The 132,322-nt window shown below is 40.4% G+C and overlaps 3 protein-coding genes across 6 annotated transcripts; 1 reads left to right on the forward strand and 2 right to left on the reverse strand.

The window, feature by feature from the left end:
- Positions 1 to 18,806: 18,806 nt before the first annotated feature.
- On the reverse strand, positions 18,807 to 86,102 carry chd3 (chromodomain helicase DNA binding protein 3). Of its 4 annotated transcripts, none has more exons than XM_038270400.1 (40): positions 85,689 to 86,102; positions 82,428 to 82,555; positions 82,148 to 82,336; positions 81,929 to 82,053; positions 78,208 to 78,446; positions 77,933 to 78,066; positions 77,700 to 77,829; positions 74,650 to 74,825; positions 72,774 to 73,043; positions 72,445 to 72,648; positions 72,135 to 72,358; positions 71,918 to 72,049; positions 71,745 to 71,841; positions 71,356 to 71,547; positions 71,085 to 71,282; positions 70,858 to 70,995; positions 70,616 to 70,737; positions 70,342 to 70,515; positions 66,855 to 66,996; positions 66,390 to 66,521; positions 66,187 to 66,304; positions 59,845 to 59,969; positions 59,532 to 59,763; positions 59,265 to 59,449; positions 56,887 to 57,064; positions 56,637 to 56,702; positions 56,241 to 56,326; positions 53,580 to 53,713; positions 53,310 to 53,454; positions 52,280 to 52,442; positions 52,011 to 52,165; positions 50,568 to 50,739; positions 50,393 to 50,497; positions 50,187 to 50,315; positions 42,922 to 43,030; positions 42,267 to 42,399; positions 31,686 to 31,881; positions 28,392 to 28,555; positions 27,769 to 27,895; positions 18,807 to 19,387 (listed from the first exon to the last, which is right to left on the reverse strand). In XM_038270400.1, the coding sequence occupies exons 1-40, from the start codon at positions 85,855 to 85,857 to the stop codon at positions 19,107 to 19,109; spliced, it is 6,318 nt and encodes a 2,105-aa protein (XP_038126328.1). In that variant the 5' UTR covers positions 85,858 to 86,102; the 3' UTR covers positions 18,807 to 19,106. The 4 variants fall into 4 exon arrangements, with proteins under 4 accessions (XP_038126328.1, XP_038126327.1, XP_038126325.1 ...); XM_038270399.1 differs by having other exon boundaries at positions 81,929 to 82,056; positions 85,689 to 86,101; XM_038270397.1 differs by having other exon boundaries at positions 56,637 to 56,723; positions 85,689 to 85,857.
- Positions 86,103 to 99,740: 13,638 nt separating this feature from the next.
- On the forward strand, positions 99,741 to 104,013 carry naa38 (N-alpha-acetyltransferase 38, NatC auxiliary subunit). Its single transcript, XM_038270333.1, has 3 exons — positions 99,741 to 99,835; positions 100,634 to 100,808; positions 103,319 to 104,013. The coding sequence occupies exons 1-3, from the start codon at positions 99,806 to 99,808 to the stop codon at positions 103,441 to 103,443; spliced, it is 330 nt and encodes a 109-aa protein (XP_038126261.1). The 5' UTR covers positions 99,741 to 99,805; the 3' UTR covers positions 103,444 to 104,013.
- A 195-nt stretch (positions 104,014 to 104,208) lies between these two features.
- On the reverse strand, positions 104,209 to 114,166 carry dnajc3b (DnaJ (Hsp40) homolog, subfamily C, member 3b). Its single transcript, XM_038270332.1, has 12 exons — positions 113,711 to 114,166; positions 110,917 to 111,027; positions 110,647 to 110,771; positions 110,498 to 110,572; positions 107,792 to 107,935; positions 107,471 to 107,652; positions 107,232 to 107,351; positions 106,649 to 106,754; positions 106,432 to 106,552; positions 105,797 to 105,929; positions 105,560 to 105,708; positions 104,209 to 105,397 (listed from the first exon to the last, which is right to left on the reverse strand). Exons 1-12 carry the CDS (start codon positions 113,796 to 113,798, stop codon positions 105,258 to 105,260), a joined length of 1,494 nt encoding a protein of 497 aa, XP_038126260.1. The 5' UTR covers positions 113,799 to 114,166; the 3' UTR covers positions 104,209 to 105,257.
- Positions 114,167 to 132,322: the final 18,156 nt, after the last annotated feature.

Raw genomic sequence — 132,322 nt, forward strand, 5'->3', positions numbered from 1 at the left:
TTTGTTCACGTTTCCAAATATATGCGACTTGTATGTGATCTCCTGTGTGAACTGCAGTCACACAATGCAAGTCTCCCGCATGCGCATTAGAGGACGCAATAACTTCACAGGCCAGCGTGCCGTGTGTTTTGGGAAGTAAACATGGATGGTAGTGCCGGAGAGCCTCTAGCGATCTTTCCCAACCATAAAAACAATCTTTCCAAGATGTTTAAACATAAATACTGCTCTCCGCATCATCGTCCGCCACGGTTGTTGTTTTTCTTCCTGCTTCTTCGTAGCAAGACTAGAATAGTGAACTTTGTCGGGTATTAATGGCGTTCAGGTCGGATGAATGCGACCTGGCTGTTCAGACACAGGTCGCATTTGAAAGGATCAGATTCGTATCGGATTCAGGACCACATAGCCAAGTGCCTGGGTCGCATTAGAAAAAATCAGATCGGTGTTGTTCAGACAGCCATGAAAAGATCAGCTACAGGTCGCATATGGGCCAAAAAATCGGATTTGGGTCACTTCAGGCTGCAATAGCATCGTGCGATTACATACTTCAGTTGGGCTCCTTTCATTCTGCACAGTTAGCCTAGAGGCTAGCCTTGGTCCGTGTAGCCTCTCTACAGCCTGTCTACCTGCCGCCTCCAAAGTACTGCTGTCCTCTTCCTAGCCAACTGTAGCCTCTCCCCTGCACTCAGGGCTTTATTATCGGATGTTCAGTTGTGCTCACTGGATCCTCTGGAGTTAGCCTCTATCGCTTGCCTATGTCAGCTGTAGCATCTCCCCTCCCTGATGCTGTTTCTGCTAGTGACTTGGAGCTAATTTTTTATCATATGCGTCCTTAAGTTTAGGTAGAAGTTAGAAGGTGTGTACCTCTGTTGTTGCTAAGTAAATTATTACCCCTACTAAGATGGCAGCGATTGTGGGTAGGTCCGCATTCGGATGTGTGACGTCCCCGCAATGCTATCTATGAAATCCCACAATCCTTTGCGTGTCATGACATATAAGCCCAGCCCACCTAATGTAAATAACAATAAACATTATTCACGTGTGTTGCATGCCATGTGCAAATGAACACACCTTTTGTAACAGATAGATTCAGCCATTCACTACATTTGTATACTGCCATTTTGTATAAGTGCCATCTGTTTCATAAAGACATCTGGAAGGCTAAAGGCTGTCTCCGGATTCGGATCAGCAGTACAGCGTTCCTTTTCCTACACACGTTAGTGTTCTTAGTGCTGGCCCCAAGAAATTTGAAGAAAACGAGCCAAGAAAACCAGAAAGGAGCTTTCATTTGCTGTATTCTGATTGAGCCCCGGTCTTTTATGGCTTATTAGCATGCGTACACAATGGGAATGGGTCACATGGCATACATAGTGTAAACACTCTTATGAAGCTACTGTTGCACATCGTAGGAAAAGGATGACACTGAAGTTCATCTCTTCTTCACAGCTTTTGACTGAAAGCAAGTCAAATTGTTTTTTTGGTGCTTTTAGAGAAACTGAATGATGCTAGCTAAGGCTTATCAATGCTTCAGCTCTTCATTCAAATCTGATTCATCACTAGAACCCTTAATGACCAAACGGTAGAGTTTACCTATTTGTTTTTTAATTCAAGCTTAATTAAACACGTATTTCTGTCCCATTTGGCTTATTTGATTTTACCTCTATATACACTTGACTTATACTTTTATGTAATTAAATATTTATCTTGTTTTGCAACATTCAAAGCGTTACACATGCAGATTAATGTATTTTTCTGGATGGTAGTGGTGAAAATACATTTAGGCAAATATAATTTTACAATAAGACCCTTATCCTTAAGGTGGATTGTCTGAAGTCTATAGATAAACTGCTTCGAACAGTGTTCATCTTGGTTTTCTTTATCATGCATGTGTTGGACCTTTAGGTGTTAGCAGACTATCTCTGTTTCAAAGTAAATTTCATCAGTTTAAAATGTTTAAACCCTTAAACATGTCAGAACCCTTTTTAAGATCATCCCACACCGAGCAGAAATCTGATTTAATCCGTTTCAAAATGAAAGGTTGGCACAAGCTTGTGATTGAAACAAGTAAAAGAGTATTTTTTAAATAATTTTTTAACTTGTGATATTGGTTTAATTAAAAATATGAGTTTTTTTCAAATGTGTGGGAACCATCAGCTAGTGGGGGCTTACAAGGCACCATTCATGTAACAATTGCCAGTGGCTTGGAACAGAAAATGACAGATTTTTGTCCTTTATCCCATTGTTGCATTAACTTTTTGTAAATTAACTTATGAAAAAGAACTTTTGGATTTAAATTCTGTTTTTGTGGTTTTTATAAAAAAAATGACAGCTTTGGAATTCTTCCATTATTGAACCAAGATTATCTAAACATCTTTCTGACCTAACCAAAATGCGTCTGTCCCTTTAAAAAAAATCTCTTCGTAAATGAAACTTCCTCCTGTGTCTCCTATGCTGCGGCTTTGTGTATTATTCCCTGTTATATTTCAGGGTGTATTTCTAGCAGTGGGATTCAGCACTCCCACTCTTGTTTATAAGAAGTTTTTGTGGCCGGACCGCATTGGTTTCTCCTCAGCACTTTACGACAGCGATTGTTGTGTTCCTAATTGGACTCAAACATTGATGTTTTCAAATGTAAATCTTTTTAAATTTGGATATTAAATCCCATGTACTTCCTCTTCACTTTTATCTTCACCCCCTTTTATGTCTGTGCAACACCCCACAAACTCTCACCATTCATGTAGAAATCATATTTCCCTGTCAGTATTCATCATAAAACACACATACACATTCAACACACCCACAGAAATGGTGATCTAAATTTTCACTTCCTGCATCTGAATCTGAACCACATAATTGAGGAAAAACATGCCTTGTCCCTTCCCCATCACCACACGCACACAGTTTAGTACACATCTCTGCCCAGAATCCATTTTTTAAAACATTTTTTCCCCTTTTTTTATCATAACCCTGAAAGCCTTGTGAAAAGATTAGTAAAATAAATGATGGCTGCATGCCCTGCCTGAGCTCATTCCTTGTGAATGTTGAATAAATATTTCTCCTTTTTTATTTCTGTATCATTTATTTTCTTGAGCGGTAATAGGAAAATAAAAGCTACTGGAGTGATTTTGATTATTTCAGAGGGATTCCACCTAAAGACCTTAGTTTAACAAGATAAAAATACTTTTCTTTTAATTGTCAAGGACAAAATTACAAATTGAGAAACTTAAGGCCATGATAAAGTAACACATAATTTTAGTGTTTCTATTCTATTGAATTAAAAAAAGAAATGTGGTGTTGTTGCGCAACTCTTAATCCTTTATAGAAGCACATTTTGCTTGAGTGCCACCTTTAGCATTATTTGTTCAGTGTATCAACACATATCTTTTTACTCTGTAAAATCTACCCATAGCGTCCTGGAGAAGTCCAAACCGATTATATTATGAGGAAATATCTTATCACATCTCTGTCTAATTGATCCTTCAGATTTTCTATTCAATTCAGTGTATTTATATAGCGCCAATTCACAACACATGTTATCTGAAGGTACTTTATAGTTCACCAGATCCCTCACACTAAGCATGCTTGTAGTGACAGTGGAGAGGAAAAACTCCCTTATAACAGGAAGAAACATCCAGCAGAACCAGGCTCAGTGTGAGCGGCCATCTGCCGAGGCCGACTGGGGTTCAAGGAGACAGAAGCAGATATACAAAAAGCAGCTGCAAAAGGTGGCCCTGTCCAGGAAACACACAGCCAGGGAGACGAGCTCCCATGTCAGAGGATGAAGAGAGCACATCAAGCCAGTCACAGTCAGAGAAACAGGACTACACTGGATGATTTGTCAAATTTAGACCTCTGGTTACGCCAATACAAAATTCAAAATTTTTAGTTATTCTTATGTATATTTATAGATCTCAAGTTACTGGATAATGTTTTTTTAGTTTAAAGTTGTATCAAAACCACTAATTTTACTGTAGAATCTTAATATGAACCCTTAGTGCCATTGCAAATCTTAAAAAAATATCACTGCTAAATGGAAATGTTTAGTAAGAAGTCCACTACAACGTTTTTTTTTTATTATTTACATAGGAAATCTTTTTTGGTCTGTAGGCTTTTAACAATAATGTTAAATAAGTATTTACAAACAGGACAATTTTAAAGAAATTTACAACAGAAAACTATAAAAAACAAATTAAAATAGGCTTAAAATGAGCAGTTTCTGTTCCGTTAGCGTTTTCCTAATGGGGCACCTGTGAAAAACACTGTCAGCTACTTTAAGACAGTCTTTAGCTCCAATAAATATTGGTGAACTCATAACATAAATTATTGTAGCATTTAACTGACCCGATATTTTATTAAATATGATTTATTTAAGACCAGATTTATATTCAGATAGCTTAAATTCATCATTGGAAATGCTACCCTCTCACTAGCCGTTAGATTAGCATTCTGATAAAAATAACTATTGTTTAGGATACTGCTTGCCGCTTACAATTTTACATAAGCTTACTTAGTCTAAAACACATTTTTAATTAGAAAAAATAATAAATAAATATAAATCTACAGATCAAATTTTGTTGACAGCTAAGTGTAGCAAGCTAACACTAGCCATCCAACGCAAGCTAGCATGTAAAGAATCGATACATTTAAAACAAACACACAGTTTTCATAATTTCATTCAGTTTTATTACAAACAAAAAAAGAGAAAAAAATAAGGAGATGTGTCATCTCTGACATGTTTTTACTGCCACTTGTCATTTAATTGGCACCACCACATACACAGTGACAAAAAATACCTGGAAAACAACTGAAAACTCAGAAAATTAGGATAAAATAATAGTGGGCAAAGAACTGATTTGTTGTCCTTTACTTAAAGTTTTACTTTAGAAATTGTTCAACATTCTTTTTAAATAACAGAAATTTGTTACAAATCCTTGGGGAAAGTATATGGTATGCATTGATCCAAAGATAGGCCATCTTTTCAGTTTTGAAAACAGCCGATACTGACAAGAATTTACAGACTGACATCAGTTTCTAAATGTATTTTATGTCTTTACATGTGTTCAGCTTTGTTTATTAAGGCGTTTTAAATGGCTGAACATATAAAAGTCCCATCTCAGACTCTGAATAACTAATATGTTTCTTTAAATGGGGTTAAAATGGACTAAGATCTTGGTAGAATATATTTGGGATTACAATCTTTTTTCACTGACTTATATAATTAAGCCTCAAAATTAAAAATTAAGCAAGTAAAGTTTGCTTTCTTGCATTATATTTGCACTTTTGCGTTCTCTTGCAACAACGGGACAAAAACATGGTAGAACTGTGTATTGTGTGGCAAACATACTGTTGGTTTTCTATATTTATAGTTACAAAGAAACGTCTCTTTTGGTAGAAGCTCTTTCTCGAATAGCAACAGCGAGAACAACATCAACGACAACAATGCTCATAACTGGAAGAGTAAAAATACAAGAGAACACGAATGAACTGCTTAAATATGCAAAGTATATCACAGGATTTTGTAGAAAGAAACAGAAAAAATAAAACAAAATTAAAACCAAATTAAAACTAGATTAAAAGCGCCGGTAAGGAAAGTAAAGAGCAGTGAGAGAAGAGGTTGGTCGACAGGCTTTAATAACACTGATTTGCTTATGAAAGGTTATAAACATTCATAGGGGGGGCTCTTGAAAAATAGCGCCGTTACAAGCCTTTTCCTAAAACAAACCCCCTTCAAATACCTCGAAGCTCTGTACATAGACTCAAACCAGGTAAGCAGATTAGGATGCTGGAAAATACTTTATGGTCAAACAAGTCCTGAATATATTTATAATATCATACCTTTGCACATGAGTTTTATCTAAAGATGTACCGTTAAAAAAAGGAGCAAAATAAAGGTTTAAAAAAAAAAAAAAAAAAAAGAGCTTGAGCTGTGCTTGGAGCTGTTTAAGCTCAGACACCAGAGGATCAGCCTTTCTCTGAGCTTTAGAAATAGTATTAAAATGAGTAGGCACAGCTTGATAACATTTCTTTTTTTTTTTTCTCTCGTTTTCCACAAGACAGCATTGTTGTGATAAGAGCATGCTTCAGGGGATGGAGCGACGTGGTAGAAATGAGTATAGTTTTTACATGCAGCTTTCTGAGGGAGGTTTGAGAAGAGGAGGAAGGGAGATACTGAATACTGACAGATCTAGTAGGTTTCTGGGATTGGGCTGGGTTTCGCATTTTTTTTTATGTATGTTTGCGTGTGTATAGGTGAGGTTTGAAGCATCTCTTGAGGAGGAGGCCCACTTTAGAAAGCCGGCCGTTCATGAGGAGTATAATGGTTTGAGGCAGACGTAAAATGGGTAGAAGAAGTCAGAGGCAGGTTGGAGTGTTTGTGACAGTGAGAGTATGTCTACGTGTGCAAATGCAGTTATGTTGGAAGTGTTTGTTTCAAATTAAGCAACTACAATCACAATCGCTTACGTTGGTTTTTTTCAGCCAGTCAGTTATTTATAACACTGAGAGGGTAGTTCAGCACTGTGCTGTTTTTTCCTGCAAAAAAAATGTCCCTCTGTGAGGGAGAAACCGAAAGGTGTCATTTTAGCAGGAAATGGGTTTCAGGTGTGCGTACTAGTATGGGGTGTGTGTGTGTAGTCTAGTCGTCGATGCAGATGACCTCGCCGCTGCGCTGCTCCCGTCGGTTCACCAGCAGTTCTGCTTCCCGTTCCTTCTTCACAGACATGGGAGGCCCGTTCAGGACTGCAAGGGGGGGGAAACAGAAACAGGGACTCAGTTCAGCCGGTTCACCCTGTCTTTGCTCTCTACTTCCACAGACAGAGCAGGAGAATTATTCTGACAGAGAACAGCATTAAAGAAAAAACAACAACAAATCAGCTGAAGACAAGTACTGTTTCTTGCATTACGAAAGACCGTAAGGCAAATATATATTTTCAATTTTAGCCTTTTAAAGCCATTAGCAAATGACTTGGCATGCAGGATTCATCACTTATGCAGCCGCTGCATGGACCGCTTTTGCAGACGTTGATATTGTCTTTAATCAAGCAGTAGATAACAGTATGCAGTTTAAAAAAAAAATTTAAACCGACATTGCAAAAAGCTGTGAAAGCAGAGCAAATTGACGGGTATAATTCAAGCAGGGTAGAAAAGATCGGACCAGGTCCAAAAACTGTTACCAAGCCCCATGAGTCCTGATTCATTCTGCAAATCTGTAGGGTCAAATGTCAGCGAAAAGAACATTAAAGCTAAAGTCAAGGCGTCATCCGCCTCAAGCAGCTACCAGTGTTACAGTAGGGAATGGTGTAGCGGATCTTTCTTGCTTTTTTACAATTTTCACTGAGAATATTCTTACTAATGAGATCTATCCCTTTGTAACCAAGGCTATTGGTGAGAATACCTGAAAAGTTGATAGAGAAATTACCATCTCATTTAGCGGATTTGGCGTCTGAAACCATTAGCTTATGCTAATTACATTTTTGGTAACTCCAGATCCGCTATCAAAAGTTACTGTTTCTCCTGGGAGTGCAGCAGGAGCTGCCAGAAGTCGGTTTTAAACTGCAGTTTCTAAGTGTGATCAGTTTTTCAAGCAAGGTAAAAATAAAGCTTTTGATTGGCCTTAAGATAAAAAGAACATAGTAATCAACAACTGCTGTGGTTGAGACACAACCTTAACCTGGAGCCTAGAGGCCATCAAACAATGGTGGCCAGAGGGATTGTAGACCTGTTTGTCAAAGGAAATGCTACCATGCATCTATTTTGAGGCCTGATTAAGATGCTTAACCTGACACTGACAATATTTATGAAAAGGAATGAGAAGGCGAATCCGGACCTTAAATCATGGACTACTTCTGTCCAACAGCGTGACACCAAAGCTCATTGGAACTACTGAGATACCAATATCTGAGTGCAGCTTCATGATTTTAAAGAACATAGTTCTGGTCAGGACATAAAAAAGGATGAGCAAATATTAATGTCTGTAAATGTATTTGATAACTTGATATGGTACACAACAGTAAGATCCTTTTTCATGCCTTTTATGGCTGCATAGCGAAGAAAATAATTTGATTCAGGTGTTCTGGAGTCTGGACACATCTAAAACTGACAGCATAGTGGAGTGTGTGTGCAAGAGACATTGGAGTAAAATTTATGTTTTTATAAGGTAACGTTTTTACATTTGCTACAATGGCACGATTGGAAAATATTTGTAGGTATTTATGTTGCTGGACTGCCTGCTTTGTTAGGAGCCAGTCTGTTTAGCCATCATTCTTAGATTTAATGGAGTTGTATACTTCTGACCTGTTCTTCATAATGTGTTGAATAGTTTTATGTTTTTAGGTGAGTTAAAAAAGAGACTGGGATCTGGGCTGACTTGTTTTTATTAAGGCAGGCAGGTTTTTTTTGGAGTTTGTGTTTGGGCTGGGAACAGCCAGATCAACTCTGACTGAAAGGCATTCTAGTGTTTGGTGTTTGCTTAATGTTTTTATCTGTTTAGCAGTAGCTCTGACAATACCTTGGTTGGCCAAATTGGAATTATTTAAAAATCATTTTAAACTTCTTTTTTTTTTTTTTTTGTTATGAGTTTACTGTATTCCAATGGTCTCAACAGTCACCAGATCTCAGCCCAATAGATGAATGTGGTGAAACAGGAGATTCACATCATCACAGCAGGAAAACCTGGAATACCTGCGTGATGCCAATGTGCTGGTCATAAAATTAGAATATCATGAAAAAGTAGATTGATTTCAGTAATTCCATTTAAAAAGTGAAACTTGTATATTATATTCATACATTACATACAAACTCATATATTTCAGATGTTTATTTTGTTTAATTTTGATGATTACAAATGACAACAAATGAAAATCTCAAATTCATCATATCAGAAAATTAGAATATTGTGAAAAGGTTCAAAATTGATGGCCCCTGGTGCCACACTCTAATCAGCTAATAACCTCAAACCACCTGCAAAAGCCTTTAAATGGTCTTTCAGTCTAGTTCTATAGGCTACACAATCATGGGGAAGACTGCTGACTTGACAGTTGTCCAAAAGACGACCATCGACACCTTGCACAAGGAGGGCAAGACACAAAAGGTCATCGCTAAAGAGGCTGGCTGTTCACAGAGCTCAGTGTCCAAGCACATTAATAGAGAGGCGAAGGGAAGGAAAAGATGTGGTCGAAAAAAGTGTACAAGCAAGAGAGATAACCTCACCCTGGAGAGGATTGTGAAACAAAACCCATTCAAAAATGTGGGGGAGATTCACAAAGAGTGGACTGCAGCTGGAGTGAGTGCTTCAAGAACCACCACACACAGACGTATGAAAGACATGGGTTTCTGCTGTCGCATTCCTTGTGTCAAGCCACTCTTGAACCACAGACAGCGTCAGAAGCGTCTTGCCTGGGCTAAAGAGAAACAGGACTGGACTGCTGGTGAGTGGTCCAAAGTCATGTTCTCTGATGAAAGTAAATTTTGCATTTCCTTTGGAAATCAAGGTCCCAGAGTCTGGAGGAAAAGAAGAGAGGCACTTCATCCACGTTGCTTGAAGTCCAGTGTAAAGTTTCCACAGTCAGTGATGGTTTGGGGTGCCATGTCATCTGCTGGTGTTGGTCCATTGTGTTTTCTGAGGTCCAGGGTCAACGCAGCCACATACCAGGAAGTTTTAGAGCACTTCATGCTTCCTGCAGCTGACCAACTTTTTGGAGATGCAGATTTCATTTTCCAACAGGACTTGGCACCTGCACACAGTGCCAAAGCTACCAGTACCTGGTTGAAGGACCATGGTATCCCTGTTCTTAATTGGCCAGCAAACTCTCCTGACCTTAACCCCATAGAAAATCTATGGGGTATTGTGAAGAAGAAGATGCAATACACCAGACCCAACAATTCAGAAGAGCTAAAAGCCACTATTAGAGCAACCTGGGCTATCATAACACCTGAGCAGTGCCACAGACTGATCGACTCCATGCCACGCCGCATTGCTGCAGTAATACAGGCCAAAGGAGGCCCAACTAAATACTGAGTGCTGTACATGCTCATACTTTTCATGTTCATACTTTTCAGTTGGCCAACATTTCTATAAATCCTTTGTTTTTATTGGTCTTCAGTAATATTCTAATTTTCTGATATGATGAATTTGAGATTTTCATTTGTTGTCATTTGTAATCATCAAAATTAAACAAAATAAACATCTGAAATATATGAGTTTGTATGTAATGTATGAATATAATATACAAGTTTCACTTTTTAAATGGAATTACTGAAATCAATCTACTTTTTCATGATATTCTAATTTTATGACCAGCACCTGTATGTCAATATGGACCAACAATCTCTAGAAAAATACTAAGTTTGATCTACAAAACAATGAAGGCACTTGTTCAGGTAGAGGGATGTCCAATCCTTTAATATAAATATAAAAAAAAACGAGGCTCAGATTAGGGTCTACAGTATAACATACAATCTATTTAACCATATAGAATAAAATCTCTTTAACCTCAAAAATACATACCCTGAGATTAGAAATTTTGCTTATATGAGTTTACCTAACATGTACATCTCAGTGTCATCAGCAAGGAATAAAATAGAATAGAAAATCCCTCTTTATTGTCCAACAATGGGGAGTTTCTGGTCTTTACAGCAAAAAAAATAAAAAAATTATAGAAAAAAAGTCAAGAATGTGAATGTTAGAAAAATGTATAAGAATAAAATAATAGTGAAGAGTCAAGATAGACAATAAAATACTGTAGTGTAAAGTGTTTTAACAATATAAAACAGAATAAATAAGCAACATACAGCTATGGACATTTTTACAGTAATGATATTTGAAAATAGCAGCAACATCAGAGCTGTGCAAAATGACAGCAGAATGTTATTATCTGACTAAGATCTAAGTGTGCAAAATCATCATGAATGTAGCAACTTATTGAGGTTGTTGGGAACAGTGGGTTATAAAGTCTTCTAGCTGCTGGGAGGAAGGGTCTGTGATAACGCTCCCTGATGCGTTTAGGGTGCAGCAGTCTGTCACTGAAGGAGCTCTCCAGTTATCCAGTCAACAGAGATGTTAATTTAGTTAGGATTCTTTTGTGGCCTTTTCTCAGCTATAGATAAGCCACTGCTCCAACAGAAAGCTCCATAGAGGATGGCTGATGCCACAACAGGGTCATAGAAGGACTTTAGGAGCGCCCCCTGCACTCCAAAAGACCTCGGTCTCCTCAGCAGCAAGGGTCTGCTCTGACCTTTCTTATACCGAGCCTCAGTGTTGTGAGTCCAGCCCAGTTTGCAATTCAGATGAACACCTAGGTACTTATAAGAGTCCATTATCTCAATGTCCATTCCCTTGGTGTTCACCGGTGTTAGTGGGGTGGATCTGCTTCTGCGAAAATCTACCACTACCTCTTTGTTTTCCCTGCATTAATAAGAAGGTGGCATTATTCCACAAAGTCCTGGTTCCACTGTCTGTACTCTAGTTGTCCCCACCTGTGATGAGGCCAACTACGGCAGAATCGTCAAGGAACTCCTGGAGGTGGCAGCATGGGGAGTTGATGGAGAAGTCTGCAGTGTAAAGAGTAAAGAGGAACAGTGCCAGCACTGTTAGCTGTGGGACCCCCGTACTGCAAACCGACATATCTGAGACTCAGCCCTGTGCCCTCACATACTGAGGACTGCATGTAAGGTAGTCCAGAATCCACTTGGACATGTGCTGGTTCACTCCTGACAGCTCCAGCTCGTCCCTTAGGAGTCCTGGCTGGATGGTGTTGAAAGCGCTTAGGAAATCAAAGAACATGATCCTCACAGTGCTTCCAGGTTTCCCTAGGTGTGTCAGAGCTTGGTGCAGGAGGAAGATGATGGCATCATCTGCCCCAATCCCAGGACGGTAGGCAAAATGCAGTGGATGCTGTGAAGTCTTTACAGGAGGCTGTGGATGATGTAAGGCCAATTGTTCTTAGAGACGTATAGAGTGGTTTTAAATAGGCTGGTAAAGAGTAGCTTACGTAAGTGAGCAGAGCCTAAGGATTTATTCCTGAGGTACACAACTCAGCTAAGCCACTGAGGACATCCATCCATTATCTGACACACTTGTCCCAATTGTGGTCGCAAGGGGTGCTGGTGCTGTCTAAGGGCGAGAGGCGGGGTACACCCTGGACAGGTCACCAGTCCATCGCAGGGCAACACAGAGACACACAGGACAAACAACATTTCACGCACACACTCACACCTAAGGAGAATCAAGAGAAGCCAGTATTAACCTAACATTCATGTTTTGGGACTGTGGGAGGAAGCTGGAGTACCCGGAGAGAACCCACACATGCTCAGGGAGAACATGCAAACTCCATGCAGAAAGACCCCAGGCCGGGAATCGAACACAGAACCTTTTTGCCACTGAGCAGCCCCCCACTGAGGACATGTAGTAGCATAATTACAGCTCTGTGTCTGATGGCCTGACGCAGAACCAATATCAGCATTTCAGTCAAGCAAGATTAATTGTTAAGAGATTTGTCAATTCACAAACCCCTGAAAATAAACCTCAGCAGAAGCCAACAGATGCGTTCAACTAGAAACAGAAGTGTTTCGGACGAATGAAATGCAGTGATGTATATAATGTCAATGCATCAACCAGAGGCAGAAGGCCGAAGCAAAACAAACGTGGCTGATTTCAGCTGGAGTACCCTCTATTAAATAGAGGGTATTCCTTTCAATAGAGGGTATTCCATCTGAAAACGGCAGAAATGTTTTGTTTTTTTAGAAACGGGAAAAAGACTTTGCCTTTTTGGATGGGAAATATGTTTGCACGTTTCTCCCAACCTGATTTGGTAAGAATTTGATTTATCAGTTAACTCCATGACACAAATCAAGAATGTGATACGTCTCAGCTGCTACTGCTGCTGTGATTGGATAAAAAATCGACAAGGGAGGCAAGTACCCAATCAGCTGAAAGAATTGTACTGAATGTCCCTCCCTTTTGCAAACACATCAAGATGTGGCTTTCCAGATTGATCCCTAGTAGAATTCAAATTCAACAACAAAGATCAATCTAGTTGATGCCATGTTAGGAAAACCTTTCTTTTTAAAAAAACAAAAACAAATAATTAGTAAAAAACTGCTGCTCAGTTAGTGAAGATCTATAAAAGAAAAATATGTTCCAATTATTTATTTAGTATTTGATAGAAAGGTATGCTTATATGATAACAGCTTTAAAGAATAATTCAATATGGCAAAAAAGTACCTAGAACTTATTTTATCTTATTTGGGGAGTTTAAAGTTTTAGTTTTACGTTGATATTCTTTTTTGTTTTGGAAACATAATATCTTGGCTGTTGGAGAGATGGAAAAGGGAATGAATTAAAACCTGTATACTCATTTTCTATTTTAAAAAAATACAATAAAATCAGCAAATCAGCCATAATCACTGAGAAAATACAGCAATCTCTTCTAAGATGTTTATCTAGGCAAACAGGATTATTTGTAGTTGAGCAAGATGCAAACATTACATTTTGTTGAACGAGGCTTGTGGTAAATGTGGCCTGGAGGCTCTTTTTAAACTATTTCCATCTCTGCTTTGTTTACTGATGCTAACTCTACCAAGACATTATGTTTGAAAATATGAAGGTAAATGCACTTAAATTATAATCACAATGTTTTTGAAACATTAAGCAGAATCCCAACAGTAAATTGTTATAGTTTTTTATTAAGAAACCTTGCATATTACAGTACATCAATGTTTCATATAATATACACAGTATAATGTGTGCATTAATGGGAAAACCTAAAAATGTATCCGCTAACTGGAAGAAAGTGAGGCCAGCAATGAGTAAACACGTATTTTTTATGCACAGGCACATAAGGACACAGACACACATGGATGAAAACTAACATCTTTCTGCACGACAGCACAGCTGGCCAGCATGGGGTATGTGTTTCCCACATTGGTGGGTTTTCACAGAGCAAAACGGCGAGTTTAGAGCATGTTTCAAAACAAAAGCCAGGAATAGAACAACACGGGACAGCTCTCACTTGCACCATAGGGAAAGATAAACTGTCGGAAAACACCAACTCACAGATCAAAGAAGTGATTTGTGGGCATTGGGCTGAAGATGAGAAAAAAGGTGAAACTGTGCATATGCGGGTGTCTGTATTTGAGTGGGGACCAGTTATGGGAAAAAGTATGGCATTTTGCCAGCAGAGGCCAAGAGAGGAGCCAGCGAGAAATAACTAAGAGTGTGTGTGCGTGTGTGTGTGTATGGTAGGAGCAGCCAAAATCTGATAAGAGACAGAAGAAAACCAAGGTAAAGACTGGGTAAAAGAGCAAAGGCTGCAAAACAGAGGAAAATGCTGTAGGAGCAGCAATGTGAAACAAAGAGACAAAAACAAAGTGGAACAAGGGTTTTTAACTGAGACCAGCAGATCAGCCCAGAAATGAAACATTCTCCCAAAGTGCTGGAGACTGTCTGTCTACAGAAGGGTTGTTTTAAGAAACAACATTAAGAAAGATATCAAAGTAGAAGCCTTTGATGCCATTTTTTTATAAAAAGCTCTCATATATCTTTAACTGGTGAAAGTAAGATGTTCTAGTAAGTACTATAGAAAAAAAAAAATGTTCCAAGAGGTAGCGAGTAACTTTAAAACAAAGGGGCCAACGACTCATCTCTGTGGGACACCACTACTCATTTTAGCCTCTAGGCCTTTTTTTAAAGAGTTATACTAATTATTCTGCTCATGATTTAAGAGTAGGCAAACTAAAGTTTGCTTTTATTTACTCTAAGTAGGCCGCAAAGACAACTTCTTCCCAAGAAACATCATAAAAGAAGACAAAAAAAATCTTATTCATAAATGACTCATAATTACTCAAAGTCAACAGAGACATACAGAAAAGAAAAAAAAAAGAAAGAAAAAAAAAGAGATCCCTTTTTCTGATTCAAGCATCATATTGAATTTTGGTCAACATTTGTATTTTCTGCCTGTATTTTAGCTTCACAGTAGCAGCAAAGTAAGTTATCCATGTTTCTTTTGTTTGCATTTAAGGCAAGACAAACCAGACATCAAGGAAGATACAACATGTCTCCCGGCTTTTTACAAAAGCTTGGCAGAAGTCTTGGTGCGTCTCTCCCTTGTAGATCTGATCAAGATAATATTAGCTTCCAAGCAGGAAACAAAATATATTGGCTTCTATAAAACCATGTATGCATGCATTTCCGGTAAATTCTTTAATCAGGAACAAACCGATATCTAGAACGAGTCAACCTATCAGGAATTTTAAAGTGTTATCTTGCTGGTTTTAGAATGAATATCCAAATAAAAAAAAACACAACATGTAATGAATTTATTATAGGAATTATATATATTATATATATATAAATATATTGTTTGAGTGCAACAGGTTGATAAACCAGTGTGCGTCAAAGTACATGCACGTTATTTGAATTGTTCCAGGATAGTTACATTGAAAAACACTAATAATAAAAGGGGAAATAATTGTTTATTTTGTACTAAGACCACAAACCATAGATTTGTTTTGTTTATAGCAAATATGCACCCAAGATTAGGAGTCTAATCAAGAAATTTCTAACTCAATAAGGTTTTGCTTTAAATTGGTCTCTGCAGCCCTGATCCAGATAATAATATGACGAAAGGTGAGCCTGGTAATCATACAGTGCTTATATTTGATCATTTAAATATACAAAAACCCTCTACTAACCATTGCAAAGGTAATCACACACTTTTATTATTTGCCCAGTTGCTTTATTTTAAAATGATTTGTATTTGTTCCTGAGAAAAGGTGTATAGTAGTAATAAATGTAGTTCATAGACTCACTCTCTGATGCTACAATAAAGGGATTTATTAGTGCTCAGAACCAGTGAGTGATTATCAGCTCAGGAAACCCAGATATAACAGACGAAAAAATGTGATCTTGTCTAAACACACTGAAGCTAAAAGTGCAACTTCTAAAAAAAATGAAATAGATCCAATTAGTTACTGTTTTACCTATCATATTTTTTTTCCAGTATTACGCCCATTACAGGGTAAAAAAAAGGGGGCACTGGCCCCCGTTGACCCCTCTTTCAGAACCCCCCATGGATAACTAACCTTTTTAAGTAGTTCTATATTCAGATGTTCCTTTTTGGAGGTAATCCAGAGTATGATTTGCTTTGAAATGGATATACATATACTGTAGTTTCTACTTAAGGCTTTATGCAAACATGTGGCAAATATTTCAGCTAAAAGTCATTGTTGTGGGAGAAATTTTAAAACAACGATAAACTGCAGGATAGTGAATTAACACCAAAGTAGTTCATTTTAGCCAGTTTTTTTTTTTTATTATTTTCTTCTTTGGTTAAAAGGCAAACCTGTATTTTAAAATAAAAAAAAAGCTTAAAAATTTTTTTTTGGGGGTGCAATTCAAGTGAATTTTATTGTCTCCAGACTCCTTGATATTAACCAAACATTTGCTTTTTTAGAAAACACAAGGAGATTTACAAAGAATTTACAACATTTACACTGATCTGGAAACATGACGACTATTGATCCATTTTGATATTAAAAGGCTAATGTAGCTACCATGTTCGCTAACTATCATAATCATTTTGGACTCGGGAGTCGACATTTTCAACCTCTGAGTAGGAAATTTTGAGTTAACCTCGAGTCAGAAGGTATAGGCAACAGGATCGAACCAGACTACTGCACTTAAGATGGATAAGCAGGAGTTCAAACGTTCCTATTACGACTGCTTGTTTAGTATTTCACATTAAATAAATCACAAACTGTTTTTTCAATGCAAATTTTTTATCGATTTAACAGTGGCTGCAGAGGAAATACAAGAATAATGGAATATAAGAGTCGGAAATTGACTCGGATCAGTTTTAAGTCCCCTGACCTTCTGTTATTTAAGGCAAACTAGCAATTGTTAAATAAGACATTCTGCAGAAGAAAGCTCCAGTGAGCAGGGATGAAATATATATTACTTTTCATTTTTTTAAATCAGAAATATTCAATTCATGTTTACCCTTGCCAAAATTTTCAAAGGATAAATATGCTGATAAGAGAAATAAACAATATAATTGTGTCAATGCATTTGCAGCCACATTAGTTAGTGTTTCATTCTGTTCCTTTTTTTGGCACAAAATTAAAAGCAAATTTAAAGTTTTCTATCACCATTTTTCTAGGAATCGTTGACATTGTAAAGCTGATGTGGCTAACTAGTAGAAGGGAAATAATTAGGTCCCCTATAGTGAGGTTTTAACTTACATCTTGGCTTGGTTCAGATTGAAATTACTGATATTTTTTAAGGAGAAAATTAAAAATACAACAGGTTACTGAACTGAATCCAAAAAAGCTTATGTTAGCATGCTTATTTCATCAAACTTTAAATTCCTCTTCACACATTCTGTATATTCCAGTCGCATTTTCCCATTTACCTTTGCTTTAATGTGTTTTTTTCTTATTATTTATTTAAATTTAAATATAAATCTGGTCTAGAGAGTTGAGTTTCTTTGGCTAAATGTGTTAAAAGACCAAAAGCTTTACGATGAAAAAGTAAACAAACAAAAAAAACAATTAAAACGAAAGGAATCCTTGGCACAATCATTTAGAAATACAAAATCTAGATTTTATAAAAATCTCTATATCACCATGCACAATTGCACACATCTGCAAGGATTCAACACTTGTGAATGTGAACACATACTGTATACTCATTGCAGGCCACACATTCACCTTTAAAATTAAAGGGAAACACAAGGCAAATTTAGCATCATAACATCCACACACCCCAATCAAGTTTTTACTGTTTTAACTGAAACGTTTCATTTTGCCCCATCCCAGGCGTAGGGATTTCATTGTTTTAATCTCACAATAAGACTTTAGGCACAGCTTTGCTGCACTCACACTTTCGGGTTTTGGGAAAAAAGCGATAATGCAGACGGGAGTGTTTTATTTTCTCTGGGATCAAGGGACGTTTTCCTCCAAGTGGAATCCATCACGCTGTCACATTAAAGTAGATCGAGGAACAAAAATGTCTCTTCCAGCTTCAAAGCGAGCCTTCCCTTTTTCTTTCAGTGACAGATTGCAGGCTTCATCTATGAGGAAGAGCGGCTCGTAAATACAGCTTTCTGTTGTCATGAGGTCTAAAAACAGGAAATGTAGGTACTTCAACAGAGCGAGAGAACTGTTAGAATACAATCTGGCATTTTTTAAAAAAGGTGCAAGAGCAAGTTACATTGTTCCAGTTGCGTTACAGCATATATCTCATTGGCAGCTCATCAGGTTGGGTGAGCTGCTACTGATTAATTTATAAAAGGCAAGAAAAAAGTTTTGGATTTAGGCTTGGTTGAGTTTAAACAGGACAATCCATGGGATGAAGCGCTTTAAACGTATTTTCCTAATTTTCCTCCCTGCGAGATGATCGTGGCCCAGTTTTTCTTTTTCTATTTTGAGCTTGGATTTGATCTTGCTCCGTTTCAAGATGATAAAGTTGAGTTCTTTGCAGGTTTTCAGGTTGCTTGAGAGCTCCAGTGTTTGTATATTTATGCATGTATGTGTGTGTAGGACGCGAGGGATGCGGAGGAATGAGGGAGTACGGGGTCAGATCGAGGGAACCGGCTTGTTCAGTCCGTCTGCAGATGAAAGATTGATCTGTAGGGAAATCTTTTGGCTCAAAGGAAGAAAAAAAACATAGAAAAAAGAAGTCTAAAGAAATCTGCATGAGAATATCTAAAAAAATCCTTTTTGCTGCATTTTTCTTTGAAAAAAAAAAATGATTGCATTAACATTCTCTCCTTTTTAGTCCTCCTCTTCTCATTCCGGTGATTTTTTTTTTAAGCTTTTTTTTTTTTTCTCAGCAGCACCCTTTATCTCTCCCTGTTTATTTTTGGTCCACTCTTCAAAGCAGTTGATTGCTTGCCTTCTTTTGTGGGTCAAAGTGCTGTCCTTTTTTCATGTTTTGCTTTTTTAATCCTTCAGCATCTATATTTTCTTAAGATTTCGGTCTTTATACATCTCACATTCCAGCAGTGCCTAAGTGCTTTGTTGTAAGGTCTTCTTTGGAGCTTCGTCTTACTTGTTCATGTTTTTTAAATCCAGTTTTTAGCTACATTCCAGAACCGTCCCCCCTTCTCCATCCGTCAGGGCTTTTTTGGTCGCCCGTTGCGGGGCAGGTTCTCCACCGTGTTGCTAAGCCGATACTTGACAATGATGCTGTGCACGGTGGATTTGGGCATCCTCAGCTCCAGCCCGATGGCTCCCTCTGACTTGCCGTCTTTCCAGAGGTCCACCACTCGCTGCCGCTGCATCACATCGTGCTCCTTGGTCTTCTGGAAAACCCCGGCGGCAGTCGAACCCCATGCGGCTCCACCAGCGGCTCCCCCGGTGGCCCCAGCAGCAGCAGTGGCAGCGGCGGCGGCTTCTGTGGGGGCAGACAAGCGGCAGACTTGTAGTGGAGGCTCGGAGAGAGAGGGGGGGGAGCAGGATAATGTGACACTTTACACATCCCCAAAGGGACTTCTCTTTAACTCCCTCCCTCCCTTGCAGGGAGGTCAAGAGGTCAGAGATGGTGCTACAGGAGCTGCTGGGAGGGTGGGGGATATCAGCAGTGCAGGTGCTCCCATGTGCTCCGCTCTACCACTTTAATTTATACGCTTCAAAAAGACAAAGCTTTGGCTAGAATGTGAGTCCATTAGCGGAGCTGAACGGCCTCCTGATGACAAAAACAGGTTTTTTCCCAAAAATTCAGCTCCAGATGTTGCTGATATGCAGTGCATTGCAAAAACCATTAATATGCATCGATTTATTTTTTTATTCTTTGCATTTTCTTTACGATTTCAAACTTCAATGTAAACAAAAAAGAGAACGATTGATGGTTTTGATTTGAATCAATCAAAAGCAACCGATTACCTTCAGAAGGTTAAATAGTAAAAAGTAAATATAAACGTGTCTGATTGGTTTAATCTAATCCAACGACTGATAAATCTCTGAAGGGTTCAGCAGCTTTTTATCATTAAAACCCAAATAAAAAAGCAGACAGATCAGGGAGAAATGTTTTAAATTAGATGTATGTTTTTAAACATCTCTTAGAGGATTTAATTAATCATCTTCAACAGGTGAAGAGTATAGCCCAGCTGCAAAACTGCCAAGAAATCCAACTTAATTGGCCTGTTTAGAGAAGCAGCCAAGAAGCACCCTAACTCTCAGGTGGGAGAATCTGGTTTGAAATAACAAAAACAAGAAAAAGAAACAAAGTCATTTTAAAAGAAAGTCACAAGAAGTCCTATTTTCAATTTGTCATAAAATACGAGCAGAACGTATACCACTGATAAAAGTATGGGGATACATTTCCTCAGAGGGGACAGGAAAGCTGGAAATGGTGGGAAGATGGATGGAGAAACATACTGGTTCAAACTTTAGGAAAACCCATTAGAGAATTTGATTTTAAAGGGAAACTAAATAGATTATAGATTCCACATCCTCCCTATCCGCCCTGCCCCTTTCTGCTCCGTTCCAGACCGTAGTAGACTGCAAAGCAAAGCCTACAGCCTCTGCGGTTCCTCTAGACTTGCTCCTGTCATGATCTTTGCACTTATGATTGGCTTAATTGCTCATTCCATTCACCTGTCTAACTCTGCCTGGTTTGTAATCACTGCTCATCTGATCCACCTGCTCCTGCCTCTATTTAAGGTGCTTGCATCCAGTCATCAGGGCCAGATTATTTTGGTTCACTCAAGCCAGCGTTGAGTGTTTTTAGTGTTCCTTAGTGTTTCTGATTACCTGATCCTGACCTGTTCTGCCTCTCAACCATTGAGCCTGTCTGTTCCCGTCTGAACGGTTTGCCTAACCTGGCTTTAGACTCCTGCTGGTTATCCGTCCTCCGGTGTCACAGCATCTGGGACACTCTGGGTGGCGCTCGCTGCATCTTGAGCCCACCGACTGAACTCTTAAACTAGGTTAGTAACTCAGGTGTTCATGTCATCCTTCGTTGGATTTATGTGGTCACTTACCTGTGTTTCCTTTTACAGATAGACGCCCTAGCCACTGCAGCTGCTGAAGTGCAGACCCATGCTTAAATAAATGCATTAAGTTATCCCACTGTCTGTCTTGCCTGATTACTGGATCCTTCTGTTCTGTTCGCCGTAACAGCGCCGCTCTGACTTCCTTGGAGCTTGATGAGAGTATTATTATTTCTTGATCATAGGAGCAACACATGAGGTAATGAACGCTCAATTTAATATGATTGTCATGATCTAGGCGCTGATGACTGGTCTGATTACGCTGCAAAAAATCTGAATCTAGATAAGTAATTTTTTCTTAAAATAGGTGCATTTGTTCTTGAATTGAGGTGGTAAAAGAGACATTTTGCCAATGGAACAAGACAATATACATTTAAAATAAGAAAACACAATTGCATTGTCTTATTTCAAGTGCATATTATCTAATTATCTTATTTTAAGAGTAAAATTACTCATTCCATTGGCAAACTATCTCATTTACCTGCTCAAATTAATGGTGAATACACTTAATTTAAGAAATTTTTACTGATTTCTGGATTGTTTTTGGAGTGTACTCATTTCATTCACCTGCCTATCTCCACCCGGTTCTCATTGCTGATCATCTAATCCACCTGTTCCAACCTCCATTCAACCAGCCTTCAAACCAGTAATCAGTTCCAAATTTTCGAGCCTTTGGTGAGAGTCTTGTAGCCTATCAAAGTGTTTCTGATTACCTCATTCTGACCCATTCTGCCTTTGGACCTCATAGCCTGCCTGTTCCCGTTCTCATCTGTTTGCTTGACCTGTTTTCGGACTCCTGATGGATTCTGCCTGTTTACCGAAGCTGGAACTGCTTCCTGACACTGTCCTGGATTTCTCTTCAGTATCTCTTCCGATCTCTGATCTCCTGGCCCAGATTCCTGAGCACCTCTTTGACACCGTCTTTGGCTTCGCCCAAAGGATTCTCCTGCCTCCCTTAAAGGAATAGTACACCCAAAACATGATTAGCCTTCATTTTCTACTCACCCCCATGCTGAAAAACACTCTGGAGTACTTTTTTGATATCTCAAATGCATCTGGAGATCTGGGAGGCTTCTTGCTGTCTGCTGACATTCAAATAATGGAGGTCTATGGTGCCCGAGGCAGAAAGGTCCATAAAAGTCCACAAAAAACGTGTCAGTATTTCTCCATACTGCTCGTCCAATGTATTCCAAGTGTCCTGAGTGGGTAGCGTCCATAATTTACTCGAAACGAAGTCATTTAGAATGTTTTTAGAGCATAAACAGTAGTGTATAGGATTTCCTAAAAGCGCGTTCACGAGTCTATGGAAACCACGGCAGACCAAACCAGATGAAAGTGCGCATTCAGCGTCTGCTCTGCTGATAATGCAAGCGTAGAAGAAGAAATGTGCTGTTTACCTGTGCAAAGAAAGAACGAAAGAAAAATGGACTTCAGTGTTGAGGAAGAGCATGAGTTCTTTGCCGAGCTGAATGCGCACTTTCGTCTGGTTTGGTCTGCCGCGGTTTCCGTAGACTCGTGAACGCGCTTTTAGGAAATACTATACACTACTGTTTATGCTCTAAAAACATTCTAAATGACTTCGTTTCGAGTAGATTCTGGATGCTACCCACTCAGGACACTTGGAATACATTGGACGAGCAGTATGGAGGAATATTGACACGTGTTTTGTGGACTTTTATGGACCTTTCTGCCTCGGGCACCATAGACCTCCATTATTTGAATGTCAGCAGACAGCAAGAAGCCTCCCAGATCTCCAGATGCATTTGAGATATCAAAAAAGTACTCCAGAGTGTTGTTCAGCATTGGGGTGAGTAGAAAATGAAGGCTAATCATGTTTTGGGTGTACTATTCCTTTAATCTGCTTGGATCTGATCTCCAGCCTGTTCTCTGGCCTCTGGGAATTCACTGTCGTGTTGGCAGCCGACCAGTTGAAACCATCCTCATCCTCCGGGCTCGGACTTAACTCCAGGTCAGTGACTCACACGTACATTATCATCCTCCTCCAGATATACATAGTCATTAACCTGTGTTTTCTCCCTGCAGAGGTTTCTGCCTTAGACAGCCTCATCGTTCACTGCAAAGCCATTTACTTAATAAACCTTTTTTAGAAATCTGTCTGTCTGCTCCTAAAACTGGGTCCTCTGTTCTAAGCCTTGAAAAACCATCAGTGTCCATCACACATGCAGTTTCTGCCCAGACATTTTCTTTTTATTGTGGGTCTTCCTAATAGGGATAACTAGGATCAAACAAAATTGGTTTGTTCTCTACTTCCAAGTTCAGCATCTCTTCATCCATGCCTGTTACTAAGTTTCTTTTGAAGAAGTGAGATGCGCTCTTGGAAGTTCTTGTGACTGGATTTGACAAAACTTTTAAGCCTTTCAGCAAAAACAAAATATTTGATTGAAATTACAAATCTGGTTCCTGGTATGCTGCATTACAAATAGTGTGCATCCAATCAAACTGCCTTCTTTTTGGGGAATATATAAAATGTATGCTCAAATGAGTAGTTACTGATTGTCTTTACCCTATTCTACTTTGACAAACTCAATCTTGACCATCTTTTTTCTGTTTTGTGCAATTGCAATTGCAAAGTTTTCCACCTGCTCTGTGAACAAAGTCGTACTTTTCCGCTCATCCTCAACTTCAGCTACTCTTTGTGCCTGCCCCTCACATTTCTTGGTCTTTGCTTGTGGCTGCTGGTGTTGCTTAGTCCATGGATCTTTGTCCCATCTTTGTATCCATACTTTTTTTTGGTGGTCATTTTAGTTAAAGGCTCAGAGGAACACTCCTTCACCACAGGGAAAGAGGGCATTAACATTTAGATCCACCTTCTCCACCAAGGACCAGGAGTCAGTGAATGAAGGTTAGTAAAGAGAAAAATCACATGCTGGTCTTGCACACATTACTCCAAATATCCAAACCGGTGTTAACATGGACGCCTATAGGAATGGCAATCAGATGAACTGATTGGATCAGAATCTTCAGTCTGACATGTTTCCATAATGGGTTTTTGATCTGATCAGGCTTTCAATGCGATCCTATACATAGCTAGCGTTGGGTTAAAAGAATGATCCCAAAAAATTATTTTAAAATATTTTCGAAACTATAACTTTCCTTCAACTGTGAAAACTTTTGCAGACTCGCATTTAGAAATTTGCAGCTAAAGCAGTGTATGTGTACTTTAGCTGTGGGTATTTTCTGTGTACCCGAGTGCGGGACGTTCTTTCAATGAACTGCCATTAATGTAGTAGGAAATTACAAGGTGGCAAAAATTGGAGGATTGTTATTTTAACGCCGGTCCGCCTCCTCCTGCTTCTGCTAGCTGGATCATAAAAGGTCAGGAAGCAGCACGACCCCAATCAGGACTGTAAATGCGGTCTCATAATCTGCCAGAGGTTTTGGGGGCTGCACGAGGCTTGGCCCGTCTTACAGCCCCCGGTGAGTCAAAAGAGAAAAAAAAAAAACCACGGGAGAAGCACAACTATTTCTGCGCGACCAAACGGCAGGGGCCCTGCCCTGCGCACGTTCACAAGTCACAACACAACGTTTACACAACCAGGCCTGCTGCGGTTTGCTTCCCTCTGAAAATACCTTGGTACAAAGTCAGAATGTTTTCTTGGCACACTCGGACTCAGACGGGCCGAGCATAATGACATTTTCAGCGATAGGCCCCTGGCTCGTTGAAATGCAATGCCTTTGACAGATGTCTCAGTCTGCAATTACAAAAAAAAAATCAAGATACACCGAACGGGAGGCAAGGAGGGACAGAGAGGAGGTGGAGAGAGAGAGAGGGGGAGCTGGCTGTTGTGGTTTCTTTTGGAGCGAAGCTACTGGGGGAGTATCAGGTTCTACCAGTTATCTCCGCCACATCTCTGCTATCTAAACATCTCCGAACACGAACGCACATGCAGGGCAGAGAGTGCGTCTGGAGAACACATGCAGATGCCGAACTAATTACGGGAAAATAAATTCACACAGTAACAGTGAGCTATGATGGAGAGCAGGCAAGCGTGGTGAGATAGGAGGCTGAAAGAAAAATAAAAACAAACAAAAAACCTTTTTTTTTGTCTTGTTTTAGTTGTTCTGCAAATTAAATTTAAAAACCTTGAACTTGGTAACAATCAAACTTTACAGAGGAAACAAAGCCTGCCTGTCCAGACTGGGCTTCATTATTGCACAATCTGTCATTAGATCCTATAACTGCTGAGCTGAGTGGCGAGGGTTTTTGCCTTAATATAGCAAAGCAACACATTTTTTTTTTTTTCGGTAATGTCTATTTCAGGTGTCTTATCTGTCAGCCACATCAGAAACTCTGCAATAGATCCACACGTTTTTTCTTTTCTTTTTTTCCCCCCCAGATATGACCCCCCCCCCCCCCCCCACACACACACACTCCCTCGCTTTTTCTAACAACTAAAGCTCATCAAAGTGATTAAGTGCTGCAGATAAAATAAAAAAAACGGCCTCATAGCACAAAGTAGTTCTTTATGTTGCTAATGTGAAACCTAAATAATTCGGCTAAACCAAATATAGGAAACACAAGCTAGAGGATTGATAGGATTCTCAGGAGCTCTGAACACCTTTTATTTTTTTATTCTCTACGTGTTTTTTTTTTTTCCACAGGATATCCACACAAACACAAATCTTTTCTGACTAGAGCAGGTTCTGGCTCCTTTATAATCCCTTGTTTTATTGAGCATAAACAGCTCATTCTACCCAGTAATCCAGCCTCCATCTCCATCCACTGATCCACAGATTGATTCGCCGTGATAACAGAGGACTGCAAAAATATACACACTTCTTTAGCTTTCCCACATTTAGACATGCTATCTTGGCCAAATGCAACAGATCTTTAGGTATTTTATCCTAATCCTCGATATATATCGGTTCCAGCTAATTAGTCGATATCGGAGCCGATATCAGATCCAGGTAGATCGATGCATCTCTAGATTCGAAGTGGAAGGATAATGATACATGACCAGAGGTGGATAATAACTAGTTGTTATTCAGGTACTTTTACTTGAATCACTTCTTGAAAAAAAATATATTTTATAAGTAGTTTTTATGCATTGTACTTTGTAAATTTACTTGAGTAAAAACATGATAAAGGTTTACTACTCTTACTTGAGTAAAATGTCTGCCTGCTCCATTCTTTGTGAGTAACTTCACTTAATGAAAGTTAGCTTGTTTTAAACAAATATGCACCATTAAGAGAAACAGGCTCTTCTTTTTTATACTCAGAGTCTGATGTGTCATTTGGAGGAAACACGGTAAACAGATTACTGTAATTTAACCTATTGTAGAAACTTTAACTATTGATTTTGTAAGTAGTATAACTCAGAAAAAAAATATTTTAAAAAGTGTTCATTCCACCTAAAACTCTTTCATGGTGTAAATACGGAATTATATAAGATTACTGTAATCGTGTAACACTAGAATTTTCATATCAGTTACAATTTTTTTCAACTTTCATTTTGTAAAATATTAAATCAGTTGTTATGGTGATGGGTAGTAAGCAGATCAGTTACTCAGTACTTTAGCAGCCTTTTTACCAAATGCATTTCTACTCTAACTTGAGTAATTTCTTTAAATACTACTTTTTACTTTCTACTCACCTCTGTGTCTGACTTTCTATATAAAAAAACAAGACTCTGAATCAAGACTTTGCAGAAATTCCAGTTGCTGCAGGTCTCCTGGGGTCCTTTCTAGCTCTAAACAACAGATGGAGTGCATCTGCAAACAGACTTTTAATCTAAGGTCTGGATTTGACTTGGTCGTGTTAACACAGATACTCTTTGATGTAAACTGCAGTTTGGGTTAAGCGCTCCGTGTTTTCTGCTTTGCTAGAAGCTGAGAACCTCAGCTTTGGTTTTTAATATGTAGCTTCTAACGGTCTACAAACAAAGTAACATGCCTTCCTGTTCATGCCAGGAAAAAAAGCATCCAACAGCTGATTCTGACACCACCGCGCTTCCCTGTGCGGTATCAGTTTTCTGCAACCCATGGCATTTTAAACGAACTCTAAAAGGTTAGACTTCATCTTATCTCCTTCCACATCTTCCTTCAGTCCCCTGCATGGCTTAAGGACAGATCTTTTCAGTTTAAACTTCTTCTCATGGTTCAAATATAGAGAACTTCTGAAAAGGGACGACCGGACTAAATATTAGAGCAAAGAGGGCAGAACTCCAATCTTGTATCCTTTAACTTCACCAATGTACCACTTTTTCTACAATTATAAAATCCTGATAAAACAAAAACTGAATTTGCAGTAAAAATGTGACAAAAAGCATAAAAGTTCAAAAGGTTTGAATATTTTCTCTAATAAACTGCAGGCAGAGCCTTTTTTTTTTTTTTCAATGCTGCCGCATTAAACATTATGAAGTTTTTGTTCTATTTGTCTTGCAGGATTTGATGATTTTCATCGATTCTTATCATGCAATCCAATAGGAACCTGAAGTGCCCACGTCTGCTATTCCGAGGGGCTTATGACAAACCTCAGCTCCAAACCTGCGCTGATTTATGTTTATCTCCTTCGCCCGAGGCAGCAGCAGTTAGTTTGGCTAAATCCCGCCCCCAGCAAAGAAACATAAATCCCTCTTAAATCAACCACCAAACTGTCACAGAGATCAAGCCTTGTGGGATTTATCTTCACTAAATTATCTCTGACGGCTGTAATTATCAGAGCCCCCCCCAACAGAAAAAAAAAAAGGAATCAAGCATAATCTGATGTTCCCTCGACCACAAATGTGCGCTTTTGAAAAACCAGCAACCCTGAAACACTGACCTGATATGAAGGATCCCGGCGGCATCTGGCTGTAGTTGGCTCCTCCCATGTGCAGAGCGCTGGGCGGCGCCGGGGTGAAGGGGGCGCCGTAGTTCTGAGGGGTGGCGTAGGGTCCTGGAGGTATGGGCTGCAAGAAGAAAGAGAAGTTCATCATGAAGCGCTTTTCACTGGATGTCATGTAAGGTGAAAAGGAAATGCTGAATAAGTGCCTGTGGAGTCAAGAGGAGGTGAAGGAATAAAAAAGTCGGTGTGTTTTCATTGGACCCTCTCCATCCTTCCAATAGCGGCTGCAGCAGGTTTCAGCTTGTGACTGAGGCTACGTGTTACACTGTGTGTTTGTGTGTATTTATTACATGTTGGGGACCATTTTCCATAAATCTACATCATGGGGACCGATGTCTGGTCCCCATGGGTACAAATGCTGTTTTAGGATTACGTGTTAGGTTTAGGACCAAGGTGTGAATTGAGTTCAGGTTAGGATTAGGATTATGTATGAACCTGTAATGGTTAGGGTTAGTGTAAGGGTCAAGGTTAGGCTGTAGAAATGGGTTAGAAATGAATGGAAGTCAACTGAAAGTCCCCACGAGGATAGAGAAATGTGCTTGTGTGTGCGGGCTGCGGACCGGAGGCGTGTGCGTCTCGGTGCCCTTGCTTGCGAGCCGGCTGAGGATGCTCCTCTCGGACATCTGCAGGCGGGCGGCGATGGGCGGGACTCTGGACAGCGTGGCAGGCAGCCGGGTCACGTCGGCCTTCATGTCGCTCAGCAGCTCCTCCAGCTGGTTCAACACTGCAACGACAACAACAAGCAAACATTCCTCCATTATAAAACCCTCTTTCATTTGATGCTGCACGTTTTTTTCTTTTCTTTTTTTAATACGACAAATTCTTGAATCCTGTATTTCTAAGAGATGGCATATAATTATCTAGATCTATTTAATCACTTCCTTAGATTCATTTAATCATTAATCATAATAGATAAAAACAAGCTAAAAAAAAACTAACTAGAATACAAACACTGACAGGCCAGGAAGTGTTTGGAGCAATCACTTAACGCTGTGAAAGCTTATCTCCCCGACATAACTGAAGCCTTGAGACGAAGCCGTGTGGTCCCTGCAGCAGGAAGGATTGCACAACAGATGGTTGATCTGTATATCTATCATTGTTTGCCTGCCATTATGTGCCTGCCAAGTTTTTTTTTTTTTCTTCTTCAACTTTCCTCCGAATCCAGTTGCCTAAATTTACTTGGCCCGGCTTCTCAGAGCCTATTATAGAGGGGAATTAAAGACAGCTCCCAACCCAAACTCCTGACAAGGTCTCTGACAGTATCCACAGGTCCGGGGAGGTTTACACACACCCTCACCAAAGAGCAGGAATGTCGGATTTGTTCTCCTTCCAGGGTGAAACGCTGACACAACATAAAAGTTTAATGATCTTAAGTGCAAAAGGTTTCTGTTTTTCTTATGAAGCCAATTTATCCAATAAGATGAATAGTGCTAAGATAGATGCAGAGCATATTTTAAAGAAATCTAGAAGGTTCTGGCAGGATTCCAGACGTTATTTTCATTAGTAAACAGCTTCATAGCAGCATGAATGTTTGCAGGAAATCTTGTCAGCAAAATGTGTAAAAGTTTATTTCAGTTTTAGATGTGTTTACACCCAAAGCATCTTAATGGCAAATTTGCACAAAAACGATAAAGAAATGTTTTAATAGCAGCTTTGGATTGTGTTAAAACTGAGACATTCAATCCACTTTTATTTTTTTTCCCCCTCTTTAAATCCATCCATCCATCTATTTTCTGTCACGCTTTATCCCAGCCAGGGTTGCAAGGGATGCTGGTGCCCATCTCCAGCTGTCTACGGGCGAGATGCGGGGTACACCCTGAGCAGGGTCATCAGTCCATCGCAGGGCAAATCAGAGACAAACAACATTCACTCACACCTAAGGAGAATTTAGAGAAGCCAATTAACCTGACAGTCATGTTTTTGAACTGTGGGAGGAAGCCGGAGTACCCGGAGAGAACCCATGCATGCTCAGGGAGAACTGCAAACTCCCTGCAGAAAGACTTTGGGCCAGGTATCGAACCCAGAACCTTCTTACTGCAAGACAACAGGCCTACCCACTGTCTCACTGAGCAGCTCCCTCTTTAAATCACTTCCCAGAAAACAACGAACAAGACGACAGAGCTTTGGTGATGTTTATAGTTTTACAGTAGTGCCAGATACTTCCTTAAAAAACTCCTCATTGGTCAAAAAAGCTTCATAAAGGAGCAAAAACTCTCGATCTTACTTGGCAAGTTTACATAATTTTCAACAAAGGTGTTAAAATGTTTTCAGTTGAAGAACTGCAAATAAAAGAGTTACAGGAGTTTCACTGAAAAAAATGGAAAGTATTTGTTCTAGATTGAAGAGGTAAGTGAGACACTTACAGAACAATTTATACTTAGAATAAGAAAAAAAATTGCATTGTCTAATTTTAAGTGCATATTATCTAATTATCTTATTTAAATAGTATGAAAATACTCATTCCATTGGCAAATCATCTAACTTTCCTTCTCAAATTAAGGCTGAATACACTTAATCTAAGAAATTTTGACATTTCTAGATTGTATTTGCAGTGTAATTTACCGCTACGGACTCAACTTCAGAGTGTTACGACAAAATTTGTGACTCGACAAAAACTGTGACCCTTAACACTGTTAAGGCGAAGTGTTGGATTAATGAATTTTAAAAGTACTCAGAATTAGGTTAAAATACCAGTTTGGCTACTTTGAAGTTTATACCTGCTCCTTTTGAAATGAAACCCATCAAAGTTGCTCTAAAAATGAGAAAAAGCAAAGCAAAACTCCCCTCATAATTGGCGGCTTTTCCATTTTTAACTAAACTCTTGTAGCTATACGCATAAATCGTCATAACAGTTGTTAAGGGTCACAGATTTTGTCATAACAAGGGTATTAGGGGTGGGCATTGCCAAAGAAGTGACGATTCGAATCACGATTCACATGCCACGATGCGATTCAATTACGATGCATCACAATACTTGAAATATTGCGATGCATCGCCATATTTTCACTAAACACTGTTAGAAAAAAATACAGCCATACAGCTTTTGGAGGTATTGCCATGAAAACAAATACTGGAAACAAATATTATCAGTGCCGTTTCCTTTAGACCAATGAAATGAAAACATTCAATGGTATGACATTTCCCCTTTTGCAAATTACGTGAGTCATATCAATTTTGTTTTTTACCTTCTTTGTTTTTAAAGCCAAAATTCATCCAAACATCTGACTTGTGATGGAATTTTCTCAGTCTCCTCAATGTTTTGTTTATGAATGACTGGTCGCAGTATCCGGCGGCCAGAAATGCTTTTGACACAAGGCAGCAGGCGTCAACACATCCGCAGCGACATCTACTGTACTGGAAGTAGTATTACATTTGTTTTTGGCTGATGTGCGCCAACCATTCATGTATTTTATTTATTCCTTTTTTTTTTTTATTAAGAATCGAAACTTGGCGTCAAGAATCGATTCAGTAGATCAAAAAAATTAGAATCGCGATGCATCATCATGACGATTATTTTGCACACCTCTAAAGGGCATAGGTCCCATTTTCTCAAAAGGTGGATCAATTGCACCTGTTTTAATTTGTGTTTAACATCATCACATCTCAACACCCAGCTCTGCCAGAGTTTCCGCTGTCTAGATGTTGGTTTTTAGGGGTAACCTGAAGTATTTAAAGGATATTTTTATTGACATCAACTGGACTTAATTTTTTTTTCTTTACTGTATGGTTTAAAGCTTCAGAAAATTAGTTTTTTTTAAGAGCAATGGAAGTTGTTTGTAGCCCAACCAATCTATGCTCCTTTAATCTGTGGATTCAACGTTCTGACCAGAGCCGTCTCCAGTTTTATTACTGACCTTTGTGCAGAACAGCGTTGGCTGGCTTGTTTCCTGCCAGCGACTCCTTGCTAAGGTGTTGGTGCGACTCCGCCAGGCACTCCACCTCTGCAAAGCGAGCGTTCAGCGCCATGGCTGGGTGACTCGGGTCCTGGGTCATGTTTAAATAAGCAGCCCGCCGCAACTGCTCCTCGATCACCAGAGCCTGCTCCAGCAGCTGCAGGGGACAACAGGAGGGCAACTGTTCACATGTTCAAAGACACAGTCCTGCAGTTCATTAAAGCAACGCTGTGTAACGTTCAGCCACCAGGGGGCGCCTGACCTGTAGATAAGGTAGATGCAACGTACTTAAAAAAGTAACTAGTTATTGTTACTAGTTACTTCTGCAAGAAAATAACTGAGTAACTCAGTTACTACTACTAAAGTAACTATGCAGTTAATATTTATGATCTAATACGTCGAAGAATTTGGAAAACTTTCTGGCTTTTGGAACCTAAAGTACAACTAGAGGTTAAATTATAGAAAATAGGTGTTTAAAGATCCACAGATCTGAAAAAAATAAAAACTTATCCGTACTATTTCAGCGTGTTGTTAGACAAGTGAAGAGTTTTTAGAACTTTATAGCTTTTTACATATTGGCTTTTAATTGGCTATAAAATAGGTATGAAGCTAAGAAAATAATGCTTTTAAAGCAACTTAAGTATATTAAAATATAGTTTGCAATAGAATTAAACAGGATTTACACTATTTAAGAAAAAAAAACTAGCAGGACTGTTATATTAAGGATTTGTGCGTGAGAAACGGAAACTATGCAAGTAAAATCAGTACAGCCCTGAGAAAGTAATGAACATGTGTTGATTAAAGGCAGCAGATGGCAGTCAGCTGAGATGATGTCCTGAGCTTCTTTAAATAGCTTCTAATCCACGTTTATAAAGTCTTTGTTCCCGCACATAATTAGCAAATCACAGCAATATTTAGCCTTCAGTGAGCGCTATACGCTAGGAGCGCTGTCATTGAATGAGGGCCTCTGCGTCGTCATCTCTCCTCAATGCATGCTGAAGTTGCAGGTCGCTGTCATGTGTGCTTTCCACCAGGAAACTTTCGTCCCTATTTATAAGTAAAAAACAACAAATCTGTTTAAAGGGATACTGTGTGTGGACTTTGTGACCTAAAGAGCTGACGCATATGAGTTATTTTAAATGATTCCTCTGGCTAATATACAGCATTTCACACAATCAATGCTACGAGCGGGGCTCCCCTCTTGAAATATCGACTATATAGGTTGGGCGAAGATAAACGATCATTAGCCCGGTCATGTGACCTGGAAGAACGTATCACTTTACTAGCTACTGTATGTTCAGCTCTTTGTTTTCAGCTGTAACTGTTATAAAGCGCTTTACAAATAAAGATGATGATGATGATGATGAAGACACAGGAGACTGGGCGGCTGACTGTTGACTTTAGTGACAGTGCTTGTTTCCATCAGGGGCACTAGACGACCCCCTAGTGGCAAAAAGTTACACGGCGTGCTTTTAATTGACTTTTATATAATAATAAGTTACATAGCTAGTTACTGCTATTAACTAGTTCCTTTATAATTGCCTTTTAGTTTAGTTAGTTCTAATGTTTAAATCTCAGACCACAGGAACGCAGCTCTCTGGGTCACATGACTCCTCACACGGATCCAACGCTATAAAGTAATAAAGGTAAGGTTTTGAAAAGTGCAGCCAGTGCAGAGCATGACTATGCATTAGAATGAGTAGACTTGTAAATCCATCCATCCATTTTCCATCATGCTTATCCCAAACGGGGTCACGAGGGGATGTGGCGCACCTCCAGCTGTGTACGGACGAGAGGCGGGGTACACCCTGTACAGGTCGCCCATCCATCGCAGGGCAATACAGAGACAAACAACCATTCACTCACACACTCCCACCTTTTTTGTGAAAATTTTTATAGAAGCCAATGAACCTAAGAGTCGTGTTTTTGGACTGTGGGAGGAAGCCGGAGTACCCGGAGAGAATCCATGCATGCTCCGGGAGAACATGTAAACTCCATGCAGAAAGGCATGGTCGGGAATCGAAGCCAGAACCTTCTTGCAGCAAGGCAATAGTGCTACCCATTGCGCCAGCTTGAAATTGAAGCTATTATAAATTGAAATAAAGTTATGCAGTGTCTCTTCAAAATGAATATAGATATCCAGTTTTGAATATTTTTATATTAATTCTTAAAGTCCCTAATGACTTTAATGATGAATAAAAATCCCCCTCCCCACACACAAACTTTTTAGATCCCAAAATTGTTAAAATAAATGTGACATTTCCTGTGTGGTTCTGATGTCTGGGTGGAAAATATGTCACTTCTTCCATTCTAAGGAGAAGAAACCTCTCTTCCGCATTTTTTGTCCACCTAACTAAAATGTCAAGTCATGCTGATTTCCATGTTTCTCAGAAATGGTGTAGAAAAACTCTTTTTTTTTCTCTGGAACTTTGTTTTGCTTAACCTGCAAACTTCCAACTAATTTTTCAAAAATAAATCTTGAAAAAAAACAATGATTCTGCAAAGTGTGCTTTATCTAGACCTGGTAAAAATAAAGTTTATTAGCGTATGTCTTGTAAGAAAAAGCTTTAATCTGTTGAATAAGGCAACATGGCATAAGTGTTGACCAAAGTATTGGTTTAATTTGAATTTTCTATTTTCTAATATTTCTATTTTCTTTCGCAAGAGCAGATTTTATACTTATTTTCTGAAAAATATGACACAAACAAATCTAGATTAAAAGGAAAATAAAGGTTTTGGGACTTGAAATTATAAGGAACAACCATCTTTCCTAAAAAAGGGATCTGGGATTTATGCATTTAATAACAATAAAAAAAGGGTTAAATTAAATAAAAACCTAACCCAGGATCTGAGAGTTCAATTATCCTCCAGTAGATCATTTACCGTACTTAACCATGTAAAGACATTGTCAGAAAACTATTTTTTGTAAGCTGTCCATCTTGATGAGGACACCGACTCCATCTTAGAAGCAACAGCCAAGGGGGAAGTCGATCGGCGTCTCCAGACCATGACCACCATCATCATCAGCATGGGAGCTGAGAGATTTGGCCTGGAGGAGAAGAAAGCAGGGAGATTGCCCTACACCATGAGCAATCGAGCACACAAGATCCACCAGCTCAGGAAGGAACTGAGGGTCCTGAGGCGGCAGTTTAAGCAGGCAAGAGAGGAGGAGAGGGGACCGCTCTCAGAGCTGCGCAACATACTTCGAAAGAAGCTCCTGACTTTGAGGAGGGCTGAGTGGCATAGGAGAAGAAGGAAGGAAAGAGCCAGGAAGCGCACTGCCTTTCTAGCAAACCCGTTTGGGTTTACAAAGCAGCTGCTGGGGCAGAAACGCAGTGGTCAACTTACCTGTTCCAAAGCAGAGGTCAACCATCACCTGGCTGCAACCTATGGAGATGCATCCAGGGAGCAAGACCTGGGAGACTGCCAGTCCCTGATTGACCCACCAGCACCAACAGTGGACTTCGATGGGAGGGAGCCCAGCTGGAAGGAAATCCAGGAGGTAGTCAAAAAGGCAAGATCAAGCTCAGCCCCCGGACCTAGTGGGGTACCTTACAAGGTGTACAAGAACTGCCCAAAGTTACTCCACAGGCTCTGGAGGATTTTGAAGGTAATCTGGAGGAGGGGAAAGGTTGCCGAGCAGTGGCAATTTGCAGAAGGTGTATGGATTCCGAAGGAGGAAGGGTCTACAAACATCGATCAGTTTAGAACCATCTTCCTGCTCAGTGTTGAAGGGAAATTATTCTTCATCATTGTGGCAAGGCGTCTAACTGACTACCTCCTCAGGAACTCCTACATCGACACCTCGGTCCAGAAGGGAGGGATCCCAAAGATACCAGGGTGTCTGGAGCACAATGGCGTGGTCACTCAGCTGATCAGGGAAGCCAGAGAGAGCAAGGGAGACTTAGTCGTGCTGTGGCTGGACCTTGCGAACGCATATGGATCCATACCTCATAAGCTCGTCGAGCGGACACTGTGCCGCCACCATGTCCCAGCTAAGTTCAGAGACCTCATTCTGGACTATTATAACAGGTTCAGTCTGAGGGTTGCAGCAGGATCCATAACATCGGACTGGCACAAGCTGGAGAAGGGAATCATCACCGGATGTACCATTTCAGTGATCCTCTTCGCACTTGCTATGAACATGCTGGCGAAGTCCACCGAGGTTCAGTGCAGAGGGCCCCTAACCAAGTCTGGTGTCAGGCAGCCGCCCATCAGGGCCTTCATGGACGACCTGACCGTGACAACTTCAAATGTCCCAGGGAGCAGGTGGATCTTGAAGGGGCTGGAAGAACTGATCACCTGGGCCCGCATGACCTTTAAGCCCGCTAAATCGAGATCCCTTGTGCTAAAGAAAGGAAAAGTCACCAACAAGTTCATCTTTACACTTGGCGGCACCCAGATACCATCCATCACCGAGAAGCCGGTGAAGAGCCTGGGGAAAGTTTTCAACTGCAGCCTGAGAGACACAGCAGCCATCAACGCGACCAATCAAGATCTGGAGGCTTGGCTAGCTACGGTGGACAAATCAGGTCTACCTGGCAAGTTCAAGGCCTGGGTGTACCAACATGGCATCCTTCCAAGGATTCTCTGGCCCCTCCTTGTGTATGAGGTCCCAATCTCCACAGTTGAGGGCTTTGAAAGGAGAGTCAGCAGGTTCCTGCGGAAGTGGCTGGGTGTACCGCGGAGCCTGAGCAGCATTGCCCTATACGGAAAGAACAACATGCTGAAGCTCTCCTTCAGCAGCCTGAATGAGGAATTCAAGGTGAGCCGAACTAGGGAGGTGCTGCAATACAGAGAGTCATGTGACCCAAAAGTCTCTCAGGCTGGTATCGAGGTCCGGACGGGGAGGAAGTGGAGGGCGGCAGAGACTGTGGAAGTGGCGGAGTCACGGCTGCGGCACAGGACTCTGGTGGGGACAGTGGCTTGGGGAAGAGCAGGCCTTGGTAGCAGCACAACACCTTGCTGCGGGAAGGCAAAGGAGAAGAGGAGGAGGACGCTGCTCCAGGAAGAAGTGCGGGCAGCAGTGGAAGAAGAGCAGTCCGGCAGGGTGCTTGGAATGCGGCAGCAGGGAGCCTGGACGCGATGGGACCAAGCAGCAGAGCGCAAAGTCACGTGGACTGAGCTGTGGAAAGCCGAGCCCCAGCGCATAAAATTCCTGATCCAGGCTGTATATGACGTATTGCCAAGCCCGTCTAACCTGTTCTGTTGGGGGAAGGTGGAGTCACCAGCATGTGCCCTGTGCCAGAAGAGAGGGACCCTGGAGCACATCTTGAGCTGCTGTCCGAGGAGCCTGAGTGAGGGGCGCTATCGCTGGCGTCATGACCAGGTCTTGAAGGCCATAGCGAACTCCATCTGCAGTGGAATAGCCCACTGCAAGCGCCTCCGCCCAGCGAAGAAGGCTATCTCCTTCATCAGAGCTGGAGAAGGACCACCAGCTGTTGCCAGGGTCTCTTCCTCTGGCCTGCTCGCAATGGCACAGGATTGGGAGCTGATGGCAGACTTGGGGAAACAACTGAAGTTCCCAGAAAATGTGGCCATAACATCACTAAGGCCAGACGTGGTGCTGACCTCAGCAACATCGAAGCAGGTTGTGCTTCTGGAGCTCACGGTCCCTTGGGAAGACCGCATCGAGGAGGCCAACGAGAGAAAGAGGGCTAAGTACAGCGATCTGGTGGAGCAGTGTCGGCTCAATGGGTGGCGAGCAAGGTGCGAGCCTATTGAGGTGGGATGCAGAGGGTTTGCTGGCCAGTCCCTCTGCAGGGTGTACAGCATGCTGGGCATCACAGGGGCCAGCAAGCGAAGGGCCATCAAGGAGGCCACAGAGGCAGCAGAGGTTGCCTCGCGGTGGTTGTGGATCAGGAGAGGAGATCCGTGGGTAGGGTAGCGCTACCTGGACACAAGCTGGGGTCTGATCAACTCTGGCTGGGTCGCTTTTGGAGGAGAGTGTATGATGTTTGAAAGACCCAAAACACTCTATGATACCAGGTAATATCACTGATGATGTGTCCAGGTTGCATCACTAGTTGATGTATGTACAAAGCTAGTCTTCATTGAACATTCTGATAGAAAAAAATGTATTGGCTAATATGAGTTTATATTTGTATTATCTGTGAAACATGAATCGTTTAAGTGCAATTTATTACGCATTTCTTCTGTTCAAACATGTTTTTCAGGTATAAAACAAACAGCAAAGCAATTCTCTAATGATAAAGAGGTGTCATATAATTCATGTATCAATAATGAAACACATGGGTTAATACTACACAACAATGAAAAACATGGTTTTCTGAAATCACCTTGTAGCTCTGAAAAATGTGAAGCCTTTGTGAATTCAAATCATCAAACTGGGGTCTGTGTGAAAGCTGGCAGTAACACGCCCAGTTTTATTGTATGCAATTATAATACAGAAGGTAAAAAACTGTGCAAGAATAAACAGAATTTGTACTCTTGTATTATATTATGACATCAACACAAGAAATATTATTTGATCTGTAACTGTGAACAAGATCTTTAGTGCTAGGATGGATGGATGGATGGATGGATGGATGGATGGATGGATGGATGGATGGATGGATGGATGGATGGATGGATGGATGGATGGATGGATGGATGGATGGATGGATGGGTGAGGGGGTGTATGGATGGATGGATGGATGGATGGATAGACGGACGGATGTGGGGATGGATGTATAGATGGATGGATGGATGGATGAATAGATGGATGGATGTATAGATGGATGGATGGATGGATGGATGGATGGATGGATGGATGGATGGATGGATGGATGGATGGATGGATGGATGGATGGACGGACGGATGTGGGGATGGGTGTATGGATGGATGGATGGATGGACGGATGTGGGGATGGATGTATGGATGTATAGATGAATGGATGAATAGATGGATGGATGGATGGATGGATGGATGGATGGGTGGACGGACGGACGGACGTGGGGATGGATGGATGGATGAACAGACAGATGTATGGATGGATGGACGTGGGGATGAAGGATGGATGGATGGATGGATGGACGTGGGGATGATGGATGGATGGATGTATGGATGGATGGACGTGGGGATGGATGTATGGATGGACAGACAGATGTATGGATGGATGGACGTGGGGATGGATGTATGGATGGATGGATGGATGGACAGACAGATGTATGGATGGATGGACGTGGGGATGATGGATGGATGGATGGATGGATGGATGGATGGATGGATGGATGGACAGATGGGGACGGATGTGGGGATGGATGAATAGATGGATGGATGTAGGGATGGATGTATGGATTAGCTTTGATCACTAATGCTAAATTTACTTCCAACAGCAATAAAAACACAGCTTTACATCATATTTACCGTATTTTGTCATAATTAACTTCCTTTAAAGCTGGAAATATAATTTATAAACGATTCCATGCTTTTTATTCTCTCCTGTATATTTGAAATCATGTAAAAAGTTAAGTTTATTGACTTTAAGGGAGCACGAGAGGAACAAAACTAAGACTGGGCTCAAGCAATTTTCGAATATCAGCTGATCTAATCAATTCTATAAATAAAGTTATTTTTTAAATGCTACAATTGATGCTGGAATCCAAACCTGTTTTAATTGTATGTCCTTCTTAAGCTGGAGAATCTTAATCTGAAATTTTATAGAATTTAAGGATCTAATTCAGATTAATTCAGCTTTTATATTTTTTTTTTTGGTTTCATTTTGTTTTGACACAAAACAGAAAACAACTTCTCAACAGAAAACAACAACAATTATATAACGAAATAAACAAATAAAGAAAATAATATTAATGAATCACCAAGTAAATATTATAATATTGATAAAATAAAACATACATTAAAATCATATGAATAATGATAACAATAATAATAACACTGTAGTCTCGAATTAAAAGATAATATGTAGAATGTGGATATTTTTGTCTTCCACAATAAAAACACTCCTTGTTGACATTCCTATGCTGTAATCTGAAACTCTGCATCCTGTGTGCAACAAACAATCATTCACCACCATGTGTGATTCTATCAAGACAACACATGGCTCATTAAAAGATGGAGTTAACATTAAGCTCAGCTCAGGTCCTGCACAGTTAGTGCTGATTATAATGATGAAGTGTTTTTACATCTTATATCCAAACAAGCTGCCTGGATAAATATAAGGTAATCGAACTGATAAAAAAGGCGATACCTTCTTTTAAAAGCTCATTCCTTTAGATGATCTCTTTGACCTTGTTAACTCCTGTATTACAAATTAAGATGTAAACCTTGAATCTGTTGTGAGTCAAGGAAAATCTTTCTATATTTAGCAATAATGCGAAACAGTAGTCAGGTTACACAACCAATCAGAGCTGACGACATCCAGGAGGGATATTTATGAGAAATGTTCTGCTTCTCTGTGTGTTTCTGTGCTTCTGTGGTCGTCTGATCTCAGAAAAGCTCAAACGGTTTGTTAAAAGGAGATGGGGAGAAACAACAGGAGTGGGAGATACAGTAAATGAGGATGTTGAGGGAAGGATCTGAAACATGTGAGACACTCGAAAACAGGATGAGAGCTCTTCCAGAAGTGCAGCCGTCAGCAGTACCACTCAGAAGAAATGTGGGTCTAAGGGGCATCCGTCATACGACCACTGAACAGTCAGGTGACCCAAGAGACTGAGACATTCTAGGCTTGGAAACTACAGACAGACAGGTTTTTTCTTTTTAAAACTGATACTAATCATTTTACCACAGCTGAAGCCAATATTGCTTTTCTTTCTTCTGTTTACATGATAAAATTACACAATTATAACAAATATTACAAAAATCTCAATTTAAGTAATAAAAAAACATTTATATGAAAAAATGCAATTCATGGTCATGATGTAATCTAAAGGCAAGGCTGGTGATTGCACTAATACAAAGTTAACACATGCATGAATCAGTTTCCAAAGAGGAATAAAAACTCTAATATTGACCAAAAATACGACGCTTTACGTTTAACAATTCTTATTATTTTTTTCTCTGAAGTAATAAAAAACAAATAAAACAAATTATTTGTAGTAGGCCTTGGCAAAAAAAATCTATTCAATGAATTAAATTGCAGGCGATTTTTAAAAAAATTAAATGAATTTTCTTTATAACGGGGCATTTTTGGCTCCCCGGGGTTTCTGTAGCTGCAGTATTAAGGCCAATTTTAATTTCTGATGTCTAATCTGTCTCTGTGCGCGACCATGCCCCAAATGCAGAGGCTCTGCAACCATCGTTATTCACCTCAACAAAATCCTGAGTATGCGTCGGACGGTAGCAAACCCGCGCAGACCTCAAGCGGAAGTGCGCAGACAAAAAGCATCTGTGATTGCTCCTTGGTATGCCTTTCCGGCTGTCTGTGTGGTCCTCCTTCACGATTTGGTGCTGGGGCACGCCATTGTTAAAAACCGAAGAGTAATAAAAACAATGGATAACCACGACAAAAGGTTGATCGAGGAGGTTCGGAAGTACAACCACTTGTACGATGCCTCAGATATGTTGTTTTGGAAAAACACTCCCGCCGGCGCCGCCGAAGAAATTCTTGCGAGTTCTCGAATAGGCTCCACCTAGCGCTTTGGCGGGAACCTGCTGTGCGTCCCTAGAAATCCCAGACCGTCGTTGCAGAAGCATACCAGCAAAACTGGTTCGCGACCAGACGCAAGCGACATTTGATGTGTGCGGTTGTAGAAGTATAATCTGCCTTTCACTCTCAGGTTGCAGTTTGACAAGCAACAGCGTCACACGAAACACTATACCCGATCCGTCACGGAAGCATGATCCGCACCATCAGCTCATTTGCTCATGTGCAACCAGATATACATCTGGGTTGCCCTCGATTTTATTTTGTAAAAAATACCTAAATTACATTTTCCCCTCCTTAAAAACAGTAAGTATACTAAACTATAATGTGTTAAAGTTTAATAATATTTGCTGAGAAATTAAAGGCCTTAAATCCTGTCTGGTTTATCACTCGTCTCTGCCCGATCTGCATAGCAAATGGGATCCTACGCTACTTCTGGGAGCTAACTTTTTCAGCTTTGGATTTAAACATAAATCTAGTATTTTTCATTTTTAAGATTTTTCCTTTCGTGTTAACATTATGGTATATAGCGCGTAACCTAAAGAAAGAAACAACTAAAACGCAGATAAACATAGCTTAGTCATATTTTGCCAGACTGCTCTGAGCATGTTCAATGATGATGTCAGAGACACAGTTTAACGGAGCAAATGTAAAAGTTTATTTAGATGCGGTTGTATTAGAAGACATGGGGTTGTGTATTGAAATGCATATTTCAAAATGGTCAGAAAAGGTTCCCGGTCCAGAGAGCTATCTGTTAACAGAAACATGGCTGCCAATAGCGCAGCGCGATAGTGATGCGCCCGCATACCCAAAGACATGCTGACCCGGAAAAAATTGTAAATTGAATTAAAAATAAAAAAATCTGAGGTATTATTTTTAGGCCATATTGCCCAGCCCTAATTTGTAGTTAGTCTCTTTTATTAGGGGGTCCTACCTTAAAACGTCGAGCCAAGAACTTGTTCTTCATCTCCAGGAAGTTCCCTTTGTTTGCCTGCGACTTGAAAGGCTCGTTGACGATGGCGAACTGCGGGTCGTTCTGGATGTCCTGCCAACGGGCGTAGCCGTGTCTGATAAACTGGTCAAGGGTCTCTAAAAAGTTGCTACATTTCTCACTTCAGTGCCAACTAACTGTTAAATTAAGGACAGATTTATTCAGATAGATGCTGAGAAAAATAGATCTGATTCAAAGGGACTGAACTTTACGAAGGGAGATCTTTAACTACAGACTTTCAATTTAGAGATAACATCTTAACACACAAACAAAAATGATAATTTTTAAGTTTATCATATTAGTTAGCATTAAGTAAGCTCTAAAGTGGATTTCTTGTTTGTATTTTAGCCTGAATCTGCTTCCTTATTAGCTATTAAGTATGATAAAAATGTCCTTAACTACCGTAATGAAGGGAGCAACCTGAACTAAATCCCTTTCTCCATCACTGTTCAGCTCATACGGATCATTCTGGCTGGTTTGTTGACTTATTACGCTGGCCGTCTGGCTTCCAGTTAAAAAAAAAAAAAAAGAAAGAGAAAAGATCCCCATAAATAAACACAGTGGGGGTCATCTCCCGGGCAACTGCTCTTAAGGATACACCACAATTCCCGCCAGGAGCCAGAAGTCGTGTCGACGGTGCCAGATCTCGTTCATCTTCCCAGAGGAGATGGCGGCCCGCTCCTCGTTCTGCCAGAGAGTGTGCAGCTCTGCGGGAAGAAGAAGGCAGCGAGGTGAGAACAAGGAGGCCGCTTTCAGACGGCGTACCTGGCTGCCGTCTGACTGCAGGTGTTTTTCTCTGCGGACCCACAGCTTTTTCTGGGGCGCTGATAGAGCTCAGGATAAACTCCTTGGCCCCTAGGTGTGATTATTCAGAGGCCCTGAAAGCAAGATTTAGTTTTTATTTGTTGATACAAGTGGAGGCTTTTTAAGTTGTTTGGACAACCATGGTTGGTTTAATGAAACAGTTTCTATAACTGAACCTTTCTCTTCAAACCAGCTCAGGTTTTTCCACTAATCTTTCTTTAAATGATCAAAAAAAAATAGATATAGTTAGTTTAAATGGGTCAACATGCAGGGAAAAGTATCATTACAAATTTAAGAGATTTTTAAATGATAATTGACTTACTTTGGTATATTTCCACCTAAAAAGTTTCTTAATCCATTAATAACTGGAAGAGTGATACTATATGTGGTGTTTCATTAAATTTCCAGGCAATAATTTTTATTTCCCACATATTACCTCATTCTTGGTTCTCTAATTTCAATGGGATGACGTTTTTAAATGAAAGAAATCACTCACAATGCTTTTACAATAAAACAGCCCATTTGCTTTGACTCATCTGTATTTTAAGCAATGTTCCCTCAAATATGTCATGATATCTCAACATACATACATGCTCCCTGAGGTCACTGAGGGTCACTGTGAGCAGCATTAGATCTAAACACTGAGGCCGCACATCTACATTAAAGTTGTTATAGAACATAAAGATCATAGCATGTTACCTTGTTATTTAGTAGAATAAGAAATTAAAGCGGCAATTTCTATTAGTTTACTTTTAATGTAAGGGATTTGGCCGACTAAATAAGGTTTGGTCATGAGTGTCACAGTCTTGGTTCTGTTATGTTTTCTTTTAAGTACCGTATTTTCACGACTATAAGGCGCACTTAAACGTCTTTTTTTCCCCTCAAAATGTGCGGTGCGCCCTTTGGTGCGGTGCGCCCTATGTGTGTTGTAACTGCGACTTTTGAGACCACCTCATTGAGGAGATGATGAAAGAGTGGCTGAATGTAAGGAGACCAGGTGTTTTTTTTTCCACTCATCACCATCGCTGTTAATTTGTGACTCCATGCGTGCCCATCTCACAGCTGATGAGAAAAACATGGTGAAACAAATTAAGCTGTGCTCGCTGTTATTCAACCGCTCGACATCGGTGTGAACCGGACCCAGCAGGTGAAGCAGAAGCAGCGTGTTTACATGCAAAGTCAATGGTTGACGCGCGTATAGGCGCAGCAAAAGGTCCCGCAGCGCGTTTTGAGCAGCAGGCGTTTAAGCATCTGCCAATGCGCTGCTGCAGCTCGAGATGGAAAAATTTAAGTTTTGCTGCTGGACGTGCAGCATCAACCAATCAGAGAAGCTGATCTGGGAGCTGACAGCGAGACAGACACAGCGCTCTGATGACATATGATATTAAGGCAAATGAAAAAGGCTGGATGGATGAGGAGATGATGAAAGCGTGGCTGAGGCAGGTGTATGTGAGGAGACCAGGTGGTTTTTCCACGCATCACCATCGCTGTTAATCTGTGACTGCGTGCCCATCTCACAGCTGATGTGAAAAAAAAGGTGAATCAAATGAACGCTGTGCTTGCCGTTATCCCGGGGGTCTGACAAAGGAACTTCAACCGCTCGACATCGGTGTGAACCGGCCGTTCAAAGTAAGGCTGCGAGCGGCATGGGAGCGATGGATGACAGACTGAGACCACAGTTTCAGGATAAGTGGAAGGCAGCGCCGGGCAAGTAACGCCACCGTTTGCGGATGGATTGTCGATGCTTGGACTAACGTGTCTGCTGGCGCTGTTGTTTGAGCTTTCGCAAAAGCAGGCATTATTTCTGAGGAGCCGCGCTGCACGGAAAGTGACTCTGACAGCGAAGAAGGGGAAATTGGCATTTTCATTTCTGATTTAGCGCAGCTGTTTAATTCAGAAACAGAGGATGATGACTTTGATGGGTTTGATTAATACTTTGCAATAAATTCATGAATAAAGCACAATCATACTCAGTTTGCTCCCGCTCTATTTTTCTACCTGAAAACTTAATTCAACAGCAGCATCAGGGCAGGGTTCACCGCGGCGGCTGGCAGGTGTTTTTCATCTAAATAATCTAAATCTTGCAGCTATATTTGCTGTGATCAGGGGGAATAAAGTAGTTTTAATATGTTTTTAAGTGAGAAAGGCCACCTGAAAACTTAATAATTGCAGTCAGTTCATCCAGATTATCATCCTGCCTATACTATTTCTGTCGGAGGCGCTCAGACCCCCACATTCCAGCGGTACACCGACAGTAGAAATCCCTTCAACAGCAGCCTCTAGGCCGGGTAGCCTCCGGGTTCACCGCGGTGGCTGGCAGGTGTTTTTCATCTACATAATATAAACTGCAGGCACCAGGATACCGGCAATAAAAGCAAACATATTCCGTCGGCAGGTTTCAGGATTTTAAGTTAATTTAGGAGTGATCACATCGCACTGTCATCAGCGATGTGTCTGTCTCACGGCCAGCTCCCAGGTTTGATTAATACTTTGTAATAAATACATGAATAAACCACAGTCATACTCAGTTTTGCCCCCGCTGTATTTTTAAATACACAGTAGAAGTATTTAAAGGTAGTAGAGGACATTTACCTGAATATAAAAAACACGCCCTATAGTCCGGTGCGCCTTATGTGTGTGTTAAATACAGAAATGGCACACATAACTGAGACTGCGCCTTTTAGTACGGTGCGCCTTATGGTCGTGAAAATACGGTATTCAGTTTTACTTTGCTCCATGTTTTTGTTAGGAATCCAGTTTGTGTGGGTTGTGTTTTTGTGTTTTCTCCCTCCACCACCAGGTGGCGTCTGGTTCTCGTTGGCCCTTTCACACACCTTCGGATGGTTGCCTCATTATCTGAGGACTCTTAAGCTGCTGACTGCCACTACCTCGACTCCAGAGTGTTTGCCAGTTTTGGGTACTCTAGCCAAGCTAAATTTTGCTGAGTAAAACTGAGTTTATGTCTCCCTGAGTCTTAACCTTGTTTTTTTGTCTTTGCCTCTCGGCAGGAAGTCATCCTGCAAACTGGATGTTTGGACCTTCTCCCCCTGGAAGGATCGTCTTGAGCTTCATACTGAGCAGGGGATTCAAACTGGAGGTTCGGACCCTCTTCGCCCCAAAAGGATTGTTGAGCTCCACAAGAACCGTTCAAGTACCACAGGAAATCTAAGTGGCAGTCAGCTCCTCCGCTCCTCATGGAACCTACTAAATCTGCGTAAACCCTGTCCGCCCTCCAACGAGCCAACGAATTTCTGGAACAAACCACACCGACTGGATTCTGGGAAGGACATCTTTTCTGGAAACGTGAGTTCAGTTGCTGTTTCAACGTTTTGCAAATCGAAGCTCAAATTTCCCACTGAGCCTGAACTAATCACAGAACTTCCCCTTTCACTTTTCAGTCCCGGTTCACCAGCGTTCAGAGCAACGCTGGACCCATCTCAACTTGTTTTCAATAAACCTGTTACTTTCCCTTGGTTTCTCTGAGTGGTTTCCTGCATGTGGGTCAGATCACTGAAAAAGATCATGACAGTTTTCTAGTTTTAGTAGTTTAATTCTTATTTTGTTGTGTTTTCTGGTTATTTTCAGTTTCCAGGTTTTTATTTGTTACCCACTGCTGCCCTCTTGTGTTCTCCTTTTTCCCTAGCTCCTTTCCTGTTCTGCTCTGTTCACACCTGCTCGCAATCTGCTCGTTAGTCCTCCCTTTTTTTCAGTCTCCCATAAATATTCTTTCTGTGCAGTTCTTCAATGCTGGTTCCTCGTCTAACTTTCTCCAACTCAGTCCTCCTCGTGATTGTTTCCCCCCCAGATGTCTCCTTGGTTTCTGGTTTGTTTGACTTTGTTTTCATGTTTGATTTTTTTGGATTTTTGGATTCCTGCCTCAGTTGTTTATTAACTCTTCATTAAATCCACAAGAAACTCACCTCATCCTCCCTGCCTCTGCATTTGGGTCCACAAAACTCAACTCCTGACAATGAGATGTGTAGTATCTTATTTGCTAGAGTCCTGCTTTGAACAGGTTTCTGCTCTGGAAGAGCTGAGACGTTATACCCAGTGGTGGAAAGTAACTAAGTACATTTACTTGATTACTGTACTTAAGAACGGTTTTTTATAACTTTCACTCCAGTATATTCCAAAGCAAAATATTGTACTTTCTACTTCGATCCATTTCTAGGAAGTTACTTGTTCCTTTTGGCTCAGCTCAGCTATTTAATCATAATTTAATTCTTTCTTGAAATGCAGTTTCAACACGAACGATAACAGCCCTTTAGGACTGAATTTGGACACCACTATTTTAGACATTAGCGTTCCACAAATGTGAGAAAGATATCATTTGTAGTTTATAATTGTATTAAGGCGTTAGTTGGTTCCGTGGTACCAAGCTGTAGTTTCTTTTTGGTAATACACAGTAAAATTCAGAGTCAAATTGTCAATGTCAGAATCTGTTAACCCTATAAGAGTCATTTCAACAACAGTGAGTGTAAAATGCCTCATTGTGTATTGCAGGGTTGGTGAAAACATTCAGAGTTGAAATCGGTTTGGTAAGGACCCATGATAGTGTAATCCGTTCAGTTTTTAAAAGTTCACTGTTTGAGGTTATGGTGAATAATACTCTGAAAAGCTCCGCCCTCATGCTACAAACAGTCTAAAATTTTCTCTGCACCATTTTTCTGCTTCTCCTCTCTAGAAAACCACGGTAAGTGCCTTGATTTTAAATTTTTTCTCAGAATTTCATCTGGAATAAGTCCGAAATCTTTGTTGAAATAACTGGGTTTACAATATATTTGTTTATAAATACATTTTAAATGTCCTTTTTCTGTAAATTTATGAAATGATTTCATAAATGAAATCATTTCATAAATTTACAGAAAAAGGACGAGCTGGTAGCTATACACTGCAATCTATTCTGACAAATCCAAATGTATGTGAAATGTTTTCATCTGAGCATATTTCAAAGATTGGTTTGTATTTAGATTTAAAAGATGATCTAAATATGAAAAATCATCTTTTTTTCCAAGGAGAAAAATGCAAATGTTTTTTTTTTATAATTCTATGCCAAGTTTTTATTGGCATTTTGTTGATGTGCTGAAATTAATAAATTGACAAGACATGGATATACTGATGGTCGTTTTTCCTTAAATTCTTATTTAAGTTTTGGCTGTTCACCTTGAGATAAATAAAATTGTACTGTAACAGTCAGTTTCAACGCTGAGCCAGGTTACATATGGTCCTGCCCTGTACAGTGTTAAACTCACACTATCTCGGTGTCAGAATTCTAGAGTTAATTCTACTCCATTTAGTGCTGATTTTTTACAAGTGTTAAACTAAGTTAACAATTGTCATTGATTTGAATCTATAACTAAATTTGACTCCTATTAGAGTAAAATTAACTCAGAAATCCTGACACTGTGATTGGTGTAAGTTTTACACTGTACAGGGCAGGACCATATGTAACCTGGCTCAGTGTTGAAATTGACTCTTTAAGTGTTACTTTAACACCATTGATTTTACTGTGTAGATTCAACCTTAAAACTCTATTCCACAGTAAAAGTATGAGAATAATCAAGACTATCCTGTTTTATTTTTGGCTTGTTTTTGAATAACCAATAAAGATTTAAAAAAATAGCTGTCCTTGTTTTGCTTTTTTTTTTTGGCCTTTTTAAGCTGCAGTTCTTTACAGCTGGTGTAGAATTCTAAGCAGAGTGGTTCTAAATATCAATACCGTTTCTGAAAATTACAAACTTCTTTAAAATTAATCTCATAATTATACAGAAACATACTATTAGAACATGTAAATTGTTTACTTTTTTGGATACTGACATACTTCAAAATGTATGTACTTTTGAATTAAGTATTTTCAAAAGTGAGTACATTAATACTTTAACTTGAGTAGATGTTAGACTGAGTAACTTATGGGTATCAATGTGAGTATCAGTACTTTTACTCAATCTTCACTCACTTTTACTGTTGAGTACTTCGTTCACCACTGGTTATACCTTTCAGACATTACATTTTGATCACATTAAAATATGCACGTTTTGCACAATGGAATGTTTTGTGATACAGTATATATTCCTGTAACTTTTTGTCTATTAAATATTTAAATTTCTACAAACATTATTAACATAATGGTATATATCTAACGATTAATATCCATAAATAAGACATGTTAATAAATGTCACAAGAATATGAACAAAACTGACTTAAATTTTATCTATTTATCACGTCTGTCCTTCTCACTCTATATAATTGACCAAATCTGTAACTTTAAGAGCTTTCTGGATGCTGTTTTGATATGATTATTTAAAGGTATAGTGGAGGTATGTTCTTTTTCCAGGTGAATCATCAAAATAAGTGGTCCTCCTAACTGTCAATCAATCTGGTGATTTGTCTATGTAAGGCCGTCCTTCGTACTCATCCCCTGTTAGCTATCTTTTTCTGCGCTTGCTCACTTTCAGGCCTATAGCTGTGGTGAGCTACGCTGTAAGACAGTCATTGAAGCTCACCTTTCTCACCGCGGGTTCTTTGAAAATGGCCGAGGGTCGTAAGAGTGGAAAACATCTTCTTTTGTATAGTAAGCTTGTATGAGTGATGCAAACAGCAACTCTTAAACAAAGCGTGCGCGAGGAGAAATGGGCTTGTGCACGCTCTCACACACATTTAATAGGCCTTCCTGCATGTGCATTTTTTTTAAGTGGAGGGGGCGTGTCTTTTAAAAAATTAGGGAAAATCCCCCACTATACCCTCTAAACTAAATTCTCTTTTACAATCAGTACTGGATGCTTGAAATATAGCACAAATATCCACAAACTGTGAGATCTCCTTTGGCTCCTCACATCTAAGTTCTACAGCCATCTTTTCTGAGAATGTGCCAACTGACCCCGTTTATGTTTCTGCTTCATGTACATGAATTTAGCACAAAAAAGAAAAGAAAGAAAAGTCACACGGAGAATCACACTTGATAAAAGATAGATTTTCTAATGTGCTGAGATCATTTTGCTGATGACTCACAAACTGTCTGTCTGAAGGTTTTAAGCTCAGGGCAGCTAAGATGTGCTAACCTGTGAAGCCGCCATCGGCGATGTTGAACATGAAGCGCGGCCGCTCAGCCTGAGGCTTCCCATTACCCTTCGTCGTCGGCTCTTCCTTTGCTACTTTGATCCCGGCGTCCTTCTCACCTTTGACCTCTTCTGTTGTGAACAATAAACAGCTATTTAGAGAAACTCCTTCCTTCCGTACTTTCTAATTGTTGGACATCGGTGAGCACCTCTCTTCAGGTCAGACGCCTCGGTTTTATCTCTGGCTTCTGCTGCTTCTGTAGTCGTTCGCGTTTCGTCCCGCTTTTCTTTCTCCTTTTCCTCCCTCTCTCCCTCTGCAAACAGACACCGTCTTAGTCACATGGTTTTTCTTTCTGCGTTGGTCTGTCTTGTTTTGTGTGTTACCTGGTTTCTTTTCTGTAACTGCAGCTTCTTGTTTTGCCTCCTCCTTACTATCCTCCTGGGATTTCTTCTCCTCTGGTGCAGCAGCTGAAGGCTCTGTTGACTCTCTCCTATCCTCCTCCTTGGTGTTGCTCTCGTCTGTCTTCTGTGACGTGTCTTTTGTTCTGGATGAAAGCTACCGAAAAGATCGACAATATTATTTTTTATTCGTTATTTTAGAAGCTGTACATTAGCGATTAATGGTTGTAAGTAGATGGGATTATTGATTAATGCATGTTCTACAACATCAGGCATCCCCAACCTCGGTCCTCAAGGCCCGCTGTCCTGCAGGTTTTAGAGGTTTCCTTGCTCCAGCACAGCTGATTTTAATTGAAAGCTGATTAACAGGCTTTTGGTCTACTGCAATCATTATAATCAGCTGTGCTAAAGCAGGGAAACCTCTAAAACCTGCAGGACAGCGGGCCTTGAGGACTGAGGTTGGGGATGCCTGTTCTACCTCACCTCTTTAAAGTATTACATTCTATTTCAATAACACCACAAACTGAATTGGGATTTTGAGTCCCAGACCAACAAAAAATGTCATAAATGTGTCGATCAGTATGTTAGAGAACAACTTTTGCTGTTACACCTGGAAGTTTTTTAGATCTTTCCTGTAAAGCTCTGATCTGCATTTCCATTGGGTTTTTCCTCCCTACTGCATGATGCAGCAACCACCATGTTTCATAATATGAATGACATTTAGGTTTACTTCCTCATCACATGTATATTTTTTTAATTTGTTATTTTTCTGACCTGTTTCCTCATCCCCACATGTTTGCCGTGCCTCCTTCATGACCTGTGCAAATTGTAAACAGAAGCTCTTCCCTTTATCAGTCTGTTAATCTTTGCTCCTCTTCCATAAAGGCGTGATTTTTGGAGTACACTGATAATATTTGCCATGTCAATAGATTACTCCAGCTAAGCTGAGGATTTCTTTCTTCAGCTTAAGCATATTTTGGTAGTTATGTAGCTGTGTCCTGTTCTTTGGTCTTCATGGAGATATTTGCAAGCTGATGTTCTCTAAAAAGCCTCAACAGAACAAACAACATATACTCTTTTCCTTCCACTTTACAAATATAAACTACTTTGTGTTTTTTTTTTCTGTCAATGCAACTAAAAACAAACTGAATTTTGGGTTTGTAACCTGCAAAAAAGGTAAAATTCTTGTACTATGTCTCATGTTATAGTATGTAGTTTAAATAGTCGATATTTGAGTGTTAAAGAACCAAAGTGCAGTTTGTGATGTAGCACTTTAGCTTTACGTTTACCTTTTCTGACACTAGCCTATAGTTAGATTTAAGGGCATCTGCTTTAGTTGCTTTAATGGAGGAAGACAGCGGAAACGTTTCCTGCGATTGTGGGATGAGCTGCAGCTGACATATTTGGGTTTTGATGACTTTGTTTTACCTCTTCAGTGTCGCCACTTTTGTTCCCATCCACCTCTTTCTGTTGCTCCTTAACTTTCTCCTTTTCCAAGGACTCTGCCTCCCCCTTTTCCTTCTCCTCCTCCTTTTCCCCCTCCTTTCCGTTCTTTTCCAGCTTCTCTGAAGGAGCTGGGGTCGCTGTGTGTGTTTAAATAAAGAAATATGCACAATAAGTCCAAAACTAGCTTGCTTGCAGGTGTTCTTTAGTCTGCAGCGCCCCCTGCTGGACTTACAGTAAATTAAAGGGGTTACCTGGTTTGGACGTGCATGGGGTGTTGTTGAAACTGGCGTCGGGTGTGGGAGTAGCGGTTTTTGCAGCGGGGGAGGAACCACGGGAGGAGGATTTGTCAATGCTGACCTCAGGTTTGAGCTCCGGGAGGCTCCACCGTCCGTTTATGTGCTCAAACTCTTGGATCTGAACGCATAAAGCCAAAAAACTAAGCAGAGTTTGAACAAAATAAAAAATAAAAACCTTGCACGTGGGTAGTTTTGCTACTACGGCTCATCTAAACACGCCGGCATAATGCCATGGGGAGTTGGCAGCGTATTCGGTATTCCCTTTGGCGCAGGCAGCAGATCAGAACGGCCTGCAGGTTTAAACAGGTTGGACTGAAAACTCACTCGAAGATGTTTAAAAGAAACTAAATAAACTTGGACGATCAACGTGCAGAAATCAAAAACAGCAATCTGAAAGCTTTGCAAGGAATCTCTAAGTGATATTAGAGATTAGAGTCACACACACACCAACCCAAAACAACTGTAGTAAATGACATAATGCAATAAAATAGCTGTAATCCAATACTACCAGCTATTATTTGACTGTAGAACAAAACCAAGTTTAGTTCAAGTTCTTCTCAGCCTAAGGAGGTCTGCTTCAGATTATTGATTTATTGCTTTTAAAGACGTCTTTAGTATTTTTCAGGTCTCTAAAACTTCTTGATGAGCAGCTCTAGTCTGTTGTTAGTGATCAGAAAAGGCTTTGTTCCTTTGGGCAGAGTTAGACTAAACACGGTCCCGCTGTGTTGCACGAGGATTAGGAAACACAAGAGGAAGAAAAAAGGAAAGACTAAATAGTCTGTAGGGTTTGTCAGCCTGTTTAGAACTACGTGTTCTTTCAGAGAAACTATTTTCACTGCTTTGGTGTTGTTTTTTGGCATCATCGACATAACCAGCTGAAGGAAAGGAGTAGAGTCTAAAAGCCGTGATTAGAAGTCTATAAACTCTATAAACTGTGTTGCTCTCCTTATGTTTGGCCTGTTTTAGATCCCCTTCATTGTCTGACCTTCTTCTTGACGAGCGACATGACGCCAATACGCGTCAGGACGAGCTGCCGGCACAGGCCTTCCCTCGGGACGCCATCTGCGAATGTCTCGGCCCCGTCGGCCACCGGCTCGCACAGGTGGCGCATAAAGAGAGACACGTAAGCCCTGGTGAGGATAAAAATGAGACAGATTTATTTAAACAATATCAATCAGTCAAAAAAATAACATTTATTTCATCCTTGCTGTTTCTTTTTCGGGATTTTCTTTTTTTTTTTTTTTTTTTTACTCACTTGAATTCCTTTTCAGTTTTTCCCCTGAGGTCCCTAACGAGCCACTGAGATGAGAAAGCGTCCTGAGACGGCATACCCCAACGCATCACCGCATTCAGGAAAGCTTTGCGCTGCCGTGTGTTAAATCCCAGAACCTAAGGGGGGAATATGAAGCATTTCAGCTTTCTATAACGGAAACCAGTAAAGCTAAAACAATAAAATAAAAAAAAATAAAAAAGTGGAAATGACCCAAAACGCATCTAAATTTCACTTTTCAACTTTTTGAACTACAAACTTCATTTATTTCTACACAGACTGGATGAATATAACAACACAAAGTAGGAGAAAATTGTCCCATCAAAGTAAAGGAATTCATACGTTTTACTTTCTACATAAAAAGAATCAGAAAAATATGTTTTAAGCCCAATTAGCCCAGGAAACAAAAAATATTAAAAAATATTTTCACCAATTTGGGCACTAAGAGACACTTCTAAGTGTTTGGATGACGATATGCTTTAGTGCCATTTATATACACAGAATACTGTGTAGAACAATGTTTCTCTCATTTTTATGGTTGCAACAGTCGACATAAAGAGGAGCTACAAGCTAAAACCTGACAGGCATTGACCTTAAAGATTACCTCACTCCAATGCGTTAAAATATAGTTCTGCTATAATGAAAGGCAGCTATAGACATGTAAACTAACATTTAATTGCAGTCGCCATGTTTAAACCCATAGTGGGCAGCACTGAGGAGGTTTTTATGGCACATTCTGCAGAAGTATACAATTTTAAATACAAAAAGTCAACATCAAGTAGCCCCCTTAATATCTAACTCATGTGGTTTATATGCAAAAATAAGTTGATTCAGGTTTTTGTTTATTTGTCAAGAAATCCTGTTTTCAGTTTACCAATGGATACATAAAAGATGATGCTGTGATCAAATGAGCAGAAAACATAAACCACATACAACTCATTAAAGCTATAACACACGGTGGAGGCCGCATCATGGTGAGGAGATATTTTTAGGGAATTCAGAAAGAATTAAGGGGAAAAGGGGCGGGGCTATATGCAGGGTGAAAATTATTAACTAACTACTGTTAATACTAACTTCAACTTAGAGCTGTATTACATATCAATCAAACACCGGCACACTATTAGTCGCTGACTTATCAGCATTTGGTGGTAGTTGTAAAGAAAAACACAGCGTTCAAAAAAACTCAACGCCATGGCACAAAAATGCTTTGTTAGGAACAAAGGATGTATTAAAATGGTCTATTTAAAGTCCAGAGATCTGAGGAAGGACTTTGAAACTGTCCAGATGTGCACAGATGCTCTCCATTCAAACTAAAAAACATCTGGCAAACATTTCAGTCTGCAAAGCTGGGAGAGAAACTACGGAAGAGGATTAGGGCCACTGAATAAAAAAAAGTTAACTGATTTTAAAATTTTATTTCAGTTTTATATGGGAAAAAAGTCAGAATTCTGACTACGTATTTTCTCAGAATTCTGACTTTTTTTTCTTTCAGAATTCTGACTTTAATCTCAGAATTTTGGATCTTAATGTAGATGGGTACCATGAAGGAAGAGATGTGGGAGCACTCAGCTTCACTGACAAAGATGTGAGTTGTTTGAGAGGGCCAGTGACACATTGGTGGAAAATGACGGAATTAGGCATCTTTTTACGTGCCTGAGGGGTCCCCTCATTAATGAAGGAGCAGAAGGTCATTAAAACAGGAGAGCTAGTCTCTAAAACAAATATGGCTATGGCCTGATGCTAACATGTTTGTTATCTATCAGAATTCTGAGAAAAAAAGTCAGAATTCTGAGATTAAAGTCAGAATTTTGAGAAGAAAAAAGTCAGAATTCCGAGATTAAAGTCAGAATTTTGAGAAGAAAAAAGGCAGAATTCTGAGATTAAAGTCAGAATTTTGAGAAGAAAAAAGGCAGAATTCTGAGATTAAAGTCAGAATTTTGAGAAGAAAAAAGGCAGAATTCTGAGATTAAAGTCAGAATTTTGAGAAGAAAAAAGGCAGAATTCTGAGATTAAAGTCAGAATTTTGAGAAGAAAAAAGGCAGAATTCTGAGATTAAAGTCAGAATTTTGAGAAGAAAAAAGGCAGAATTCTGACTTTTTTTTTCCTATGTTAAACTGAATTAAAAAAAAAAAAAAAATCAGTTAACTTTTTTTTTTTTTTGCAGTGGCCCTAATCCTCTTCCATAGAGAAATCCCCAGAAGACGGGGCAATAAACACAATCACACTCCACACTTTTTAGATTAGCATTCATAAAAACTAAACTAAAAATACAACTTACATTCTTTTGCAATTATTGCATTGATTCCAAACTAAAAAGATTAATCAATACCATTTACAGTTGTATTCTACTGTAGCAAAATCTGTGAAAGTTATTTTTCTCTCTACAAGATGATCCAAGCAAATGTTATTTTAAATCAACGAAGGGCTTTCCTACGGGAGGTTCATTAATTTGGTCTTAGCAAAATAAACTTTGCTAGAAACCTAATAAAACAACACTGATACCATGATGACTGGGAAGAAGCATAACTTCGCTATAACTGGATTTACTGAACTCTTATTCAGTAAGCTTATCAAAATAAGCTTTATATTCATTTCTAAAGCAATCATGATCAGACAGGTTAATTCATGCTGAAACGGCACACAGACCTCAAGGTTTCCTCCCACTCTGGCCAGAAGAGGAGGCAGCGGTTTATCCTTCTCATTCCTCAGCTGACGACGCGACTGTCTCCGACCTGCGCATGAGAGCAGCCGACAGAAAAAGCCACAGAGGAATAATAGCTTTGATGAGAATTCATCCAGATGATGTTATCCCAAGATTTAACTCCAGTGGATGTCAAGGAATAAAAAAAAGAAACAGTTTGGATTCGCTTGCAGCCATTTTTTTTTCTCCCTCTCGTATCTCAGTTGTAGGATAATGGTTGGAGTTCTTGGCAGTCTAACTCATGCAGTTCTGCCAGAAAAGCCTAACAGCTAAAGCAAAGTTAAACTGTGATGAAACACAGACCTCAGTACAGCTGATATCTCTTTCTTATCTCTCCTCACCTTCTGGCCGATCGTCGAAGTCCTCGTCTTCCTCCTCGGAGCCCACCGAATATTCGGACTGGTTATCTGAAATGTCAGCATGCCACTCTGAAACAGCACATGGTGCTTTGTCAATAGGCCAGGCCCATTCCCCTCCACTATTTACACTATTTTAGATTTATTCTTTCAATCTTCCAGATCAGGATTTCTTTCATAAACACAAAGCTTATAATCTGAGCAGTTTCTCTGAGCGTCCAAAGAGGCTCATTACCTTGGTCTTCCTGCGCGGCGTCGTTGTAGTTGACAGGCTTGCGGTTCCTCTTCCCTTTGCCCAGTTTGCTGGCCAGGTCCTCCTGCTGCTGCTCGTAGTGATGCCGCAGCAGCTTCTCCCAGTAATCCGGATCCACGTTCTCCTCCTGTTTGATGATCTCACGCTCGATCTCCTCGATCTGCACGCAGGTTGGAGAGGAAAAATTATGCCAACTTACTGGAATATCGTATTGTGTGCAGGAGAAGGTATCCTGCTTACAATATGATACTTTAAATGGTGTTTTATCTTATCAGATCTGAGAGAAAATCCCACTTTTCTTCACAAGTTTTTATTAAGGTCGTCTCCAAAGTGGACAAAGACCGCCGCTCTGCCAGACTATTAATCGTCCACCTGAACAGTGACTCTAAATACACAAGCAAAGCTATAATAGAAAGGCTAAACCTGAGACTCTATCACAAGACTTGACTAATGTTTCCAGAAAGGTTTAAATTGTGTTTTTTGTTTTATTTTCAATTCTATTTTAGTTTTAATTTGTTTTCAGTATTCGTTAGTTGGTTCAGGTTAGTTTTCATTGGGTTCAGGTATAGTTTTAGTCTTTAATATAACTAGACTTACATGGCAAGACGGAAAAGAAACAACAAAAATTTTTTTTTGTAGTTTTGCCAATATTAACATTGAATAAAATCCAGAAAGGACAGACCTGCCATCTCCTGGCATAATGCAGTACAACAACGACAAATTGAAAACAGCAACTGGAAAATAGACAAAAATGAAAACTAAACTGTTTTAGCTTCAAATTTGATTGGTTTTCATTTGTTTTTTAAACTCTTATTAGTTAGTTTGTTTAGTTTAGTTTTCTTTTTGTTTATTTTTTTTTTTTGCAAGCTCTAGTTTCTATTTTTATTTCAGTTAAAAAGAAAAATTTTGATTCCAGTTTTTGCCCTTTTGCTGGTTTTAGTTAAAAGTTAAAGTGGAAGATGATCTTTTTCCGGGTGGATCATCTAAATAAGTGGTACATGCTGGTGATGTGTTTACGTAACGCCCTCGTAATGCTTGTCCCCATTTTCACTTGCCGGTGGTGAGTTTGACATAGTGGAAAAATTACAAATCTTTTTTTGTAAAGTAATCTTGCATGAGTGATGCAAACAGCAACTATTACACAGCATGTATGAGGAGAAATGGGCTTGTGGATCCTCTCGAACACGTTTAATTTAGGCTGAAGAAACTAAAGAACAATTTTCCCCCCTTGTAACCAGTGTGTTTTTTGTTTTAAAGCAATCATTCATTTTATGAACTAGAGATCGACCCATACAGGTGTGATGGTCACAAGGTCAGTAACCCCACACACAACCACTTTTTCATAAGTTTTAATACACAGTAGCATAATTGTTTATTTTGAAAATATTGAAGACATTAGTTCCAATTGTAGTGCGTACATTTGGTTAACTTTTGTATATTTAATTTTTTCAAATGCTCAATATATTTTGTGCTTTCTTTTCTGGTGTTCTGGGAGTGCCGTCAACAGGGAGAATGTGGCTGACATGATCATGGAGTGATTGGGTGATACCATCTGGAGTCCCACTATGGGGGAAGACCATGGACTCAACATTTTAAATATGTTGCATAATTTCTTCTTCTTGCTTTTGTGATTTGCTCATTTTGTTAATTTGTTTAATGGTTGTCATTTAAGTTCAATCCTTAAGCTAACTGTTTAGTTATTTTTGTTAAATTGGTGTAGATGTTCTCCCTTCCTTGTCCTCAATGTGTCAGTCTGGTCTGATCAGCCAGTATTTAAGTCCCCTTTGTTTGCTGTGTGTCAGGTCAGGTTTGTTTGTTCAGTTAGTTTGAGGTTTAAAATGTTTGAGCTTGATATTTTTTGCCCTTAGTTAGTCTGTTCACTTGACCTCTTTTAAGGGCCCTGAAATCTTTGTTTGGATTATTGTTACTTTGGGGAAATAAAACCCAGTTTTCTTGACAATCACCACTTTGTCCTCATGCTTGGCTGGCTCGGTCCCTCACACAGGTTATAATAAAGCTGAGTATTATGACATCAGTCTAACCCATCCCCAATATGTGCTGCCGATTTTTGGGGCCAATTTTTGCAGCCAATATTGGTTTATCTGTCTCCATTTATATGATACAAATGACACCATGATAAATGAAACTAAACATTCACAATGAAGAGCAAATGGAGGAGCAGTGATCGGCTTTGTTTGATCTTAAAGCAAGGCTTTAAATGCACTAATGAATCATTGATTGCATGCTCATATTGGCTGATGATAATACATCAGTCCATCTCTAGAACAAGCTATATATCGGTGGCTTTCAGCACAGCTCTGACAGGAGCTCCATCAGTTTGATCCCCGTTTCCATCTCACCTTGTCCTCCTCTCGGACCATGTACTGGGCAACCTTAAAGGAGCTCAGGTACTCGTTCATGTTCTGGACGTCCGTGTCGTCTGTGGCGTCCTGGCTGCGGTCCAGCAGCCTCTCGATGGCAGCGCTATCGTAATGAATGACGCTGCCCTCATCCTCAACTTTGTCTCCAGCGTTGTTCTTCATGCCTGATGAAGGAAGAGTTGGAAAGGCTTTTACAAACCTGTTCATGTGAATGAGAGCTTTTGATTTGTTCCTACATTTCCTCACCTTCTCCTTCGTCCTTGAAAAGCTCCTCCGTCCCAAACTTGAGGATATCATCCAGCTCCTGCTTGGTCATGGAGCCGGCCTTGGATCCCAGACCCGGCCGCACCACCAGATGGGTCAGCATCATCTTCCTCTTGGCTACCTGAGTGATGCGCTCCTCAACGCTGGCTCGCGTCACAAAGCGGTAGATCATCACCTTGTTGGCTTGCCCGATGCGATGAGCTCTGCTGAACGCCTGCAGGGGAACGGCTCGCTTTCAGAGACGCAAACAGAGCCGAAGCTGGAGAAAAAAGGTTGCTTTTAAACTGAAGCGCACCTGTATGTCGTTGTGGGGGTTCCAGTCGGAGTCGAAGATGATGACGGTGTCAGCAGTGGCCAGGTTTATGCCTAAGCCTCCGGCTCGGGTGGAGAGCAAGAAGCAAAACTGGCAAGCCCCAGGAGCTGCAGAGCGTTAAAGGGAGGAGAGAAGGCAGAGGAATACTGAATGGATCGAATTAACTAAGGGGTTAACCTCACAAAAGGTGTGAAGACTTAAACTGTCACAGAATCACTAAAGTTTTTTATTTTGCTATTACAGCTTAAAGTAAATATGGGCATTTATCATTAATTAGATAGATTTCACATCTGATTTAAATGATGAATCCAATGAATATTTATTTTTTTCTCCTTTGTCTTTTTTTTTTTTTTTTTTCATCGGAGGTTTGGCGTATTTAAAGAATATGATTAAATTGGGTAATTTTGGGATATTTAGTGATATAAATTATGCTTCTTCATGTAATTGTTTTGCTGAAGGAGCCTATTTTAAATTCATATAAAGGGTTTATACGGGAATGATTGACTCTAATTTAATGCTTTTTAATGCTCTTTTAATGCTCTTAGAAATAATTTTAATGCCATCAACAAATACCCATGACTCTGATCCTTCATCTTAACTTTCGGCAGGCTGCAGTTCCTCAATTTCTAGCCACTTTTGTTGAAATTAGCATTTTCCCATTCTCTAGCCTTTTCTCCAGAGCGAGCTTCTTTTCCGAACATATGGCTTTACGATCAACCGAAGCAGTTCTGCAAATATATATACTGTATTGTTTAGTAAAGTACGTTTTTTTTTTTTTTTAAATAAAGCATTTTAAATGCCAAGATCATCGCATTTAATGAATTTTAATGCCAAATCAGGCCTTAAATTAAAAAAATAATTATGTAATGACTTTTAATGATTTTTAATGACCCGCGGAAACACTGATATAGTTCTCAACAAATCATGTTTTTTTTTTATTTAAATGAAAAAAAATATAAAAATAAACAAAAAAACAAATTTTTTATTCATAATGAAGGAACTTAGCAGGTCTTCTCTTATAAGCATCTTGGTTCAGTTTGATGTTGGTATAATTGCCTCACATTAAAAGACAAGAACCATCTGAGTCGTGTTGTTAAAATCTGTCCTAAAATCAGGAGTGAACCAGATGCACTTTTTTTTTTTGTAAAGACCAAACTGCAGAAAACGCTGTGATCCTCTCTTCACCTGGACGTCCCAGACTGTAAAACAAACCTGTGTGCAAATCTTTTATTCCAGAAAACTATCTGCAGTAGGTCTGCTTTGAAGCTGTGTTGTATTTGTTTATTATTTTTACGATTGATCACCAAGCTCCTCGTCGTATTATTTCATACTTTATGTTCCTCCCCACCCCAACCCCCCTGATAATTTATGTTTGCCTTCTTCGCAGCTCAAACAAATTGTGGGAATTAATAAGCTGATCTAAGTCATACAGTGACCTAAGAAAGAGTGAAGAAGGAATGATAGTTTTTTTCATCCTCACTTTTATGTTTATTCTGATTCTACCACCAAATATAATAAGATTTTCAGTCCATATCTCCCTGGTCTAAAGTTTTGTTAATGTAAATTAACCGGATCATACAGTAACGCAGCTCTGTCCCTCCCTTTTATTGTTAAAGATGCACTTCTTTCACCATGTAAAACTAATCTATTACTATTTTTTTGCTTTTGACTGAAAAACTAAAGAAGAGTTAATAAATACTGTAATTAATCCAACAGTCTGGAAACTATTATAACTATTTATAACTAAACACCCCATATCACCTTGTTATACGAACAAGTTGGGAAAAAGGGGATTATTTCCTGCAAAACTTGCATCATTTAAAATCAACCAACTTTTTCTGTGCTATCGCTATGTATTCAAATATATGTATTAATCTATGTATTAAAATCTAAATAATGTAATATTGTTGTTTTTTTTTTATATTTATTTTATATTTATTTTTCTCTTTTAACCCATTAAAGGGCACCCAGGGAAAATCAAAATTTCAAGACAATAGTGTTATTGGAATCCAGGACAAGACCTCATTACCTTTTTAACATTAAAAAAATTTGGATACTTTGATGGCAAAAATTAATGTCGATTTATAACAAGAAACGCCAACTTTCCCAAATATATTGCTTCTGTAAGAAATTCATGAAAAATTGAAAAATTCATGAAGAAACACATTTTTTTTGGTACAACATAACCTTAGAGGCATTAATGCTGATACTGGCACTTACATTTTTTAGTTTATAAACTTAAATATAATTGTTAACTAGGCTTATTAACTTTTTAACTTTTCAGTTAGGTTTTTACCTTTTTTTAATATTTTTATTTTTTTTTAACTCTTTTTTCCAACTCAGTTTACAGAAGGTAATATATCATTCAAGGGCTCATTAATTGGTCAAATGCCAAAATAAGCCATGTAGCAGGATCTTTGCTGTTGCCTGGATTTAGATCTTGTGCTTCTAGACCTCACTGAGGAACATCATATTTTGCATTTTTGCTTTAATGGGCAACATTTTAGGGAGTTTCACATTTAAGGAAGCAACCAGTAAGAAAAATAATTGTAGGATTAAATCTAGGATGGAGGTAACTTTCCCTTTAAGCAGTCCTCTCCATCAACCGTGTCTTAGTCAAGTTTTTCTCCTTTCAAACCTCAGAGATAAGATGCTAAACTACTGCAGTGCAGCGTGTAGCTCAGTGGTTCTCAAACTTTTTCTGTCATTCCCCACTTTGGACAAGGGGGAATTTTCAAGCCCCACCTGTCCCCATCGCCCCAACACAATGCTAATGAAATATGAAACAATCTTAAAATGTTCCAATTTTATTGAAGTAACAAGTAGTATCTAAATACAAACTATCTACATCAAATAACAGCAAGCTCAAAAATAAAGAAAATAAAAATGCAGCTGTGTCAAAATTTGTATCAAGCTCAAAGATAGAAAAAATTTAAGTGCCACTCTGCAATCTGTTAATAAAAGAAAAGAAGTGAAATCCATCTGGCAAGGCAGGTCTATTTATCCCTGCATTAGTGGCTGCAATGAGCCTGTTTTGCATTGCACAGTTTCTCAAAACGGTGTTGCAGCCTTGATACTGCCACTCTCAAGTCATGCTTTGTTTTCGGTGAAGCAACAGCTGAAAAGCCCATCTCACAGAGATATGATGTGGCAAAGGGAAGAAGAATGCACACAGCTCTCTGCCCGATGAGTGGATACTCCCTCTCCACTCCAAACCAGAAACATGAACATGTGGCTGTGTGAATCAAACGCCGTTATTTATTTAAGATAAAATATTTCAAATTCAGTTATTTATGATCAACCTGCGCCGTCAATCCCGGCGCATGTGCGCTTTATTTGCAGTCTGGACGCTAAAGTTAAACATGCTGTGTCCCTTACTGCAGCGCTGAGAGGGACTCCTGCGATAGCGGGGGAGAACGGGGTTGGGAGGGAGGAGGCGCCCCACGGCAGCACCTGCCGCTGGATGACAAGAAAAGGAACGATACGTGCTTTCCCGTAAGAGTCTCCAAAAGTCGCTAGATTTGTCGCTAGTCGCTTTTTTGAAAAAGAGTCGCTGGAGGGGTCTGAAATATAGCGACAAAGTCGCTGAGTTGGCAACACTGGGGCGAGAAAGTTTATTCCGTTACAAATAATATGCTGACGTCACGTCAATCATTATTTTGGCACTTCAGTTCCAGGTGAAATTTTTCTCATATCTAATGTTCTTTTAATTAGACTGCATGTAGGCTAGTAAGGATTACTTTGTGGGTTTGATTGGTCTAAAAAGCGGCAACATACAGCTATAAGGACAGTTTGCTCTCACACGTTCTACATTTATAGTCACACACACACACACACACACACACACACACCGGAACTTGGCGCGCCCCACCTGTCACGTCTCAATTCCCCACCAGTGGGTCGCGCCACACACTTTGAGAACCGCGGGTAGCTCATGTTTACCTTTATGAGCCAATCATATCAGAGTTGCCAGGACAACTAAAGCAGGATGTTCTGCTGCATTCAGTATTTGATGCTGACAAAAAAAGCAGGGGCTTGAAAAATTAAGGGAAGTAAGAGAAGCAGAGCTGAAATAGTCTCAACAAAGCCTCAGTAACCTTCAAAAGTATTAAAACACCAGGTGTCCTTATCACTTTCTGCTCCTTTAAATGAAGGATGCCTATCTGTAGCTAGTAGGAACATGCAGCTGGTATCTCTATATACTTGGTACGCTATGCAAAAACTGATCATTATGTTCATAAAGTTTTATCAAGCATAAAAAAAGATGAAACTGGATGTGATATAAAGTACAGTAAAATACTGTTTAACTCCCCTTTGAAGCATAATTGACAATAATATTTAAAACAACTGAATTTAATTTTTAGTTCTCTTTTCCAAACGCGGATCAATTTAACTACATCTTTTTATTATCTTTTTTTATTTTCCCCAGATTTATTCTTGACTTTATACAATTTAGACCCTGAGCGTCGGAAAATAGACTTTTATGGTTTCCTGAGAAGCATCAGGCATTCCTCTTAGTATGTGGTCTGATGTTGATCTGGCAGTATCCAGACTGATATGTGGAGTACTGAGTTGAGTTCTACGTTATAAATTGGGGACGGCTGCATTCAGTCTATCCATATAAAAGAGGGACATTTGGTACAATACTTCGAGCCGATTGGGTGACGTGCCAGCTGGTACCCGCCTTCCATAATACGCTTTCAGCCAATCGCTTTCATGCAACTTGATCGTCCATGAGAGTCACCAACGGAGACACAATGATAACAATAAGATTCGTCCGCAGCTTCTTGAGTGTTTTCACAACTAGCTGAGTAAGCTGATAAATGAAAGTTTTTTCCAAACCCTGTCAGAGGAAAAGCACAGACATCTTTCCCATCCACAAATGTACAAAGTGCTTCTCTTTGCTCCTTTTTTAAATGAGAAATTGTCACTATTCTAGCTAAGAAAGTATCATTGCAGTATCGACAGCCATGTTTGTTATGCCCCAGCAAGGCCCTTCTGACTGTCATCTTTCCTACATATCCCGACCCCAAAAACACTGCTGGCATGTCATTGGTCCGACTCGCTGGTTGTTACGAGAAGGACGTATTAGTGGGAGTCTTTCAAGATGGATTTTCTGTGAAACTTAAAAGTCAGATCTCTCAACAATCCAGCTTGCAGCGAACGGTTAAACTGATGGTGTTTATTATAAAAAAAAAAGCTTCACCTTCATTTCTACCTTTGTTTTATTTGATTGAAGATAAAATTTAAAAACAAAACTAAAATGGAAATGGTTTGATGATTCTGTGATGCAGTCTCTTTCAGAGAATTAATTTTATCTCCGGCTTTCATCAGGTTAATTTCTAATAGTTAATTCCTGGGCTTTCATGATAACTTTTGCAAAAATAACTAAACTTCTTGATTTTGCTTAATACATTCTGCACTGTTACTTATACATCTTTGTGTTTCAGCACCGACAGGAAACATAACAGTAAGTACCTGAGTCTGTTTATCGCACCAAAGCTGGCATCTGATTCGCTGAATGTAGCTAAAAATCTAAAAAAACTTCAACCAAACCAAACTTATTATGAATTATTTCACACTGCTTGCATATTGTTTAAAACGTGACTTGACCCAGTCGGCCTCGGCAGATGGCCGCTCACACTGAGTCTGGTTCTGCTGGAGGATTCTTCCTCTTAAAAGGGAGTATTTCCTCTCCACTGGCGCTACAAGCATGCTTAGTGAAAGGGATTGTATTTGAGTCAATGAGTCGATGCAATCAATTGGTTTTCCTTAGATACAAAACTTTGAATCAATTTGACTGTATGATCTGGTTGAACTGTAAAGTGCCTTGAGATGGCATGTTGTGAAATGGCGCTATAGAAATAAACTGAACTGAACTGAACTTGATAAACATTAATCATCATGGAGAAATTCATGATGAAGGACAGTGAAGTTAGGATATGATGTGGAGAAACAGTAAAGGGATATTTTACTTTATTCTAAATTATCTATACTGTATTATCTCTAATTCAGAATAAAAAAAAACAGCAATTAGCCCAAGAGTGGATAATCCTCTTAAATCTGAACGGATGTTTATTAAAACACTGCCTCTAAAACATGTATTTTAATTAGCTTTTTGGTATTAGAATCTCCTTAGATTGATTCCTGCTTGAAACGTGTAGGACTCAGAACACATTGTGATAAAAAAAAGACTAATTTGTGTTTACGAAATAATGTTTGGATCTCATCTTGTTTCCATCCTTATCCTACGATCACGCATGTCCTTGTAGACTGAATAGACATTTCCATCCCTACCGTGTGATGAAGACCCTCCAGTCTTACCATTGAATCTGTCTATGGCTTCTTGTCTCAGAGCGCCTGTGATGCCCCCGTCGATTCGCTCATATTTGTAACCCTCATAGTCCAGAAAATCTTCTAATAAATCCAGCATTTTAGTCATCTAAAAAAAACAAAGAAAATGTGATTCTCAAACAGTTTATTGTGTTTTTTCTTTATGTTTATCACCAGGTCTGTGTGTGTGCTACCTGTGAGAAGACCAGCACTCTGTGGCCTTGTTCTTTCAGCTTCCTCAGCATCTTCTGCAGCAGCGTCAGTTTCCCAGAAGCCTTTGTGAGGGCTGATCCCTCATACGCTCCGCTGGGGGTTTTCTGGGCTTCCTGCAGACACAAGTATGAAGTTATTATATGATTTTCAGATGTGATTTTGGAGCCAGACGGATAAAAATCATCATAAAAACACACAATCAATAATATAGAATATTATGTTTAGTTAAAAAAGGTAAGAAAAGAGAAACTAAATACCCACTGTTCTAATTCAACTTAGAAAGAAACAGTAACATATATAACCACCAGATGTCCCTGTGGAGCCATTAACAGGTTTATTAGTTATTTTAACAAGCAGCTTTAACCTTCTAGTTTCTAGGAGGGGTGAACAGCTCGGATTTAGCATAAATTCCTCTCATGTTTGTTTGTGTTTGTCTCTGCGCTCACCATGGAGGCGACGGGGAAGAGGTACGGGTGGTTGCAGCACTTCTTCAGGTCCATCATGATGTTGAGCAGAGACACCTGGTTTCCTCCTCCTTTGGAGTTCAAAGCCTCAAAGTTCTTGGTCAGAATCAGCTTGTAGTACTTCCTGTGTTTAAAAGCATGATGACAAGGCCATTAATTGGAAAATAATCACAGATGAGCGGGAAAAAAAACAAGCAAATGCCAAATGATTGGTATATTTTCCGTTTTAAAGTGGAATAGAAAAAAATAATAACCATCAATGTTAGTAAGGAAGGCTGCAGGGTGAGAGGACTTATTTTGTACTAAACTGCTTTCTATTTAAAAACATAAAAAAAATAAAGGATCCAGTTTCAATTAAATAATCCCCTTTGAGAACCTTCTTTTATTACAAAATAATAACAATATTTTGTTTGTTTTTACTGAAAAATATCTTTAAAATAGTATTTTTATTTAACCCTTTATGACTAAAACACTGTTTGATGAGCAGATTGACACCTCAGTAGTTTAGCACCGATGCATCTATTTGCCTGGAGCCTATTTTCAGTAATTTACTTCAGGTTAGAAGATACCGCGCTACCATTTCTGCAGAAGTGCATACATGTTAAATGGATCCGACCTAGCAAACAATTAAAGCATTAATCAAGATAAAGGGAAATAAAAATAAAAAAAAACCTTGTCAGGTATGCGCACTACTAGAACAAGCAGAAGACTGTTTTGTGTTCTGTCCATAGGTTGCAGCATCATTACGTAAACAACATCCTCCACTATACCTTTAAAATACGCAAATAATAAGAAAAATAACTTGCATCAGAATATTTTACTTCAACTATATTTATTTGAACTTCTATATTTTTATTCATAGCCCAATTAAAAGCTTTTTTGTTTTGAAATGACTTCTAAGTCAACTTTGTAGAGATGCTTTGTTTAAAGTTATTTATTTGGTCAAATGTTTTGTCAATAAAGTTCTACACCGGAGATAAGAAAACTGAAACCTAAGATCCAGGGATTTAATTCAACCTCATTATATTCTTGTTGGGATATACCTATGAAAATAAGCGAGGTGTACAACGCTTCTGCACCTGTTGGGTCAACCGCGGTCAATAGCTTTGGCAACCCCAACCGCTGAAATATGTATGCTAGTACAGGCAGTGAACTGTGAAAGTTAAGTCTTACAGAAACTTGTTTAGAGGTTTTAAGCCTTAAGAGACGTACACAAATATGACAGGTGCGCTTTGTGGTATGTTTGGTTGTTATAAGCGTAAAGTATGGCAAAAAACACCATTGCAAGGCTCCAGAGTCCAACCAACCAGTCTAACTTGCACACATTTATTTTTATGTTCAATATCGTGAAACCACCCTGAATTCTAAAGTGGTTCATTTGTCCTTTTCACGCATTTATGTCTGCAATATCGCCCATCATGCCTGTCAAAATTCAACTGAATTATGTGTCAGAAGTTCTTGAAGTAGTGCTTTAGATCCCTTTACAGGGCAGTAATGATCACCTTTCATAATATTAACATTAAATCACAGGTAATTGACAGCACTTTTTATATTTTATGGGAATGGTTCAGTAAAACGTTGTTTTTACAGTATCTCCCTCCTTTTTCCTTTGTTAATACCAGCAGTAGTTTCTGTACTGATGCAGCATATAAAAGGGCAGCCAGTTTCTGTCTATTTTCAGTACACAATCCTGGTTGTAACAGGCAATCCATGGTGACTAAAAAAAATGCTACAAATCATCAGCTTTGCAGCAGCTGAAATGGTCCAGATCATAATCTCTTCATTGCATTCCAATAAAAGAAAAAATGTTTAAAATTCACTGGACTTTGTTTCTTGGTAGCCAAAACATTTGAAATACCCATAAAGCATGGAGCTGTCTGCAATGTGCAATTCACTTATTCCATTAGGCACTTTTGAAACTGTGCCGAAAACAGTCCGAGCACGGAATTGGACCATGCCATACGCAACTGAACCGTGCTAAATCTAGTACTAGTTCAACAGTAGCCCTCTTAAAACTGATCATTGCCGAGATCGGACTGAGTTTGGATCAGTTAACGGTGCAAAGCTCGGTTCCTTATGACTGTTTACACATCCTCGCCTTCTAGTGACGATCTACGGTACTACTTTGTGATCATGTTTTGTTCTGTCTAACATCGCCTGGATAGCGTCCTCCGCCCATTGTTTACAGTTCTTCTTCTTCTGTTTTGTGGCGGTTGGCAAGCAACTGGAAGCTGACTGTAAATAGGAGAGGACTCGATCTGCTCATGCGCTTTTTGTTATCTGCGAACCGTGCCGAGCCCTATTGATGAACTAGTACCAGTTTAGAGCTGTTCAGTTGGGTCTGATACTGTCTGGTTCAGTTTTTGCTTGCAATTTACACTCAACAGTTATCTCGGTTGCTGGGACCGATCTCGGCACAGTTTCAAAAAGGTAGTGTAAATGGGCTCCGCACGGGTCAGTGGTGGCTCGGTTCTCTGATAACAAAGAGCGCATAAGCAGACCGCATCATCTCCTATTTACAGTCAGCCGACTCATTTTGCAGGTTTTTGCCGTGTCTGCTTTGTAATTCACAGATCTTTTCACCCTGTCAGACTTCTTCTCCGCCTATTAACAATGAATGGCATCAAAAGAGCGTGGTGCTACCTGGGACGATGCTAAAACTGAGGCTCTCGATGAAAATTGGGTGGAGGACGCTATCCATGCGCATAAGTTCCTGAATGTTATGGGCGGCACCATTTTTGTTTGTGTGATTCCCGCCTTGAGAGCTGTAGTATGGTGGACGGCCAATAGTAGGCAAGCAACCATGCTAGTGATGTGTGAGTGGTTGTAAGAACCAAGCTTGGCATGGTTAAATGAACCAAGCTCTGTCCAAACTCAGATCATTTTCTAGGGGTAGTGTAAATGGGGCAATAATAAATCATGTAAATGTCTTGCCATAACCTCTAGTTATGTCTTATTCATCGTCCATCACCGTTGAATAAAAAAACCTATCCACTTTTGCATTAGTTTGGTGTGAAGTGTGTTGCACAATGACTGCTGCAACTGATTATTTTTCTAACCGATTAATCAGTCGATAATTTTTTCCATTAATTGGACCGCAAAAGGTTCCTTAAAGAACATTTTTTACGGAATTACACCAGGTGATACTAAATTTTTCCACTTAAGTAGTTCTTGGTAGCTCTAACTTGATTTTTCTGTCAGCTAAAGGCACATTTTAGAGCCTCTATACTCCAGTTAATGATTAATCGATTACTAAATTAGTTGAGGATTATTTCGACAATTTATTAATAATTGTTTCAGCCATAGTTGTATTACTTCTAAAAAGCTCATAAAAACCTGTGTACTCTGCTGTTATTGATATATCATTTATCTGACTGCTTGTACCTGTGAGCAACTTCAGTTCTGTAAATGCTTGGTGCTGTTACACCCCTTTGCATTTAATAAGTAAACTGGGTTTTCTGGCGCATACTTCTGCATGGGGCTCAGCTCCACTCTGACGATCAGCTCGGTCTTAGCGGGCATGTTCTTGAAGACGTCGGCCTTGAGTCTCCGTAGCATGTGAGGACCCAGGAGGTCGTGAAGTTTTTTGATCTGGTCCTCTTTGGAGATGTCGGCGAACTCTTCCAGGAAGCCCTCAAGGTTGCTGCATAGAGGAAACGCTTCACCGTGTAAAAGAGGCAATCATATCTCACTTTATGAAATGTCTGATAGGGAAAGAAATGAATGAACCCAAGAAGTCATACTTAAAGCGATTGGGTGTGAGGAAGTTGAGCAGATGGAACAACTCTTCCAGATTGTTCTGTAGAGGAGTTCCTGTCAGCAGCAGCTTGTAGTCAATTTTGTAGTCATTTAGACGCCTGAAAAACTACAAAAGACAAACATATGTCATTGTTTAGCAGTAAATGACAGAGGAAGAAACAATACTTCTTTATAACTTGTGGATTATTACAGACCACCCCTACAGGGACAAACTGAGGGCTGGTACCTTGGACTGGTTGTTCTTCAGGCGATGAGCCTCATCCACCACCAGACACGCCCAGTCGATGGACTTCAGTGCCGTTTGATCTATAGTCACCAACTCATAGGAGGTGAGAAGGACGTGAAATTTAATGGGAGCCTCGCGCTGCAGCAAGGGAAACAACAGAAGAAGAATGAACATCTGGTTCTCTGAAAGACGTCGCCGTTGTTAGGGGGTTTTTAACGCCTTCCCACCTTCAGCTTGAAGGCTTTCTTTCCTGCTTTGATGGAGTCATCGAATGTGAACTCATTCTCTCTGATGATAGCTCGGCTGTCTTTGTCTCCAGTGTACGTCACCACGTAAAAATCGGGAGCCCACATCTCAAACTCCCTCTCCCAGTTTATGATAGTGGAAAGGGGTGCACTGACCAGGAAAGGACCCTTAGTGTGGCCCTGAAGAAATACAGAACACGGCGTTAGTGTCCTACGGTACCACTAAAGTGCTAGGATAGCTGATCATCTGTACCTCTTTAAACAGCGAGTAGAGAAAGACGATTGTCTGGATGGTTTTGCCGAGGCCCATTTCATCTGCCAGGATGGTGTCTGTGCCCTGGGCCCAGGAGAACCGAAGCCAGTTGAGCCCCTCCAGCTGGTAGAGATGCAAGGTGCCGCCTGTCGCTGTCACAAAGTCAGGCTGCTCCTCATATTTGATGGTTGGCTGGAGCCGATAAAAACATTGAGTCAATTCAACAACAATATATAACCAAGTATTCATTTGGCTTTAAATCAGTCGGTGTGCCTCTTAATATTATTATAATCTGTTTATAAAAGGCTTGTTTGCATTAAGTGACAGCAACTAAGAGACGCTTAGAGAACGGCCATGTTTTAGGCAAACTAAACAGATGGCAGCCTTACATCTGTGAGTGGGGAAGGAGGAGACTCCTCTTCACCGTCTCCCTCTTTGCTCGTCATCTTCCTGGGTTTATCAGGGTCTTCTTTCATGATGCTGTCCCTGTTGAACCAAAACAACAGGCCGTGGAAATGTGCTTTCACGTAGCATTGGCAGTGCGTATCAGCATGATTCCTACCTGTGTCTCCAGTAGTTGGCTTTGTGGAGTTCAAACTCAGGTATATCCATGTCATCTCTTTCCCAGGTACACTGGTCATAGGTCAGATCTTTCCACTTTACCAGGTAGTGATACATCCCCTTTTTGTCCACACTGATACGAGGGACACGTGCAGGGCAGTGAGCATTTGTTCCACAAAGAGAGACACAGCTGTCTCACAGGCTTTAATGACTCGTACCTGTGGTTTATGATGCGATGAATCATCATCCACTCCGGTTTGATGCCGTATTTGTAGTACTTCTCCTCTAGCAGGGCGTACTGGGGATCTTTGGCCCGTCTCTTCTCGCTCTTACCCCCTCCGTTCTCGTCCTCTGCCCCCGACCCGTAATCCAGGCTGGGGGGTTCGTCCATATCTGTCTTCCTCTGGTAGTTTCTGTACATCACTGAGTGGAAGATCTCCAGCTGAAGGATGAAAGGTAATAAAAATAAGAAATAAAAAAATCCTGATAAATGTGTGTCTCTTAAAGGTGTTTTTAGGGTTATATTACCTGCAGCTCAGTGATCCAGGTACAGTGCCAGTATGATTGGTTGGTCAGCTTAACGAAAAACTCCCTCTCAGCTCTGCCCTTCATAGGCGGAGGCGGAGGGGCGTCAGGAGGTGCGTCTGGAGGCGGTGGGACGGGAATGGGAGGAGGTGGTTCGCCCCATTTCCAGTGGAGGATCTTCTGAACCCTTCCTTTGATAGGAGGACACTACAGGGATGAAGTAATCGGACAAATCAGATCTAAATGCTGCCCCCCCCCCTAACAATTCCTCAGATTTGTGGTGTTAATAAATCAATAAAAAAAAAAGCTAATTTAATGCAGAGAGGACAGACCGTGCATCGTGGACAGAGCCACTCGCCGTTGGGGATCTCGGGCAGCGGAGGGTTCAGACAGTGAATGTGGTAGGAGGATGTGCACGTGTCGCAGCACAGCAGTTCTCCGCCGTCCTTACACACCCGGCAGAACTCCATGTGGTCGTCCTCCTCTTCCTCTGTGCTGGTGGGGACCCCTATGCTGACCTCGGATATCACTCTGTCCTCGCTGTCCTCCTCAAAATCCTCAAAGTCGTCATCTTTTGCCTCCCACTGGATTCCTTCTTTTTCCTGCATGAACAATGAAAAACATCATACATAGTTGGGGTCATTTGGTGTCAGGGGGAGTGATGGCCTAGTGGTTAGAGCAGAGCGTTTGTGCCCCTCAGTCTCCACTCTGGTTACCTGGGCAAAAACCCTTAACCCCACACTGCTCCCTGGGCGACACACAATGGCAGCTTCCCAAGGGGATGGGTTAACCTCTTAAGTGGGGGTAATAACTCAGAATGCATAAAATTCCAGCAGGTGGAGCCATTGCGTTCAACTCCAAGCTGACACCAAAAGTTCCAATCCCCACAGATCTGGAACTGTTTTGGCTAGAGGTCTGAAATTTTCTGGATTTGTGGTTGACATGATGTAGAACAAATACAATGCAATAAAACCTGCTTTTTCTCAAGAATGTATTTATTACTGCTGTTCAAAAAAGACCTATCATTTTCGAGAATAAGAAAAAAAAAAAACTTTGAGTCATGTTTGAACTGATGCAGGTTGGTCTGTGTTTTACTCACCCTATTTTAATTTATATATAAGGAAACTAGAGGGTTTTAGCTTTCAAATAATGTTTTGCACATGTAATTTGGGCTTACAGTTTTTAAGTTATTTGCTTTTCCATTTGGTTATGTAAAATAGGCGAGGATTACCCAAAATGTGGTGGATGTTAAGAGGTTAAATGCAGAGTTAGTTTTCCCACTGTGGGACAATAAAGGTATTTACATATATTTCTTTATCTTGGCAGCAGAGATAGTAGGACCCTTGAGGCTAAATAAAGGTGTAAATTTGAGCAGTATTCAGTGGATCCTCACTGCAGCCTTTAAGACTCTGCAAGGAGCTCAGGAAAAATAGATCAATGCTTCATGTCAAACCATCCTGGACGCTCAACAAATAAATAAAAACACCACCTGCCTTCTGCAACCCTAAGCCAGAGGACATGTGCATGTTTCTCCTCAATACAAATATGTATCCATGTGGTTAAACTGGGACAATTGAGTATAAAATCTCATGCTACGCTCTTACTGTTATAAACTTTACATGTTTTCCAACACAAATAACCACAGTAAGTAGTTTATTATCCCTGCAGTTTCCTTAAAACTTAACTGTTTGATTTTGACATAAGCACCATCATAAAATCTACATCCAGCTGCGTGTTTCAGCTTATTCTGAGCTTCAGGCTGCGATGCTAAAAGATGCATGTAGGTGCAAAATTGTTAAAATAGAATTAGAATAAATATGAAATGATGCCGATATTTTTCAGCCACTTTGCAAAACGGAAAAAAACAAGAAAACATATTCAAGTCAAATTAATGTACAAGAAAATAGCTACACATTTACTATATATATATATATAAATATAAATCAGTATCTTCAGAATGCATCCGGTACCGAATCATAGCAGACGTTGTTATCTCTACTATGTTGCTGCAAAAGATGGCTTTATCTATTTTGCATATCTTTTTTTGTGTTGTATACCAGAGTCGGTTAAGCAACAATGATTTAGAGTCCCTTCCTATCTACTTTCCTTGTTCAATGGAAATTAGCTTAGAGGTGGAAAAAAAAATACCAAAGCAGAATCCTGCATAGAGAATAAAGACAGATGACCCTCTCTGCAAGTTGTACTCACACAATGCGGGCAGCTCCACTTGCCCTCGGGAGCCTTGTCCAATTCTGGCTCAAGGCATACAAGGTGGTACGCTCGGGGACAGGTGTCACACAGGATGATCTCGCCGCCCTGCTGACACACCTCACAGTAGTCCTGGTGATCGGTCTCATAGCCGTCACCTTCCTCCTCACCTGGAACTGGAAACAGAAAAACAAACCATATTATTAGAATTCATTTAGACACACCTGAAAATCAACATATTAGGGTGTTTTAACACAGAGGTTGTTCCTTTATTTAGTCTCCTCAATAGGTGGACCTCCTTTTTAAAATCCTCCTCAATTTGATTTTCTAACTGATTATTCACCAGTGCTTGTGTTAAAATGAATCCATAATAAATAAAGCCCTAAAAAACCCTTTTATTTCTCCCATACCTCTTTTTAGATCAGGCGTGAAAGAAAATGGCAAGAAAAGGACTTTTTAACAGAAACATTTGGTAAAAACACAAAGGAAAAAAACCACAGATTGGCAGGCAATTAGTAAAAAAAAATAAAAACATAGAAAACGTTAACATATGAGCGAATAAAGCACTCATTGATGGTTGAAATAATGTTGATGGTTGAAATAATGTTGAACTTGGAAGAATTCAAGCACTTAAATGTCCAAATTATTTCAATGAAAATAAACTATAGTAATTCTGCAAAGATAAGCTCTCTATTTTTTCTACTAGTCACTGATGAACAAAATCAGGGTTTATACAGGAATGAACAACTGTAACTTAATGATTTTTAATGCTCTTAGAAATCATTTTAATGGCACCAACAGCTAAGGCAAGGCAAGGCAAGTTCATTTGTATAGCACAAATCGGTACAAAGACAATGCAAAGTGCTTTACATCACTAAAAAAATATTAAAATAAAACAGAATCAAGGCAAGTAGGAAAAAATAAAATAAAATAACTAAATAAATAAATGAAAGGTACCCATCGACAGGCTGCAGGCATGTCTCGAATTCCTCGTTTTCCAGCCACTTTTGTTGAAATTGGCATTTTTCCCCCCATTCTCTAGCTTTTTCTGAACATACGGCTTCGCGATCAAACGGAAGCAGTTCCACACAAATATATTGTGATATAATATGTTTGATGAAATAGTTTTTTATAAACAATTATAAAAAAAAAGGCATTTAAAATGCCACAATAAACACATTTAATGAATTTTAATGCCAATTAAGGCCTTGATTTAAAAAATTCTAATTTAATGAAATTTAATGATTTTTAATGACCCTTGGAAACCCTGAAAATAATATAATCATTTAAAGTTTACAGATCCAAATAGAGGCAACGAGGGCATAAAAACTGTATGACTGCTGAAAAAACAGTGGAAAGTACTTTCATCCCAAGATGCAGGCAGAAAACATCGTTTTTTGTTCCCAATAATACAAATTTTAACAAACTCAAGAAATGTTAAAAGCAATTCACTTTCCTCCATCTTCAGAGGTGGTCTTTAGCAATTGTTTCAGCAAAAGTCTGGCGATTTGAATGCAGTCTGTACAGGGATACATTAAAAGGACCAGCCATCAGGTACGTGTGACTCCCCTGAAGGGTAGCCCCGCCCACACAGAGATGAAAACAATGTCATTCAGAATCAATTTGGAAAAATGAGCGCCGAGGGGAGTGTATGCAGCGCCACGGAAGATGCTGTAGTGTGTATGCCGGGCCCACAGGTGGCGCTGTGAGAATGCCACGGAAATACACAAAGAAAAAAAAAAAGCTCCATGCATCCATTGTCACTACCCGATCCGTACCGGAAGCGCCATCCATACCATCAGCTCATTTGCGCATTCGCAACCAGATATACCTCTGGGTCGCCCTCCATTTTCTTTTGCAAAAAAAACCTAAATTGTGTTTCATTTTTTCCTTTTGTATTAAACTTACCGTATATAAATTGCGTAATCTAAAGAAAAAAAATCTAAAGAAACTAAAAAAAATAAATAAATATGGTTTTATTCATATTTTGCCGGACGACTGTGAGCATGTCTGATAATGACGTCAGACAAGCAATATAACGAAGAAAAAAAGTACTAAAATTGTATCAGAAAAGTCATAAACAATGTTTTAAAGATGTGTATTAGCATTCTTAAGTGAGTTAAGGATAGAAATAAGTACTTTTAGTGCAATGATCATATTATTTATGGCAACCTGGATGAATATCTGGTTGCTCATGCGTAAATGAGCTGATGGTAGGGATCGTGTAGGGATTGGGTAGTGACATCTACAGATAACTAATCTGAGGTAAATCTGGCAACATGGCAGCGTAGAGGATGTGGGCTATAAGGAGAAATTGCGCTATGACAGGATCGTAAAAGAAAAGATCCAGTTCACACGGGAAAACGGAACCAAGAGATTTGAAATCTTTCTACTCTGGTTTTAATTTCCCAAACAATGCTGGTATATTCACAGTTAACCCTAATCTTATCACTCTCATACACTCTTATCACGTCATACACACTCTGCTTTGTCTTAAAAAATATAAATATAAAAAATATAACCGCAGATGTCTGGGGGACAGTGATTCGCCTACAGGTTATGAATGCTCGTGTACCATAAATGATAAATTATGAACAGTTTAGTTTGTGCCTTCAAGTCGTTGCCCATAGGAAGACGTTACTTGGATCTAACCTAACGGAATATCTTCAGAACAGCTCCAAATGACACAAAACTTATATGGGTGAGTAGAACATGATGTAATAACGTAAAATCAAGGGGCCAATATAAAAAAAAACAGCGTTCCGTTTTAAACTATTTAAGCTCTGTGCGTCGCCATTGTTCTTTGAAATGTTGCCTATTGTAGCCAGTCGGGCACAGCAACAGGTGGGGGAGAGGCACTGCTGTGTCCCTCTGCTATCTTATTAGCAGGGCTGTAGGAAACTGTAGCGAGACTAAAAACTACAGAGAAACCTTTAAACGAGCGTGGACCTTGAAGAAAATTAGTTATAATATCACAGATTTCATAAAATCCCTGAAAACTCATCATACCTACAACATTTTATATGTTTTATAATCTGTTTTGTTCTTACTTTTCTTCTTCTTCTTGGCGGGCCGTCCCCGTTTGTTCTTTTTTACCCTTCCGGAGCTGTCGGAACGAACAGAGGAGCTGTGAACGCTGGAGTCCTCCTGCTCAGACTCGTCCTCATCGATGTCCTCGCTCTGAAAGAGCAGGTGAAAACAACAAGAGGCCAAGCGATGAGGTTAAAAATACACTAAGGGAATATGTATCATCACTCAAGCAGAATATAAACACGGTACTCACAGAGCAGCTCTTTTTCCTCTTCCCAGCTATAGGTAATAGTTTAATACGAATGGGGGCCATCTTTTTAGCCTTAGCAATGGCTTTCTTCTTGTCGGGGACTCGAGGACTTTTACTACGCTTTTTATATCCAGGACCTGCACGGATAATAAGGCCAGTCACAATGGGATAAATGTAATAAATGCAATACAACACAAACTAGATTATTTCTTTACTTCTAAACATTTTACACGATAAAGCAACACTTCAGACTAAAGAAGATCTAAGCTATAGCTGACCTTTGCCCTCTTTCGTCTTGGCCTTTCTAATGGGTGGCAGCTGAGGCGGTGGTTCGGGCGAGGCGGTCGCTGCAGAGACCTGCTCGGCAACAGCAACGGCGGCGGCGGCAGCTGCGGCTGCGACGGCAGCGGCGTTGCCTTTGAAGGGGTTGTTAGAGCTGAACTCCCTCCACTTGGCCCCGAGGATGGTCATCATCTTCGACATGGGGATTTTCGGGTTCTTTTTGGCTATCATTGGCCTGGGGTTTAAAAAAAAAGAAAGAGAGAGAAAAACACCATTAAGATGCAGCAACTCAAACCATATGTAATCTAGTTCTGTGGCTCTATGCTGGTTTATCCATTTAGCTGGGTAAAATTCACACTAGCTATAAAAAAAACTAAAGAATCCCCATCATATCTGGGTTGTCACACTTAAGTTTCATGAATCAATCTAATTTTGAATGTTTGGTGTGACTGCCATGTGCCGCCACAACACAAAGCAATCAAAGTATCCAAGCCATGTCATGTGACCCTGACCAAACTAACAAGATCACACAGTTTCTATAAAGAGGACAAGCGGTCCATCAGAATATAAGCACAGCACTTATTTGGCCACATTGTGATAAGTGATGCTTTGTAATTAGACTAAATATGTCAATATAACTCCTTCCTGCAAAGTCAGAGCAGTTATTTTTAGTAAATTTATACACAGAGCCGAGCAACTGCCTGCTGGGCTCAGAGCTGCTAAGATATATTTAGCAGATATATTTAAACACACTGACTGACGTCATTTCCTATGAGCAGGTATTTGCAAGCACCACTGTTCCTGAAAAGTATAATTCCTTTTTTGTTGTTTTTTTAGGATTTTTCTTTTATTTATTTTGTCATTATTTTTATTATTTTCTTTTTTTTTTTTTTATTACTTTACATCATTCAAGTTTTTAGCTCTGAATTTATATGCTGCTGTTTGATGCAGGCAATTTTGAGTTTATTAGTCTACTTTAATAAGTCACCCATTAACAGGTGCATGGAAAGATACATTGTCTTAGTAGTTAATGTTTTTCCTTTTACCGCGTATACAGAACGATTTGATTGGAGATCATTAGAAATGGGTGAGGTTAACTTTTTTTGGTGTTTCCAGAGTAGAGGACTTTTGCGAAGGAAGGGGAACTGACACATGTGCACAATTCAACAACACACAAACAGCAATCGGACACATCTACCACCACATAATCCTCTTTCATGCTTTTGAGCAGTGATTATCATTTAATCGGATGGAAAAAATTCTAATCTAATAAACCATTCATGAAAAAATTTATTTTAAATTGATTAATTGTTTGCATACACACATTTGTGCAGTTTAGAACCCCCTGGTTACAGCTGGTTTATGCAAGGTTTATACCCACCCATGAGATATGCATTCGAATTGAGTCATTTCAACTTCCCTACCCCTCTGTGTGGCTTTAACTAGGACCTGATTTTCCTGCATTGCCCACCTTGAAAATTTCTAACTACCAGGACAGTTTCATGTGGAAAAACACGGCAGATGAGCAAAAGCTCCTACCGGGGAAGGTAGATATCTTCAGACATCTCATGACTGCCACCACCACGGTTAACAGCTTTTGAAGAACTACTGAAATGTTGGAACCAACTGGGTTTTCTTCATCTATGTGTAATGTAGGGCTGTGAATCTTTGGGATTCCCACGATTCGATTTAGAATCGATTCTTGGGGTCACAATTAGATTTTTTTCCGATTCTTTTAAATCCAAACGATTCGATTCAGAAACGATTCATTTATGATCCAAAACGATTCTCAGGATCTATTCCAGTCTGCTGGCATGAAAGAAGAGTACATTTATAAAGACTTTATAATTGTTAATGTTTTATTTACCAATTGCAATAATGTAAACACCGAAAGGTCAATTCTACCAAGAACTGTGGGTGATGTCTTTCGTGATGAAAACCGGGATTTGAAGTACTCCTGAAATACTTAACTTTACCGTTGCAATCTCTGCAAATCGCATGAGTCATGTCAAGCCCTTTCTTACCCGGGCCGGGTTGAAGGTAAACTCCAAAGTGTTTCCAAATGGTTGCTTTTAAAGACCGCGGAGGCGGTTGAATTGCTTTTTCTTCATCCTCCATACTTTTGCGGCAACAAACACAGTAGCTCACACAACACTACACACCACTCTGTAGCCTGCTAGGCTAACGCTTGCATGCCTGTGCATAGCTAACACTGCTCATTGGTTTCACCAAACACTATGGTGCCTGATAAGGCACATCCGCACCCACAAAAAAAAAATCGTTTTTAAAGAAAATGAGAATCGATTCTGAATCTTTAAATGTTAGAAATGCGATTTGAGCTCAAATTGATTTTTTTCTTCACCCCTAGTGTAATGGTGTTTTAAGCTTGCGATCGGTGCTTTACACTTCTCCCTAGACTAGGCTAGAATACTGGGTACAGTGGAGATATGCTGCATAGAGTATATAATGCTGCAAAACCTTTGCTGAGAATGTCTCAGTTATGCTTAGACCAGGGGTCTTCAACGTTTTCCAGGCCAAGGACCCCCAAACGGATGGTGAGATGGAGCAGGGACCCCTTAATTATATAATGTATGAAATTGTGTTATATCAAACTGGTCCTATAGTCACTCTATTACATATGGAGTCTTGTAATGAAAGTAATTCCTCCCTGGGATTATTAAAGTATTTCTGATTCTTATTCCTAGTTGATGGGACAGGTGTTGTGAATGAAACGGTGACCAGCTTGAAAGAGCTCCTGTGTATCACTGAATGTGTGCATTGATGACTGAAAGACTTCTTCTGCCTCCATTTTTCTGTTCACTACAGTGTGTTGAATTCATGTTAATGTGTATTTAAAGTCCTTTCGATTACCGGAAGAAAATGCAGGGGGGGAATATAAAAAAAAAAGTCTAATCAATCAAAACTTTTGCGACCCCCATGCAGTACCCTCGTGGACCCCCTCGGGGCTTAGACAGTAGATATGTCAACCATAAATCTGTCTTAATAGTCATCATTTCAGACTGTAGAAGGAAGCTGGAGGACACATGGACCAAAACTATAAAAGTTTGGTCAAACTGTGTGCTGAAGTCAGAGAAATTAGAAAGTTGCTTGTGATGATGTTACACAGGTTTTCTTAAGTTTAACTAGCGTTAAAACTACAGCAGTAAGGGCTTTGGGGCATGTAATCTACATTGTTTCGCATGAGATTGAGTTTAAAAAAAGTGTTAAAAAGTTAACACCATGACAGAGCTGGAATAACACACTTATTATATATGCTTCAACACTTATATAGGGCGAAATAGTTAAACATTAGTGCATAGTGGCTAGCCACAGTGTAGCCACAGCTAGATTGGGGCACACTTACAGACACTGCTCTCAGTTGAAAGGTTTCAACTTTGATTTTACTATAGCGGCTTTTAAAGATTCAATGGTCAATATTGATAGACAGGAAGCTTTTTTTTAACCTATATTTATTAAACTATAAGCTATGAATATTATTTTAGGAAATGCTTTCCTAACAATGCAATACAACTCATGGAGTTAATTTGAGATACATTTCAGGACTATGAAATCAGGAGCGAGAGGTGTTGAGGTTTAAGCAGTTTAAATGATCAACAAACATAACTGAGAAAGCATATTGTATAACTCCCTCAAAGCATAGCCGCTGCTCTTGATGTCACACACAGTTGCAACCAACAGCTTGGAGTTAATCCATACCTCATAAACTGGCTGAAGGCTTTATAGTTTGTGAGCTCCCTGTAGTCGTCCTCTGTGAAGGTATGATCAACATCCTCCAGACCCCACTCCTTTGCCAGCTGGGCAGACGTTTTCTGCTCTATCGGCTGCTGAGGAGTGACCACCAATCAGGGGAGGAATTATTTCTCTATTTCCGAGGACAAATCACTGACGGACAGAGAGGCGAAGAGCATCTTTTACCTTTGTCGTTTCCTCCTGGCTGCTGTCTCGGTCCCCGTCATCCTTTTTCTTTTTCTTGGTTTTCTTCTCCTTCCTTTCTTTGTGTTTCTTCTTTTTCTTTTTCTCACCAGAGCCATAGTCGCTGGCCACGCTGTCTGAGTTTTCCCCATAGTCTCTTTCTCTGTCAGAAATTCGTTCTACATCGCTGTCCTGAGGGATAGATGGGGAAATAAAAATAAAAGATCAAACAGGTCATTGAAAAGGAAGAAAAAAACCCATACATGTCACCTGTCAAACTTACGATCTTCTTGCGTTTCTTTGTTTTGATCGGCTTTCCCTCCTTTTCTTTCTTCTTTGTGTCCTTCTTTTTCTTGGGCCGGCCCTTCTTCTTGCACGGGACCTCTCTGTCTGATATCTCTGGGTCGTCATCTGGGTTCGATAGGGCGTTAAAAGGAACAACACTTATTAGGACTGAGCCGGTAATCTTGTCAAAACGCATCCCAAACAAACCACTTAATCCCAGATGAACCTAATTACTCCCAACAAAAGACTGAATGATACAGCCCACAGAGGCCCCCCGTGACCTCTGACCTTATCTGAACTGTGACACTTGCTGAATTAGTGTGGAAAAGGAGCTTTAAGGAGATCTGACAGGTGGTATCAGATACAACAAGCCAGGATGCTATCAGTGGTAATCACCTTTACGGTGCATTACAAAATAACCAGAAAACACAACTCAATTTGACAGAACATATCATGCATATTGTAGGGTCACCAAAAATACATACATTATTGCATTAATAATAAAAAAAAAGATTTGAGGAGGATGCAGCGTATTCAGCCCTATTCAGCTCAATATCAATTGGTGATATTAAGTGCAAGCAACAACATTCACCTATTAAAAAGACACCAATATTTACCTAAGAGTGGCAAAAAAATCTATTGCTTCACCAGTAGCCATGTAGATGACAGGAGCCCTAAAAAACAAGGTGCCTACCTCTAAAGTTGACGCTTTTGGTCGACATTAAAATGCTAGTGTCAGAAAACTAACATGCCTAATCCCTCAGAATAAACCATGAGCAATATGAAGCATAGTGGTGGCACCATCATGTTGTGAGAATGCTTTCTTCAGCAATTCCATTGGGGAGATGCTAATGGATGTAAATATAGAGTAATCTAGGGAATAAACAGTATTAAGAGCATATCTATGTGTTAGAATAACTCTCTGAAAGTCTAGACCAACCCAAAAAAGCTTCCCTCCATTAAAGATATTTCATCCCAGGGCTGCATGTCCCTGCTGCCCTCTGGGTGGAGGCTTTGCAGCATCCGCTGCAGGCCCAGCAGGTTCTGCAACAGCTTTTTCCTCTCTACCATCAGACTGTTGAACTTTTAAAACTCTAAATCAAGACTGAAAACATCATATACTTCCAACATGGCTGATATATATTTTTTTCATAATCCCTTTAAATAAAACAAAAAATCTTCTACTGCATTTTGCACCATATTTATTTATTTTGCACCGCAGTGAACCTTTCCATAGCAACACCTTTTACACCACGACTTTTAAAGTTTTTTGTTCTTTTCTCCTACACAGTTTATATTCTTGATCACTGCAGCACTTTATAAATGGTTAATTTAATTTCATTGTTGTAAGCTGCCAATCTATTGTTTTGTTTTGTGTACACTCTGTGCATACAAAATGACAATAAAGTTTGTCTATGAGGATCTTTGTGGAGAATGACTGAGCTTGGGCTATTTTTGCACAAATTTTTCGGCACAATTTGTTATTTTTTTGTATTTATCTATTTAATTTGAGTAGTAAAAAATTTAATCTGGCCTAACTGGAGCCATCAAACTTTGTTTAGGAAGGAAATTCTCATTAAAAACTAACATTTGTGTGTAGCATAACTTAGAAAATTACATTACAATATCTCTTCTTTCCTTTCAAGGAGTAAATGATGATAAAGTCTGTCTATCCTGCCCACATGTCTATGATCCCACCACTCACAGTTTATACTTTAGCCTACAAACCGACCTGGGTTTATTTCTGCAGGAAGAAAAGATGGAGATAGCTGCCTCTGTTTGAAGAGAAAGCACTAAAGCGTTGAAGCGCAGCCACAATTTGATAAGCTAGGTTTCTGTCTGATTTTATTGTCTCCCCCGCCTTTGTTAGTGCGCAGCAGCAGCCTCCCTCCTCCACCTCCTCACTCCCCTCCACCCCCAAGCCTCCACACTTCTCGCCAAGACGTGCAGCAGCGCGGGCCGCCGAAGGAACGCCTGGGGGCGGCCGCTGCACGCACGCGGGGCTCGGTGATTGAGAGAGGCCCACCGGTGCAGTGAACTGGAACGACTCCTGTATTCCCAAAGGGGGATTCTGTTGATGGTAGAGAGACCGAGGCCACCGCTGCGGCCGCTGAAAGGTCGTCAGCGGGTTAAAGTCTTTGAAACGAGCACTCATTTATCCGTCTGACACGGTTCAACGGCGATAAAGACAAAAGCAATGGAGGACTGCTCCGTTATATTCATTCATGAAATTAGAGCCAACCGGCTGCATTCCTTCTCCTAACGTGTTGTTTTTTTCATCCAAACTTACATACATTTATTCAAATAAAGTAATATTTTATTCTCAATAGTTTTTTTTCTCCCCAATTTCTTTAGATAGCGACCGTTAGTTGACGTTCAGTGCAAAGTGCAAGTTAACAGGAGAAAGTTCCAGAATGATCAGGTTCCATCCGTCAATCACAGCCTGTCAGACACAAGCTGCGTTTGTCGTTAATTCAAACTGCTAAATGGAGTTAGGCAGCATATAAACAGAAGGATAGCCTTATTTCGAGCTGTTAATAACAGGATATTGTGGCTTAGTTTCTTCCTCGTTTGACTGCACTACAAAAACCAGCTCCTCGGGTATCAAATACATAGCCTCCGGCGGGGGAGTCCATGTTTGTTATGTGTTTCTTTATTCTGCTTGACTGGTGTGCAGCTTCAGGACCTTATTATCCCTCCGGTCTTCATTTGCATGTGTCCCCCCCCTCTCTCTCTCTCTCTCTCTCTCATGTCAGAAAGCCGCTGTCATGCGAAAGAGGTGGCGGTTGTGGTGAGAGGAGATGTAACTGTAACTTTCCGGAGGATGGATGCGAGAGCTCGCTGTGGCGAGTTCGGTTAAAACTTTACAGGGAGGTGAAAAGGTGAGGAGGAAGTGGATGGAGAGAACCGGAGTTCTACCGTCCCTCCTCTTCTTCTTTATAAGCAGCTGCAAATATGGCACCCAGTTTGACATGTAGGTGCTTTAAACTATCTCGTGTTGCGTTTTACTTGTGTGTGTGTGTGTGCGCGCAAGCGTGCGCGCAGCCGAGCTACTCTGCTGTACAGTCCTGGACATGGATAGAGATAGCTCAGATAACGGGTTACTTCTGTAAATTACAATAGAGGGGAACTATATCCCGCACTGAAAGTGATTTTTTTATTAATCCGTATGCATTAATAGCGGGTTAATAGTTCGGCTGTCTTTTATCGCCCCCACTCTTTCTTTTTTTTTTCTTTTTTAGCAGCTAGTCTACCGTACCTGGCGCGGCTGGTGGTGTTGCAGTTTCCCGAGGTGCCGCCGGCGAGTTTATGTCGCTTGCGTTCTCGTCCAGCTCCCCGTCGTCCTCATCGTCTTCATCAAAATCTCCTCCCTCGGAATTAACCACCATGCCCTCGTCTTCCTCGCAAGAGCGGAGAGGAGAGGACATTATTATATTCCTGCCGTCATTGGCGCCTCCGTCCTTGTGTGCAGTGTTTAAATAAAAAACATTTAAAAAAAATTAATAAGACAAAAAGCTGTAATTCTTGCAGCGGATGGAGTGTTATTTATTTAATATTCAAATCGGCACGGGAGAAAAGTAGGGGGGCGTTTTGGAATATTTTACACTAAGGCAGAGCAACAAAGATGGCCGCCCTCTTATATTTATTTTTTAACAACCCCCCCAATAAGAAAAAAAAATCCCCTTACATAAAAAATGGCTGACTATATTATTTCAGAACGCACCCCCTCCCTTTTTCTCTATCTCTCTCCCTCTCTCTCTTCCCCTCCGCGTCCCCCCCCCCCCCTCCCTCTTTAAAAAACGTACACATTGTTACAAGAAAAAAAGGAGTGTGTGAGTGCATGTAAGTTACATTGTTACTTGTTTGTTTCTTCTCGGTCTAACCCCCCCTCTCCCTGCCTAATTTCTCACTCCCAGGTCCGGATCAGTCACGAATCCGGATCCAAGATCTCACACTGGCTGCATTGCAGAGCCCGACACCAATAAATCAAACATATTCTCCTTTAGCACCGCTGGATATGATAAAATATATTTTGGAGGAGCGGGCGCGTGCATGTGCGCGCGCTCAATTCTATGAGTGAGTGCTGGGGAGGGATCCAAAGAGAGAGAGAGAGAGAAAGGGGAGGGAGGGTTGGAAAAAAAATCTGCCGCAGCCATGCCCAGACTTACATCAGATTGTATTGCTTAAAAATTAACCACTTGTGGTGGGGATTGAAGTGTTTTGATGAGAAGCATAACTCCTGTTTTCCCTCTGACCCAGGGCCGCAGTGAGCATGGCGGGGTGCTAAAATGTGAGGTAATGCAGAGGTCTGACACAGACATGGTTTCTGAGCTGTAAATCTGAACTCTCATTAGCAGAGGGATGTGTCAGCTGGATGGCAGTAAGGCCATGGGAATCCCTCCCCACACAGCATCCCCCCCCCCCCCCCCCTCTTCAGTGGCTGCTGCTGCTGCCCAAGGCATTTTTTTTTTCTTTTCTTATTAATAAAATATTGTTTTTGACTTCCCATGCAAGAAAAGCATGTCTGGATGTTGAACCTAAGTGGATTTATAGAGCTTTATCTTTTTTCTTCCTTTTCCAGTGTTTCATTGTCATTACACTGTAACAAGTACAGAGCAATAAAATGCATGTTACCCATCCCCTTGGGGAGCAGTGGGCTGCCATTGTGTGGCGTCCAGGGAGCAGTGTGTGGTTAAGGGTCTTGCTCAGGGACCCAGAGTGCAGGCTGTGGGGATTGAACCTGGTACTTGCAACCTTCTCAGAGCACAAGCTGCTCTAACCACTAGGCCAACACCTCACTTCAAAAAGTAGTATAGCCTTTACACTTCAGAGCCACCTAGCTGCAGCTTCAAATCTTTGTACATAGAGACCTGTCTTTGTCCACTGTTCATTGCAAACAAGCTTAAACTCTGACAGATTGAATAGAAATTGTCCATAAACACATTTTCAAGACTTCTCACACATTGATTTAAGTCTTGACTTTGATAAATACCTCTAAAGCAGAGGTCTTCAACTGGGGGTCCTCAACCTCAAGGGGGTCCTCAGGTACTGCATGGGGATCCAGAAAGTTTTGGTTGATTTAACTTTTTTATATTCCTCCCTACAATTTTTTCCAATAATTAAAATGTCTTTAAATACACATTAACATGAATTCAACACACTGCAGTAAAACAGAAAAATGGAGGCAGAAGATGTCTTTCAGTCATCAATGCACACATTCAGCGACACAAAGGAGCTCTTTCAAGCTGGGCACCATTTCATCCACAACACCTGTCCCATCAACCAGGAATCAGAATCAGAAATACTTCAATAATCCCAGGGAGAAATTACTTTCGTTACACGACTCCATATGTAATAGAGTGACTATAGGACCAGTTTGATATAACACAATTTCATAATATATATTTAATTGGGGGTCCCTGCTCCAGCTCGTCATCAGTTTGGGGGTCCTTAGCCTGGAAAATATTGAAGAGCCCTGCTCTAAATGTATAGCTCCAGGTCGCATTCAAATTATCAATATTTTGCTGGAAAGTTAACCTTTGTTTTATGTCAAATGTTCTTCAGCCTCTCACCTGTTTTATTTCTGATATAAAGCTCCATCTATTCTACCACAAACTCCAAGCATCTCTGAAAAAAAAAAAAATCCCTCTGCACATATGATACTGCCACCACCATGCGTCACAGCTCGTCTAGAGTTACTATGGGCCTCTCTCACAGAGCCAAGATCTCAGAGCAAGAGTGAAACTTTTGTTGATTTAACAGTAAGATTAAAATAAAATTTTCAACTGAAGACAGCAACGAAAAAGCTTATGCTCTGTCACAAAAAATGGAAAATCCTATTTTTTTTATTGTTTAATAAATAAATGTTTTCTTTGAATAATTACATTATAAAAGGTGAGTTTTTAACAGTTTAAACAGGCCTAAAACGGAATAATCAAGGGGTAATGTTAAAATAACCACAATCTGCTTTGAAATATTTTGTCTGAACGATCTAATTGCAAATTCCATATCTCTTAGATTAGATCTGTTTCCAGGTGAATGTGCGGTGAATCTCACTGCAGAGTTCCCCAACATCTGTCAAAAGCCAGAGACCAGAGGTCACATGGGGTCAATAATCTATCAAAAACCCTTGATGTAGGTAAGCAGTCGGCCTGAGGTCCCCTGGGTAGTTTAAACAGGAGCAGGAATGCTGAGATGTGACCCTAAGACCTTTCCACCATCCATCCAAAGCCAGCTGCTCCGGCATCCAGAAGACAACCTGCTCATTTCCGCCTGGTGTGCAGCAACAGGTGCCTGAGACGCTCTGACTGGGCTGCAGCAAACAAGAGGGGAGGAATTTTGTCTGTGCCTGATCCAAGCCCAACATCTGCCAAGACAGCGAGAAATGTGCACAGCGAGAGACACTAGGAGAGCAGTGTACGTGTGATGTGGGGGCCTCGCACACAGAGGCCCTGGCCGCTGAGGTGTCAGCGAGTGCCAGACTGAGAGGCTGGCGAGACGACCTCGCTTAGTGTGCAGCTTGTACACCCTCACCCACATTATCTGCAGTCATAACTGTGCATGTGTCCCGCTATGTGACTGGAGAATGAAAAGAGAGGGGAGATGAAACCAGCCAGGAAGCTGAGAGAAACAGGCCTCCTCCTCCTCTTCCAATGCCTCCCTTGTCCATTTGGCAGGAAGACGTGTCAGGGATGAGAGAGAGAAAGTGGCTCCCCTGGGTGCTGCGCTCCAGCTAACCCAGATTTTATGCAGTGTGACACAGAGGAAGACGCCGGCTCCTGTACTCCGCTCAGAGCTGTCTGTCTGAACCCAGGCAGCCCTGCCAGCCGATAGAGCTTAAATAACAGCCAGGGAAAGAATGGAGAGCAAGTCGGAGGGGGAACTCCTTACCTGAAAACCTTTCAGTGAGGCGAATCACAGCATATTGGTTTTAGCTGTGACCCTTTCTGAATGAGGAATTAGATCAGTGGTCTATTTTAATAAAATTCATTCAGCCGGGGGTGAGCAAGAGAGTCACAAAAGAGGGATAACTTTGACCAAAAAAAAGGTAAATATTTGGATATGTATTCATTTCTTTCTTCAAAGTCAGAAGTTTACATATTTTTTGTTTTCATTGTCATCAACAGTTTCTCAAATTTTAGGCCAATTCCTAAATGGGTCGGGTTTGTAGGCCACGTTTTCTATCACACACACCATCTAAACCGGGATTTCTTAACCCTGCTCCCCATGTTTCAGACACATCTCCACTCAAGCACACCTGATTCAAATGATTTCATTACCTCCTCGACAGCCATCAAATGCTCCCAAAAGCCTGTTGATCCGCTTTTTATGGAGTCAATTTTCTGCCAAAATGTGCATATAAATAAAGCATGTTGCACACACATAAAGCATGTTGCACACAAATAAAGCATGTTGCACACACACATAAAGTAAGTTGCACACACATAAAGCATGTTGCACACACATAAAGCATGTTGCACACACATAAAGCAAGTTGCACACACACATAAAGCATGTTGCACACACATAAAGCGTGTTGCACACATATTGCATACAAATAAAGCATATTGCACACATACATAAAGCATATTGCACACATACATAAACCATATTGCACACACATAAAGCGTGTTGCACACATATTGCATACAAATAAAGCATATTGCACACATACATAAAGCATATTGCACACATACATAAACCATATTGCACACACATAAAGCAAGTTGCATACAAATGAAGCATATTGCACACATACATAAACCATATTGCACACACATAAAGCGTGTTGCACACAAAAGATGTTGCACACACACATAAAGCATGTTGCACACACATAAAGCATGTTGCACACATACATAAAGCATATTGCTAACACATATAGCGTGTTGCACACAAAAGATGTTGCGCGCACACATAAAGCATGTTGCACACATAAAGCATGTTGCACACTTACATAAAGCATATTGCTAACACATAAAGCGTGTTGCACACAAAAGATGTTGCGCACACACATAAAGCATGTTGCACACATAAAGCATGTTGCACACTTACATAAAGCATATTGCTAACACATAAAGCATGTTGCACACTTACATAAAGCATATTGCTAACACATAAAGCATGTTGCACACTTACATAAAGCATATTGCTAACACATAAAGCATGTTGCACACATAAAGCATGTTGCACACTTACATAAAGCATATTGCTTACACATAAAGCGTGTTGCACACAAAAGATGTTGCGCACACACATAAAGCATGTTGCACACATAAAGCATGTTGCACACTTACATAAAGCATATTGCTAACACATAAAGCGTGTTGCACACAAAAGATGTTGCACACACATATTGCATACAAATAAAGCATATTGCACACATACATAAACCATATTGCACACATGAAGTGTGTTGCACACAAAAGATGTTTGGCACACACATAAAGCATTTTGCACACACATATCGCATACAAATAAAGCATATTGCACACATACATAAACCATATTGCACACACATAAAGAGTGTTGCACTCCACACTTCACCTTCAGGTCAGGTGTGTGGAGGCGGGAAACAGATAAAATATGTAGGATAGTGGGCCCTTGGGACCAAGGTTAAGGAGCCCTGATCTAAACTCTGTTCTCTAAACTTTCCTTGGTTACACAGTGGCACAGGTGGTTTGGATGTTCTCCACCTGTTTTATGGCTTCTCTCTGGGTATTCTAGGTTCCTCCCACAGTCCAGACACATCACTTTTTGTTGATAGATGACTCTAAATCATCAGTGTGTGTTCGTAGTGTTTCCCTGAATTGGATTCCTGACCCCTCCAGGGTTTTATCTCACTTTTTGCCCAAAGATTTCTAGAGATAGGTATCAACCCCACCATGTCCCTGACAACCAGCGGTAGAAGATGGATGGCTGTTCTGTCCTCATCATGAAATCTACATAGTGCATCAAAACACAGTATAAAAGAATGCTGCCACTACTGCACCGAGGCTTGCAGACTTTTTCTATTTGTCCCTTTCAGTAGTATACCAAGCTGCTTCCCTTTTGATGAAAAAATAAAATCTGTTTTTGTCCTTGAGTGTTTGGAAATGTTTAATTTTGGCTTTACTTTGTTGCTCTTTATTTTGTCTTTGAGGGGCCAGCACATACAGTCACAGGGCTCATTTCTCTCTGGATAATAAGGCTTTATTTCCAAGCAAAGCAGACATTTTTACAAGGTCTTTTCCTTTCTTTGCTGCAGGGTTAATATATTTTTAAAAACAAAAAAAATTTGTGTCTCTGAAGTCTGGAATTAAAACAATAATAAGAAAAAAACAATACCCATAAGCAATTAATTAACAAATATAATTATTTTTTGTTTAGCTTGTTTCTTATATTGCTTCATTGAGAGGGAATCTTATTTGAATCATATACGTATCTGCTTTTAAAGAGGAAAGGGGTGTTTACGGTTTATTTCTTTTCAGCTGATCAGAGAAAATAAAAATATGGCTGAAGGGCACTAGTGTGGAGTTTGGGAAGATTTCAGTTAAAAACAAACTGTAAGTTAGACACTAAAGCTATTATCACAGCTCACATGTGCTACACCATAGATTCCCAAATGTTTCAGCTTCTGTCCCAAATAATGATACCGCTTTGACATAAGTGTATTATTACATTTTAATAACCAAATAAGTTTGTATCGTCAGTTTTGAAGATGTGCTTTCTTTTCTTTAATTACTTTATCATAAATGATCATTGTTTCTTTTAGGTGCCCCAGTGGATCCTAAGACCGCATGCTGCTTGATCAAGGACCCTAAGTGGGATCAATGAGAAATATTAGGACATTTTTTCTGACAGAGGAAATATTCTTATTCTTTATTTTCGAACAGGAAAACACAATATAAAAGAAAACACACATATATGTAGGCCTATATATACACACATGTTTACATGTGCAGCAATTACAAAATAAAAGTAAATAACAGTATAAAACAGGAAACAAAAGATTTTGTGAACAAATCTCAAGATGTTCAAAAGAGAGCAGGAAGAAGCAATATCTTACCCAGTTCTGCCCCTGTATAATTATATAAGTTCTTAATTTAAACCAGTTAAATTAGAAGCTATACTTGGGTATGTTTGTGTATACATGGGCACGTGTGGCTACAAAATCAACACATATATTCTAATAGAGATAGAATTATTTTATATTTTTCTATACTCAAGTTAGGGGTTATTATAATTTTTTTTATTTTCATTCTGACTTGGATGGATGTGTGATCCAATGCATTGTTAAACTGCTTTATTTGAATTAGGACGCCCCCTAGAGGAATAATTGAATCAGATACTTTAAATTATAGTTATCACACTGTTTTATTTTGTAAAGAAATTTGACAAACTAGCTTATTTTGAATAAAGTAAATACCAACCTAAAAATGACAACATACGTTGATGATTTCTTCTATGATTATAGTCAAATAATAAACAAGAGTATCTCCCTCTGTGTATGATAAATAAGGAATAACATGAAAAATGCTGAATTTTTACAAATGGAATTTCTTATCAGACCAGGTGATGGGGCTTCACAGTCAATAATATAGAGACAATCATTGTTTACTGGTGATTGATATTTGTATATTCAAAACTTACTGAAAAATGTTATCTTATTGAAGTAATTGAAGTTTTTGCAGTTCAAATGAGAGTGAGGAGTTTTAATGGCTTTTATCCCTGTCAAAGATCCATCCATCCATCTATTAGATTAATCGATTAATAATCAAATAGACAAAGGTTGCATAAAGAAGATTTTTCACTAAATTAAACTAGGTGAAACTCAAACGTTTCCATTTGAGAAGTTCTGGATAGAGCATATTGACAGACATTTATTTTTTATCTTAAATGATAAATATTTACATATTGTTTTTACAATTTGATATTTATTACTGCTCTAAGTGGGTTGCTCTGTAAGCTAAACGCATGTTTCAGAGTCTCTATACTTCAGTTAACAATTGATTATTAAATTTGTTCAATTCAATTCAGTTTATTTATATAGTGCCAATTCAAAAGAAGTCATCTCAAGGCACTTTACAGTTCACCAGATCATACAGTCAAATTGATTCAAAGTTTTCTAGCTAAGGAAAACCAGTTGATTGCATTGACTCATTGACTGGAATGCAATCCCTCACACTAAGCATGCTTTAGCGACTGTAGAGAGGAAAAACGAAAGTTACTACCGTAACTACGGTTCTATGAATCCCGGATGACCGCCAGAGGCGGTGCTTCAAGCACTGAATGATCATTCATGCGCATGCGCAGGTCGAGTATTAATGACAACAAAGTCAGCTGTAACCTGCCGGGGACCCACGTGACTCTATATAGTCACGTGGCACCCGGCAATCAATCCCTCAATCTTCTCGCGAAAGCAGAGATTCCGAGGGACCAAGCACTCTGGCGGTCATCCGGGATTCATAGAACCGTAGTTACGGTAGTAACTTTCGTTCTATTTCATCCCTACTGACCGCCAGAGGCGGTGCTTCAAGCACTGGATGACTCATATCAACAAGGTCACGAGGAATCAGCAACATTCAAGGAACAACGACTACACCACCCACCTAATGTGATGTAGAGGCATGCTGCTCGAGGATTCCCTGAAGCGGATGGGGCGCAGCCACATTCACCCTGTAGAACCGAGTAAAGGTACTAGGTGACTTCCAGGAGGCCGCACGGCATATAACATCCAATGGCACCCCAGTCATAGCAGCAAACGATGTCGACATGCCCCTTGTAGAGTGGCATTTCACTCCCGCCGGCAGTGGCCGGTCCTGCAAGGCATAAGCCTTGGAGATCAAATCCACAACCCAGTGTGCAAGTCGCTGCTTAGAAAGTGCCTGACCCTTCCGTGAGCCAGCGTAGCAAACAAAAAGGCTATTTGTCTTTCGGAAGGATGCCGTGGCATTGATGTATGTCTCAAGGGCACGGACAGGACACAGTGGTTCAGAGGGACTTCCGGAGTCAAACCGGGCAAGATGGAGAGGCTGGGTGCTGCCTGCTGGCAGTGATACCTTAGGAATAAATGCTACGTCAGCCCACAGTGTAATGCCTGAGCCATCAGGATTCCACCGGCAGCAGGGTTCGGCTATCGAGAGAGCCTGTAACTCCCTTACACGTTTTGCGGAAACCATAGCTAAAAGGAACGCAGTCTTCAGTGAGAGCCATTTGAGGTCCGCCGACGCCAGGGGCTCAAATGGGAGGGACCGAAGAGCCTCGAGCACAAGAGAAAGGTCCCACGCCGGTGCCACAGGGCGGTTGGGTGGGTGCAAACGCCGAGCACCTCTTAAAAACAGTACAACATCCTTGTCTCGGCCCACAGAACAACCATTCAGCCCAACATGCCAACAGGAAATGGCAGCCACATACACCTTTAAGGTAGATGGGGACCGTCCTTGATCCAGCAATGCCTGCAGGAAGGTCAGTATGTCAGAAACTGAGCACTGCACCGGGTCCTGCCCTCTATCACGGCACCAGGTCGCAAAGACCGTCCACTTGTTAGCATAGACAGCTCGCGTGGACGGCGCCCATGCATTAGCCATTGTATGCCCTATGGACCCAGTGTATCTTGAGAAGGTGGACCCCGGCCTTGCAGGGGCCAAATCCAGAGCTGGAGCCGGTCCGGTTCGGGGTGCAAGATCTGACCCCCCATCTGAGAAAGAAGGTCTCTCCTGGAGGGGAGACGCATTGGCGAGCCGGAGCTGAGCTCGCACAGTAGAGGAAACCAAGTCCTCGCTGGCCAGTAGGGGGCCACCAGCAGGACCCTGTGCCCCTCCTGACGTACCCTGAGGAGAGTCTGAAAAAGTAGGCTGAATGGCGGAAAGGCATAAAGGAGGGTCCGGGGCCAGTCATGTGCCAGAGCATCGTGGCCCAGAGGGCTGCTGTTGTCCAACGAGAACCAAAGGGGACAGTGAAATGCGTCCCTTGAGGCAAAGAGGTCCACGTCCGCCCTGCCAAAGACCTTCCAGATGCACTCCACCACCTCTTGGTGAAGCTTCCACTCCCCTGGAAGCGGCTTCTGACGGGATAGAAAATCTGCTGGCACGTTCTCCGGCCCTGGGATGTAGGCTGCTCTGAGGCTGGCTATGCGTGGAGCTGCCCAGGTCAGAAGCCGTCGAGTCAAGCACAACAGTTTCCTTGACCTCGTGCCCCCCTGGTGGTTGATGTGAAAGACCACTGTGGTGTTGTCTGACCTCACCAGCACGTGCTTCCCCCGCAAGCCTGGAAGAAAGCTCTGAAGAGCCAGAAGTACAGCCTGTAACTCCAGGACATTGATGTGTTCCCTGCCCTGCCGCTGGGACCATGTCCCCTGTGCCATTTGACCCCGCCAGGTTGCACCCCAGCCCGTGGAGGATGCATCTGTAAACACAACTTCCCGACGACACGGGAGGGAACCGAGCGGGACCCCTGTGGTCATAAACAACCTCACCCTCCATTGGGACAGAGACTGAAGACACTGAGGCCCCACCCGAAGTCTTCTGAGACGATGAGTGTTCCGTGTGGGATCCAGATTCAAGCTGTTCAACCACATCTGGAGGGGCCGCAATGACAGCAGCCCCAAGGGCACTACGGCGGACGCAGCTGTAAGCATGCCCAAGAGTCGAAGATACCGCACAAGAGGCAGCGCCATGCCGCGCCTGAATTCCGGGAGCACGCTCAATATACTGTCCACCCGCTGGGGTGACGGGCAAGCAGTCATTGAGATGGAATCCATGGCAATGCCCAGGAAGACAGTCTCCTGTGAGGGGGTCAGACTGCTTTTCTCCATGTTCACCTGCAAGCCCAAGCATCCCACATGATGGAGCACTAACCGAGTATCTCGAACCGCCTGGTCCCACGTCGCAGCACAAATGAGCCAGTCGTCCAGATATGGGAGGATCCTCAATCCCTGTGCCTGCAGAGGAGAGAGGGCTGCTGCAACACATCGGGTGAACACCCTGGGGGACAGCGAAAGTCCGAACGGGAGGACCCTGAACTGGAAATGCCTCCCTTGAAAAGCAAAACGAAGAAACCGCCAATGGGGCGGAGCGATCGGAACGTGAAAATAAGCATCCCTGAGATCTATGGAAGTGAACCAATCGCCCGGGGAAATCGCCTGCAACACTTCCTTGGTGGTCAGCATATGAAAGGGCATGGCCTTCAAGTACACATTCAGGCCTCTGAGGTCCAAGACTGGACGCAAGCCCCCGGTCTTCTTCGGAACCAGAAAATACGTGGAATAAAAGCCCGCTGGATCCAGCAGGGGGTCCACAGGCACTATAGCACCCTTGGCCAGCAAGGTGCAGATTTCTTGGTTCAGTGCCTGTGCCTTCACCGGGTCGTGGATCACAGTCATCCTGACCCGGCCAGGGATAGGTGGCCGGCGGCGGAATTGAAGACGGTACCCCCGGGACAGGGTGGACAACACCCACAAGTCCGGGGTGTGGGCAGCCCAGAAGCTGAGCTGTCCCGGGGAAAAATAACCGACCGCCGGCCCTAAGGCATCATCTGCGGGTCCCCCGGCCCTTCGAAGGCCCGGGAGGACGCCGGCCAGACTGCGCGGCTCGAAAGGGATGAAAGGACCTCGTCCCAGCCTGGTCTCGAGCTCTGTTCCTCCGATCTAGAGCAGGTCTCTGGACCGATCTCTGACCTGGTAACAGACCCTGGGGCTCAGTGGGAGAAGGAGAAGGCACTAAAGACCTCCGTGAAGGACCCGCAGCTGCCCAGGTGCTTACTGGCTGGCGATCACGTCTGTGAAGCCCTGCCAGCTGTTGCCTCGTTCTAGAGGCCTGAGCCGTACGGTCCAAGGCGTCCAGTGCCGCTGAACCAAAAAGCTCCCCCGGGACCACAGGCAGGGCCCGGAGGGTCCTCCTACAAGGCTCAGTTAGTGGTGACTGCGCCAACCAGACCTGGCGGCGAGCATGAACCAGTGTGGGGAGTGTGCGTCCAAGTTCCCTCGTCATAAGAGCAAAGGCCTGCAGAGATGCATCAACCAGGCCTTGCGTGGCATGATCCAGCGGAACAGATTCCAAGGAGGAAGACAGGGCCAGCATAAGATGGGAGAGAGAGTTCCCAATCCGGCCCATGCGGGCCCCAGAGTCATAGGCCTTACAGAGAAGGTCGTCGGTAATACGGCACTGAGGACGCGGACAACGGGCATTGGGCCGCAAGGCCTCATCAGGCGGGATTATAAGAGAGGCAATGCCCGGTTCCACCGCTGGCATCTGCCCCAAGCCAACCTTGGGTGCCTCCTGCATAGCTGCCAGGACCCTGCCATCCGTCGTCAGACGTGAAAACGCCTTGGTGTCTGACCAGCAAGCATGAAGTTCCCGCACATACTCCGCCGAGGGAGGAACCACAAAGGCAGTCTCTGACCTACTGCGCCTAAAGAAGGCGCTGGAAGCCGCAGGCTGGGCATGAGGAACACTAATCTGTAAACGGGCAAGAGCCGTTCGAATAGCGGATGTCACAGACTCCCCCGCATCCTCCTGGGAGGCAATGGAGTCCGACCCAGAGGCCCCGGAGCCCAGCTCCGGAAGGTCCTCACAGAAATGGGTGCCAGAGGCGGCCACAGAAACGGCATCGTCGTCATTGACTGACGTTTCATCCTGCTCGGTAGGGAGAGCCGTGCCGCGATCACCAGCAGTCTGAAAGGACTGGAGGAGGGCTTTCATTTGGGCCAGCTCAGTAGTGAGATGATCCACTCTGGTGGACAACCTCCCTGCATCGGTCCGTCTAGCACGCTTTGTCGGTACCGAAGGTGCAGCCACAGTAGATCGTTTGCACACCGCTTTCTCCATCGGCAAACGAGCACGCGGCGAAGCGCCCGCCCAGTCGGTAGGCTGCTCCAGTGCAGCCAACCGATCCAGTCTGACCGACCGGGGCATGACGCGACAGTTGGGGCAAGCGTCATCTGACAGCGCCTCCTGGAGATGTTCCACACCGAGGCAGGAGGGACACAAGTCATGCCCGTCATCCGGCTGAAGTGGAGCCAGACAGGTCGAGCAACATAAATTATCCAGCATCATACTGCTGAAAGGCGTGATCAGCCTGCTACCAAGGACAAGTCAACACGAGCAGGAAACGCTACTGGCGACTCGATTATTAACTAAAGATGAACTCAGCACGAGCAGAGACGCCACTGGTGAGTTTAGGCAAACAAACTATAGAAGAACCCAACGCGAGCAGAAACGCTACTGGTGGGCTTAGGCAAACAAACTGAAAACAACTCAGCGCGAGCAGAAACGCCACTGGTGAGTGTAGATAAACAAACTATGGAAGAACCCAACGCGAGCAGAAACGCTACTGGTGGGCTTAGGCAAACAAACTGAAAACAACTCAGCGCGAGCAGAAACGCCACTGGTGAGTGTAGATAAACAAACTATAGAAGAACCCAACGCGAGCAGAAACGCTACTGGTGGGCTTAGGCAAACAAACTGAAAACAACTCAGCGCGAGCAGAAACGCTACCGTGAGTCAAAAGAGCCACAAAATTAACGTGGCAAATCAAAGCGAACAGTAAACTACTGCTGAGAAAAGAACGAAAACTTACCAGTCACCGCAGATCTGGTAAGGTGAAAGCAGCTTGTGCAGCCCCTGGAGGGCGAGACTTACCCGCAGCTCCGACCAAACCCGGTCACGGGGCTACCAGCAACAAGCAGCCAGGAAACTAGTGGTATACACAGAAGCAACCAGCTTCACACGACCACACTCCTGTACTCAACACACCTGCGCGCGAGAAGAACAAAAGGGATTGATTGCCGGGTGCCACGTGACTATATAGAGTCACGTGGGTCCCCGGCAGGTCACAGCTGACTTTGTTGTCATTAATACTCGACCTGCGCATGCGCATGAATGATCATTCAGTGCTTGAAGCACAGCCTCTGGCGGTCAGTAGGGATGAAATAGAACTCCCTTTTAACAGCAAGAAACCTCCAGCAGAACCAGACTCAGTGTGAGCGGCCATCTGCCGAGGCCGACTGGGGTTCAAAGAGGCAGAAGCAGAGATAAAGAAAGCAACTGTAAAAGGCGGCTCCGTCCAGGAAACACACAGCCAGGCAGAGGAGCTCTGAGCCAGCTCCCATGTCAGAGGATGAAGAGAGCACATCCAGCCAGTCACAGTAAGAGAAACAGGACTACACTGGATGATTATTTCAGTAATCGATTAATCACTATTAGACCCATCCATCCATCCATCCATCCATCCATCCATCCATCCATCCATCCATCCATCCATCCATCCATCCATCCATCCATCCATCCTTTAATCTGAAAATACGTCTAATATAAAGCTCTTATCATTTCCGGTTTCGCCTCTACGTCAGCGGAAGTGCTCCCTGAGCAACAGCATCAGGAGGAAAAAAACCCTACAATGATTGAAGAAAACGGTCCTTCTGCACATGTAGGTGTCTCTCTCTCTCATATTTTTGAGTCGTTTATTCTAAATCCAAAGCGTAAAGTCTGAGAAATAAATATATTTGATTTGAAAAAAAAAAAAACAGCTTTATTAGGAGTCCAGGTCGAGATAAACATTAGCTTGCGGCTAACATATTAGCTCGTTCATCTGTTTTTTTTACTGTAACAATCTCGTGGGTTTTAGTTTAGATTTACTAAAACTGTCGAAACCTCATCACAATGATTACTAATAGTTTTTGGCCACGTGCTGCTCCTACCAAATGTAATCATTTAATATTTTAAAAGTTCGATTTGCTGATTTTGAAGATTGAAGTAGGTTATATCATAACAATAAAGCCTATTTCTGCCTCTGTGGTGGAATAGAAATTAATCTTCATCTCATATTTATGAGACAACTGTTAGAATAAATAATTATTACCTCATAAAGGCTTGCAGGGTCATAGTAAACACATGAGATGCTGTCATTATTAGAGACAACCACGATACTTGGTTGTCATTATAATGCATGTTATCATTTATAGGTATCTTGTTAACTACTTTAATCATAAATATATGTTACTATTTCTCTTTTTGAGACACTGTCATAATAATTTAGAAATTTCTTATTAAGATATACTGTCATTATTATTTTAATATACTCCATGATTTACCCACTTATTATTATCTATTAATCAAAAATATATTTTGTTTTGATATATTATAACTATATTAATATATATTCATGGGGGAGTGGTTCTCATACAGAATCAGTGTGATCTGAAACCTTTGTTGTCCTCTCATCTAGGAGCAGTCTGAAGTGTCCCCCTCGTCCCAGGCCAGGCAGAAGCTGGAGGGGCTCTTGAACAAGAACATGAGGATCCGCATGACGGATGGACGGACCCTGGTGGGGCTCTTCCTCTGCACAGACCGGGACTGCAATGTGATTCTGGGCTCGGCTCAGGAGTTCCTCAAATCCTCAGGTAGGACAGGAGGCGAAGGAGAGCAATGGATCAGTTTGCTACTCCTATTTTTTTTATTTATATATGTATATTTATATTTTTATGTAAATATATATATATATATTTAAAAAAAGAATAAGTTTAATAAAGAGAATAAGTTTAAAATGGACATTTAAAGACATGGACCACTGGCTTTTAAAGCTAAAGTTTCCAGGCCGCTGTAAAAAAATTAATATATATATATTTTTATGATATAAGAAATATAGGGATGATTGATCAAAATAATTTTTTTTTTTTAACAATCAGTGACACAAATACATCTGTTAGGGAAGATATGTGAACAAAACAAAAAGCTCTCATTACCTGGTTGCATAATTAAGCACAACCTTCCTCCTCATCTCTTACCATCGAGTCTCCTTTAGTTCACACCTGCTCTTAATTATACTTTAATCTGATTAACCTTTAAAACCTTTTTTGTATCTATTAGCTAAGGTTGTATTTTGCAGAAAGAAATTAAAGAATCAATCAGTCTAGGATGAGGAGCAAAACTTTTTAAAGTTTCTTGAACACAGTGTGGTACATTTATTTTAGTAAATTAAAAAAAAACTTTGGGACGTTACAAAAAGATGTATTTCCAGCTGGTAATGATCGTGCTCTACGAGTGAAAACCATCCCATCTATTCTCTATTTCACCTGGACAAGTAGTGAAATTAAATTCTTCTAATGAAAACATTTAAGCCGGGTTCAAAATGGCTGAAAATATCCGGTGTTTATCTACAGAGAGCGATATGTGGAGGAAAGATGATCTCACAACCTAAGAGGCTTTATTGGCATCAGCAGATTGACTGCTACTAAAGAAAACTGAAGTTAACAGAAACCTCAATGGAGGATAAGTCTAGGGCTGAAACAATTAATAAAATTTATGAATACTTGTAAACTAATTTAGAAATCAAATCGTTACCTAAAGTAATAATACACAGACTCTAAAACATGTCAGCTGCTGAAAGAAGAAACCTGCTTACAGCAGTAATTAAGGCAAAACGACAAGATATTTAATCTTGAAAGTTTCCAAGATTAATATATATTATATATATATGGATATGTGCCTTTAGTTAATGTTTTTTTGGACATTTACAATTCATTTAAAATGTATAATATATGCCTTATTAAATCTCCTAACATTTGTTTACAAATGCAAGTTAAAAAAAAAAGTATCTCTTTTTAGATTTATCTATTACTAAAATAATAGATAGACAAGTTAAAGGAATAGTACACCCAAAACATGATTAGCCTTCATTTTCTACTCACCCCCATGCTGAACAACACCCTGGAGTACTTTTTTGATATCTCAAATGCATCTGGAGATCTGGGAGGCTTCTTGCTGTCTGCTGATATTCAAATAATGGAGGTCTATGGTGCCTGAGACAGAAAGGTCCATAAAAGTCCACAAAAACGTGTCAATATTCCTCCATACTGCTCGTCCAATGTATTCCAAGTGTCCTGAGTGGGTAGCATCCAGAATTTACTCGAAACTAAGTCATTTAGAATGTTTTTAGAGCATAAACAGTAGTGTATAGTATTTCCTAAAAGCGCGTTCACAAGTCTACGGAAACCGCGGCAGACCAAACCAGATGAAAGTGCGCATTCAGCTCGGCACAGAACTCATGCTCTTCCTCAACACTGAAGTCCTCAGACATTTTTATTTCGTTGTTTCTTTCTTTGCACAGGTAAACAGCACATTTCTTCTTCTACGCTTGCATTATCGGCAGAGCAGACGCTGAATGCGCACTTTCATCTGGTTTGGTCTGCCAGCTTCCGTAGCGTCCTAAACACGCTGGCGGCGCTTTCAGGAAATCCTATACACTACTGTTTATGCTCTAAAAACATTCTAAATGACTTCGTTTCGAGTAAATTCTGGATGCTACCCACTCAGGACACTTGGAATACATTGGACGAGCAGTATGGAGGAATATTGACACGTTTTTTGTGGACTTTTATGGACCTTTCTGTCTCGGGCACCATAGACCTCCATTATTTGAATATCAGCAGACAGCAAGAAGCCTCCCAGATCTCCAGATGCATTTGAGATATCAAAAAAGTACTCCAGAGTGTTGTTCAGCATGGGGGTGAGTAGAAAATGAAGGCTAATCATGTTTTGGGTGTACTATTCCTTTAAGGGTGTATAAACCTGTTATTTTATCTGTTATTCTTTTACTTCTAACATATTAGTTTGTTTTTCACCTGAAGGTTTAAATTTTCTTGTTGAATAACTAATGATGGAAGGTGATTAATCAAATAGTTTTGTTAAAATACTTTTGGCTCTAATTTACTTTCCAAAAGAGGAGAGAAGTTATTAAGTTGGTGTTTTAGCCAGCTGTTTCTTATTGGTCTATTTTCCATCATAATATGCTGAGATCCACCTCAGCTGAAGATTCTGAAACATTCTTTAATTGGTAGAGCTGTATTTGTGGGTTAAAGGTAAAAGCAAGTTGGTCTGCGTTTTCTGAAGTGGGTTGTTTTTCTGTCCTCAGACACTTTTTCCCAGGGTGAACCCAGAGTCCTGGGCCTGGCCATGATCCCCGGACACCACGTGGTTTCCATAGAGGTGGAGGCTGACAGTCTGGAGGAGGCTGAGGGGTTTGGATTCACCCACTGATGACAGAGCGCCGCCCCACGTTTTTGATCCAGAGACTGTTTCCTGTTGAGGCCCGTGTTCAGACGAGAAGAGGAGTGTGGACCCAGAACCTCTAGATTTTTCTCTTTCCTTTGACGATGAAAAGAAAAGTCCATTGGCAGCAATTATGGAAGCCTCCTCTTCAGACTGAGATCATTTAGGACACCATTTGTTCAAGGATCTTAAAATAAATGGATCAATTTCATCTTTTTAAATTGCTGATTCCAAAATGCCACATTATTTTTTTAATTAAAACATTAGAAAAACCGATTAATCAATTTAAACCTTTACTGTAGGAGCTGCAAATGCTTGAAAAGTTCTGTTTTTCTGTGAAGCACTGAAGTAACAATAAGTTTTTTTTAACCCCAGCTTTACATCTGATGAGCATCATGGAGTCCTCAGACCCCTCACAGCAGTTAGCAGTGCATATATTGCAATATAAAATAGTTCTTAATAGAAAACAGCAGGTTTGACAAAACAAAAAGTGTTTTCTGTTGGATATAGGATTGAGTTGAATTATTGTTGGATTAAAGGCATATTTAATCAAACTGATCTATGATCCCTGGTATAAGATAAATAGCCTGTATGAGAAACATCCCCATATAATGATGCGTGCACCTCCATGCTTTGGTGTTCTTTGGTTTAAAATCAGTATCTGGAGTAATATTCCACACTTTCTAGTGCTTTCAAAAACATTTCTGTGGAACACTCTAGAAGTGGACCTGAGGAGGAAGAATGAGTTCAGTCTGGATGGTTTTTGTCCTTTAATAAACTCCAACATATCCACTGAGTCAGTTTGGCAGCAGAAGAAAAAGGATGCCACAATCAAAACCCTCCTAAAATAAATCTCACTGTTCCTTTCACCTATAAATACGACGACCTCGTCACATTTTGGTTCACAAAACAAGCAGCTACAGTCAGTCTGTCTTTAAGATGAGTTGGTAACAAAATAACTTAAGCGGTGCAAAAATAAGCAAAATAAACAAAATCTGGCTGCAGACAAAATAAAATCACAAACCTATCCTGCAACAATTTAATTTCACTTTTTAGATAAATATCTAAATGATCCGAACAATAAGTGCACTGAAATTGATGCTCTGGCTTTGGCCGAGGTTTTTTATTTATAAATAAGGCTCGCTGATAGCCAATGAAGCTTGAGAGTCAAAAGACTTAAAGTAAATTAAAGGAGAGGAGAAGCTGTGGAGTGTTTTTGCCCTCTTTCCAATCCGAAAAAAAAAAAAAAAAAACAGAAAAGCAAAAATACACACCAGATTTAATTACTTTCTGCTTTCATTCATCAATTTTTCTATCATCTGTATATATACATAGATATACATCTCCAAACCTACACAGGAACCCCGTAGAAGAACCATTAGCTTAAAGCAAGATAGAAAATCCAAAGGAATTCAGTGTTTCACCGTTAATCCAGGAGCTCAAAGTGCTTTTCATTTCATCGACTAGAAAAAGTCTTGATTCTCAATTGTAGAGAAGCTTCATCCCAGTGGGACGTTGACTGAAGTTAGGAAAGCTGGGATTCCTTTAAAGAATACTGCAGGCGAGAATAAAAAGTGGCACGTTGACCTTCTTCCTCCATACGAGGCCCAGAGATTGGCACGAAGAAAGAAACATGAGCAGAGACATCCACAGTTTTCATCCAAAAAACTTTTAACTTCCTTCATCCACCTTTAAAGCAGGTGAAAAACATTGAAATTCATCCCGAGGTTCCTTAGTAATAAAACAAGTTTATGTGACTAAAAGAGCAGATTAGTCTGAACATGCGGCTGCAGTCCTGCTCCTTAGTTGTACTCGAACTTAAAGTGGTAGCTGCCGCCGGACTCGAAGGGGTTAAAGTGGAACGGCCAGGCCCTCTGTCCGCCACCCTGCTGGCTCTCCGGGTCCAGAGGATCCTCCCCCTCATCGAACTTCTGCCTCATCTCTATGGAGTTGGTGGGAAAGATATAAAAAACAAAAGTTAGCAAGACTGAAAAAGAAGAGAGAAAATTAAAACCCAGACACAGCTTTTTATTTTAATTTTCGGACATTTAAAAAGATTTCTAGAAAAGCAGGAAGTGATGTGTGCATCAAACCATCTCCTCACCTGGGTCTGTCAGGACTTCCTTAGCAGAAGCGATGTCGATAAACTTCTTCTCTGCCTCCTTCTTCTCTGCTTCCGACTTGAAGTTGTCAGGATGAAACTGCTGAGCCAGCTTCCTGTACGCCTTGATGATCTCCTGCTTATTAGCATTCCTGAGGGAACGGCGGGACGGATGCTTCATTAAAGAGCTGAACAATTCCAGTTAAAGCAGTTGGAGATGGATCTAGATGGACACTACACCTGCTAACTCCCAGGATCTTGTAGTAGTCTCTTTTACGAGAGATTTTCAGCAGCTTCTGCGCTCGTTCCAGACCATCTTTGATGGCGATGCTGTCGCCGTCGAACTCTCTCGCCTCCTGATAGTCTTCGACAGCTAAAGGATGAAAAAATCACATAAATCTGATATCTGTTTAACACCAAACACTTGTTTATGCGACACTTTTCATGCTAACTCGCTAGATGTATTTTCTTTTTATTCTGCCCTGGACAAATATCTCATGCTAACTGAGGCTTTTAGTGAAACCTTGAGTTTTTCTGTTACCTGAATGGTTTAGTTCTACAACCAGCAACTTCAGTGAGTTTCAGAAGCAGGAATCAGGCGCCAAGTCTGGGTTTCCTGAACCATATTCTAGTTTAAACACAGCTGCTGAGAAATCTTTACAATTTTTGCAGCAACTGGCAACTTTGTGGTTCTTCTTTTTATTTTGAGCGCCCTTCTTATGACTGGTTATTGACAGACAGCCTGTAGTATGTTGACTCCTGCTTTATTCCAGGATCTCAAAGTTAATTTGCTTTATTTACTATAATCCGAGTGTGTGTTTTGGGATTACTGTCCTGTTGGCAGAACCCAGACTTGTAGGACTTGGTCTTTCTACCTTTCTCGTAGTCCTGGTTGAGGATGTAGGCCTCTGCTCGGTCACGGAGGACGTTGGCGTTGCGAGGGTCTCTCTGATGGGCCTCTGAACAAACATCGATGGCCTCGGCTGCTAACTGAAGCTGCATTAGCGTGAAGAGCAACAAGTATTAGAGACTAAATGACGACTAAAACATGATAAAGTCCCTAATGTGGCAGACGTCTTTTTTTTCCCTCACCTTGACTAAACAGAAGCAGATCCTCTCTTTAGCCCGGTTGATATAGGACTGGACGTTTGGCTCCGTCTTCATTACTGATTCATATTTATCAATAGCTTCTTGGTACCTGATTGAGGAGAGAGAGTAATAAACAAAGAAAAAATAACTGATGTCACATCATCTTGCAGCTTTCTAAACAAAGTGTGAGGGCAACATGATCTAACTATCTGGAAACTGTTGATGCAAAAAACCCAAAAAACAGTGAGCAGTCATCTCAAAGATCCTTTGTTCTGATTAATGTCATGAATATGTAATGTTGTGACACACGGAAACAGAGAGAACTATATTACAATAAAAAACATGTAATGCAGGTTAAAAAAAAAAAGGTTTAAATGTGTGTTTTTGGTAGCATAAGACCACAATTAATGTTCCCTCTAATTTGCCATGTGTCTGGAGAAAAAAACAAGCCTCCCGAGTACACTGAGGCTCTGTAAGAACACAAACCAAATATTTCCAGTGCATTTTCATAATTATTTTATTTAATGTGGTTTTGTAAGGTCGCCCTTTCTCCATATAATGTATAGAATAATCAAGGTGCACCGACCTGTCCTCATTGATGAGCTCCTCTGCAGAATCCAGCTGCTTGCTGAGCTTCTTCACCTGCTTGTAGTGGCTGAAACACTCTTTGTCGTCCTGGTCGAGCTTCAGACACTCCCTGATGTGGCTGTGAGCAAAACAAGGTGACAGACATGGAGTCAGGGAACATGGAGGCCAAACAAATTAGCAGAGGAGTAGGGAGATGAAATGCTTGGATTTGCATGACCAAAAGTGCAGCAGGCTCACTTGAGGGACTCGTGGTGCTCTCCCAGGCTGTAATGCAGCTTGCTAAGCTTCAGGAAGGCTGCTCGGTTATCGTTGCGTAATCTAGCAGCGGGGGTGAGATCCTGGATGGCTTTCTGCGGATCCCCCATCCGCATGTAGCAATCGGCCCGAAGCTCCCTTGACTCTGGATCCCAGGGAGAGATCTGAGATACAAAATGACATTAAAGAGATAAAACAACATTTCCAACAGTTAAAACACTTCAAATCCTAAAAGTAATGCTTTCCACATACAAAGAAAATGGTCAGTATTGAGAAATTGGCCCCTCCAATCGCCACACCCACCTCTATAACCCTCTCCAATGCGTTGATGGTGCCGCTGTAGTCCCCCTGGTGGTACGCGGCGTGGGCTTCCTCCTGCAGTTCCTCCAGCTCGTTCGTCTTCATCAGCTGCTCCTGAGCTTCACTGTGGTCGGCAGAACCCCGCAGCTGGGAAAGAAAAAAACAGGTGGATGCTGATCTCCATCGGGGGAAAGCATTACATGCATCATTTCACTGCTTCCGATGTGTTTAGGGCACGTTTCTTATTCTTTACTACCGTATTTTCACGACTATAAGGCGCACTTAAACGTCTTTTTTTTCCCTCAAAATGTGCGGTGCGCCCTATGGTGCGGTGCGCCCTATGTGTGTTGTAACTGCGACTTTTGAGACCACCTCATTGAGGAGATGATGAAAGAGTGGCTGAATGTAAGGAGACCAGGTGTTTTTTTTCCACCCCTCACCATCGCTGTTAATATGTAACTCCATGCGTGCCCATCTCACAGCTGATGTGAAAAACATGGGGAAACAAATTAACGCTGTGCTCGCTGTTCAACCGCTCGACATCGGTGTGAACCGTACCCAGCAGGTGCAGCAGAAGCTGCGAGTTTACATGCAAAGTCAATGGTTGACGCGCGTATAGGTGCAGCAAAAGGTCCTGCAGCGCGTTTTGGTGCAGCACGTCGGGAGCGTTTAAGCATCTGACGCACCGCCAACGCGCTGCTGCTGCTCAGATGGAAAAATTGAAGTTTTGCTGCTGGACGCGCCGCATCAACCAATCAGAGAAGCTGATCTGGGAGCTGACAGCGAGACAGACACAGCGCTCTGATGACATATGATATTAATGCAAATGAAAAAGGCTGGATGAATGAGGAGATGATGAAACCAGGTGCTTTTTTCCACGCATCACCATCGCTGCGTGCCCATCTCACAGCCGATGTGAAAAAAAGATGAATCAAATGAACGCTGTGCTCGCCGTTATCCCGGGGGTCTGACAAAGGAACTTCCACCGCTCGACATCGGTGTGGAGCGGCCGTTCACAGTAAGGTTGCGAGCGGCGTGGGAGCGATGGATGACAGACGGAGACCACAGTTTCACGATAAGTGGAAGGCAGCGCCGTGCAAGTTACGCCACCGTTTGCGGATGGATTGTAGATGGACTGTGTCTGCTGGCTCTGTTGTTCAAGCTTTCGCAAAAGCCGGCATTATTTCTGAGGAGCTGCGCTGCACGGAAAGTGACTCTGACAGCGAAGAAGGGGAAACTGGCATGTCTGATTTAGCGCAGCTGTTTTATTCAGAGGAATGCTGAGGATAACAGAGGATGATGACTTTGATGGGTTTGATTAATACTTTGTAATAAATACATGAATAAAGCACAATCATACTCAGGTTTGCTCCCGCTCTATTTTTCTACCTGAAAACTTAATTCAACAGCAGCCTGTGGGCGCGTCTCCTCCTCTTCAGCGCGGTGGCTGGCAGGTGTTTTTTCATCTAAATAATCTAAATCTTGCAGCTATATTTGCTGTGATCAGTTGGAATAAAGTAGTTTTAATATGTTTTTAAGTGAGAAAGGCCACCTGAAAACTTAATAATTGCAGTCAGTTCATCCAGATTATCTATTTCTGTCGGAGGCGCTCAGACCCCCACATAACAGCGGTGCGCCGACAGGAGAAATCCTTTCGTTCACCGCGGCTGCTGGCAGGTGTTTTTCATCTAAATAATTTAAACTGCAGGCACCAGGATACCGGTAATAAAAGCGAACATATTCCGTCGGCAGGTTTCAGGATTTTAAGTTAATTTAGGAGTGACCACAGCGCTGTGTCATCTGCGATGTGTCTGTCTCACGGCCAGCTGCCAGGTTTGATTAATACTTTGTAATAAATACATGAATAAAGCACAGTCATACTCAGTTTTGCCCCCGCTGTATTTTTAAATACGCAGTAGAGGTATTTAAAGGTAGTAGAGGACATGTACCTGTATATAAAAAACGCGCCCTATAGTCCGGTGCGCCTTATGTGTGTGTTAAATACAGAAATGGGACACATAACTGAGAGTGCGCCTTTTAGTCCGGTGCGCCTTATGGTCGTGAAAATATGGTACAAACATGCAGTTTGATTATTCTGATTAACCTGAATGTTGCTTGGCAGTGAAAGTTCCTGTTTTATAAAAGCTGGTTAAAAAAAAAAAAGCTTAACATTTTGTCTCATTTAAGGCATAAAACTGATCATTTAAGAGAAGAAACCTTCAAATAGAGGCTTAAACAATCCACTGGTTTTATGAAAGGATGTTTTGACAAAATCTGTTATTTAACATTAAATATCAATTTTTTTAAAAGAGTCTATTTTCTGCATTATTTAATTTTTATTAAAATTTTGCATTTGAACCCTGATTCTTGCTCAGCAGCATAAATACCAAACACACCCCAAGAGCTGCAACTAATGGCTATGTTGTTAATCGATTATTCGGTACAATATTTTTTCAATTCTTGGATTAATGAAGATTTTTTTTACAGAAATTAAACTAGGAGAAACTGGCACGAAAAATATTGATGGACAGGAAAAAAGTTTTCATCTTAAATGCTAAATGTCATTTTTTTATGATTTGGTTTTACTTATCGCTCTGAGCGGGTAGCTCTGCCAGTTCTAGAGTGTCTATTCTCCAGTTACGATTAATTGATGGTTAAATTAGTCGCCGATCATTTCAATAATGGATTCATTCTTTCAGGCCTACATACCACCATCTCAAAGTCCTCCCTGGCCTCCTGTGTGTTTCCCTGCTTCAGCAGGATGTTTCCTCTCTGCAACCGGGCCTGAAACGAAAGTGGGACGCTGTGAGAAAGATCGTCATGTCGGCGTTTTAAAAAAGCCTCGGAGAACGACTTACAGGCAGGAAGTCGGGCTTCAGCTGGATGGCGTGGGTCAGATCAGGCAGCGCTGACCTGGACCTACCCATGGCCAGGAACACAGCGGCTCTCTTATAGTAGGTCAGGTAGTTCTCAGAGTCTCCCTCTGGAAAATGAAGGAAATTTACTTTTTGGCAAACATTTTGACAAAAGAAAAAAAGGTGTGTAAAATACAGCAGATTTAAGCCTGAATGAGGTGATTCAGAGAGCCTGGATGTTTGAGACTTCTTGAATGCTCTGTGTAACCTTACCCACGGCTGAGTGGTAGTGGGACAGAGCTTCGGCGAGTTGACCGGCCGCCAGGAGCTTACGGCCCATCTCTAAGTGATGCTCGATCTCGGCTTGAGTCGCCCCAAGGACGCCTGTAACACAAAACCAAGCTTAAATCACACTGGAACTATGACCAATGACCTGTTCTCACAATAATCTGGTGACAAAACAAATCACTGAGTGGCGGCTGCCTAAAAGCTCCACCTGGGTCGGTTAGATGTTTAAACTGCATTATCGTGCCGTTATCTGCTAAGCAGTATCAGCTGTGCTGCCGCATCTTGTTTTATCCTGCTGCCCACCTAGCGTGCAGCGCTACACATTCTGCATGACCACAGAATGATCATGGAAGCAGCGGCAGGGTCTGAGAAAATAACCTGCAATTGTCCGGTCCTGCACGCTCAACTCTACGGAGCCCCTAAAGGGACATGGAGGGGAAAAAAAAAAACTTTTGAGAGATCCCGCAATAGTTTTGCAAGATCTCGCAAAACTATTGCAGGATCTCGCAAAAGTTCTTTTTTCCCCCTCCATGTCCCTTTAGGGGCTCTGTACAACTCAACAAATTCTGCTCTTCTAGCTGTACAGAAATGCGTCTTTGCGTGTGCTTAGCTCAGAGTCTGCATTTCATGCTCCACTCTGATGGTTCGCTCTCAGCTGTCTGGTTCTTCCCGCTCTCGCTATTTAATAAACTATGTGGCTGATCATCCTCTGCAAAGCGTAAAAAAATCCCTGTGCCCAAGTATCAAGATTTTGTTTCTTCTTCTTGCTCACAATAGGTGATACTAAACCTTCTTTACTTTATACCCAAAAGGAAACCCTATATTATACCCTATGAAAATATTTCATTGCATTCTGTATATTTTTGGGTAAAGAGCCAGGTGAAAAGGTACTTGGATATGTAATGTAAATGTTTCCTTGTATTGTCATTAAAATATTTTCTCTGTTGCCTTTACATATTTCTATATTTTAGTTAACATATTCATTCAATTTAGGTCCAGATTACCTTGGCATTACAATGTAGGTTCTCTCTGTATTTAAAAAAAAAAAAATCCAACCCCTGTGAATTTAAATCTACTTTGACCCATAAGCAGCAGTAACCAAGGGGCAAATTGAAGAAATAAAGCCGAAACTGCCAAAATAGAAAGAAGAATGTTTTTGTTCTTTGCCTATTGGAACAATGAAGATTTTATTTATCTGTATGTAATGCATAATTCATAGTACATCAGGAAGTGTTTGCTTTACGATGGAAACCTTGTATGTCTAAAACCATTCCTTTATTGTATATTATGTTAGCTTGTCTGTCTGCTATATTAACCAATATAATGCATTGAACTAAACCTGCCATTTTCACAGCTTTTGTGAGACACATTTTTTTTTTTTTTTTTACAAAGTAGGGCATTAATTGATAAAAAAGTTTATTTGAATTCTATAAATCAAAGTTTTCTGCCCAACACCAATGATGAACTGCATGGCAGAATTCTATACAGATTGTAGCATCTAGGCAAGAGCTGTCAATCTGGTGAAGAATCTGGTTGTTATTTGAAATTGTAAAGGTTTACTTTTTTGGCAACATAAAACTAGACTAAAACCTTTTAAAGTTTTAGTCGACTAAAACCAACTAAATCTATCACATACCATAATTACTATGATGCGACCAAGACTAATAATAGTTTTTTTATCCTGAAGACTAAGATTAAATCTAAGATGGCTGTGAAAAAAACACTGCACATATGCATTATTTAGTTTTATTCTAATAAATCGAATGCATAAAAAAACCTCATAGTTAAACATATAAACTTTACTTTTTCCTTACTTTTCCCCAAAACAAGTAGATAGCAAATCTTTCAGACAGCTTTGAGGACACAGATATACTGATTTACAATTTTAAGTCGGACTAATCTATTTTTTCCCCCTAACTTCTATAAGACATAAATGAGAAAACAATGCTGCAGACTCTATGTCAGAAATACAGAAACAATACAGCTCACTTACTTAATGCTTCAGAGTAAATGTTTAAAACCTTTATCTGATTTCTATTAGACTAATAAACTGCATCATTGGCTGGCTCATTTATGGATAAAAAAATTGTTGTAATCAGATGAATAATTATGAAAAATTTAACAAATTTTTATTCAAGCGTCTAACGCGTTTATGACTGATCATTCTCACAGAGTGATTATTACATCTTTATAAATAGGGAAAATTATAGGATAGGATCGGTGAAATACATGCATTTCTGATTTACCCTGATATGATTTTATTAAAACACTATTTAGCAAATATTTGCAGAGAAAGCTGCAGATCTATACTACGGTTAATGTGTATTTCTCAAGTTTCTTAAACGTTTGGTTTCGTTTCAAGACTTTGTTGTGTTGTATACTAGATAGATAGATAGATAGATAGATAGATAGATAGATAGATAGATAGATAGATAGATAGATAGATAGATAGATAGATAGATAGATAGATAGATAGATAGATAGATAGATAGATAGATAGATAGATAGATAGATAGATAGATAGATAGATAGATAGATAGATAGATAGATAGATAGATAGATAGATAGATAGATAGATAGGGTAAATGGTTTTTGAAAGCTACATAAGCCGTGGTGCGGTCCTCTAATGTCAGGACAAAACGTCCTTCTGTGAGGCAGGTGGAAACTTTAGAAACCTGACCCTGTAAGTTGTCAGAAGACCGTAACCTGCTGTTTTAGTGTAGAAATGTTGCTTTTATGTTAGCAGCCCTTCTGTTTGTAGCTGTAAGAGCGGTCTCACCGTCTAGCTGGATGTCCAAAAGCACACAGAGCAGAGCCAGGGAGCACAGCAGCCCGCTGGAACCTCCTGCCCGCAGACACCACTCCATCTCTGGGTCGGCTCACACCGGGACACCGGGCAGACGGACTTCACGGCTCTGCTTCCCGCTTTGTTTCATTGGGAACGGCTGGACCCGTTCTGACAGCCCGGACAACAGCCCCGGTGGTATATTTACGGTCCAGGTCCCTCACTCCTCCGGGCGGAACTAAGAGGAGGAATTAAAAAGTTCCTCAGCTGAGCCGGTGGTTTGACAGCAGCCCCAAACACCCACAACATGAAAAAAGTTACTTTACGAAAAATTAGCTTCTCTAATCAATGTGGGAAGCTAACCCAACGACAGTCTGTGTAGTTTAAAAGCGATACCTTTCCGTCTGTTCTCAGCCTCGCTCTCGCTTACTGGCCTACATTTTTCTGATTGGTCCACATGGCTCACATCCGGGTTTGTCTCTAAACGTGGGCTCTTCTGATTGGACAAACTATTTTAACGCTGCTGGCACTCCCTATATATATCACTTCTCAGATAGAGCAAGACTTGATGGGTTGTTACTATTTAGGAAAGAATTGCAATCAATCTTTACCTCTATTAGTCATCAAAACAAAGAAATGGATAAAATCCTTAACTTACACATATTACTTGGCAAATATTTTGTTCACAAAAATAAATTCCAAAAAAACAAACCACATCTCCAGTATTTCATATTTAAATAAGAAATTATATACAATCGGCATATTAAATGAACTGTAAAATAAATAAAAATAAAAAATCGCACACATATTTCAGAAATTTAAACTACACTCATAATTTCTCAAATGACCTCACTCTACTCTCCATCTCAATACATTTTGTCTTAGAGCTCCGGATCTTTAATTTTGAATTGTTGTGACGTTTGATACATTTGTTACTGAGGAACTTTAAAAATATGAATGGCGTACTTTCTGTAAATATTGTCCATATGTAATTAAACAAAGCACACACTATGCACAGTCTGCCATACACACACCATGTGGCAACTTTATCAACAGATAAAGAAAGATAAACCTAAAAAATATAGGCTACATATATCTGTTGATATGAAAGCTTAAAAAGCTCCTCTTAAAGAAAAATCCAAACCTGTATTTTACATGTTGGGGAGGAAGAGAAAGAGACACGTACAAGCCACTTGTATCTTAAACGGTAAGGTAAACTATTAGCACCCAAATCAACATAGAACAACTTTTAAAGTAGAACCTCCACATTAAACCAGCAGCTAAGTAATACTGGGGTGAAGAATAATCACAAAAAAACTTGGTTTCTGAAAAGTAGGTTTCCAATTAAAACCTTAAGAAATTCTAATTCTGACACATGGTTGGGGAATGTTTTGCTGCCTCGGGGCGTAAGCAGTTTGCACTCTTTCCTGATTTTGTGAAACTGTATCTTATCAGATTATAATATGGACAGGAGGCATTGTTCTAAAAATTTTACTATATTAATGTAGGCAGGTGTTTCAGGAATAAACAAAAGATAGTACAGAGAAAAGGTGATACAGTGGGGTTTCAAAGAACATAAGTAAGATTAATTCAATTCAATTCAGTTTATTTATATAGCGCCAAATTCACAACACATGTCATCTCAAGGCACTTCACAGTTCAACCAGATCATAAAGTCAAATTGATACAAAGTTCTCCATCTAAGGAAAACCAGTTGATTGCATCGACTCATTGACTCAATACAATCCCTCACACTAAGCATGCTTGTAGCGACAGTGGAGAGGAAAAACTCCCTTTAAACAGGAAGAAACCTCCAGCAGAACCAGGCTCAGTGTGAGCGGCCATCTGCCGAGGCCGACTGGGTTCAAGAAGACGGAAGCAGAGACACAAAAGCAGCTGTAATAGGCGGCCCCGTCCAGGAAACACACAGCCAGGCAGACGAGCTCCGAGCCAGCTCCCATGTCAGAGGACGAAGAAAGCACATCCACCCAGTCACAGCACAGCTGATGTTTCTTTCCAGGATGACGTCACAGCCAAACAGGAACAGACAAGGCAAAGCTACTCTGAGGAAAAGCAGATAGAGCAGAAGGTTAGAGATTGAACTAACAGATTCTGCAGAATAGGAGAATAGAAAGAGAATGAAGCAGAATGATGAAATGGGGGTCCCTATGTCCTCCAGCAGTCTAAGCCTATAGCAGCATAACTATAGAGATAGCTCAGGATAACCTGAGCCACTCTAACTATAAGCTTTATCAAAAAGGAAAGTTTTAAGCCTAGCCTTAAAAGTAGACAGGGTGTCTGCCTCACGGACTAAAACTGGTAGTTGGTTCCACAGGAGAGGAGCCTGATAACTAAAAGATCTGCCTCCCATTCTACTTTTAGAAATTCTAGGAACCACTAGTAAACCTGCAGATTGAGAGCGAAGTGCTCTGTTAGGAACATAAGGAACAATCAGATCTCTGATATAAGATGGAGCTTGGCCATTTAAGGCTTTATATGTGAGAAGGAGGATTTTAAATTCTATTCTTGATTTAACAGGAAGCCAATGAAGAGAAGCCAGGATAGGAGAGATGTGATCTCTCTTTTTAATTTTCATCAGAACTCTGGCTGCAGCATTTTGGATCAGCTGAAGACTCTTAACTACAGTTTGTGGACTTCCTGATAGTAAAGAATTACAATAGTCCAGCCTTGAAGTAACAAATGCATGGACTAGTTTCTCAGCATCACCCCTGGACAGGAGATTTCTAATTTTTGCAATGTTCCTCAGATGAAAGAAGGAAATTCTAGAAACCTCTTTGATATGGGATTTAAATGACAGGTCCTGATCAAAAACAACACCAAGATTTTTTACTTTATTATCTGAAATCAGTTTAATCCCATCCAAATGAAGTGACTGACTAATCAGCTTATTTTTCAAAGACTCTGGTCCAAAGACTATAACTTCTGTTTTGTCTGCATTCAGAAGCAGAAAGTTAAGAGTCATCCAGGTTTTTATGTCTTCAAGACATGCCTGTAATCTATGTAATGGGTTAGCTTCATCTGGATTTATAGACAGATATAGCTGGGTATCATCAGCATAACAGTGAAAATTAATCCCATGCTGTCTAATAATTCTACCAATTGGGAGCATGTATAAAGTAAATAGAATTGGTCCTAGCACTGATCCCTGTGGTACTCCACAGGTAACCTTTGAGCATGTTGAAGATCTATCATTAACATGAACAAACTGAAATCGATCAGATAGATAAGATTTAAACCAGTCTAATGCTGTTCCTTTAATTCCAACAAAATGTTCAAGTCTTTCTAAAAGAATATTATGGTCAACTGTATCAAATGCAGCACTAAGATCCAACAGGACGAGCACAGATACAAGTCCATTATCTGAGGCCATGAGAATATCATTAGTGACTTTCACCAGAGCTGTTTCAGTGCTATGATGAGCTCTAAAGCCAGACTGAAACTCTTCAAAAAGTTCATTATGGTGTAAGTGATCGCAAACTTGTTTGGCAACTACTTTCTCAAGAATTTTGGATAAGAAAGGAAGATTGGATATAGGTCTATAATTAACCAAGTCATCTGGGTCAAGAGACGGTTTCTTAAGCAGAGGTTTAATTACAGCAACCTTAAAAGCTTTAGGTACATATCCCTGAAACAGAGATAAATTAATCACATCTAAAATGGAGGAGGAGATCAAAGGGAATGCCTCCTTAAATAACCTGGTTGGAACTGGATCTAACATACAAGTTGAAGGCTTAGATGAAGACAATAATTTTGCTAATTCAGAGAGTTCAACTGGATCAAAGCAGTCTAAACCCGGTTCAGATTCCATGACTACCTCAGGTACAATCGCGGATAGAGGAGTGCTTATGATCTTATTTTTAATAAGATCAATCTTATTTATAAAGAATCCCATAAAATCATTGCTGCTAAGAGCAGGTGGAATGGACGGTTCAACAGAGCTATGGCTCTGGGTGAGTTTGGCAACTGTATTAAAAAGAAATCTAGGATTATTCTTATTCTCCTCTATTAATGAGGAGAAGTATGCTGCTCTTGCTTTACAAAGGGTCCTCTTATACAGCAGTAAACCATTTTTCCAGACTAGGAAGGACTCCCGCAGGCCTGTGGAGCGATATTTTCTCTCCAGTTTCCTAGCATTTTGCTTCAAAGTACGCAGCTCTGCATTAAACCAAGGAGCAAGCTTTCTATTTTTAACGGTTTTCATTTTCAAAGGAGCTGCATTGTCTAAGGCAGCACGCAGAGAACTAGCAACCCCATCAACAAAATCATCAACCTGTGAAGGGGAATAAGCTATGCTTTTGCATTCTGCAGCACTGCTCAGCGACAAAGAGGAGAGAGAAAGTGAAGCAGATTCTTTAAAATTTATAACTGCACTATCTGATAAAGATCTACTAAAATGTAACCTTCTTTTGGGGGAGGAGAACTCTGTTAAAGTAATCCTGAAGGTTATTAGAAAGTGGTCAGAGAGGACAGGGTTGTGAGGAAATACTGTTATTTCTTCACATTCTATGCCGTATGTCAGCACAAGATCCAAAGTATGAAGATGAGAATGTGTGGGACTATTCACATTTTGAACAAAGCCAATAGTGTCTAAGATAGCATTAAAGGCTGCTCTTAAGCTATCGCCTTCAATGTCAGCATGGATGTTAAAATCTCCCACTATGATGACCCTGTCAGTTTTTAATACCAAATCAGAAAGGAACTCTGAAAACTCATCTAAAAATTCAGAGTAAGGACCTGGTGGACGATACAAAGTTACAAAAAGAAGAGGTTTTCTTGCCTTGAAATTTGGATCAGGGAAATTAAGGGTTAAATGTTCAAAAGAGTTGTAGGTATTAACTGTTTTGGGAGTAATCAGTAAGTCAGACTGGAAGATTGCTGCTACTCCTCCTCCTCGCCCAGAACTTCTGGGTATGTGAAAATTTAAATAGCTTGAAGGAGTTGCCTCATTTATGCTCACATAATCCTCTTGCTGCAGCCAGGTTTCTGTAAGGCAACACAAGTCAATGTGATTATCACAAATCAAGTCATTAACTAGCAGACTTTTAGAGGAAAGAGATCTTATGTTAAACAGACCGCATTTAATTGTTTTAACTTTTTCCCCAATTGGAGTTATTTTTATTTTAATTAGATTATCATGATTTACTCCTTTAGGAATATTTGCTAATTTATTAGATTTTGGTCGTGGGCAAGACACTGTCTGGATGGAGTAAAGAGTGGGTAACAGTAGAGAAGCTGCAGAGATGTGTGTTAAACTACAACTCTGCTTCCTGGTCTGCACCCTGGGTGGTCAGGGTTTTGGAGGACTAATAAATGTGGCCAGATTCCTAGAAAGAAGAGCTGCACCATCCAAAGTGGGATGAATGCCGTCTCTCCGAATCAGACCAGGCTTTCCCCAAAAGGATTGCCAATTATTAATGTAGCCCACGTTGTTTTCAGGACACCACCTAGACAACCAGCGGTTGAATGACGACATGCGGCTAAACATGTCATCACTGGTCAGATCAGGGAGGGGACCAGAGAAAATTACGGAGTCCGACATTTTTTTGGCAAACTTACACACCGAAGCAACACTAATTTTAGTGACCTCCGATCGGCGTAACCGGGTGTCATTACCACCAGCGTGAATAACAATCTTACTGTATTTAACCTTATCCTTAGCCAGTAGTTTCAGGTAGGATTTGATGTCGCCCGTTCTGGCCCCCGGCAAACATTTGACTATGGTCCCTGGTGTCTCTAATGCCACGTTTCTGACTATGGAGCTGCCAATCACCAGAGTGGGCTTCTCAGTGGGTGTGTCACTGAGTGGGGAAAACCGGTTAGAAACGTGAACGGGCTGGTGGTGACCAGTGGGCAGAGATCCACGACTACGCTTTCTGCGTACAGTTACCCAATCGCCTGGCTGCTCAGGCACTTTTGGAGGACAGCTACGTGGGGGGCCTACTTTAACTCCTGGATGTTCAACAGCCTGAAGCCTGGATTCTAACTCTGACACCCTCGCCTCCAAAGCTACAAAAATACTACACTTATTACACATACCATTATCACTAAAGGAGGCAGAGGAATAACTGAACATCTGACACAGAGAGCAGGAGAGAGGAGAGGAAGAAGGAAGAGTTGGAAAAGAGTCAAGGGAGGGAGAGAGAGAAGCCATAGCAATGCTAAGCTAGCGCTAGCCTAGGCTAGCTACTCCTTGCTATCAGAAATAAAACAGTGTGAAACTGACAAGTGCTCAGTAGAAAAGTGCAGCAGAAGGTGCTATGTTTTAAAGTAGTCAGTTAGAGATATCACAGAGAAAATAACTTAACTTCGGGTGGAATTCCTCTGGACAGCTGCAACAGCTGCACACTCAGATAATCCAAACAGGAAGTGAGGTCCAAACAGATTAGTTAAATGGACAGTGATGTTTGTTGGCTTCAAAGCATTTTGACAATACGATTATTTCACACTAAGCCGTGTGCATTATGCTTAATGCTAAATTCACAATTTGTCTTTCAAAAATAGACCATTGAGACTGGTAACCCTTATTAATTTTTAGAAGATTGAAGAGGAAAGGAGTGGAGATCTTTGCTTATTCCTTATAGCAAAGCCATCCAGAGTCCTGCATCTTCTCATGGGTTTTATTTTTTTTCTTATGTGGTGATATATGGCTGTAGGTATTATGCCATTATTCCACTGTAAGTCAGACCCATATTTTTCTGTCCAAATCCACCAGATCTTTATAAAAAATAATCTTGTAATTTATGCGATTTAGAAAAGACTCTATTAAGTTCAAAGGTTCTTTGGCAAAGTAATAGACCCACAGCATCACAGATCCTCCTCTGTACTTTACAGCGAGCCTGAAGTAATTTTCCACCTTTTCATACAGACCTGTAGTGTTCCACAAAAGCTTCATCTACCAAAGCTATCTGCTGCTGTTAACGTTACTGCTCAGATTATTCCTTTCCTTTTTGAAGAGCCTTAATTGAGAAATGAGTCTTTTTTGCATTAATAATTAAGAGTAATAGACATTAAATCATATTTAGATATGGTAAATGGTCTATACTTATATAGCACCTTTTCAAGTCAGAAAACTTGACCAAAGCACTTAACACTACATTCAGTCATTTCTCCATTCACGCACACACTGATGGTGGCAAGCAACACTGTAGCCAGAGCTGCCCTGGGGCTCACTGTCAGAAGCGAGTGCTGCCGTACAGTGGTGCAACCAGTCCCTCCGACCAACATCAGTGGGCTATGCAGTAGGTCCCTTAGTCCCTTTCAGACAGTTTAAAATTCCCTCAGTCTTACTGTAAAAGCGACTATGGGACTTTTACCACATTATACATACATTTTTAAATAGTAAATATTAATAATGAGGCTCCCAGAGCATGTTTTTGCTGTTCGTGCAGGAAAATTCCCCTCAGGCTTGGCAGAAAGCATGTACCAAAAAAAAAAAAAAAAGTCTTTATCCAGCCCTCTTCTGGATGAGCTGTTTTGGCTTTCTATGCCCCATCCTACCAAAGGCCACGCCCCCACAACCTGCAACCATGACAACCAGTCAGAGTTTGTAAATATAGCCAAGGAGCATTGAATACTACATTAGATAAGGCCATAACTTGACTGATGGAAAGCCTATTTCTCCTTATGACATCATAAGGGGAATGATTTTTAAAACAGAGCATTAACTAATAGGTGGGAAAAGGCAAGGATAGAGGTGAAAGGTTTTTTTTCATCTGTGAACCTAATATACAGGCTTCAGGACACATATGACTGTTACAAGATGCTTATAATATTATTTAGCATAATATAGGGTGTTTAAAGTTTGTCCCAATCCTCCAGAGTGCTCCTTGGCCCTGCCGCCTTTGTGCTTTGATCCAAACTTTGGCTAAGCAAATGTGTAGATGGTTGTCACCAAAGTATATTACCCACAATTCACTGCTGCTTATGAAGTTTTGAGGTAAAATATAGAAATATGACAATTTTTAGTATTCAAGTATAAACATTGAAATTGTGTATTTTTTTAATATGCTACACTTGTGTAAACCCACACAAAAAAAGCAATTGCTTGTTGTTCAAATAACTTTTGCAAAAATAGTGGTACCACAATTTATGTTATTGCAAAATTGACTCAGATGCACAAGTGTTGCAGTATGCAACAGGTCCTATCCTAACATTCCCTAATTTTACAAGCTTGTAACTTGGTCACTTGAACTCTAATTCACTTCTGCCAAGTAAGAAATTCCTACCTGGGCCCACTTCACACACAGGCCCATGTCTGCAAATAAAGGAATTGACGTGCTGCTGCTCAGGTGAGTGAACTTGTTCAATGCTTTGACCCACACAGATCAATCCTCCTAAACAACAGCCTGGAGACTGAGAAAAAGTGAAGTCTTATTTGATGTCATTCATGAATTTGTAGTTTAAATTAACAGAGAAGCTCCCCTTTTACACTAAAAGATACTCTTCTCTGCCTGCTGGAGAGCTCTGCCTAATCCTCTAGATGGTGCCAACAGCTCACTTTTACCTCAACAGTTTTGTCACTGAAAAAAAGATGTAAAGCATATTGACACAATGCACTAAAACAAATACATGTAAATTTATACACGTTAAGAATTTGTCACAGCATCAACTTTGACCTGGATATACTTTTGTACATGTCCACATTTTAAACATTAGTAAGATTTGATTAACTTTTAACTAGAAATACACAAACTTCTAAAAATAGAAATTTGTATTTTTTTCTAGCCATAGAATAGCCTGAGTATTACAGCAAGATTAAAATACTTCATTGAGTTGTGATAAACAACAAAAATCAGCCTTTCAAGGCATAGCTTGCTCTTAAAAGTGTGGTTCTGTTAAAAAGTTGTTGTCATATGGCAATGGGGTTATGATTGAAAACACGTCTCTTTGAATGGTGAATGAAACACAATAAAACAATCAATTCAAGAAGATTACAAAAGGATCTATATTCTTAACAACTGTTTGCATTACAGCAGCCAACCAAATTATGGACATGGTTCGTGTCCATTTTCACTGTTTATTTAGTTTTAAGTCTTGGAGGCTAGAAGGCCGCCTTGCCATTACCCAGACCTATTATAAAATTGTGCTGTTTAAAGGTATAGTGGAAGAGTTTTTGAAGACCCGCCTTCTCCACTTAAAAAAAAAGCACATGCACAACCCTGTACCCCAAAAGGGAACATCTATTAAATGCGTGTGAAAGTGTGCATGAGCCCATTTCTTCTTGTGCATGCTCTGTTAAAAAGTTGCTGTTTGAAACGCTCACACAAGCTTACTTTCCAAAAGAAGATTTGTAATTTTTCCACTTTGTCAGACTCACCAAAGGTAAGTGAAAAAGGGGACAAGCATGTAGGAGGGTCTTACATAAACATATCACTGGAATGATTGACAATCAGGAGACCACTTATTTCGATAATCCATCTGGAAAAAGTACATTCCCCACTATACCTTTAAGGTAGCAGCATGTTGGTGTAGCTCCACTAGTCTGATTTTGAAATTCTTTTCTAAAAAAAAAAAAAAAAAAAAAAAAACTTTAGTTCCACCACTAGGGATCACGTTTTCTCTTTTCGATATTTGTTTTTGCTTTTTTTAATGCTATAAAACTGGTGAGACTTCTTCTTTTCTTTTATGGATATTTTTTTATGATACCTAACCATAGCAACAATGGCAAGTTGTTTTTTTTGTCCCTGATATAATATAATATAGTACTTCACCTACTTCTGCAAGATGAAAAGGAGGACCTGAGGAAACAGCAGGAGCAAGGAGAAGAGAGAGGAATGGGAAATTAAAGGCATCTCTTCTATCAATCATTATGGGCAATGTAAGATCTTTAGGAGTCAGCAGTTGTGGCACACTGCCTTCTATTTCCTTTTTCAATCAGCTTCTTCTAAAACCGTGAAGATGGGAATGAATAATCTTTTCTGTTAAGTTTAGCCAAAAATACTTCAGTTAACTTAATAACCAAAAGTATGTTGAGTGAATAAATAGGAGTAAGTTAATAACTGTCAATATAAGGAACTGTATAATGTTTAAACAATCAATGAATGTTAACATGCATATATATATATATATATATATATATATATATATATGGAAGATACTGATCAAGTAACTCAAAATGGTTTAGGTACAAATTCCTTCCGTGTCAGGTGTATTAAACCTGGTTATGGTACAGCGCATTAACCGTCCCTGCGTTTCGGCTTCTTCACTGCTTTTCATTGCAATGTGTTGACTTCAGGCACAAGTTACAGCATAAAAGGGCAAATCTAGCGGGAAGAGCGGGAAGAGAAAATGAGAATAGGGGGGTTTATTGTCTTTATTTTTTCTCACAGCTCCCCTTAAAATGATATGTAGCTAGCTTTCTCTATTGCAAAAAAAGGCAGCCCGTGTGCCTGTTAACAACTTTAGAGAGAGACAGTGTGTCTCCTTGCTTTTTTCAAAGGACGCAGGCAGAAAAGGCTGAATGTTGCCACCATTTTCACCAACTGCCTCTCTGATAATGCTGATGACGTGCATGAGACGCCCTGCACAGTTCTGCAGATGGAGCCTTTGAAGCAGGTAGAAGTAGAAACATTGTCGAAAATGTTAGTTAGTTGTTGTAGGTAAGAAAGAGTGAGTCCTTCTACAAGTCAAAGCACATTTAAACAACGCAAGAAATTTCAGACAAAAGAACACAATGAGTAGAAATAGTAAGTAACACCAATGCCTTATCATTCACTGTAGTATTGCTGGGCTGGATAAAATGAAATATTTAGTGATATAAAATGAGGCTGTGGGTCAGTTTATTAATTTAAGGCCATAGTTTCTGTCCAGGCACTGCAGCTTTGTTCTAAAACACAACAAATGTATTCATAAGTATAATTTTAATTGTAACTATTTTTGATCGTTAAGTTTTTTTTTTTATATATATATTAGAGAATGGAATTGATGAAAATGCTCATATTTTCTTGCACATATCATGTTTTCATATATTGTTTTGCTTGTGATGTAGTGGAGTCACATGTTTCAGCTAGTGTGAACGGGACTAAATCTCCACTCTGAAGCCTCTTCAGGGTCACAGGCTAGAAGTCACGTTTAGCCTCTTTGACCTAAACACAGTCTGTTCTTCCCAGCGTTTCGGTTTGTTTTCCGTTATCTTTGTCCATCTTTGCGTTTCCCATTCTTCTTCCAGTGTAAGTTCTCATTGTTTTCCACCCTGTTTTCTCTTTGGCTTTTAGATGTGTTGCCCACGCCCAGCTGTTGGACAAGTTTGTTTGTTTCTGAACTAACTTCCCGATCTCTGGAATGCCTGATAAGATTTTGTCTCCACCATCAACTCCGACTTTCCCCTCTGACTCTTTCTTTAAAATCTGCGTCTCCATTCGGACGTGAAGTTGAACAATTGTCACTTTTACTTCCTCCTTCCCACATTCAGCTGCTGAAAACAAGGAGATGCAGACTGAAGCATGAAATAAAATGGGTTCACATTTAAAAAACAAGAACAGGAGATTTCTGAACAGATCTGTTTCTAGATCTATCACATCAAGTCTATCACAATGAATTTTAATACAGGAGCAGTTATTATACCATATATGTATCTAGACTTGTCTGACTCTCCCCCATCCTTTAATCCCTTAACCTTCAAGGTGGGTCCTCATGGATTAAATCAACACTAAGTAACTTTTCAACCATCACAATATATTTTCATAACTTTTGTTATTAAATTTCAACTTAAAACCAGTGTAATGACACCCCTGTCATGGACCCAGGGGGTCTGTGTTGCTTTCACTGGGACTAAGTAACTTTGAGGATGGTGGCAGCAACACCTGCCACACAAAACCACTGGAAATGTTCAGACTGCTTTACAGCCTCAGTTAAGGTTCATGTTTAGGTAAAAAATAGCCTTTATGGCAGATCCAAGACAAAAAAACACTGCTGAGAAAGAGGAGCATCAAAATTTGCCTCAGTTTTTCCTGAAAATGTCTTGATAATCCCATTTGTGAGAACATTCTGTCAGACTGACAAGACAAAAGTTACATGTCTATGAAGGTGTGAGTCCAATTACATCTTGTGTAAAACATCACACCATCAATATGTATGGTGGTGGTATAATAAATAATCCTAATGAGGAATATCTGGGGATTGAAGCTACTGTACATCTTGCCATTAAAGTAAACAAGCTTCTTTTACATGTTATTGCATATGTGAAAGGTCTCTGAATCTCATTTCAGTGAAGGGTTCAAGCCCTACATTTGGACTATGGGGCTCCTCTTTCCACCATAAAAGACATTTCATCCCAGCTCTGTGTGTCCCGACTCCAAGCCCATAAGGTCATCAGTGGCCCCTCACACCCCCACCATGGACTGTTCTCCCTGCTGCTGTCTGCGAAGAGGCTTTGAAGCATTCGATGCAGACAGCTGAACTGTTGAGAAAACTCTTAATCATGTCACTGACTCTGCCCCACACTGATAACACCAAACCAAAATACTACATATTTGCACCATACATATTTAATGCTTTGAACTTTCATATCAGTGCATTTTTGCACCATGTTTTTTTTTCTCCCAAACTGTTTACATTTGATCACTGCTGCACTTTAAGGAATCAAAATGCTATGGGAGAGGTACAAAACAAAATGTAGTGTGTACAAAATGACAATAAAGGTTGTCTAAGTATAAGTCTAAATGACTAATAGTGTAATTAATAGTCTGTTGTATTGCTTTAAATGTCAGGCGTATGAAACCTTTGGTTTTATCAAATACTTTCTTGCCCATCAAGTTGCAACATCCAACCTTCTCAAGTAAATGAACTGACTGATATTGAAATCCTACTTGATTAAACATCATAATACCCAGTTAATTTCAGAAACAGTGCCTATGCCATGACAAAATATAACATTGAAGATGTGATTGCTTTAAAATCTTTAAATAATCATATGTCCAAATAATATAGGATTGATTTTCTCATAAAAAAAAAAAAAAGTGAATGCTTCTTTTTTTAAGAAATAGTTTTGTTGTAAATGCCACTGGAAAACTGTATTTCCTTGAAATAGGTGTAAAATGACTAACTCTTAGACATACAGATTAAATAACAATAAAAATTTATATTTACTTTTAACAAGTCTAATCTTTCAACACAAGAAAACAGAAACTAGCTTTTAATTCTGAAAAGTTGATAAAGATGATAATTTGCCTAGATTTAAGACAATCAATCTTGTTGAACTAGAGGGACCTTGCAGTTTTACCATCTCTTCAGGACCTCAGGCTGAATCACTTCATAAATGTAGATAGACTTGGTCTCCAAAATGCCAAGCAGTGAACTTTTCTAGTGGTTAAGTCTTTTATGATCTCCTAAAAGTCTAATTTCTTGGCAAGCTGATGCTCTATAGACAGCAACCTTTCCTAAGACATCCTAGAGCGCGGGTATTTTTAAGCTATCTTAATTTTACTGAAGGCCTGCTCACCTCCAGCCAATCACAGGTAGAGATAGGAAAAAATACATAGCAGGTTCTGCCATTCCCAATAACAGTGTTTGTGTGCACAGTCTCTTTGATGCCCTGGAAATATTTCATAAACCTTTATTTATTTTATATTGGATATTTTCCTCAAACTATCTATTTTCTAACACGCTTTATCCCGAGTGGGGTGGCAAGGTGCTGCCTATCTCCAGCTGTCTACAGGTGAGAGGCGGGGTACACCCTGGACAGGTCACCGGTCCATCTCAGGGCAACACAGAGACAAACAGGACAAGCAACCATTCACACACACACTCTCACTTTAGGATAATTTAGAGAAGTCAATTACCCTAACAGTCATGTTTTTGGACTGCGGAAGGACCCCGGAATACCCAGTGAGAACCCATGCATGCTCAGGGAGAATGCTCCATGCAGAAAGACCCCGGGCCGGGGATCGAACCCGGAACCCACTGTGGCACTGAGCAGACCATATTTTCATCCCATCTATTGCATTTAGTGCACTAGTTGATCTTTTCTCTACTTCATAGGAGAACAGCAAGCAGGGCAAAATATGGCCTTTTTTGACCTGCTGTATATTAGCCAGTCCGTAACAATTGTTTCCCTTCCAGTGTGGGGGGGTAAAAAAATAGGTTAGATTCTTTGGGGATTCTCTAACCTTTGAATCTGCTGGCGGTTCATTTGGTATCTCTAAAAAAGACTTCCTTTTTTTTACCATTCTAAAACATTCACTCTATCAGAGTCAGTCACTGTTGTTGGCCACAGCGCAGGATCTTTGAAATTAGTGGTGTGATCTGTCTCTAAGCCACTATGCTCATACTCTCCAATCGGGCAGCAAGCCCTTCCACCTGCACTGTGTTATCGGTAGGGATAGCTCTCTGTCTCCTCCTCAAACACATGCTCCCCCGAAGCTGTGACGGTAGACCTGCTATGCAGGCTCCCATGCTCCACTCTCTTTCAACCTGCACCTGAACCTCTGCCATCTTTCTGCTCTTTTGGTGCTATGCTGAAGTAAAAGAAAATGTGTTTGTTTCCCCCCTTACACTAGCTAGCAGATGCTATACTTTAAAATCACCTTCACAAAAGTATTGCTTCTGACCTACCTTGAATGGGCATCATTCTTCTGCAATTCCGTTCCTGGGCCTGTTCCTGACTCATCCTCAGCTTTAAAAAAAATATATACTCCTAAAATCCCTCAAGCCTTCGGTGTCCTCTTCCCTTTTTCTCTTTTTTTTCCTGTGCACCAGACTTCTGAAAACCTGACATTCTTAGTTTGCAGCGAAAAAAACTTTAAAAGTTGTCCTGGTCAAACTATTTCATGTTGGGGTGGTGGGAGTTCTAATGGCCCCTTATTTTAAGAAAACATGTTACATATTCCTAATGCAGATATATATTTAATAACTCTAATATTAAATTTTTATTTTTTCACAAATATTTTCTGAAAAATTACTTTTGTCTGTATTTTTAATGATCAGAGTGTCAATTTTGGGCCCCACTCTATCCTGGGCCTGGGACAGTTGACCAGTTTTGTCCCCCCACTGTTGGCAGGCATGGCTTCTATAAACAGCTTGAAGCCTTCCTTCACCCCTATATAGAGCACCGTTAAATGATGTTAGTTAAACATACTGACCGCTAACACTTGTTTTAGGTAAAGGGGCCCGCGTATTAAGTTACCCTGAAGAACTTTAAACTCTTCAAATAGAATGAGTGAATGGTTTACCTTAAGGCTTTTATAGTTGTTTTTGTAAAGGAAAACTCTATGTTTACATCTTTAAGCTTTCTGTCCCCAATTCTTTCCTAAGAAGAGATCACTGGAAACAAACACTTTAAATATCACTTTATAAGATGCATGAATTAAATAACTAGAAAACATGAAAACAGCTGTTACAGAGTAATCTGATAAGAAGGTACCTTCGCACTCGTTTCGTCAGAGAGTCATCAACATCAAATAATGTTTAAAAAATTCCATAAAAGTAAAAAAAAAAAAAATATATCCACTGGACTTGGTTTCCAAGATTTGAAGACGTTTCGCCACCTCTCCAGGAAGCTTTCTCAATTCAAATGTCTGGATCCGCAGTGAGTTTGAGTCTTATATAGACAAGGCCTTGTATCGCTTGGAAACATGCAAATGGAAACCGATGAATAGTGGGGAATAGTGGGGAATAGTGGGGAATGTACTTTTTCCAGATGGATCATCGAAATAAGTGGTCTCCTGATTGTCAATCATTCCAGTGATATGTTTATGTAAGACCCTCCTACGTGCTTGTCCCCTTTTTCACTTACCTTTGGTGAGTCTGACAAAGTGAAAAAATTGCAAATCTTCTTTTGGAAAGTATGCTTGTGTGAGTGTTTCAAACAGCAACTTTTTAACAGAGCATGCACGTTTGGTTCCATTGTTAGCCTGTAATATCTGAAACCTGTCTATGATTCTGAAAGTCGGTTATTAAAGGGTGGGGATTGTCGTTAAAGGGGGGGGATTGTCTCCTGTAATACTTGAAACCTGTCTATGGCCCCGTCCACACGAAGTCAAAACGAACATGAAACGCTGATATTTTCCAAAACGTTTGCCGTAAAGACGGAGACGTAAAATAAATGTGAGCGTCCACACAAATGCATGAAAACGCTGCAAAATGTATGCCAGGCCTGTAAGTGGTGCTGTGGTGCCAAAGCAAAAATAAGCGACGAAATGTTGGGCATGTGCACTAATATTTATACATGGTTGCCCTGCGGGTCCATTTTCGTGGTTAAGTCAAATTCAGGTGCTGAACTATGTCGTCGATATTGCTCTGTTCTTCCTGGAGATATTCCAGAAGAAGAAGATTCTGTTGTAAGCCCGACAGCAGGGTGAGTAGCATTAGCAGCAACGGCGCCATTGTTGTTGTGATGTGTCGCTCATGCGTGTTTAGAGGCGACGCTATGACGCATGCGTGTAAAAGAAAATATGCGGTTAGAGCGTAAAGATGGAAACGCGAAAACGGCGTTTCAGAATCTTCCCACTCTGAAGGCTGAATAAAAAAAAGATCGTTTACAGACCCCCGAAACGCCGGCTTCGTGTGGATGAGAGGCTGGTTTGGTGAAAAATTTGTGCGTTTAGGCCAGGGTTCGGCTTCGTGTGGACGGGGCCTATGATTGTTAAGGGTCGGTCGTTAAGGAGGTGTTGTTCACTGGCTGGAGCGAGTAGGTGCTTTGTTCCTTTGTGATATGGTGGGGGGTTTGGTGATATCTGGAAGGGATCATCTCTATAACTGAATTGTAAGTTTTTGGAAGCTGAAATCTGAGTCCACCACCTCTGTTTAATGTTGGTTTTTCTCTCTTAACATTTTGAACTTTTACGGAATGACTATGACCTGGATGACTGAGAATCTTCATCAGCATAATGTTTAAAAAAGCATTTTTACATTTTAAGTGTCTCCCCCTGCCACGTCCTCACATCATTACATCATAAACATGTTTTTAAAAGAGGAGACTTCATTGGCTCCAACCATATCAGGATATAACAGAGTTTATGGATCAAGGACAATGCTGCCATTCCATCCCCAGATATCTGTTATGTAAATAATGAAGATTACTTTATCCTGAAAGAAGACCTATCCTATTTAGATAGACTGCTTGGAAAAACATTAGCCTTGACATGTAACAGGCAGGTAATCCTAAGGTTTAACAAGCAGTTACATGAATAATACAAATAATGCATAGGCGTAAAAACCTGCTGCACAAGCACAGTGAATGGATTAACACATATTTAGTAAACTTTTGTTAATGAGCAAAAACAAAAAGCAGCACAAAAGTTTTTTGAACATTTTCTATGATTTCAGAAAGGTGGGGGGAATGACAGAGCTTTAGTGACCTCTGAAAGTTTTTCATTATCTTTAGGATAATATGGGCACAATAAAACTGGCCCAAATGTTTGGCACCAATTTTTTTTTTATTGTTAGGTTATAAAATGCTGGAAGTTAATTAAATTAGACTGTTATCCAATAGAATTTCATGAATAACCAGAGCATTTTTCTTCCATTGAACTAAAATACTAGCGCACTCAGGGAAGTCATTTTGAATAGGGGGTGCTGTGAAAATTTTTTGAAATTTTTTTTTTTTAGACAAAAGAGCTATGAACCTACAGGCCTATTTCAAATACAATTAGTAAAAATATATAAATAGATTGAGATTCACTACTTTATTGTCATATACACTTCAGTGTATGCAACTGGGGTCTGTAACAGACAGACATCATTAATCACATTAATCATCTGATCTCAGGCCAGTATATGCGCTTTCAATTAAACGGCCCAATAAAAGAAATTTCAGTAGCTTTAAGCCAATTTTGAAAAGCTGGCCACCACAAAGGGGTTGTCTTTCTTAAATTTGTCTCTAGGTATGACTTTTTATGACTGCTTTCAGACAAATGAAACACAAAATATGATCAGTCTCTTCCACATAATGCAGCCACTGCCATATGGCAAACCAAGCCTGTGCCACAGAACCTGAGGAAGTTTCATCACCACAACTGGAAATTGGATGTTGGCTGAAGAGCTTGTCCAACCCAATCACACTAAATTGGGTTATGGGTGCTGGGGCTGAGCCTTCCGGTGCAACTGCCATTAGAGGCGGGCTCTGGCTGCTCTCCATTGACATGGTTGCGGTACAATGATCGTGGTTTTCCCAAAAAATCCAAAATGCGTTTCTGTCATTAGACTATGTAAATAGTCTGCTGCCTCAAGCGTGATATCTCTGTGTCACTAGCTTGCTTGATGTTGCCATGACAACATATCTTTTGTTAACTTGTGTTGATTAGGCCTCAAAATAATTAAAATCCAAATACACTTAATAGTAAAATAAAGTCACAAGCTTTTCCAAAAATATTCTTAACAAATTTATAAATTATGCAAAGTATTTCTAATAGAATTTTTAAAAGTCTCCCTCTTGCCACTAGGGGTGCTGCAGCAGCCCCGGCACACTCATTTATTCAGAAAGGTGTGATCAGAGAGTGATTGAGTGAAAAACACTGGACTTATATGTTAAATTGATTTAGTTAGTACTGCCAATGGAGAAAAACTATTGTCTAAAACTGTAGGAAAAAGAAGGATAAAAGACATTTAAACACTAAGATTAAGGAATGACCAAGATTCTAGTTATTTAAT

Source organism: Cyprinodon tularosa, unplaced genomic scaffold (genome assembly GCF_016077235.1).
Source record: "Cyprinodon tularosa strain WSP-4 unplaced genomic scaffold, ASM1607723v1 ctg76, whole genome shotgun sequence".
In the NCBI taxonomy this organism is placed as follows: Eukaryota; Metazoa; Chordata; class Actinopteri; order Cyprinodontiformes; family Cyprinodontidae; genus Cyprinodon; species Cyprinodon tularosa.

Coding starts and splice junctions, on each gene's coding strand:
- chd3 (XM_038270396.1), bottom strand. CDS start 85,857: ATGTCCTCTCCTCTCCGCTCTTGCGAGGAAGACGAGGGCATGGTGGTT. Junction 71,283..71,355: donor TCTACTCGCTGTTTAAAGAG/GTACAGATGATC, acceptor GTATTTCTTCAG/GGCCACACTAAGGGTCCTTT. Junction 56,327..56,636: donor CTTCGACGATCGGCCAGAAG/GTGAGGAGAGAT, acceptor TCTCATGCGCAG/GTCGGAGACAGTCGCGTCGT.
- naa38 (XM_038270333.1), top strand. CDS start 99,806: ATGATTGAAGAAAACGGTCCTTCTGCACAT. Junction 99,836..100,633: donor AAAACGGTCCTTCTGCACAT/GTAGGTGTCTCT, acceptor CCTCTCATCTAG/GAGCAGTCTGAAGTGTCCCC. Junction 100,809..103,318: donor GGAGTTCCTCAAATCCTCAG/GTAGGACAGGAG, acceptor TTCTGTCCTCAG/ACACTTTTTCCCAGGGTGAA.
- dnajc3b (XM_038270332.1), bottom strand. CDS start 113,798: ATGGAGTGGTGTCTGCGGGCAGGAGGTTCCAGCGGGCTGCTGTGCTCC. Junction 110,772..110,916: donor CCACTACCACTCAGCCGTGG/GTAAGGTTACAC, acceptor TTCATTTTCCAG/AGGGAGACTCTGAGAACTAC. Junction 106,755..107,231: donor GAGCTCATCAATGAGGACAG/GTCGGTGCACCT, acceptor CTCCTCAATCAG/GTACCAAGAAGCTATTGATA.